The following is a 140703-nucleotide window of genomic DNA, read 5'->3' as shown; positions in this document are numbered from 1 at the left end:
TAGAGTGTATTGTCAGACATGACTATAAATTGGTTGGGTAACTTTTCTGTCAAAGAACAATATCCATCTTTATATAACATTACTAAAAACAAACATGTTACAATGTCTCATGTATCTAGCTAGTTCTGTACCCCACAATATCTCCCTTCACAGGGCTTTAGTGGAGGACAAGTTAACTAAATGGAATGAGCTAGTTGTAAAAATGACCAACAAGATTCTTTGAAATGAGCTGCTACTAAAAATGATGTATAGTCAATGTATAAACATATCAAATCAAAATTTGTTGTCTCCAAGTGAATTCCTATGGGAACTTAATACCCTTTAAGATTAAGATTTTTATCTGGTTCTTAATTAAAGATGTTAATTTAACCAAGGACAATTTAATCAAAAGACATTGGAAAGGTAATGAAAATTGATTTTTTTGTAATAACAAGGAAACTATAAAACATTTATTTTTTGATTGCCATGTCTCTAAATTTATTTGGAAAGCACTTCAAGTCACTTTTGGTTTACAACCACCAAAGGACGTAGCTAATTTATTTGGGAATTGGCCACAAACTATAGACCAAAAGTTGTGCTCCCAAATTTAGATGGGAGCACAAGTGTGATTTGTCGGTCTATTGAGTAGAAATTAAATGCTACAATGAAATTGTGTATTTATATGGTGAAATTGGCATTGAATTCTTGAAAATTGAGATATGAAACCTCCCACTCAGAATGGGTTTAGTGGCGCTCAATAATCTTTGGCTATAGTTGGCCATGCAGCTCGTGGCCCGTTGGCCTGGCCCGACAGCTACTCGAGGCACTAGGCCGTGCCTGGGCCGCCACCGTGATCCGTGGAACGGCTCAGACACGGCTCGACGGCCTGGTGCTTAATGGCCCAATAAAAAATATAGCTTTTTAATTTTAGAAAAAAAGAAAATATAAGTCTATTGGCTTATCCATCTATCTTGAGTAGTATGTTAAGAAATATAGTCTGCTAATTCTAAAAAAATATAGGCATGCTACTGGCCTGACACGACCTTGGCCCGATGGCCCGCCGTGTCTTCGGGCCGGCCCGATGGCTCACGGGCCGTGCCTTGGGCCATACCCTCGGCACGAGGCACGATGATGGCACGGCCCGACCAGCACGACAGCACGGCGCGGCCCAGGGCAAGCACGGCACGGCACGCCGGGCCCGACCGGCACGACCCCGTCTATATCTTTGGCTGTCTTATTTCTCAGAATTTGTTTTTGAACACAATGTTTCAGAATTTTGACACAGAAACATCATCGACTCATCGTATTGTAAACAGCCAGTCAGCCTCATATATAGCCTCATAGGGTGGGCGATAGTCTGGTTGCGTCGTCAGAGAAAAAGAGCACGATCGATTTTGACACGTAGCATAGAGATTGTTCTGAAGATATTTGGCAGTTGAACAGCAGTAGTACACTGCAGTGACCTTTTGCACCTTTGCGTGAACAACAGTGACACCAGAAAAGAAAAAGAGCAGACTGCATAAAGAGCGCAAAATGGAGATCGAGTAAATAAACAGAGGGGAGATCGGGACCCCGTTTTTAGTTTACGCGAAAAGATCTCTGGCATGCATCATGCTTGTCTACAGTGTTCAGACTTCACATTTCAAATCATCAGTGTTCAGACTCATCTAGACCTACTCCTTGCATCGTGCTGTATCTTTCAAGAAAGATGGTTGACAATGCCGCCATCAATTATCAAGCAAGCGCCCATCGCGACACTGCTGCCCACTGGCGCGCATTCGGCCTGAGGTGCCTGCGACCCGTGCGTGCGTGGTCCTGGGCAGGCAGCTAACGCGACGCTGATTATAGTAGACGAAAAGTCAGGCTCGAAGATGCACAGAAAGAACCAACGCCCCTCCGGGGCTTAGCGCCAACAGCAGCGAAATCGCGTCGATCCATCTCAAGCCAGCTTTGCCCCTGCCAATCTGGACTCTGGAGCACTCAACACAACACACACCTTCTCGTGATCTCGTCGGTCGTCACTCACTCATCAGTCACCAATCATCTGGTGCACTTCCATTCTTTCCAGCAGCAGCTTTCAGGCCTTCATTCATTCATTCAGCTCACCACGTGGATGGCACAACACATTTCTAGTTTTCCTTCCACAGGGGATCCGATCCGTCGTTGGCGGCACTGCACCAGTGCACCCCCATCCAATCCGTCCTGCGCCTGTACAAGTGGTGGCTTCAGCAATCAGCACTGCTTCACTGCGCGCCAGCTCTGATGAGCGGGGTAACCATCAGGGGCTAGTGCGTGCTTTTGGCAAGGCGACCAGTGTTCTTTCGGGCTTTGGCAACCGGCACGCAACTGTGAACTGTGTGCCTCGACGACCCATGATCAGTGGAAGAATTGTCCTGTTGCGACAGTTTCGATGTATACCTGCTCTGCTCTCCCTGAGGACGGCGAGACGACGAACACGGTTAAGTCCGCCGTGACCAGAACTGAAAGTTCTGATGTGACCGACAGACCTCTCCCTAGCTAGGCGATGTGCGTCTGAAACAGAAACTAGCGTAATTCAACGCATATACTTGTCGTATCCTCGCGCGATCGCCGTTGCTGAATATGAACGACAGCGCGCGGTAGCACAGTTGTGCAATCTGCAAGCATGTATATATACAGTATGTGTGTATCGAAATTGGGTAGAAAATGAAACCATCTTAGCTACTAGAGGACAGTGCGTTTGGAGCCACATGATGGCTGATACCACACTCCACTCCTGAAACTGACAATAGGCTATTTTGTAAACGAGAATCGCATTATATTGGCTATTTTGAGATGCCTCCATTGGTTATGTGTGTGCTGACTGGACTGTAGTAGTACTCCCTCCATACCAGGATTAGATGACGTTTAGGATATGATTGTGCTTACCAAGGAGTCATTAATTAGAGGCTAATCTTCCGGTTTTGCTCTTATTAAATAGAACAGAAGGTGTTCCCTAGACATGAAAGATTCTCTTCTCTACTGGTTACTGGGGCTGGTTTCAAGGCGCGCATGGGCGAGGGCAGGGGTTTGAACCCTATGGCCTGCACCTTTTTTCTCTTGGACGTCACATTTTGCATGGCGTGGAGTAGCATGCGGAGTAATTGGGGGCGGAGACCGAGACGTGGAGTAGCATGGGCGGAGACCGAGACGTCCGTTCGCGTGCGGAAGACCGAAGGGCAAGGGCAGTGCGGTCCATCGGAACTCTTCTGAAGCTACAACGTCATTCTTTGCGAAACTAGAGAGGAAGTCCAGAACGTCCTGGAGGGAGTAACCTACGCGATCGCCGCAGTCCAAGTAATAATGGATGCATGGATACTCTCCTTCCTCAGTGTCCAAAGTAAACTTAATTAGGGCAGCAGTAGTTGTTGAACTACACACCGTCCCAGATAAGCCGCCGGGATCTCTCAATCCTTTTAAAATCGACTACCGTGATAAACAACACCACGGCTGCTGCTGCCATCGCCATTCGACTGCATAAACAAAGCCGAGAGCGGTATGCTGCGGACGACTTCCAGCGACGCGTATGCGAACGCGAGGCGCGCCGTGACGTCGCGTTGCGTGCCCTAGCTAGCTCGCCGAGGTCGTCGTCGTCAAATTGTTGCTGCGACGCACACGGCAGACAGCGAAATATATAGCATCGCGTGTATGGTGTACACGCACACACACGGCGAAATTAAACCGCGGCCGGGTCATTAGTCATCAGTATAGTCGATCTTAGTACCATCATCATGTTAGCACACACCATGTGCGGTGTGTTAGGGCTTTTTTTTTAATTAACAGCGCGTGTTTGCGGCATTTTGTTTTTAATAACTCTCACGTTTACTTACTACATACAGTATTTTGGTCTACTCGGTGCCTATATACGTGTGTGGTGTGGTTGCTGAAATCTGCAGGGATTTGCTGAAATCTGCTGGAGGGCGGAGGCTGCTATGTTGTGGCTGTGGTTAGGGCTATGGAGTGGTTGTTGGCGCCATCCATGTGCGTGAAACAACGCAGTGAAGGACGCGCAAGAGAGAAGGGAAAGGGATTGATTAATGATTAAAAATGATACGATCAAGGACGACATCGCCATTCACACACGTGGTGCTTTAGGACATGTGTGAGACATGAGTAACCCATTTCCGTGCATGCTCTCCAGGATAATAGCTAGTAAAGTAGTAAAGCTGTGGTGCATTGCTGTCCTAAACTCCAGCTTTATTTCTTTTGCTAGTAGTAAAGTCACTGTTTCCCAGCAACCGTGATCGGGAGACGGATACTTTTGCCGCCTTGTTTGCTTCATTTCGTCATTCTAGCTTAGCTTGTTGGACTTAGCGCCCCATGCTGTCATGCATGCATCCTACTTAGAGTACTACTACTAGTACTCTCTTAATTATTAACATTTCTTTCGTCCCATAACGAAAAAGTTCATATACTACTACTACTACTTAATTCTGTGCTTCCTGCCGAGCAGCAAAGCTGGACAGCAGTGCATGCAGAAAAGTGGATGGACCTGAACCTGATGGCGGCTGGTGAGTGCTGAGCTGACAGTCCAACACACACACTCCAAGCAGCTGCCGATTAATTAGCAGGTCGATCTGGAACGATGCTTAATTATGCGATGCGTGCAGCGCTCTCCGATCCAAGTCTCAGCTACTACTTGAAAAAATTAAGAGAAACAGCTACTGTAGTGCACAAATGGCTGCCAATGATTAGTGGACTGGCGCTAGAGCACACTGGCCGCACGCCATAGCTTGATGTGCTGTCTCTCTGAATTATTGAGCCGCCGATGGATGGTTTTCCGTCGTTCCCTGCATCTCGATCTCGGTCAGTAATAATCATGCGCCAGCAGCACCCGCTCGTTCTTATCTTCATTCGTTTCCCAATAATTCATATCCTGCCCAAGAACAATAATCCCAACTAGACTTCGATCAGGAGCCTGCTCTGCTCTCGAAATTATATTGAATTTGCACCGGACTACGACGTGTTTTCTGCATGCTGTTTTCGTTTAACAAGTTTTCAGAACAAGAAACTCCTGCAATAATTTCTCTCTCGCCAGCATCTGGGAGCGTACGTACGCGTGCATGATGACGAGGTACTCCGGGACTCTGAATAGTACCTGCATTGTTGGTTACCCAAGGGCCAAGGCCAAGAAGGGAGACGGAAACGGGAGACGGGAGAGAAATCCAATTGGTGCAGTACACCGGTTTGGACTTTGGACCTGCATTTCCAACGTCGACCAATGCAAATGCTAGTGCAATACGGCAAAGGCTGCCTGCCTGGCAATTGTTGTTGTGCGTCGCAGCTCACTGGCAGCGCGGCAGGCAGCGGAATTATTGAGACGCCTGCCTGCCCTGCCAGTGCCCGGTGCGCTTGAATCTCACGCAGCCATGTCCGTGGTACTGGCTTCGTACTAGCGGCCAAAGATATTTGAGCTTTTGTTGCGGCCGGTTCCTCCCTCCACTCTTCGCCCTACTCATGCTGTCATGTAGCACGACATGCCGCCTAACCTTTGTTATAGAGTCCCTAAAAGTGCCTAGGTTTAGCGAGAATTAGGACGTGTGTGATGATGCCTGGTAAGACAAGCTTATGTGTAGAGCATAAAGTCCAAGCCTAATCGGCGGCTATAGATTTTTTTTTTCTATGTTTTTAATATCAAAAGTGGCCCATCAAACCTAGCTAGACTTCGTTTCCTTGTCTAAAAATATCAAACCTAGATTTGTACATACTACCTAAACCCTAAGCATGACTTGGTCTAATGGTCTACCACTCCTTCCCGTCCTAGAGAAAATTTAGCTAGGCTCCATTAAAAATGTGCGAATTTTTTGCTCTATAATCCCCGAGGAATCTTGTGTGCTTACAAACTCGTGAAAATGAAAATGACTAGTCGCATGAACGTAGCCTCTCAAAAAAAAAATTGTCACCGGCGAAGCACGGGTCCCATCTGCCAGCGGTCACCTCGCCATAACTTACATGTCGGATATCGTCTCGCCGAATCCATCGATCGATCGACCTCGCCGGATATTTCGAGAACCTCTACTGAAACCACAACCAGCCTTATAGCAGCAGTGGCAGCGGTAGTACGAGCCGCGCGCGCCATCCTCCACCCGTCGCATTCCATCGTCACGCCGGCGGCGTCGTCGGCGAGCGTGGTGGACGCGTCGAGATCAGCGAGCGCCCCGGCTCCGTCACATGCAGAGTCCAACCACGCACCGTGCGCGCGTCGGAGGTCGTACGGGCACCGAGACAGTGCGGGAGGGCACGCACCGAGCAGGCGAGAGCACCCCAAGCAAAGCAGGGGACGGGGGACCAGCGACACGGCGCAAAGCCATGGCACTGTCGACGGCACGAGCGCGAGCGAACGTGTGGCGCGGGCGCGGGCATGCCACGACGCGCGCGCCGCAGCCACCCAACGCGGGGCGCGCACACATACGCGTGCCCCCGGCCGTACCCGAGCCCTGTCGCGGCCGCTTGATGTCAACCCCCGGCAGTGGCAGCGACCAAATGACCGGAGCGAATCTGCCTCTGCGCCGTGCTCTCACCCCGTTGGCTCGGCTCGGGGGCAGTACGACTCCACTGTGACCACACGATTTTACTACGGTCTTGTTCTGAAAACCAAAAAGTTTTCAAAATTCTCCGTCACATTAAATCTTATGACACAGGCATGAAACATTAAATATAGACGAAAACAAAAACTAATTATACAGCTTAGCTGTAAATCACGAGACGAATCTTTTGATCCCAGTTAGTCTATGATTGAATAATATTTGTCACAAACAAACGAAAGTGCTACAGTACCGAAAACTTTTCAATTTTTTTTTTGAATATAAAACTTTTTAATTTTTAAAACTAAACAAGACCTACCGCGCGCCGGGAGGGAGTTGTCCGTTTTGTCTCGTCGCAAGGACCACGACGGGACACCGTTTCATTTCGACCGGGAGTTAACTTTTTTTTTTTGAAAAAAAATGATTCTGGGAGTTATTCCTTTTTTGGGATCACGATGGGCGTACGTATATTATATATTTTTATGATATGACGTGGGTATTGACGCGTCGGCCCGTGCGCCAGCCGCCAGGCAAAAATGGGAGATTTTCGGACGCCACGTGGCCCATCACGGCCATTATCAAATGATGATTTGCTCCAATTATTGGACACCCAAATGATTTGTGCCTGACAGTGCCAATAATCTGTCACCCAAGCGTCTCATTGACCTCGCGGACGATGCTGTTCCTTTGCCGAGTCCAACTCCTGGCGATCAAGAAACACGCATATGCTGCCCGCACCCGGTGAAAATTTTGGCATGGCAAAAGTTTTGACAAGTGTGATCTCCCATGCAAGAAAAAATCGACAGGTGTTGGTTCAACGAGAAGTCGTGTCAAAGAAAAGGAGGAGACCGTTCTCTTGCTAGCAGAGGGCAAGTTGAAGAGGACAAATGCCTTGTTCTTGTTCAGAGAGGGAAGCGGCTCAAGTTTGCTGCGCCTACACAACCACACGAACCGCTTTTGCCATCTGATCCAACCATTTCCAGATTTTCCATGCACCCCATTATCCTTGTGCTAGCTATCGGGATATTCCTGTCCGATTTACTGCCAGCCACAGTAAAACTGGTTCCCCGGCCGTTCCATCCTCAGAATTTTCCACGGCTTCTTTTCTCGAGATTCCTTTGGCTGCTCGCTCAATGATCGTCTATATTTAATCCGCTAACATCACATAATTGCTGCCTTGCCGTGCTGCCCATATATTTTGGAACAAGTTTGTGACCAAATAGTTTGCATCAGGACACACGTCACCGGGGTGGCAACTGGCAAGCAATGCCCGGTCAGGTCTCCTTCGTTAATTCGTCTGAACAACTTCCTCATCATCATACTTTAATGCCTCATGCATAATACGTATCCGTATTGTCATCAGCATTCGTGCAACGCGCGCTCTCTGGTCTCTTCTACATACTATAATATACATTGCTAACAAACAAGTCGGGTTCTTATAATATGTTGCATGATGTTCATGGTGGGTTAGTTATTTTTATTGCTTTTAATTGAGCTTGGTCCAACCTTAAATTAAATAAATTCCAATGCCTTCAATAAAATGTTAGTGAAATACATGATTAATCTCGTATAGGAAATTGACAGGAGCTTAGCCAATTTAAATAAAGGTCAAAGGCGAGCCACATGTCCGCATGTGTGCTGCGATATGAACGGACTTGTTCAACCATAACATGATATGAGTGGGGTGTGATACCAACAAAGGTCTTGCAGCTTCAAAACCAAGGTGAGAAGGATGAGAGTGAGAGACGTCGGACCGATGGAGGAGGGGTGAGAGAGAAGAAGATATTCGTACTTTTAGTATTAGGTGTTTGTAGAGAGAGATACACACAAGTATACGTGTGTATGTATAGATAAAGATACGGATATAAGTATGTGTATGTATAGATAAAGATATGAATATAGATATGGACTACTATATATTATTTATAGATTTCGCTCTTTATTGTTAGATATAGATTTAGACTAATATATAATAACTATAATAATTTAGAGATAGACGATGGAGGAAAAAGCAACGGAAGATAAAAAAACTATATTCTTTAATATTAGTTATAGATATAGATAATTATATAATAATTACAGTAATTTAGAAACGGATTGTGAGAGAAAGTTGGAGGCAAGACATAGTTTTTTTTAATATTAGTTATAGATATATATCTACATCTAGGTGTATAGATTCTCTAGCCAAGCGCCTTTATCTTATCTTTCCTGGACCAGTTTGCACTCTCCACACTCATTTTCCTTTGCTTCCTTTGTCTTTCTCCACCTTTCTCTCCCTCTCCTCTCAAATCCATGGCGGACAAGGATCCAAAGTCTCCTTCTGGCGATTCCAGGCCCTCCTCCTCCTCCTTCAACATGTTAAATACATCTGACGATCACAAGCCCTTCTATGATGACAAGTCGAGCGGATCGAGTAACTCCGAGCTAGGTTAGTGGTCACGCTTTTAACGTATAGGTCTGGGGGGAGGACACTGTCCTAGGGCGATGGGAGAGGCGGGTTAGGCAGTATCTGCGATGGGAGCGTTGGCTTGAGAGAAGGATGTGGATGCTATGATTAGCGACGACAATAGTTGACCATCAGAGGCAAGGGTACTTATTCTAGAATTGGAGAAGATAATTGGGATTAGAGACAACGGTGGTCTCGGGCTAAGGTGAGGCCAGCGCTGGCCAAGGCTCCAAAGGCACTCGTGGGGGAAAAATTGTAAGAGCTTGTTTGGCACAGCTCAACTTCACTAGTAAAGCTGCTTTTTTAGAAAATAGCTTTATGAGTGACTTTCTAGATGAAGCTGAGCTGTTTTGGAGAAAGTGTTTGGCAAAATAGCTTCACCAACTACTTCATGCATAGTTGAGAGAGAGAAATGAGGGAGAAGTTGCAATAAGCTACTTTTTTCTAGCTTCATCCAACTTATGTCTTTGTGAGAGGAGGAGAAAAACAGCTTCACTCATGAAGCTGTTTTGGAAATAAGTGTTTGGTAAAAAAAACAGCTCACAACAGCTCATGAAGCTGTTGTGTACCAAACAGGGCCTAAATCTGTCGTCCAGCATGCTGATAACATGACGGTGCGTGCGCCAGCCGTGTCCATAAAAAAATATAATATATACCACTATATACTCCTATAATACAAGAGATCTCATAATACAACCATTATAATTTGGTGTCTGTTCCACTATGAAAATTCCTGTTATATCCTGCCGAGGCAACACGCTCCGACCCAAAACTTTCCAGAAGGATTGAGGGGCAGTTCGGGAAGAAGGAGAGAAAAAAATCACTGCCCCATCGTTTGTTCGGGCCAATCATGGGGCGACAGCTGGGCGGCGGCACTGCTGCGGAGGCTGTTAACAACTGGGGTTAACGAGTTAACAAGGGCACGCCATTAGACTGGTCAGCTGCTAACCGCGGCTGCTATTTCCGACCGGGGGAGCCATGGCTCGGGCTATATAAACCCACCCGCCCCCGTCTCTTCTCCTCCCCCTCCGCCTCCTGCTCTCTCTCGCCTCTGGTGCGCAGAGCTCTCTTGAAGCCTCGAGACCCGTCTCGCCACTGCTGCTGTTCTCAGCTCTGCCGCTGCGCAAGCTGTTGCATTGCAGTCCGCGAGCCTTGAGCTGCAGCTGCTAGGTATGCTCGCGTTCTTGGCCGCTGCAAATGTGGGTCGGTTAGAGCTCTGATGAACTCCGCGCCCGACGATAGATGGGGAAAAGGACGGGATTGCTTGTTAGATTGGAAATGATGATTTAGTTTTTTCTTTAGGGTTCTAGAAAGAATGATAAAATTTTGAGGAGGGTGTAAATAATGACATGACTGAACTGGAATTTTGTGCTGGGAATGAATTCTTGGGAGAAGTATTCGGACTGCCTGCTAATCTCGATTCCTCCCTCCTCTGCAGCTCGCTCTTCACCACAGTCCGCAGACATGGAGTTCGAAGACCGCTGCCACAAGGTCCAGGAGCCCAAGTTCGACTGCCTCCTCTTCGGTAAGCCACTGCTACTCTGCTTCCTGCAAAAATGTCGCCGCCTGTTGCTGTATTATTTTTGTTTCGTTCTCTTGATGCCTTGTTCCTCTGCTGCCCCTTCACGGAATGCAAAGGTTTTCTGAACTGTTTGTTCTTGCCTGCAGACCTCGACGATACCCTGTACCCGCTGAGCTCCGGGATCGCAGGCCATGTCAAGAACAACATTGAAGGTGAGGTTACCCTTCTCCTGCTGTTACTGGCAGCTGCTTGTTTTTTTTTACTGTCTGAACTTTCAGTGAACTGACTGAATGCCTGCAAATTTTCGCTTTTGCCACCATTCCTTTCAGATTACATGGTTGAGAAGCTGGGTATTGATGAGAGCAAGATCGAGAACCTGGGCAATCTGCTGTACAAGAACTACGGCACCACGATGGCTGGCCTCAGGGTGAGTATATTGCAGCTTCCCTGATCCCTTGAATTGTTTGATTTTTCTATTAGTGAACTGAAAAGGTCCTATCTTTTTTCCCCATTCCTTTGGATTTCCCAGGCGATCGGCTACAGCTTCGATTACGATGAGTACCACGCCTTCGTCCATGGAAGGTTGCCGTACGACAACATCAAGCCCGACCCTGTTCTCAAGCACATTCTCAAGAACCTGCGCATCCGCAAACTCGTAAGTCTCCTCTCCTCGGATGACACAAATCTCTCTCTCCTCCTCCCGACAAGAATCGAGTTACTGAATTATATACCTGTGGTGTTTCAGATATTCACCAACGGCGACATGGTCCACGCCGTGAGAGCCCTCGAGAGGCTAGGCCTGGAGGACTGCTTCGAGGGGATCATCTGCTTCGAGACCCTGAACCCGCCGTGCCCGCCGCAGGGAGACGAGGAGCCGGAGATCTTCGACATCGCCGGCCACTTCGCCCGCTCCGGCACCGCCGACGAGCTTCCCAAGACCCCCGTCCTGTGCAAGCCCAACGTCGACGCCATGGAGGAGGCGCTCAGGATCGCCAACGTCAACCCCCACAAGGCGGTAAGTTTCCGAGCTCTGTCGCCCAACGCAATTTCCATTCCTGTTAATTCCTGACGTTGCATTCGCACCTGAAGAACCTTTTTTTATTTTATTTCTCTGTTTGATTGGCCATGTCCCTGACGAAAGCTTACCTGATTGATTTGCTGCAGATTTTCTTCGACGACAGCGTACGCAACATCCAGGCCGGGAAGCAGATCGGCCTGCACACGGTGCTGGTGGGCAAATCGCAGCGGGTGAAAGGCGCGGACCACGCGCTGGAGAGCATCCACAACATCAGGGAGGCGCTGCCGGAGCTGTGGGAGGAGGCCGAGAAGGCCAAGGAGGACGTGCTCTACGCCGAACGCGTCGCGATGGAGACCTCGGTCACCGCGTAAAACCTCCCGAATCCTCCGGAGCCGAACTTTCTCGACATCCAGAAACGCGACGATCACACATCACTGCCCGAGCCAGGGCTGGTGAGCTCACGCTGGAACTGACTGAATCCAGCAATGGCCGGGCCAAGGATTTCCGACAGCAGGAGGGGGTGCAGCATGTAAAGGGGGGAACAGCAGATGAGATCATGTTTGGGATGGTCCCAATATATAGTTATGTATCAGCCAGACCTTTGTTTGTAAATTACCAGCATTAGAAGTAATAAGGAAATGGAGTTTACTTGTACGTTTCTTGTGTTCTGTCATCTGAAGCAATAAAACTGGTTAGCAAGACCGGAAGAGCAACGCATTTGCTTCTCTGAACTGCTGCCAGATTTCTCTTCCATCTCTCCGGTTCCATGAGACGTCAACCTCTTGGCAGCTGTTGAGCACTTGAGCCGACGAAGCAGCCAAACCGCCAAAAAGCCTGGAGATCAGGGATATTCCGTGCGGATCGTGTAGCGCAACAGATGGTACCCGTCGCGAACTCAGGTAGTACCCGTCGTGAAGTCATTTCTGAAACGAGTTTCCTTTTATCCCTAATATATATAAACCTACATATTTTTTCTTGAAAAGCAACTGATAAGAAATTTATTGGTCATGCATTGGTAGAGAAGAAGTAACTTCAAAAAACACAGAATAATCAAAAAAAAATTGCAATGGAACCAACACGGGGTTGTCTCCTCAATGATGCCTTCATGAAGAAAAGAACAACATCCACAGACACCATCGACGCTAATAGAAGATCCATCACAAGGTTTTTTTAACAAACCCCCCTCCCCCTAAACCAGGGTAGGTGCCACCAATGATGGCCTTGATATGGAGCCAAGCAGAGCCTTCGCCGAAAGTCCCTCACCCCACATCCTTGCCTCATCTCGAATCGTTGTTGCCTTACCGAACTAAGTGTCGCTACGCAAGATCAACCATCAAGACAACACCACAGTGAACTGTTGAATGCTACAACACTGATAAGTATGGGCAAGCATGACCATTGCCCAGTGCCAACCCACAACAAACACAAACACCGCACTAGACATTCGCCACCATGGGACACCACAACTAGTTGCATCAGGCATGAATCACATTCAAAGCCATTACATTTGGCAAACAACGAGATTATAGTCTTAGCCCCGAACACGACCTCACGAAAAGTGTTCACAAATGGCCATCTACGACAAGTTAACACTACTACAATGAGTGTGGCCATAGACATGCTTGGTCATTTGCCATTGCCAATCTATATGAACCGTAGCCAATCCAACAGACAACCATCAAAAAAGGCATGGAAGCACCACTAGCCGTCCACACATGATGCCATTAGGATCACCTTCCACGGCACACCGTAGATGATTTTTTTGAAAGATCCGACCGAATTGGCTTATATATTAATAAGAAGGTAGCAAATTTATACGCCAGAGATGTAGCACAACTATAAAACCTTATTTGGCAAGGATTACCATATAAAGGTATAAAGCCTAAGGTATTGAAAGCATCTAGGTCCCTAGTAAGTTTTGGTGATTAATGACAATGTTGATTACTATGACTAACGTGTGTTTTGCAGCGGCAAAATCATTTGAGTTAGGTCATGGTAATGGTGATCGATGGACTAGGACGTTCATGCCTACTTAATGGTAGAAATCGTTTCAGTTTTCAAAGGAGTGTTGGACATCGTCAAGACTAGACTAGGTCTAAATGCTATTTGGAGTTGAAGGGCACTTAGAGTAGTTTAGGACTTTGTTTTTCCTTCAATCCTACTATTAAGGGAGCATTGAATGGGTAGCTTGACCTAGACAAGGCTTTAGGTTTAGGTGTGGTGCACACTTGGTAAATCTAGCACTAGGTAGCTCAGAGAAAGTCCTTAGATTGAGAGAATCAAACTTCGTTTTGGAAAGTTCGTGATTCGACGGAGTATTGGTTGAGTAGTAGCACCGGACGCTGACACTAGACGCCACAATGTGACTGTTGGCGCATCCGGTGTATGCTGGAGTTGAGCTAGCGCGCCGAGTGCCTAGGGTTAGACACCGGACGCACGCACCGGACCCTACGGGGTGCGTCCGGTCCCATACTTAGAGAGGGTTGCAAAACTAGTTTCTCACCGAACGGTTCGCGCATGAGGACACCGGACGATTGAAGAGCGTCCGGTGTGAGGAGTTTTGCAAAGTACAACTAGCCGTTAGAGTTGCACCGGACTCTCCACGGAGTGCGTCCGCTGCAACATAAAGAGCGTCCGGTGCACTTGTTTTCTGTTGAGTTCGAGTGGCCGGTCCTTAGACTTGATGGGGAGTACGTATTTATACTCCTCCACCTCGTCCAAGAGAGCTCTCTTGCCCATTTGTTCAGCGGAGAAACACCTTATGGTGCAAGAGAGAAGCAAGAGCCTAGAGAGAATTGAGAATTGAGTGATTTCTTGAGAGAATCCTTCTCTAGTGAGTTCCAAGAGTTCAAGTGTGCATCCACCACTCTCTAGTGCCTTGTTTGGGTCAAGTGAGAGTTCTTTGCTTGTTACTCTTAGTGATCGCCATCACCTAGATGGTTCGGTGGTGATTAGAGGCACGAAGATCACCCGAAGGTCTTGTGGGTGGCTTGTGTCAAGCTTGTGAGTGGTTGTGGACGATTCACCGTGACGGAGTGTCAAATAATCAGCCCGTAGAGAGCACTTGGTCCTTGCGCGGACCAAGAGGGAGCAAGGTCTTTGCGCGGGTGCTCCAACGAGGACTAGTGGAGAGTGACGATTCTTCGATACCTTAGCAAAACATCGCCGCATTCCTCTTCCTCTCATCCTTTACATTCTAGCATTTACTTTGAGTACTTTACATTCTTTAGAATTGCCATGCTAGAATAGGATTGGGACTAGGTTGCAAAACTTTTATCCGGTAGCTCTCTAGAACACACTTAGGCACAAGGGTTGAATTGAGGCTTATAGGTTGCTTAAATTTTTAGAGAAGCCCAATTCACCCCCCCCTCTTGAACATCTTGATCCTTTCAGGTATTACTCGCAACTAGAAAGACAATATGGGGAAAAAAATCTAATCTCTATTACTCTTTTTCATCTCCATCTTGAGCTCACCAAACAAAGGAGCCACCATAGGCAAAAAAAATATTTTTCTATCTCTCACGCTCTCCCATTCGTTCATCTCTTTGTCCATCATCCCTTAGACCCTCACTCTCACATTTCTTGCTTTGATCTCAGAGAGGCAAGATCTTTAGTGGCGTCACACCATTTATTTCTTTGCCTAACCACATGAGCCCATTCGTGTTGTGGCGCATGTGCAGACATGTTTGGCTCGTCTTTCATCTTTCTTAAACTCAAAATAGGTGCACAAAATAGCCACATATTTAAGCTGAGTCAATCCTAATTAAAGGTTTTAGCAAGCCTAATTAAATCCAACAAAAATGGTTAGTTCATTATCATTGACACAAGCACCAGAAATAAATTGTATATTCTGTTTCAACGCATAGGCATATTTTATTACTAATAATATTAAAGAACGAAAGGTTTCTTCGTCCTTTGTCACTCATAATTGTTCGACGGGGACAATGGACTCGATCTCTCTCATGCCTATACAAGTTAGAGTAGCGTGTCCAAGCATGATACCAAGTCTGATTCTACAATGAATTATAGTACAAAGTTTGACACTCTTTTCTTATGTATAATACAGAGTCCAATCCCAAAACGAATTAAAACACATGCTAGGATCAATGATAAATCTCTAAATCTCCGTACCCACACGAGTTGGAGCAGCACGTATCCAGGTACAATACAAAGTTTCACTTGCTAATTGCATTGAAATATGTGACGTCATCACTCCGTTTCAACACGCTGATACATTTGCTAGTCATAAAAAAAGAGAAAGAAACATAAGAGCACGATTTTCACCAATCTTTTCTGATGCAAACTATGACGAGCAAGATGCCAACCTGAACTTGTCATTAAAACGTGGGGCAAACTGCAAGACACCAACCTGAACTTGTGATTAAAATGTGTGGCCAACTAGATTAAAAAGCAAAAGGTACAACCCGACACAATAGAGAGCAAGAAAAAAGAAACACATCTCCCAAAAAATTCAAAAGAGCCATGACATTGGCCGAAGGGTAACCACGTTATGTCAAAAAAGAGTAGCCACCAAACAACATACTCGCCAGCAATGCCACTTCCATTTACACATCAACACCATTGCTAGTAAAGGTGGCCGGATTTTAACATCATTGTCCTTCTAATCACAAAAGGGGAAAAAAGTATAACACTATTTAGAAGCTAATTTATGCTAGATGGTCATTCCAGGACGATAAACACCGCCCGGCATCTATGCATCACAGCATCGCACCAGATCTTTGTTTTCCTCTGTGCCGTTGGCTTGCAGGCCTACTCAACCTGCAGCCTGAACTTTGAAAATATGACACACACTCGCTTATCTAACCTGCCGGGGAGGCAACAACACGTATAGAGACTGAAAAGAAAAGGAAACAAAGGCCCTGCGTGAAGCATGTGAAAGCATCAATGTCATCACTCTCGGACTTGAGAGGTAGAATCCAAACACTGATGTGACACCAAGAGGAAATCAGAAGGGGGTTAAAGTGCGGATTGCTCTGAAGTTACCCTTACCTGGATTTCAGCTAGTAATAAAAACGATGGTTCAAGTCAATGTCGTTTACATCTGTCTCAGCTAGTTTGCCTTGCCGTGTGTCCATACCATTCGGTCGACACAGCTTGTGAAGCAACAACAACAGCTTGACTGCTGAAATGGCTCATCCCTGGTGGTTTCAGCGTCCAAGGGGTTAATAAATTCTTTTCTAGGAGTAGGAGATAGGTTTCAACTTTCAAGGGGTTAACATACTGGAGTTTGCAGGTTTGAAAAAGCAAGAGTCAGAAAGGAATGAAATAATGTACTACTACAAGTGACGAGTTCTGGAGTGCAGGAAAAGAGCAGGCACCAAAAGGACTAAGGCATTGTTTAGTTGGCAAAATTTTGGTTTTTTGGCTACTGTACCACTTTCGTTTTTATTTGACAAACATTGTCCAATCACGGAGTAACTAGGCTCAAAAGATTCATCTCACAAATTTCAGATAAACTGTGTAATTAGTTTTAATTTTTATCTTTATTTAATGCTCCATGCATGTGACCAAAGATTCGATGTGACGGAGAATCTTGAATTTTTTTGCGAACTAAACAAGGCCTAAGTAAGATCCCACTTTCACCAGAGACAGCAATGCCTTTCATTAAAAATATACTGTACATACAATCAGACAACATATGTTCCAAGTACTTAACTGGCAAATGACACGACTGACGAGACGTCTGGCTTCTTTACTTTCTGAAGGATTAGGACTGGGAGCCCGAAAGGGGCAATATTTAGTGCGCAAGTGGAGAACCAAGACAACAAGATCGAAAAAAAAATGTCACGGACATGAAGCTCCCATTCCAGATTTCTAGTGATACATGGGCAAGCCACTGCGAGTTATTTTACAGGTTTATCGCCCACTAATCAACGGCGAACTGACAAGCGTGAAAACAACGTCTACTAGTATGTGAATGCCAGTGGCAGCCAGTGACATCAAGAGAAATGACAGGGAACCATCGGTGTTAATTGCCTCCGAACTGGTCCTGGGTGATTTTCTTAAGCATACTGATTGACTTTTATAACACCAGGACATGCATACTGATTGTCAGCGTGTACACACCGATGATGAAGGCATGAAGCTGTCAAGTCCTCGGAATTATTAATGGTTCTAGTTGTGTAGCACCTGTGCGTCATAACAGAAGCCGGAGAGGGACTAAGCGTCAGCGTGATTCACATGGAAATCCAGTTTATTGGTAGGATGCACTATATAGCTGTCGGGAGGTTTAGGACCTGTTTGGCCTAGCTCGAAACAGTTCCATCTTGTAACTACAGTGTATGGAGAAGAAAGAGCTCTACCAAACCGAGTTTTAGTTAGCTACCTCACAAACTTTGTGCCTACGACAATACTGGTACCTCACAAACTTTGTGCCTTTGTACCTACCTCACAAACTTTGTGCCTACGAGCATCTCAATAAAAAACTAAGCCATTTATATCTTAAGATTAACAAAGATATCATAGGTGGTTTGCTGTCAATGGATACATTACCTAGCTACCATTGAAAGAATAATCCAAAAAAACGAACACCCGTGTCAAGTCGAGAACTTAATTAAATCCGGACGAACAAGTTGTACCATAAGAAACAATCAGTGTTCACTCATGGCTCTATATTTTTTTCTTAAATGAAATTATTTAAAAATTTATGGAGAAATTTATTATTACTCCAAATAGATACATCTTGAAACCATAATTTATATATGGTGAATCTATTAACATTTATTTTGTATTAGTATAAATATCGATGTTCTTTTATATGAATTTAGTCAAATGCAAGATAACTTAATATAGATTAGATGGTACGAAGTTACCTGCTGTTTGGTTCATATACAGCCGCAACGCAAATGGTGGAAATCAAATTAGTTCAAATGGCCGTATACCTTACTGTAACGATCACAGCTTCAACTCTATTCCATTTGCGTTACCAATAATGATACAACCGAATTAAACAGCACCTTGGTACTTTTAGTAGCTCATTGTCATGCACTTCCCGTTCCCGTGGGCTAGCCTAGTACTATTATCAGACCAAAGAGAGGCACATAGACAAGTAGAGAACAAATAAACGACCGAAACCACACGGCGGCTGACAGCTAGAGCTAGCTGCAATGCAAGTACACACGTCTTTGAGCTGCGATCGTCCACATATACCGCACATGTCATTACCTGAAACGGGACGCAGTAAGAGGATGCCCAGAAGCGTAATGCTACACGACTGATGCGTATTAATACATTATTGTACACGTACGCGGACAACATGTAGACCAATTCGTCGTCGCATTCTATGTATAGCTTCTTCTGCCCCATGTCTAGCTGTAATACACCCGGCCGGCACCAAGCTATACTCTTCGCTTTCAAGAGAAAGATTGGTGCGCTGAAAGCCTGAAAGGCTGAAACACACACATTTGTTATGTTAGTATTTTGTTATTAGTCCACGGTCCACGGAAATGGCTAGTTTTCTCTCTTCAACCGCGAGCTTTACATAAGCCTGCATGTCATCACCCCAGGTCAAACAACAATTTTGTATCAGGCGACGACGACCCAGCAGTTTCGTCAGAAGAAAATTGGAAAAATGAGCGCTTGCTAAAATATGGAAACTTGACTTGGCGCTGCATGCCATGTCAACGTACGGACCAACGTATGCTGCTGTCTGAAATGAGCACACAAAGGCCTTGTTTAGTTCATCCAAAACCTAAAACTTTTCAAGATTCCTTGTCACATCAAATCTTGCGGCATATGCATGGAGTATTAAATATAGATGAAAATAAAAACCAATTATATAGTTTGTCTGTAAATCACGAGATGAATCTTTTAAGCCTAGTTACGTTATAATTGGGCAATGTTTGTCAAATAAAAATGAAAATGCTACAGTGTTGTTCTAAACAAGGCCAAACTCCTACAACGACGTGCGCCATGAAGATTTAAGTACTCCCAGTCCCAGTTCACACTGCTTTCTTTTTTTAGACGAGTTCACACCGCTTTTCTTGGACTATATTTTTAACGCGGACGATGGAGTTAACTGGAAATAACCACGGTTTTGGCTCACGGCACCTTGGTCCTGATATGCTGAGCAAGAGAGCCAGGCCAAAGGAGATCTGCTGCAGGCGGCTGTACATGCGCGTACGTGTACGTACGGGGACGTGTGCGCGTACGTGTTTGGTACGTGTACGTACGTAACGAGCCGGCGGGGCCGGCCGGCGTTGTCGGTGGCGAGGGAGAGGGACGGCGGAATCGGCACTGAAGGATCGGCAACTTGCACAATATATACCTCTGACCGATTCACATCGCACCAGAGCAGCACCAACGCATCTCATGCAACAACGAGCGAATGAAACAAACTGTTCTTTTAGCGTGATAGAAAGTACTTTTCATTGATTTGTTAAGAGAAAAAACACTGCTAAATGGTTGATAGATTCGGCCGATAAACTCCAGCGCGCGGCAGATACAGCTTTGCGGTGGTGGGCATTGGTGCTGTGCTGGTCAGCGTTGGGACGAAACGTCGTCTCGCTCGTCGCTTTTTTTTTTCCCGAGATGCGTCGCGCCGCGGTGGCCAAAGCCCGCCAAATAAAGCCAAAGGGCTCCTCCTCCAGGCTGCAGCGAATGAACAGGGGGCTACACGGCCGGCCTCGCGCGGACGGCCGCGGAGAGTGGCCGCCTTTCGGCCCCCGGGCGGGGGATGGATGCGCATTTCCAACGGTTGCCCCGGTGTTTTGCCTTGGATCATCGAATAAGCGATGCGGACCGACGGCCGCGTCGCTGTCGCCATCGTCGATCGCCGTCGCGTCGTCTAGCTTTGCTGCAGCGGCGGCCGGTCGTCAGTGCCGCCTCCTCTTACCTTACTTGTCCTTGCCACCATCACCACAGATGACCCTGTGCGATCGAGCTGAGTTTTGGTGCCTTGCCTTTGTGTCTCTCTGGGGCTGTCTCAGCTCGGTGGGCATAAAGCGATTTTAGTTTACGCTGATTGATTAGTTGAGTTTTACATGCCTTTCGACGGAACGTCGTCTGCCGTCCAGACGATCTCTACCGATCGCACGGCACATTTAAATGCTGCTGTCGAAGTGCTTTCCCTTCTAATTTAGGACTGCTGCACACGTAGCCTAGCTAGTGACAAGGACTGAAGCTGAAATGGGCTAGCTGCATAGCTCATACATCATGCTGCATCTTTCACTGTAAAAAAGCTCATACATCATGCTGCATCTTTCACTGTAAAATTAATACTGATGTACTACTACTTATTATTACTAGTTCTCTCTTCCCACTGAAAACAGTGACGAACTTGACCCAAAGCTCTGAATCACGACCAACATGAGTCGCTCGCTCCCTTGACATTTTTCCGCCGGCCCTGGACAGCAGGAAACTAGGTGATTTGAGAGGATGATGGCAACAGAGGAATTATACAACTAGAAGGCAGGCAGGTAGGAGACAAAAGCTCCAGTGGGCCAGGCTGGCTAGATGCCATGAACTCTCGCAAGAAAGCGTTGCTGGAGCGGATCAAAGCTAGAGGCCACCGAAGCCAGGTCCAGCTCAGCGCTTATCCCCGGGAACCGCGGTGGGGTCTGCACTAGTGGCGTGAAATTAACCCCGGGATACTTCCGACGCGGGACGAGACACGGGAGGGAGTGGTACGTGTTGGACGAGGAGGAAGCTAGCTAGGCTGCATGGTCCACAGGTCGGCTAGCGATCCCGTCCACCATGATTGGTGGCCATCAGCTAGCTGATGCTGATCAGACAGGGTGAGGTGGATTTTTTTTGCGGGTTTATTAATTTGTCACCGGCCGGCTCCATGTCCAGGCACCTTTTGTAACGTCAGTAATGAGTCATGTAATCATCCAGCTCTGGAACTTGATCCTTTGTCACCGGCTCTTCTTTCTTTTTCTAGATGGTTTTCTTTGTAAGAATTGATGGCCGTGAAATGATGAAGCTTGGAATTTGCGAGCCTACTCGACACGAATTTGCGGCTGGATCCACCGTAGAGTTGGTGGCAGGTTGCGTCAGGTTGGATTTAACGAGAAAAAGGGTCCCAAACTATCCAACCGATTTCTGAATATATGACATGAGCTGAACAACGTGCAAAGTGCAGAGGATAATTTAACCTAAGATTAGGAGGTTAGATAATATAATCTGAATACATAATGGCTATAAAATCAAGCTGTCATTGATGGAATCCACTTTAGCAGCTTCAGAATACTCACTCCTCGGAGTCTATTGGGTAACAGAAAAGTTCCATTGCCCTTTCGCAAAAAGAAAAAGAAAAGAAAAGTTCAGTTCCATTGCCATCTTGGCCGAATGCCCAACTCGACTTCCCAAAGGCCGAAGCTTTCGTTCGGGCTTCAAGAAGAAGCCCAGTGGCCGGTGCGGGCGTTCAAGAAGAAGCCCACAACCACATCGTAGTCTTGCAGTGCAGCCCACCGCAAAGTTTGTTCATCTGTAGCTGTACACTATATGCAGGGGGCCTCTGCATCGTCCTCAGCCGTCACCCATCTCGTGCCGGCAATTAATCGGCTCACACAAACGTCCAATCCTGATGCGATCGTGCTAAGCCTTTAGCTGAGCTGATCGCCATGACATGATGCCCCCTCGCTCATGCACTGTGCCTGGTCACCGGCTACACGCAGAGTGGGGGTGTAACTGTAAGGGCACTCACAATGCAAGACTCTATCACAGAGTCCAATACAATTAACTACATATTATTTATGGTATTTTGCTGATGTGACAGCATATTTATTGAAGAAAGAGGTAGAAAAAATAAGACTCCAAGTCTTATTTAGACTCTAAGTCCACATTGTTCGAGGTAATAAATAACTTTAGACTCTATGATAGAGTCTGCACTGTGAGTGCCCTAAGCCTATCAGAAACCAAAAGACAAGGGCCCTCTGAAGAAGTTAAGATTATTGCAAAGCTACTGTGGCATACAAGAATGCTTGGTGCACATCAAATGCAAAAAGAAATAAGCAACTAATTAATTAGCTGATGCATTTGCGATAATGAGAGGGGGGGAAATACGAGCCTCTCATGCCTGCCGCTTTCCCTTTACACCAGGGGAATCACGAGGTCGGGAAAACAACACCTCAAGATCATGTCCTCAGAGAGGAGAGACATCCAGCGCCATCATCGCGGCCAGCCTCTTTCAGTTCACAAGCTGAGCCACCTGTTGGTTCTATGTCCCCGTCGCCTTTATCTTCTTTTTCTCTCGGCTCACATGCACGCACGGACCATCCCGTGCCGTGCCGCCGCGAATTCATTTCGCGGCTGTGCTGTGATCACGTTCGCCCAGCCCCCCTCGTCTTCACTCCAGGAAAGGAATGACAATGCGGATGCGGTGAAGAAACGAGGGCGGGAAGGCATGGACACCGTGACCATGACGGTACAGACACAGACTGCAGCAGCCTCTTTTGAATACATCTGTGCCACACCAATTCAGGTGAAACCGTGAAGGCGCTGGTCAACTTGAAAGAAGCTTCCATAGAACACTGGACCTCCCTGCAAGTTGCAAAGAGGGGTCTGCTAGGTTTGCTTCGATTTTCACCTGAGACATGAAGCCGGCAACATATCTCAGACATGGGCAGATGGCAATCATTTTTGGTCAATCATGAGGCGACCAAGAAAGGCCTTCAAAGTTGTGCAAATCTAGTTCTTCTAGGCATTGTTGCCTGATTGGCCTTGCTTGCACTGCATTCTACTCCACCTCTACTTGTCAAAAAAAGGGTTTAGGATATTGTGGACGCAAATACAGACAATGGTTCCAACCAATTCAGTGATACAGAGAACAAAGAACCAGTAAACAACTGCACCTTCCACTCCAAACTATAAGACGTTTTGACTTTTTTCTACATAGATTTTGCTATGTATCTACACATACGTTATATCTAGATACATAACAAAATTATGTACAAAAAAGTCAAAGCGACTTATAATTTGAAATTTGGAACAGAAAGAGTATATCATATAAGTGGCTCTTAGAAGTCAACCGAAATACCCAACAATGAGTTGCGCACCAAAATCAGCCTGTGGCCAAGAAAGGATTAACTAAAACAATCCATTATCAAATGAGAAGATAGTCTGATAGTGGTCGCGGTCCAGTGATACCATGCCGCCTTGTGCCACCGTTCGCAAGTCAACTCCAAAAGCATGTACTATGTTCATATGTAGCACCACTTTCTCCTAATATTCTCGAACTAGTGCTCCACTCAAAGTTTAAGGAATCAATTTGTGACAGCACGCATCACTTGCTACAAAAGAGATGAAATAAATAAATGAAGAATGGACTGGTCATCAAAAGCAAAGCACTCCATGCGATACTACATTCCACACAAACAGCAGCGTCCATTCTCCTATAACAAATTTAGATGCTTTATGCTTGCTCGTTGGGGAACTTTTTATCTGCTGGTGCTGAAAACCAAATTCGTGTTTGACATGGATGGATACAGGTAAAAAATACTAAGTTCAAGATAGTAGGTAGTTTGGCTAGCTAATTAACTACTAGAAGCAGCGACCTGGTTTATTGCTAATAGGACGCCAGGATGGTCACAGAAGTAACAGGAAAGAAGAAAACTACGAATTAAATAAAAGGTGATGGTACCAACACCAAGGTAGAGAGGTCTACAGCTGCTCCTTTCCCAGTTTATCAGAGTACTGGCTGGACAGATGTAAATCTAGCAAAGCTCCATGTTGACCCTTCTCCATTCTTCAAGCCATTTCCTGGAGATTTAAAACATTTCAGGTCAATGTCAAAATTCTGCCTTGAGAACAGGTCTATTAGACCCACACTACTGAAATGCTATATGGTACACTACATCCTTGATTTGTTTAACATTGCACCAAACTTAACTTACTGCTTACCTTGATCAGATAGGTTCACAGGTCAAGGTCCAAACGCTATAACATAGCAGGACTGTTAATTAGCTGCCACCATCAATGGAATAGGAGACCAAGAACCTAGTTATTCTTAGGCTTCCATGTAGATATCGCATAGATTATCCTTCCTTTCCAGCCTTGCAGGAGCCATCCACTGTCTTCATCTATGACAAAGTCCTTGTGATAAATGTCTTTTACTTTGTCCTTGGCTTTCATCACAATTTCTTTGTTTAACGGAGACTGAACAAATCCAGCCCTGAGGTTCCTCACCTGCCACTGTTTGTATGTCTCGGGTCTCTCAACTCTGTCTGAGCCCTCACAAGCAATAACATTGAGTGCCTCTCGGCCAAACATTTCCCTCTCTATGAGTGCACGCTGGGGATCATCCCGTGGGACAGTTGTCTCTAGCATGTCAAACAATGCAGAGAAATGGAACAGTGCCTCACGGAAACGTGTGATGAAGAAGGGAACACTGTATGACCCATTCACAATTCCATGGATGAAAATAGCTGGGTTTACTTGCCTTATTGTGTTGAGCACTCTATTCCTAGGACTGTCTACAGCAACTGTTTCATCAATCAGGTTTCTGAATCTGTACAGGCAATTAACAATCACAACTTCGTCCTTACCAACTTTGAGATCCTCAACTCGGATGGTTTCCCACTTTGATGCTATTCCCTGATACTCAAAAGGCACCTTGAACTTCGCAGCATATTCTGCAAGCCTTTGTCCAGTCTCTTCAATTCTCTCAGAAGGGCGGAAACCTGGCTGAGGTACATCAATTCCAGTGACGCGCAGAACAGGTGGACCGCCTTCCCTCTTGGAGAGACGCCTGATTAGGCATGGCCATTGGAAGCCAAAATAAATGCCGAAGTCAATGATATGCACCTTTGATGCATTTTTAATCATACTCAAGATTGTTTGATTGGAAAGAAAATGTGAAAGCCTCTTGAATGGGCATGCTGCAAGGTAAAGGTGGTAGGCTTTAAGCATGTCTGAGGCAGTTGTACGTTTCGCTATAAGCTTCCGGTAAAGCTGACTCCCTGTGCCTGCCAAACGAGCCTCAAGACCATCTGCAAAACAATGTGCTAACCTCTGGGATCCATCGCCATTTGGCTTGGAATGGTGCCTTATTTGCTTTAACAATTCATTAGCAGTTCTGCGGTCATCTGCTGCCACAGCCTGTGCACAGTGGATGAGGATGGTCCTAAGGTCCACCACATCCTTCTTTGTTGGTTTCCTTCCCCGCGGCCGTGGCCCACTTGGTCCTTTCGTCTGAGTGACCTGAGAATTCTTGGAAGCTTCATTGCGCATAAGCTCTCGCAGATCTGTAGCCTTCTTCTCAGTTTGCCGAAGCAGATCATCAAACATCTCAATCCAATCAGGTTCATCGGAACTAAATGCGGACTGTTTAAAGTTCCGGCCTTCAATCAGGTCAAGGTCTTCACTCTGTCTGTTTTTCTTGGCCTTCAATACATCTGCCTTTTTGGCATTCAAAGAAACATCTTTCCTTGCTTCTTGAGGTCTTGTGATACCACCAGCTTCTAAATCAATCACTAGTGTATTGCTAACAGGAAGAAACTTCTGGGCTTCCTCAATACCTCTCCTGAAATCCCAAGTTGGAAGGCTCTCAAACAAATACTCAGGGATCTGGCCATTCGTGATCAAAGGGTCATCTAGCCCATCCACTGCATTGGAAGCATCACTAGATGTACCAACAAGCGGTTGAGAAGACTGACCACACAAGCCTTGATAAGCTTCCAACTGCTCACTGCGTCCAACGTCGTAGCGCCAGTTGCTATCCACTGTGCCACCAATGCTGCTGCTAGTGACACTACTTGCAATAGATTGTGTACAAATGCTACTGCTACTCTCACTGGGGCTGTCCATGGACCAAGGGATCGGCTGGTGATCAGGAGACGGTGGAAACTTGTGCCCAAGAATGTCATAGAACGGCTTTGCAGCAGCACGCAGTGCCGCTGACTCCGCCTGGTACATGCTGACTTTCTCATCTATATCCTCCTCCATGAGCATCCGGCTAATATAGTTGAGGGACTCATCTGAGATGAATTCCCAATCCTCTGGGTTGTCAGTTTCAGTGTTGGCCCTTGACACAGTGGAGGAAGGATTTGAACAAGCTTCTGCTGTCATCTGGGGCACAACCACAGGAAGTGGATCGGTGAACCTGAAATAATCACTTCCGCTGCTGTGATCTATGTAGCCATCATAAGACAGGCCTCCACAGAACATGCCAGATAGCTCCCCATAAGTATTATCCAGACCCATGGTAACCTCCTAGTAACCTTTGTCGCTGGAAGACCTGTTCCATTTCAGGTTTTGTAGTCAGTAACAAATTTGTCAACTCTAGCTAGGCAAACAAACATAGATCCACAATAATATCGCTCTTTTCTACAAATCTCAACAAATGCTACCAATCCTTAGCAACAGTGATGGATCTTAATTTATAATAAGCATACACTAATTACTTATCTCACTTCATACCAATAAAAGTAAGATAAGAACCGACGGAGTTCCTCAATGAGTAAAGAAACAATTGAAGACGAGGATCAACTAGCCTAAAATCAAGCGTGGAAGTACTATAAGATAGAGAAGGCTGATCACAAGAGAAATGGTGAGAAGCTCCCGTGACTAGCAATCTAGCATGATCCAAGCCACAGCGCATGAGTAAAACAGCAACCAAACGGCGCATGGGTAAAGCAGCAACCAAACAGCGCATGGGTAAAGAAGCAACCAAACAGCAGAACCTCCTCAGTCGTTCCCCCATCCCCTTCTACAAGGCTAAAATTCTAGCAGTCTCGCGCAAATTCGGCATGCAACCTCTCGTTCTCGTTCTCGTCCTCGTCCTCGGGCCCTAGAGATCAGGGCACCAGAATCCACCCGAGTGAACAGCTTTCCCGTTGCTTCACTTGACCGCCAGAAAGAAGGAAACGTTGCAGGCAGGAACGCGTAAACACGAGGGGGACAGGGCGAGGCTGACCTTAGCTTGACAGGAAGGGACGCCGCTGACGAAGAGCAGCAGACCAGTAACGGCGCCCAGCCGCGTCGCCGGGGCCTCCTCCGCCTGCGCTGGCGCTGGTGATGGCGCCGCCGCCGCTGCTGGTGGTGGTACTGGGTGTGGGCGATGATGATGTGATGCAGCCTGTGATGGACACGGGCATGGGGGTGGGGGTGGGGGTGGGCGGAGGGGGTGGGGGTGGAGCAAATCCGAAAAGAATAATGCGAGGATGGTGTGCGCTGCATCTGCTCCCGAGCCGGGCCCTCTCTCTCTCTCTCTCTCTCTGTGCGTGCCGGGGGGATTAGAAAACCGTGGGCGTCCGAACCTTCTCGGGGGGCCGCCGTGGCGCGATCGCCGCCGTCGGTCCAGAGGATCGGGACGCGGGGATTAAAGTAGTGGAAATCAACCGAGCGCCCCCGCGAGCGGCGCGGCGGCCCAGTCGCGGCGCGACACCTCGGCGCGTTTCCTGGCGGAGCGCGGAGGCCGCACGCGCGCGGGGCCCAGCAGGTGATTTGCGGCTGCGGGAAACTGGGGTTATCCATCGATCTCCTCCTCGTCCTCGCGCGCGAATCCATCCCCCGTTCCGTTTCGTTTCATCTGGCGCGTACGACGGCCACCGCCCACCGCCCCGCCGGCACGTCAGCGTCTTTCTGGCTAAAAAAGGACAGACCCTGTGCCAGCACACATGCTGGCACACTCCATCTATAGCAACACGGGGACCAGATATTTTTGTTTGTATATAACTACATATGTACTATTGTTGTTTATCTATTATCCTGATGAAATGAACCGGCGCCCTTCCTGGTACGAGTAGTGATCGCCACAGTGCTCGGCGCTGCAAGTTGCTTGGTACCAGTAGACGGCGACGCGAGGCAGTTTAGAGGAGGAGGGGGGCAAAAGAAGTGTGGCGCACGAGAACGGACGCCGATTGATGCAACGCAACCCGGAGTGCGCGGGGACTGGGGTGAATACTTTCTTTGGTACGGCCTGGAGGTTATATATAATCCTAGATTAGCGTGGCGTATCGCACCTTTTGCTGCCAAGCTTTGAGAGTTGAGACACTATCGGCTGGGGAGTACTACTATGTGTAGTGCCACTAGATCTCGGTGGCGGTGCAGTTTGGACGGTGGGTTTAGGCCAATCTTAGTGATGTTTCGTGGATATTAAATAACTAGATAGTGTGTCCGTGCGTTGCCACGGGATAGCTAACAATTTATACTAAAATACATAGATCGCACAATAAGATAATAATACTGTAAAATTTAAGTATCAACATTAAAATAACATTAAATGCAAACCACAAAGTTTATATAATTAACATAGTCATGAAGAGCATGACGTCGCAGGCTCACAAACTATACTTTATAGATCTTTCCGTGATACGGCTAAGATAGTGTTTAATATCGCAAGGAAGAAATCGTCATATCTATTTCTTTCGTGTGCCAATAAATCTAAAAAAATTATATTCTTTTATGGATAGAGTTAGTATAAGTATATTATATATTTTTAAATAAAATCAAAATACCAAAATATTCCCTCCATCCACGAATATTTGTTCATCTACGGTTCAAAAAATTTCCAAAAAAATAAAGAGACGCATAGCAGGCTACCACATCTGCATACCAGACCGAGCAGCTGCAGGTGAGACAAAAAAAATTAAAAAGTTCACTGTGTCAAAAAAAGAAAAAACAACCGACGTTGTCAGAGGCTATCTAGTTGTGGACTCCAGAGCCTACCAGATGCTTCACGGGAATAAGGCCTTGTTTAGTTTGCTAAAAATTTTGCAAAATTTTCCAGATTCTCCGTCACATCGAATCTTTAGACGTATGCATGAAGTATTAAATGTAGATGAAAATAAAAACTAATTGCACAGTTTGGTCGGAATTGACGAGACGAATCTTTTGAGCCTAGTTAGTCTATAATTAGACAATATTTGTCAAATACAAACGAAAGTGTTACTATTCATATTTTGCAAAAAATTTTGGAACTAAACAAGGCCTAAAAAATCCTATGATTCAGCGGTTCCGTGCGCCGCCCGCACCTGTGCTTCTCACTCTTTCCCCTTCCCTTTCCATCCCCGTGGCCTGTGGCCTTCTTCTTCCTCTGGACATGGAGATGGCATGCTGCAGTGACTTCGCGTGCATGGGGAGGGAGAGGCTTGGCCGGGCTGTCGACCGGCCGGCCTGCGCATCGCGGCTCCCACACAGTCCCCACCCCAAGTCCGTGCTCCCCATCCCCACTTTCCTCTCTCTCTGTCTCCATCTCTCCAATCTCACACACACACTCTGCTGCCGACACTCAGCCGCTGCCGCTCGAGTATGCCGCGACACCACTCCAGTCTGCCGTGGCCTCTCCCTCTCCTACGACCCAGCCATGGTCGTTCCACCGCATCTCCGACCCGGCCATGGCCCTTCCACTCATCTCTCTCCTCCGACCAGTCAGCACAGATCGAGGTCACCCCTTGCTATGTCCCCTCCGATTCTGCCGCTTGAGCTCATGACGAGGAGCACCATTTGCTTATGCAGGGGCAGATCCACTGCTGCTCCACTGTCTCCTGCTTCGCATCGTCCTCATCGTTGCTCACACTGGCATCCGCTGTTGCGTTCTACATCCCCAAGCCTGCTCCAACACTCCAGTAAGCAGCCTCCTCCCTTTTTTCATAGATCTCACCATATAAGGTCACTTATTTTGTTGTTCCTTTCACAACAAGTTCTTATTAAGCCTTCTGCTGGTTCTATGCGACAAGATCGACATCATGAAGGAGCGGCTCGCGAAGCTCTACTCGGTGCGGACATGTCCGTTAGTGGCAAGGGCATCTGCACCATGCCCCGCCATCACCAACCTCTCTAGCACACACGAACGAGGGCATCCGGGAGGAGGGGATTGATGCCATAAGCTTTGCCAGGAAGGTGAGCCATTTTTGGATTGTTTTTGTTTAGTACCGGGATGACAAGGGAAATTGCAGCTGTCATGTTTTATGTAAAGTATGCTCCAAGGGTTTGATGCTGTGAGATCTGATTTAGTAAGGGCACTGGCAAAAAGCAGAGGGTGGAGATGCACTTATCAGAATATTCAATATATACAAAATATTGGTTTTCCATTTCTAGTTAACTTTGAAGAACAAATGTGGATTTGACATGCATTGAATTTATACCCTGCTACTTGTTCCTGATTATTAGGTGCCCATTTAAGAAGTTTTTCCAGTCAATATATTTCAATTTCCCCAAATGATCGTCAGATATAAAATCCACTCCTATAGGACTATCTTGGTCACTCGTTTGCATTAGTGTTTGCTAGTAGTTTGTTAACAGTCAGGTGGTTTCTGAATTTGTATTGTACCTTCTCTCAGCAATCAACAAACCTGAAGGTGGAAGATGTGCAATTATCAATGGATGATCTTGAGATGATTCAAGTAATTGGCAAAGGAAGTGGTGGTGTTGTCCAGTTAGTCACTGATAGAATGCAGTCTATGACCTTGTGCTGATCACCTTGAAGATAGAATGCAGTCTATGACCCTTTTTTATTTCATCAGCTACTTCCTTGATAGGTTGAGTGATATGATTAGTGTGATGCAATATTTCTTGAGAGTCATATGTGCACTTGTGCTCTTGACCATAGTTTCCAATTTCTAGATGCTAGGTACTTGCTAAGATGATGATGGTGGTGTTGGCTGTAGTTACTGGTAACATCTGTGCTATGATCCATGTCTTTGAATGTGTTCCTAAATCCTGATGTAGGACCTAAAAAACTTGTGCTTTATTTCTTTCATTAGCAGTCTGTTGTATTTAGACAACATTTTAATGGCTCAGCTCTAAATCTAGGGAGGTGTGATGCTGGTTGATGTGGCACAGAAGGATGCTCGGTATTTGGGGCCTAATGTTTCTGCTACCCTTCATGAGCTGTGATGCAATTGCCAATTCACCTGACGTTGCCAAACCATGTAGTTTACTGCTTTTTCTTAATAAACTGTATTGACATATTGCTTTTGGTGGTTGTAGAGTTATGTGAAAAATGATTTTAGAACATTTAGATATCTATTTGTGTCAATGCCAAATCTTGTTTGTGTTATTAATGAAGTATTATTTTATTTTTTGAGTTTGCGGTGTGTTCTGATTATACATTTTCTATATTAACCGCAGGATTTTGCTTTAATTGTGAATTTGTGATGTATCCCTGCTCTCCTATCACTAAGTAGTAATATTATGATGTTTTGTACAGGATATTATGCCTAGTAGGGCGCCGCTAAGCATGCCAAATTAAAAGGAGGCCTGAGGTGTTGAACCTGACTGGGACCTGTGTCCATTTGTAGCAAGACATCAACTAACAGAAAACATATTGCAGCGACAAGGAGCTAGAGGACCAAGAGTAGAACCATCAAGAGGATGTTAGCCTTTATCTAAAAAAATCAAGAGGATGTTAGCAGCCAACTTTTGTGCCCTATCAGGTTAGTTGTCATAACATTTCTCTTTCTACATGCAAATAGTATGCTAATATTAAATAGGAACTGTGCACCTGCAGGCGCTAACACTAAGCCTTCGCCTGGTGCGGGTGCGGCGTCGCCGACCTCGTTGCGCTCTTCGGGCTACGAGTTCGCTGAAGATCCTCGACCTCGTGCAGACCCTCAGGCCTCAGCTACTCCACTGCCTCCTCGAGTCACGGTACCAACAACCTATGGTGGAATCGGTGTCCGCTGGCAGGGCCAGGTGAAAGCCCTAGTTTGGTTTTGGATAATTGATGAAACCCTAGTACTAACCTCTATACTAAGTGTGTGTAGACTTAATGAGGTTGGTACATGCCAAGTGATGGAGCAAGTGATGATCATGGTGATGATGGTGATGACCACAAGATGATCAAGTGCTCAACTTAAAAAAAAAGAGAAAAACAAAACCCTATGGAGATCAAGGCAAAGGTATTGCTTAGGGTTTTGGTTTTGGTGATCAAGACACCATAGAGGGTGTGATCACATTTAGGATAGATAGCCGTACTATAAAGAGGGGAATTCTTTGGCTAAACGGTTATCAAGTGCCACTAGGTGTCATTGTTCATGTGCATGCATTTAGAACCTAGTGAGCTAACTTAACTCCTTCGAAGAAAATGATTATGAAAATGCTAACACACGTGCACATGTTGGTTTACACATTGTGGTGTTGGCACACTTTGAGAAGGAGGTGGAGTTTCAAGGGTAGAGAGAGGATGGGTTCCTCTCTCCCTCCCGCCGAGCTTGCGAGACGGGATTCGGCGCTTTTCGAGAAAATGAAATGCATATTTTCTATTACGCCGGTGGGAAATTTGGAGAAGTCGCAGGAGTGTTTTTTTCGCTGAGAAAACACTCACCGGACGCTGGCTCAGAGGCACCGGACGCTGTGTCTGAGCGTCCGGTGTGCAGGCTGCCTGACTCGGTTTGGGTTAGGCACCGGACGATGAGCACCGGACGCAGCTTGGAGCGTCCGGTGGTGTGCGTCCGGTGTGAGGAGGTTTTGCAAACCTCTCTGCGCATGAGTCCGGTGAGCACCGGACGCTCAGGGTGCGTCCGGTGGCTTGCGTCCGGTGACCCTGCGAGTTTGCGGAGCTCTCTGCGCATGAGTCCGGTGCCAACCTGCTCAGCGTCCGGTGCTCTGCAGGTTACCGTTAGACTCTGACATGCAACTGACGTTGGAGCACCGGACGCTGGTGTTGAGCGTCCGGTGCCCCTTTAAGAGCGTCCGGTGACCCCGCGTTTTGCCCAGTGAAAGAGCCAACGACTCTATTTGTTTGAGGGGCTATATATATATGTGTTTGGCCGGCTTGGGGCTCATACTCTTGGCATTCTAATATACTTGACATCCTTGTGAGCCTAAGCAAACACCTCCCACTCATCTCCTTCATAGATTATACATCTTTGTGAGATTGGGAGTGATTCCAAGTGCATTTGCTTGAGTGATTGCATCTAGTGGCACTTGGGGATCGTTCTAGCTGTGGTTTTCTTGTTACTCTTGGTGGTTGCCGCCACCTAGACGGCTTGGAGCAGCGGAGGAGGATTGGCACGAGTTGGTGATTGTTCGTGGCCATCTCCCGGTGATTGTGAGGGGTCTTGTACCTTCCCCGGCGGAGAGCCGAAAGGTAACTCTAGTGGATTGCTCGTGTCATTGAGTTACCTCACTTGTGGGTAGGTTCTTGTGGTGTCCTAGTGAGGACGAGGTTCGTGCTACACCTCTTAGCCACCGAACCACCAAGTGTTGGTCGACACAACGGGGACGTAGCGTGCCGGCAAGCACGTGAACCTCGGGAGAAAAATTGTGTGTCTCCATTGTGATTGTTCATTGGATTTCTCCCGGTGATTGGACTTCATATTATTGATTGGTTCATCCCCTCTACGCGGCGGTATAAAGATCAAACTATCTCTTTTTACATTCCTGCAAACTAGAGTAGCTTACTTTCTTGTATAGAAATTTTAGATAGCTCTCTAGTATAAGTAGTGACTTAGCTCTTGCGTGCCTAGTGATCATATCAACTAGAATTGTTGGATAGGTGGCTTGCAAACACTCCCTTTAGAGCTAGAGCAAAAAGCTACGCTTTGTTATTTACTAACCACTTGCTCTAGTGAGTTTTGTAGAATTCTTAAATAGGCTATTCACCCCCCCCTCTAGCCATTTTAGGACCTTTCAACAGGGTGAGGCCCGCATTGTCAATGTCCTCACGAAGGTCGCTCAGGTATTACTTTCTCCGATCTGGGTTATCAGCTTCCATAGAGGCATGGACTATACTTGCTTTAGAAGCCACCTATAGAGCTGTACGAGCAAGATGTTATTTGAGTTCTTAGCCCTTACTGATAATAGCAAACAGGCGTAGAAAAGTAGGGCTATTCCTTGTATTTTTTCAGCTCTTTCGGCTCTATAGCAACACACACTGATGACAAACCTTTTGTTATAAGCAGCCTCAGGGTTCATGTAAATGGGGGGAGCTAGTGGCATGCTCGCATTGCATTTGTATACAACACACTGATGAAGAAGCATGAGACACGAAGTAGCCAAGTAGAACCATCAAGTGGCGCCACCATGAAGGTAAGTCAACTTCATTTGTGGAAACCTCAGTGCTCACAATCTATTTGATAAAATGTGTGTGATATGCTTGTCATTAGCTGGTACAATTAACCAAGTGCTTCTACATTCATCTGCCTTGTTCAATGAGAGACTGTACGGATTTCATACGTAAATAATTTTTGGGAAAAGTTCAGTTTATATTCATTGTGCTTCAGAAGACAGAACCTGACTCTCTCTTTTGAAAGTTTTGGGGAATGTTTAGCTCTCTCGTCCAATGTTTCTGAAATGATATGTAGTTTTGGATGTGAATTGCACATTATAAGGTCATTTTCTGCTGCAGATTGGATTGAGACGGAGAACAGAAAAGGAGGTGATATCTAACAAGGGTATTATTTAGTAATCTGTCACTTAAATTCCATAAAATGGTTTACCTGAAAACTATGGCTGAACTTGGATCGTATGAGTATTCTGTTGCTAGTAATAGACCATCAAAATGGAAATCTAGAACTTAAAAGGGTATTTAAAGGAACTGTATCAAACTATCGATGTTACCGAGCTTAAAGGGTTGCTTGGTACACTTAGCAAAGTACAAGTGGGGGTTGCTTGCATCGAACAACCTCATTCTAAATTTTTACAATTAATATTAGTTACTTTGAAACAAAATGATGTGTATAAATACACAGTTTTCAAAATACACAGTTTTGTATGTGCTTCAAGAACATGTAACTCCAATTGATATGATTTCAGTTGTGTAACTCACCTTGTTTTATGGTTGTGGACTGGCCAGGAAACACAAAGGCGAGGGCGACTCGTCAAAACACAGGATTGACGGCTTCAAGGACGGTCGTAGGACTGAGGTGGGCAACGCAGGTCGGGCGAGGGCGACCTAGCAACACAGGTCGTGCGAGGGCGTCGGGCTGCGACATCGGGGGCGAGGGCGACTCTCCAGACCAGGCAACGCGGGCGTCGGGCGTCGGAGGCGAGGGCGACGGTGTTGGGGGCGAGGGCGACTCTCTAGGACGGTCGCAGGACTGAGGTGGGCAACACAGGTCGGCCGTCGGCCGTCGGGGGCGAGGGCGAGGGTGAGGGCGACGGTGTCGGGGGCGAGGGCGACTCTCCAGACCTGGCAACGCAGGTCGGCCGTCGGGAGTCGGGGGTGAGGGCGAGGGCGGCGAGGACCCAGGACGATCGACGGAGACGGAGAGGTGCGACGTTGGGCGAGTGCGAGTGCGAGGCGTCGGGCGAGGATTGGTACCGTGCGTGATTCTTTCCTTAGCGTGCGATTGTTTCCTTTACACGATTGTGATTTTATTTCAGGAATCCTTTCTTTTTTTTATTTCATTTCGCACCCTTCCACCTCTATGTTATATATATTATTCTGTATTGTAAATTTGCATGAGGATCCACCTCCTATACTACGCACGGGTATCGCACGTCGGGTGGGGGGGAGCGACCAAAAAAAGTCGCACCATATGGTGGTTTTACTTTTGTTCTTTTTTGTTGTAGGAGATAGAGCTCTAAGTTTGTTTTTTAGTAATGACAGTGTTTTAAATTAAGTTGTGATTGAGTTAGGATCCATATCAAAGTGGTAAGCAAGTCTAGATATGGTTGAGAGGTGATCAAACTATATGGAGCAAGTTCACACTTGCAGAGGAGAAGAACCGATGAAAACAGGCCCGAAGGCAAAATGTATATGCTAGGGGGGGTTTCATTCTGTCGTCTGAGACATAATAGAGTATATTGTCAGATATAGGATAGATAGTTGTGCTATCAGGGGGAACTATAATGCAAAATGGTTATTTAAGTGACACTACATGTGAACTAACTCTGCACATACATTAGATCTAGTGGTGTGGTGAGATGCAAGTGAAAAACGTTTTTGAAAAGCTAACACAGTGCCTAAGGTGAAGATGTCCATGCATTGCATACTTGACTTAGTGGATTTGAGTTGCTTGCGAGTTTGACTCAGTGATGATTTTCTAGCACCACCAAAAATTCCGGTTCCCCTAGAGGTCATCGAAGAAAGAGGTGCAGCGTGGAGGTTTAACTATGTAGTGGGGTAATCATCGAAAATATCTAGTGGTGCCCCCATTATGTCTGTGAGATTTGAACTCCATCACCAAAGTCGGGATGGTCATAGGAGATTTCTGATGAACCCGAGAGGGTCAGGGCATCGTCAGAAAATGTCTAGTACGCCACATCGGAGAGGCACATGATAACCTATAGTAGAGTCGTTTGAATTCTAACGGCTAGTTGTCGTAGCCTGAGGCATTAGATAGGAACAACTCCGGTGCTTTGCACCAAGAGTAGCACACTAGCACCATAATACACCATGCCAATGTTTCTAAAATTAATTTCTAGTTGTTGGATGTTCGTAACCTAAGCTCCAGTGCAACTTCTTCGGTAATCAACCTTTCCAACTGTTCTATATATAGGGGGTGTGGTCGTCCCTTTAGCATCTCTTGTCCTCCTAATTGAATACACATTCCCTTGACCTCTTGAAAACACCTCTCATTCATCTTCTTACTTATTGATCGATCTAAAGTGAGATTTGGAGAGACTAGTGCATTTGCTTTGGTTGATTTGCATCTAATAGCACTAGTTTTTTCATTTAAGCTTTGGATTTTTTTGGTACTCTTGATGGTTATTGTCACCTAGATGGCTTGGTGATTGAAGGATCGTCGAGGGACTAGTCATTCATCGTTGGCTACCTTTGATCAGTGATTTGTAAGGGGCTCTTGTGCTCACCTCGTGGGAGATCATGAAGAGAACAACTCTGATGAAATGCTCGAGGCTAGTTGGAGTGCTCCTTGTTGATTGATTCTTGCGGCACTCATGTTGAGGGTCAAGCTTCATTGGGTTGTTAGTGTGTGAATCAACATATCGAGGCTCGTCTTATTAATAAAAACGTATATGTTGCCAGCAAACGATCAAACCAGGGTACGTCGAGTCAGAGCGCCCGCGTCGCCGTGTCCACCATGTCCCTTCCCCGTCTCAGCACACACGCAGGCAAGTTGGAAGTTGGGTAGGAGGGCGACCGGCGGCGGGCGGCGTTTGCCGCGCTCGAGCCAGCGCGTGGAGCAGCTGCGCTGCGCCCTGCCCCTGCGCGTGCGCCTAGCTCCCGGAGGAAGCCAAAACGTCAAGCTACACTACAGCTACAGGCCTACCGACTCACGGGTCACACGCGTGGGCACGGCTGGCGGCGAGCGTCGCGGCGCCACGCCGCTACGTCAGGTGATTGCATTCATGCAGCAGTCGGCAACCACCCATCGCAGCGTCGGTTGATGACAGACCACTACTGGACTGGCCCGTCGATCGGTCTCATGCATACTCCGATGATGAGTTGCTCAATTGCAGTAGGATCACCGCCCAAGTGCTTAAAGCCTCCTCCGCTCCGGCGACAACGATGCGTCGATCGATCACATACGGACGTACCACCTCCGGCTGCATGGTGGGTTCAGCGGCGCACCGGCGCCGGCAATGTGGCAAAGACTCCATGGGCCTAGGAAATGGACGATGCTGAAAAGAAGCTGGACTGGACAGGCGAGATCATTATCGATCTGGGCCAGAGAGAGAACTCGGTGACGTTGCAGCCAGGACCAAATTGACGAACATATCTGGCCCAGCGGGAAGGTTTGGGCCTACTGGGTTGGATAATCCACTGAACAGTCAGGTCCAACGCGGCGGCGTGTGCGTACGCTATTGGCCCACAGAAACGCTCACGGCCCCAACGTTTTTCCAGCGAAGCTTCGGCGGCATCCAGCTTTCGCATGTGCGAGACTGGGCGAGGAGGAATCGGGGAAGGGTTAGCCGTTTTGGCACTGTGCGATGCAGGCATGATAGTAGATCGTGCACCACCTCAAAAGGCCGGAAGGATCCACAGATTTTCTACACGGCCAGGTCATTAGGAATCATCACAATAACGAAACATCGCTGTCCTGTTTCAGCATTGACTTTATTCCCTTCCATCCAGCAAGGAAAGGTTATAGTAGCAGAGTTGGCTTAACATAGCAATCCAATAAAAAAAAATGTGATGTTCGAGTTAAAATCATTAGGATGATCTCCTTGGAAAATTTATACACATATAAGCGGTATTATTCGTTATATCAGTCTTCTAAAATATATATGTCCATTTTTCAAAATGGTGTAGGAAACAAATTTAGTTGAAACTTGAAAATCCATCTTTTCAGAGTTTGGAACTACATCGTGTAATAAAAAAAGTTAAAACGTCTTGGATGGATAAAGAGAGGCACAAACGATCATGGAGGAGTTGAGGAGGGCATCGTGGTCATCTCGCCACCCACGTTGCGCCGCGCTCGGCCCGGTTCGTTAATACCGCCAGTCCACCACTGCCTGTGCTGTGCCTGGCCTTTGGAGGAGTCCTGGGCGGCTTGACCTGACCAAACCCCCCGGCCCCCGCCCGCCGGCCTGCCCTTTCCCGTGCTCTAGTCCTCCCGCGACCGTTCCAAATTCCTCCTCGCGTTCGTATTCCACGCGGCGACGTCGCCATCGCGGCCGCCGCTCCCCCTTCCTTCCTTCGCCTATACGTAGGAGGTAGCCGCTGCGGCCGCCTCCCCAAACCCAAACCCTAAGCCTTTCCCTCCCACGCACGCGCGCGGCTCCCTCTCTGCTGCGCCGCGGCTCGCTTGACCTGACCCCCGCAGATCGCCGGCGATGGGATCCAAGGACCAGGGCGGAGGGGCCGCCTCCTCGGGCGGCGGCTTCTTCTCGTCGTTCGCCGCCGGCATGCGCAGCTGGGGCACCGCCGTCCACAAATCCGTCAACGGGTTAGTCCTCCGCCCACCTGCTTCCTCTCCTCCCCTCAGATCCGCATCGCTCTACCTGTTAGAGCTCTGCCTGAGCTGATCGGCGGTGATCGTGGCCTCTCCACCTTGTGATCTGATGCTCCTGCGTCGGATCCCAGCTGCTGCTGCTGATTCCACTCGGTGATCCTGGTGAACTGCGAGTCGAGTGTTTCCGCTTAACTTCCAAGCTTCGGTATTTAGTAGCGGTATAGATGTGTATGATTCGATCAGTAGCTTTCGAATTATGATACAGTGATATATGTGCTACTTATGTGATGCCATATATTCTCACTTAGAGTGATAAGTGGATGATTGGTTGAATGATAATTCCTTATATGTATCTAGCAGTATCTAACATGTGATGCTTTCAAGTGTACACGTTATGTACATGCGCAATATGAAGTTTCTATGATGTGATCTGTACTGAATTCAATGCCAAAAGTTCATCCTAGATTTTAGTTCAGCCTACTTCAATATGGTCCTCCTTTGATATGCACAACATCTGTTGCCTCTTCTCTTTTCCCTAAGTTTAGCCTTTTACTCCACTTTGTTCTTAGGCTTTGCCTTTGTAGACTTGAATTTTCACGAAATGCATGTGGTCAGTGGGCTGTCATTGGCCTTCTATGCAAAGATATTGTTCTGTAGTAAATAGGATGGCTTTCTGTTACTTGATATTTTGTAACAGCTGTTATGCAATGTCTGTAGGCTGCTTGGTTATGAAGGCCTTGAAGTTATTAACCCTGATGGAGGCACAGATGATGCTGAAGAAGAAGCTTTGAGGGGACGATGGAAGCAGGAGGTAAGGAAATGTGAATCATCATCGAATAATGTATTACTAGAAAGTCATGAGAATAAATTTTATTTGAACAATAGCTGCAAACTGGGAGGGTGTTCTGCATGGATATCCAGTCTTCATGGGAAATTGATTGGTTTTGTGTGTTCTTTTTTCAATCTGGTGGAGCAAAGTTCGATAGCATCAACAAATGTAAATTTCGTGTAAACTTTTGTGTTCAAATCAGCGTACTGAACTAAAAAGATACCTCAAAGTCAAAGCTGAAGAAAATGCACTTTTTTTTTTCTGCCAAAATAGTTCCTTATAAGTTCCACTTCCCGTTTTTTTATTTGGGCTTCAAAAAGTTTACAGCTATATTCTACTTCTACACTTTTGGATGTCACAAAGCTCTTAAATATGCCACATGGTTGGCCACAGTGTGATGTTTAAATTGGCTAAACAGCAGTTTAGACAAAAAAGTGCCCACAACCACATATTTAAAGTAGTCCTGTTACCTTTGCAGGCTTGCTCGTAGGTCATGAAGTAGAGAGTAACTTGGTTTAAATACTTTATCTTTTGATTTTGACAAATATAATTTGGCATGAACATGGATTTTGAAGGTTATACTCTAAAATGCAGTCTCACTACATTATTGACTCATGAAAAATTCTGTTTTCTTATTATATGATTATGTTTAGTAGAATCTATGATTTTACGATCATAGTAGTTATGATCCTACTATTTACGATCCTTGGAGTTCCGATCCGATTCAGCATCACGATTTTAACAAGCATGTGCGGTTAATTTGCAGGATCGTGATAGCTATTGGAAGATGATGCACAAGTACATAGGATCAGATGTTACATCACTTGTGACACTTCCAGTCATAATTTTTGAGCCAATGACAATGCTTCAGAAAATGGCCGAGGTTTGTACTATGTTCTGAATTAGACTTCTTGAGATTTACACTGCCCATCTACACATGAAGGATGTGTCTGCAATTGTTTGGTCCTTGTCGCCTTTAAAAAAAAATATTTTATGCATGAACTGTATACAGTGCTGTAGCAATTTCCCCCTTCACCAAATTACTTATGTATAAGGCCAGAAGACCTTACAAGCTACCTTATGGTTGTTTGGTAGCAGTTATTTGTATGGCAAACTCTTGATGTCGTGTTTCTGTGTTCTGCTGTAGAAATTAGGGTAACTGTAATGCCTTGAGTCCAATAATAAAAAACATGGAGCTAAATAATCTAATGCGACCCAGTTATTGGATGGCGTTAGAAGTTTTGATTTGGTCACCTGTTATGTGATACAAGTATCTTCCGATTCTTTACTGAGTCTCATACAGAAAATAACTTTTTGTCATGCTTGCTAATGTTTTTACCTGTTCCTACTGAATGCAGTTGATGGAATACTGTGAATTGTTAGACAAAGCAGATGAATGTGAGGATCCGTACATGCGTATGGTTTATGCTTGTGAGTCTTCTCCTTCCCTTACCTTGTGCACCATTCTATGCCATATCATGGTTGACTGAGTTGTTAATCAACTTATTTCAGCTACATGGGCTGTTTCGGTGTACTTTGCGTATCAGCGCACGTGGAAGCCTTTTAATCCAATCCTTGGAGAGACTTATGAGATGGTTAACCACCAGGGCATTACATTTCTTGCTGAGCAGGTCGGTGATACGAATGTCATTGCAGATATCTTGAATGGAGACAACTTTGTCAACAAGTTTTGCTAATTATTATGCATTTTTGTACCCTTCTTTTCTCAGGTAAGCCATCACCCCCCAATGGGTGTTGCTCATTGTGAGAATGAGCATTTTACTTATGATATCACGTCTAAGTTGAGGACCAAGTTCTTGGGAAATTCTGTGGAAATTTACCCAGTTGGAAGGTGAATTTTTAGAATTGTATTTTTTTTCTTGGAGATCTGTATGCATTGAAAATCTTTTGAGCTATCTAAGCTAATGGAATAAAATGCAAACCTTTTTGAAGGCTGAATTGGGACCAGTTATGTAAATCAGTAAATCTAACCCTTGTAATATAATTTCCATGTCACAGGACAAGAGTGACACTAAAAAAATCTGGTGTCGTGTTGGATTTGGTGCCGCCACTAACAAAGGTTAACAACCTGATATTTGGACGCACTTGGGTTGATACTCCTGGAGAGATGGTCATGACAAACCTGACAACTGGAGACAAAGTTGTGCTATATTTCCAGCCATGCGGCTGGTTTGGGTATGATTTTGGCCATCAATTTATTCTTGCATTGTGGTTTGTTGGCAGTTTCTGTTGCCAAATTATTCAGTTTCAGTACTAGCTTTTACGCATGTACTGTTTGCTGGAAGAGTTGTGCAGTTAATTATTCAGTTTCAGTACTAACTTGCTTTTAGGCATTTACTGTTTGCTGGAAGGGTTGTGCAGTTAATTCAATTCTTTTGTTGTTTTATTGTAGTTCTCAGTCCAGTTTGTACCCTAACATTTCAGGGCTGGCCGTTATGAGGTGGATGGGTATGTGTACAGTGCAGCGGAAGAACCCAAAATAATGATTACAGGGAAATGGAACAAATCTCTGAGTTACCAACCATGTGACCAAGAAGGCGATCCTCTTCCAGGCACGGAGCTGAAGGAGGTCATACTTTCTTTCACTTATATATCCACAAGATGCGAAGCCGGTCACAAATTTGTGGATAACTGATGTACTGAACTGGTCATACTTAACTTACTGCAGATCTGGAGAGTTGCTCCTGCCCCACAGGGCGACAAGTATCAGTACACACACTTTGCACACAAAATAAACAGCTTTGACACAGCACCTAAGAAGCTGTTGGCATCTGATTCGCGGTTGAGACCTGATAGATATGCCCTCGAGAAGGGTGACATGTCTAAGTCTGGCGCAGAGAAGAGCAGGTACTTTTCCCTTTCCTCTTCTCTGCTTTATGATTGTAATTGGAATTTCGAACGGCCCATGTGCTGCCTGCCTTCAGTTTTGACATCACCCCTGAGTTTCTCTGCAAACTTTCAGGCTTGAGGAACAACAAAGAGCTGAGAAAAGAACTCGAGATGCCAAGGGCGAGCAATTTACTCCAAGATGGTTCAACATGACAGATGTGGTTGCTCCTACACCGTGGGGTGACCTGGAAATTTATGAATACAACGGCAAATACACAGAGTACCGGGCTGCCATAGACAGCTCCAGTGTCACCGGCGAGACAGATGTGACTTCAACCGAGTTCAACCCATGGCAATATGGTAGCTCATCTTCTCAATGATTCTCCTTGGCCAGAAGCTGCCATGCCATGTCTATGCTCATTGTGTAAAATGCTTCCAGGCCTGGCCTTGCTGGTTTGTTGTGCCATCAGCGGTTTTCGTGCCCTTGTAGTATCAATGACCTTCCCCTTTCCCTTCAATGCTACAATTATCCAGGAAGTGGTGTATTTTATGTAGTCCATGTACTGTCGTAAATCTAGCAGAAATTGCAGAGTTTCCTTGAGCCGTTGGGTGGTTGTATTTATGCGTGATTACTGATGAACAGGAGCTGTGTTGTCAGTTGTGCTTGATCTGCGACTAGCCCCGCCGCGCCTGTGTATACTGCAGTGGAGTAGGGTGGTCTGCCCTCCCTGCAGCAGCAGAGATCCCAGGGTTTCCTTGTGTTGTAGGGTGGTAGTATTTACGCTTGATGAGCAAAAGTTAACGACGCTGTTACGGTTGTAGAGCGCTACGTTTGATGTGGGACTAGCCTTTTTCCTTGCTGCACTGTGGAGTCAGGTGGTCTGTCATCATCTGTGCAAAAGGTGAAACCACAGGCCCGGCGTAGCGTTTGAACTGTGTACTTGATCTGATCGGAGAGGCCGGCAAGATTGGGTGATTAGATAGTGAATGACAAGCGGTTTGTGGGTCATTGTGTTCGATGGGGGCGGCACTAATTGCACTGTTTGGTGATGAATGAGGCAGTGGACCTGTGTGCGCGCCTGCCCTTGGCGTCTTGCATAGCTGCGTCTGGTACAGGCCCCCACACTACACGGTCCAGTTTCACCAAATGCCAAGTACTCAAGCAGTGCCTTGGGCTATACTGTGCTTATGTTACTATATGCTCAACGGATCACTTGGCTGTCTTCAGAGCTGAAGAATACAGAAAAAAAAAAAACCAATGAGCTATTTATTCCTTACAGGAGCTCAGAAGTCAGAAATTCTCACGTTCCGCGACTCTGAAGAAACTTGGAAAACGTGTGAATCTTTGTAAATTTGGAAAGTAACTAGTAGACGTTCCCAGTTCACTTGGACCTTCATTCAGACCCACCTTACATACGCATCTCAGGCCAACTCCTCGGCCTAGTTGTGAATTCTCTCTGTTTTTTTAGTATAGAGATATAATGGAACTCTGAATTCTCATAGATTGGAGGTTAATAACAGCTCCTCCTTTGCCTAGCTGAAACTAGAATTCCACGAAAAAAAACGGGAAAAGGCAAATAAAACGGACGAGACGATAACGGTCACGTGCAGTGCGTCGCGAACGGCGAACAAGGAACGGATGGAACGGAAGGCTCGAGGAACGGTGTCCACTAGTCCCTCCTGAAGATGTGTCTGATGATTGGATCAAGCACGGAAGGAGGCGCGGGCTCCCTCGCTCGGTGGTCCTCCCTAGTCCCTCCACTCCAATTCAGATCACTTCTCGCGCGCCAAGCCAAACGCCAATCCCGACGCGCGCGCGGGCTCGCCACGAGACGAGACGCTGCAGCAGCTACGAGCTACCGGGGAGGAGCTCCGGACCGGCGAACGACGATGCCGCGCTCGCTTTTGCTACCAGCACACATCACACGTCGTCCGTCGTTGTCACTGACGATCGGGACTCGAGAGCCGGTTCCGAGCGCACGAAATTCGCGGCGGTTTTGCGAGCAAGGAACAACAAGCTCAGCTCGGCTTCTTGCGTGGAGTGGCCGCTGTCCACAGTCCACTTGTGCTGTGGCCTAAATTGAGGTTTTACCTGAAGAAGGCGTGGTTCTGTGGTTGGATCCAACATGCATGGAGACGGGAGGAGCTTGGCGCCTAACCTAACCCAAGTACCCATTACCCAACCCAACCCAGACCCAACGCAACGTAATCTGTCGCTCTCCCGCTCTAGCTGGACGGCCACCATCCCCATCCGTCCCCAACCCAGCCGGAACCACTTCCGTCAGGGTCGGTCAGGCCTCTCTAGCTCCAGAGAGAGAGAGAGAGAGGGACGATGGACCACTCGCCGGCCACGCACACCCTTCCCTACCTTGGACAGCATCTTTGGGCTACGTGACGCTCCACTCTTTCCCCTCGGACTGAGACGGCGCGGACGCCGCACATTTCGTTCGTTTCCTCTGTCCCGCGGTAAAACCATCGCCGTCACCTAAAGGGGAGAAACAAAAGATGACAGCCAAGTTTACACAAATTTGGCAGTTGATCGAGGTCGAGGCGGGTTGCAACACCGAAAATCAAAATTTGGTGTTCCAGTAGTCTACAACGACATCGAAGAGCAGCACCTGCAACATCGCCTGAAACAATGGAAACAGAAGGTCTGGAACAAAATTTAGCTTAATCAACAACCGTGGCCTAGCGCTAGAACATGGACCGCGTCGCGAGCACGTTGGGTACACCCTGTTCCGCTTGGCCCATGCCGGGCGGCCGGGGCTGGGGGCTGCCCCGCCACCGCGCCCTGAAGTGAACTGGAAGCGCACACGGGACAGCGCGGCGCACGAGCGGGGACGCGCGCGGCCGGCAACGACACATGAGTACATGACATGACTCCCATGACGCGCCAAGGCCGGGCACTGGCATTGCCATTGCCACTGCCACCAAACCACCACGCACCGACCCGCCGCCCGTCTCGTTGCTAACCTACCTGGGCAATGCCAGCCATCTCCGCCCGCTTTTTTTTTTTCACTGGATTGCGTTGGGTTGGCACGGCAAAGCGTCGTCCTCCCCTCCACCTCCGTCGGCACGTGTGCCGCGCTGGCCCGGCACGAGTCCACCTCGCTCTTCCCGATTGGGTTCATCGGCTTTGGTGGCTTGGCTATTTGGCGCGGAGATGCATATATCAGGGATGTAGAGAGCTATGGGAGGGGACCAGCTAGCTTCGCCGGAGCTTAGTTTGTTTGGAAGAAAAAGGGAGAGAAATGTTTTGAATGCCACATGCGTCCATGTGTACTTGGAGGCGACGAATTATTGGCTCCAACTTGGATGCATGGATGGATGGATCGACATATGGATGAGAATCGGGCGAGGCACTGTCGTCCGTATCCATCCACTCCGGAAGTGGGACGCAAAAATTCTCAAACTTTTTGGGATCAGAACTGCTGGGCCTTCAATAGATCCAGGCTCAACGCCTTATCTACTACGGAGTACTAACCAAAAACCAGTGATTCTGTTTGGAACGGCAGGAAATTTATAGGATTGCAAGTGAGCTCTTCGTCAAAAATAACCACCTCAATGATTTTGACCCAAACATGCATGGCCTGATGATCAGCATCTTGGAGATTGAGAACCTCACCATGCAGATGTCTCTCTCACCTGCCTCTCAGTGTCCACGGCTGTATAAACAGAAACAAAACACGCATCAACAAGAATTCGAAGCACAGTTGTTTCTCTGTTCCTTTATCGGATCTGTCGGCTCTCATTGTGTGCCGTTAGATGTGGGGCCTGCCTGCGGGACTGCATTGCATGATGGAATCTCTGCATGGACACATCAGCCATCAGACAGCCTTGCTACTAATCTAATCTAATCTCAAACCTTAGCAGCAGCTTAATCCAGATGCAACAGCAGCCACTTAAACTAGCATTTTTTGCAGCTGGTTCCTGGAACCACACCCCACTTGCACTCACTAAGTCGTCACAACTCACAACTGTACTCCACGCCAGGTAGTCAGTAATCACTACATGTCAATTTAGCTGTAAATTCGTCTTCATCACCCTTTTCCCCCACAAAACAGATGGGTTGGATGTGACCCAAGAAAAAGGATTAAAGGATACAACACCCTTCCTGAATCCTTCTAAGGTCCGTTTGAATGAACTAAGGAAAAGAAGGAACGCAAAGTGGAATAAGTGCCTGCGAAGTCAGCACACTAGTACTCCTCCAAATTTATGGATTTATTACCTTTTTGTTTCTTTAATTGCAATTATGTTCCTCAATTATTGCCATGCTGATTTTGTTTGTCTGCTCTTCGAGTTCAATAAGAAGAGATCTGGAGAGATAATATTAGATCTGGATCGACCGCCATTTAAAATACACATCCAATCATATTGTTTAGCAAAATATGCCTTTTCAGCCGAATACTTTAACCTTGAACTTTTTCTGAGGAAACAACGGCAACCATGAACATTAAGCGTCCAGACAATAAACGCCCAGCAGCGTCCAGAGACTACATTTTCCATCATTTCTAAAGAAGGAATAATTCCTCTTTGTTACCTTGCATGTGATCTGATTACAGCTCTTTGTCCATTAAGCGTATCGACCGGTCCATGTGATTTCCCAACCTGGCTACATTTGCTCAACAAAAAAGAGAGTAAAAAAGGCCAATGGGAGATGAAAGACCATATATCCATATTAATTAATTGTTTGATACCTTGATCTCTCATGGGCTAGCTAGCTAGCTAGGGGGGTGACTTATCATAAGCGTGACCTGTTCCTCCGGCAAGCAACAACCTGTTCTTGTAGAGTAGCATGTGACATGAGGGCTCCCTTCACATGACGGCTTACTTTCCCACTAATATATACGGAGAAAACCAGACTGTTAGTTTTGTAATCTCTTGTCTTTGCTTTAAACAACAAAAAATATTGATCTACCAAGTGGGCATTTGTTTACACATTAGTACTATCCTACTTTGAAAAGATAGCAAGGAATTTGGGAAGTATATTCATGCTAGTTGGAGGTAGGGCAGCTAGGTAGCTCTCACATTGTTAATCTCTCTGCGACAATGGCACTGGTGGGCAGTCTTAGGTAGGAGATAGCTAGGCATCACATCCAGATCAAGGTGACAGGGCACCATTACAGATAAAATAATTCTGTCCTGTGTTAATTTGCTAAAAAAAGAATCAGCCATTTTTGGAGATGTTCACTTTAAAAAAGTCAACTTATTGGTCTCCTTCCGTCGCTCTGTTAGCAAAAAGGCTAAGAGCGAGGTGATGCATGGAACGTCACTCTCAATAGTAATCCCCACAAATTCAGTGGTTCCTGATGGATGCAGAAATAACATCTTGCAGCAATTTTAGTCGGTGGTATGACATTATCTGATTTGCCATGGTTTTTTTTGTTTTCTATACACAATTAACTCTTATAGTACCATCTTGGTCTTTCATAAAAAAGATAAAACAACAGTACTGTCTGAACTCCCCCAAACCGACACTAAAACCTTAACCATTCTGAATATATTTTTGCAGATTTTTAATTGGAAAAGTAGAGGTTAGAGTAGATTTTGCACCCACAGGGACAAGATCCTCCACTCCCCCCAAGGCAGCAACCAAGAAGAAGCCCCTTTTGATAAGCATGTGATCAGCCCACTGGAGCTCACACCTGCCATGTGAGCCATCTTTACTTGTTAAACCCTCTCATGAACCCTCCTACCCCAATGATCCAATGGCTCATTTCCACAATAAACATTTATGAGAAGAAATAGACTATACTAGTACAAAAGAAAAAAAAACAAATACTGGCTAGTAGCATTAATATATATAATATAATAGTAAAATGGGAAGCATGCATCTTTCCCCCCATCTCTTGTCTTAGTCGAGAAGTTGGTGAGATCAGTGGCATCAGCTACTTCTCCACAGGATAGACAACCAATGTGATGCACGCCTCATTATTCCCTTTCTTCCTCCATGGATGGGGCCCTAATTAGAGGGGAGGAATCTCTTAATGATTGCCCAATTTGTTACTAATACTTTCTGGCAGTACCATAGGATCCGTGGTCAGTAGAGTACCGATGATGCTCTGCTAGCTCTCTGATCTCACCTCCCATAAAGCACCCATGTACTGTTCCCTGCGACCGCTAATTTTCAGTGCTCTGAATTTCTCAAGGGTGTGTTAGAATTAGAAGTTAGAACATGCTGATATGTGCTTCAAAACTTCATCATTGGAGTCTGAAGTCTGAACCATCCGGACCGGATTTGTTATAATGTCCTGTTACTAGATAGATAGAACAGATAATTTTCAATATGGTTGTTGTTGCATTATTTAGAGTGACCATAGCATCGATCTTCCTCTTTTTTATTTTGGGACGAAGATTGGCAACCACCACCAGCCGATTCTGACCATCCAACAGATGGGCCGCCCGTCAATACGAGCTCGCCCAATGCAAGAGCTGACATTATTATTATCGTTGTTGTTATTGCGCAGCACAGATCTGAGGGCGACTGTGACCTTTCCTATTTTTTGAAGCGTGCTATGATTGATTGCGGTTAGATGATGAAACATACTCGACGCGATTACGTTAAACAAAACATACTCATCACAAGGGTAGCTGCATCTGCATGTGGCCGGACTGGGGAGCTAGCGAGCGAGACCTACTTAGTTTTCCCTCCCCTAACCCTAACGCGTAACTTTTTGTTCGGCATCGACCTGGTGCTATTGCTCCTGTATTAACGTGGATGGACATGTGCTCGATCGGTTCAGATTTTTTAACACACATGGTAACATGATTAGCAAGGTCTTTTCTGTTCTTTCTCTACAACTGTCCACCGGATATGTGGTGCAGACAGAGAGAGAGAGAGAGGCTTTGCATTGGGGTGGAGTATGTTGAGAGGTCCACTTTGGGAAGGTTAACCAATCAGAGAAGCAACAAGGGGAGAGAGAGCAAGCAATGTGGTCCTAAAGCACACTTGAATACATGGTCTACACTTTCGGAACCAGCTGAGGCCCCTGCATGCAGCTGGAGAGAATTGGTATGTACTACTAGCACTACGCGTCGACAGTGATCGGGGGCATTTAGGCCCGGTGCTTTCAAGCGCTGCCGGCTCACACCCCCCTGGACGTACTGGGACTGGACTGGAATGGAATGGAATGGATTCGGCACGGCGCGGCAGTGGCAGTGGCGTCGCCGCCAACTAACCCAACTGCAGCCGCGAGGCTCCCGCTTCTGGCGCGCTTGGACGTGAGCATGCCACGGACGGAGCCTCGGCGCACTCCCGATGTGGGAGTCGCCGCCGTTTCCCGGGGGGCTCCGCGCTCCCGCGCCGCGCGCGTGGAAATTGCCCGGTTTCGCCCGCGAACGGACGCCTTTCCGGGGCGCTCTCGTTTTCTCCGTCCCTCCCCGCGGCGCCTGGCCTCGTGGAGGAAATTTTATCGTTTTCCCCCCGGTTTCTGTGGATGAGCTCAGGATGCGGTTAGGGTATACGGGTGAGAATGGGACGGTTGCAGGCAGCGGGCTGGCTCTCCCTTCCCCCTTGTGTTGTTATCGGATCGGAGGAGGAGCATCTTGTGTCAGCATGCAGTATTCATTCCCTTTCGGGGGTGGAGGGTTAGGAATGATTTGAAGGCATGGGCGTTTTCATCTCCTTCGTAGCGGGGTCGTCGTGCGTGGTCTGCACGTTGTTCAACTAACCGCGCCTTCTAGCAGCCATACATCTCAATCTACCAGTAATAATGATAGAGTAGTGCAGCTAGTAGTAGTATAAACTAAACAACAATGAGTTAATTATTATCTACGATCGACTAAGCCTATGTATACGTAGTAGTATATATATACTCAGGAGTCCATCATTACTGTCCCCATGGACCACAGGTAATTAAGCCGTAAGCGTAGTTCTCTTTTCGTTTGGCGTCTTGGGGGGAACTCAGCTCGATACAAATGACAAATCGGTGAGATTTCATTTTCACATGGCGAATTTCGTTAACAAATTTAAAATAACTGGTGAACGGCCGGACACATTAAGGCTTTAACGGAAACCGCTAGCTACGTTGGCGATGCGAAGGATGTCACGCAACAACGCAAGAGACGAACGAACTACTTATATATATATAGCACGGTAGTAATGAAGGGCACATGGCCAGCCTAAAAGGTTGCCTCCCTGTTTGGTAAGGTAAGGGCAGGGCAGGGCAGGGCAGGGCAGGGCAGGGCAGGGCAGGGGCAGGGGAGGGTCGGAGCCGAGGTGCAGCAGTGCAGCCGCAAGTTGCGCGCGGCCGGCACGCTCTCGCTCCCCGTTCGAATCGGAGCCCGCGCACGGCAGCCGCGACCGCGCGCGAGCCGCTGCTCGCTGCTACGTTGCCCGCCTTACACGTCAAGCAAACCTGCATCCCGTCCCGTGGTCGTCTCCCCCACGTTCCCTTCCTGCGGGCTACGGCCGGCCGGCCACCGCGTGCGCGTGCGGCTAGCCCGCCGACGAGTCGCTGACGGCTGGGCCAACAAAAGAGTTCCGTGACAGCAGGGTAAAGGGAAAAAGGGCGATAGATATTTGACCCCCTGTGTGAACAATGGTTTAGCAAAGAGTGTAGGTAACTTCAACTTCAAGCCGGTGCCTCCTGCTCTGAATTCATTCAAGAAGGATAATAAAAAAAAATTAAAAAAAGATGGTGCTTGTTGAATGCAGCCTGCTTGATTTAGTCCCCTTTAATTTCTTTTTGGCAAAGTTACGGGGCATCGGTTTGAACCCCACCAAGTTTAAATTTCCACGTTCTCGGTGATTTTAGCTACCACTGAAAAGTGTTTCCTCCTGGAAAAATAAAAATGTATCTAAAGGAAACTAAACCGTCTTTTGTTTGTAGTATTATCGATCCAGTTTCCGTTCAAAATATGTATACATCACAACGAGGTAAGAGGATAATAGATAAGAGTATACTACTATCATTACTAGTGTTTCTAAAGCAAGGCTAGCTGTACTTTATCTCAGGGCCGCTGGATAAGGCAGCTTTTTGGATGGTTTGGATGCATGGTCGAAACAAAAGGGAAGGTCGATCGACGACGAAACGTTGGAACAACGATAGGTATCATTGGCATGGTGATCGAAATGGTGTGTATACCATAACAGAAAAACAAAAAGCAAACGGGGCCGTCCCTTTCTAGGAACGCTTGGCATCTCCCTGATGTCCCTGCATGCGTGCCTTTTGCTCGCTTGGGCAAGATGAAATCCCTGGGGGCTGGGGCGCCTCACGGCCTCTGCGCTTTACGTGCAAGCAAGAGCGGCGCTGCAGCAAGCGCCTCCATCATTCTGTTTCCTTTTTTTTTTTCCGTTTTTGTGTTAGCATCTCCTACGGCGTGGATGAATCCCATTCGAAAGAAACACAAACAAACAAACGACATTATCAGACTGATCCAACGGCGCATTTTTCTTTGTGCCTCGAGATTAGGACCACAGAGGTGATTTCACACCAGGATCCCGTGTACTAGCATCGAATTTGGTTCAAATTTGTATACTCCGCTTGAGTTGTTTTGTACGGTACGGTACAAACGCAGTTTTGTCGGTGCACGCAGGAGTAGCAGTGCAAGCAATGCGAGAGCTGAGAGCCGGTAGTCGTGGGGGCGCGCGACCTCGCTTTCGTTGGCACGCCCACTGCGCAGCGCATCTATCTACCAGCAGGGTTGCGTGACGCACGTTGCTGATATCCATCCATCCGTCGATCTTGGCCCACCGCGACGTGTGCAGTGTGTGCAGGCAGACCTCACCGTGCGTGCGTGCATTGGACGGGACGGGAGGGTTCCGCCACCCAGGGCCGTATCTGCTTTTCCCGTCCCCATGCGTCTTATTCCTGTTACCTCGAATTTTACGTACATATATAAAATACTAAATATATATTAAAAATTAATTAACTATATAATTCTCTTATAATTTGCCTGATAAACTTTTTAAATCTATTTACTCTATTACTATATTATATTTATCAAATAAAAGTAAAAGTATTACAATATCTATTTTATAAAATTTTTACTACACAATCTCCAACGAACGAATGCATCGTGGGTCTTGTTTAGTTCATTCTGAAAACCAAAAAGTTTTCAAGATTTTCTGTTACATCGAATCTTGCGGCACATGCATGAAACATTAAATATAAACGAAAACAAAAACTAATTACACAGTTTATCTGTAAATCACGAAATAAATCTTTTAATACTAATTAGTCTATGATTGGAAAATATTGCGCTAAACAAACAAAAGTGCTACGGTAGCGAAATAAAAAAAATCGCATGCGGCGTTCATGCATCGTCTGCTGCTGCTGCTGTTGTAAGAATGGGAAAAGGCATGTCAGTGGTACATGCATGTTTTCCCATGATGCACTGGGTCCCCGTGCTCGCTGTGCGTGCGTGAATGCATGCATGCATCATGCAGTACAACCAAATTGGTAGGCTGAGTTGAGCCCTCATGATTGGCCTGGGAGACGTGCCCAGTAGCCAATAGGATGAGCGAGCGCATCCCAGGACCAAGGATGCAACCAGATGCAGACGGTCATGCCCGCCCCCACCCCGTTCGTCGTTGCCGTCCCATTTCCGAGCATATATATTAGTAGCGTAGCATGCCCGGATACATGCACGTTACCACCACGTCTACTGATTCACAGAAACGCGCACGTTTGCATGGTGACATCGATTTGATCAAGGCAGATTGCTGGCCTGGCTACGCTAGCTGTGATGGGAGAGAGACGTAGTTACTGTCATTGTATAAAAGGGATCACAGTAGATTTGCAGCAGCATCACACATATATAATCACCCCTGATCCTGTTCATGCGACCTTACTTGGCTGCGACGAACATCCAATCAGCACCGCCACCTTTTTCTATTCCTCCAGAAGATTTTCTCTCGCGATACGGTTCCACACAGCTACGGCGACGACACACGCCTCACCCTGGACCCTGGACGGCTGCACCCTGGACCCGTACATCCTACCTGACCTCCCACGTGCCGTCCGGCCCCACGTCCCAGGGAGCCAGAGGACTCTCACATCCAGGGCCCGACCCCGACGTGACACCCTCCCCTCCCCAGCACACACCCCTGTGCGCTGCGCGCCGCCCCTGCTGCCCCCGAAAACTTGCAGCGCGTACCGGCACCCGCACACGGACACGGACGCGGCCGAGGCAGTTGCCTGTTTGCCTCGCCGTCACCGTCAGTCCTCCCGCGCGGCCCCTTCGCTGCGGCTCCACGCGCCCACCGTCTCCTGACCTGCGGGGCCCTGGCGCAGCAGATTCCCTTTTCCCTCCGTCGCGGGCCCCGCGGACGGACTGCCGGGAAGCCCCCAACCCCACCACCACAAAACGCGACCCCGGGCCGGGGGAACCCCATCCTTATCTATCGGCTAGCGCGACGCCCGCGCCGCGCACCACCGCGCCGTCAGCCCGCCGTCCCGATCGTGTGGCCAGCGCGCCCGCCACGCCGCCGTCGCGGCTGACGCCGGCGATCCCCCCACCCAGCCCAGCCGTCCTTAACGTAGCGTCACGTCGGGGTATTTTTCCCATCGCACGAAAAAACGCACGTAAAAACAGGGACTGAGCCATCCTTGTCTTTCGGTTTCGTGCTCTTTTTCTCCCTTTTTTTTTGTTGGGTTTTCTGTGTGTGATGACGATACCGAGGACGGCGAGGAGGAGCGACGAAAAATTAAAAGGGCAGCAACGAAAATGCTTCTCGTTGTTATTATCTCTTCTTCTCTCCGTGGGAGATAACGAGGGCCACGAAAAATTAAAATGAATTTCCGGCCAAAAGTGACCTGGACGGGGCGAAGACGGAGCGGAGGGATAGGCGGATAAGCGTAGGGGAGAAAGGAACCAATGGCGGCGTGCTGGGCCGACACGCGTCGCCGCTTTTTTTCTGACGTGGCCCGGGGCGCCAGATGGGATTTGCAAGGGGAAAAAAAACGCTGGTCATTTCTTCTTGTGAACCGTGATACTTGCAAGAAACGAATCGAGAAAACAGAAAGATACTCATTCCTTCCGTCTAAAATAAATAAAATTTTAGAGGTGATTCCTGTTCAGAACAAATCAACTTTTAAAATGGTTAAAGTCAAACTATTTTAAATTCAACTGGATATATAAAAGAACATCAATATTTGTAACATTGAAAAATAGTATCAATGGATATCACGTAATATTCATATTCAATATCATAGACGTAGCTGCTCTTCTTTATAAATACGATCAAATTTAAAATAATTTGACTTAAACCGATTCTAAAAGTTGATTAATTTATAGTGAGGAGTTACTTACAAGAAACGGGTGGATTTGTTTTCCGCTGTTTAAAATATTCGTCTTGCTCTTCAACACTACTTCAGCGGTACTTTTTGACGAATAAATAATATTTTTTTCTCTCACAATAAATCAGCATCAACAGTAGTCAAATTTCAGCGAAACAAACAGAGTAATATCTTCTTTTTTAAAAAAACAGAGCATGTTCAGTAATTAGTCAAGACCATGGTCCAAAATGATATTATTAATATGTGAATCTTTTCTATTGAAAAAGATCAGCCTGTTTTATTTCATTCGAATAAAACTACTGTAATGATCACGTAGCCCATTTACACGATGTTTAAATGCAGTAGGGTGATTAGCCGTATTCGTTTGACCAGTTGTTTATCTTGTTTAATTGTTTTTGGTCATGTAGCCCAAATAAACATTAAACCATTGGTGTATGATAAATCACTTATAAACAACAACAACATTTGGTCATCTTCCAAAATTAGTCATATTCAATAACACAAAATGGGTCATAAATAATCTAAAACATAATTTAAACTTATATCTAAATTATTCCTACCTATCTCTGAAACAATGAAATATTTAAATCAAAATTACCAACATCTACTTTTATATATATTAATTATAATAGATGATCTAATAAACGCTTGAATTTGTATCTAGATTGCCAACCTCGACCATTAAAAAATAAAATGAAATGGCCCTTCGAATTATTTATATATTATTAATATCTTTATGAATACCTACTTCTACAACTATATATATATATATATATATAAGCTAGTTCAAATTAAATAGACATAATTTGTTCCAATAGGCCAAGTATATATGCATGGACGAGTAATACATGTATATTTCTATAGTTTAGCAATCATAAACAAATTACCTTAACGAATCATATGCTGCCGTCACTACCAGTTCATTTTGAATTATATTAATAATCCATTAAAGTAAACTATATATGTTTTTTATGTAAATTTGTATCTTCATAATTCTTAGATCACATTAAAATTAAGCATTTAATTGTAAGAACTCACTTCAAGTTGAACTCTAATACATATCTCAGAAACTAGAATCACACACCCATATCTCAGAAGCTATAATCACACACCCTTGGGCTTAGTTCCTTTAATTCATAAATAAAAAACTAATGGTCTTTTAAGCACTTGATGAGAGGAACGTGGTGGATATGGAGCTTAGTTTTGTGATTGGGATCATCGAATTCTGCTTAATCATGTGGCTAAGAGATCACACAATGGACACCAAGAAATATCTTTGTTTGATAATTTATGAGATATGATCAAATAATAACTTGTTTGACTCTAGTCACTGAACTAATAAACATTTTTATTTGATAACTGACTTGGACTAAACTTTGAGTTTGGAACCTTGGGATACTTGCAATTAATTGTATAAATTCCATGGTCAAACAAAATTTATTATGCCTATATCTCTACTAACATTCAAGAGATGTTATTTTAGTGGACATATAATATCTAGAGAAAATGACCCCACATCATTGTATTCACCTAATAATGAAACAACAAGAGTGTGGTTTAGTAAGTTGCACTAATTACTTGTGATTATTATTTTTTTGTTAATTTTCAAAATTGTACACAAGAAAAGTTAACAAAATACCACTACAAGATCTTAAATTTTGTTGGGAGTTATCCGCAAGAGACCTACTATATGATTTAAAATGTTTCCTAGTGGTGGAGGGCTTTTCAAGTATAATTCAGACATATATATAAGGTAAATGTAAATCACTGCCAAAATATTACTTATCAAAATTACCGATAGAAGGATTCTCAATATATTATTGGTGACCTAGTAGATTCTATTGTTAACAACTTAAATATGTAACTCCTAGGAAAAGTTTATTGTCTTTATAGAGTATGATGTTGTACAACTAACTTTATATATGAGTTGCTTTCATGACAAATCTATCAAAATCATTTCACGTAAATAATAATTCATGAATATTTGTAGGACAAAGTTCTAAATGGTTTTCTTGTTTTCTTTTGTTGAGTGTGACATAGATGTATGCATGCACACAACACACACTCATGTAAATAGACCTCTCTTTTAAAACTGTAAAAAGTTGAAAAGAAATATAAACCATGAAAACACAAGTTTATATGTATTTAAAATACATATGAGAACCAATCATGAGTACGCAAGGAATTTTAGAAATTAGATAAGCATAGGAAAATGATTTCTCTTTCTGATGTGCTAGAAGAAAACCCTATGCGTTGCTACGGGGTTTTCGTAGAAATAAAATTACTGGATCATTGTATGTATGAGATATAACATTGAAACTTGATAAACTAATGGAAGAATCAAATAGAATGTATGATGGCCAAAGAAATAGTATAATGTAGATGTCTTGTGTGTTGATATACTGAAAATAGTAATTGCATTTAGTGGAAGAAGATAGTGTAGCACTTATTAGGGGATGATGTGGCGCTCAGTGAGATATAGCATATAAATATCTTGCTTATAGAGATTGAAAAGCTGCTGGAGTTTATCTTTATAAGAGATATAGTTTGATATATTGAAAATAGTAATTGCATTCATTGGAAGATGGTGGACACTTATTAGGCAATGATGTGGCGCTTAGTGAGATATAATATATAGATAGCTTGCATCTAGAGAATGAAAAGTTAATGGGATTTGTCTTTATAAGAGATATAGATATAGATATAGATGTAGATGTAGATGTAGATTATACCACATGGCAAAGCAAATTGTTGGTAATAAGAGTTTACAGTTGCTTACAAATTATAAAATATCGGTGGCCTATTTATCTAAAAGGAAGAAGCATTTTAAAAGTTTAGACCTATGCCATGAGAAAGATTGTATGTTTATGTGCTCACAGAACTACAAGAAAGAAAACAAACAAGACTAGGGTCTTACAAATGGTATGCCATGCAAATTTGTTCAGTTGGTGTGCTCCATTGTCCGATGATGTTATGCTAATAGTGGAAACTAATCAGTGTAGTGGTATCCTTTTGCAAAGATAGTAGCACAAAGTTTGTAGCAGTGGTTCAATCCATTCTAATAAAGTGGAGGACCTCCATGCTTATTTCCTAACGAACTAATGGATATGGGCACCTAACAAAGATTGAACCGCAGATCTTAAAAATGACACGAGTGACCACATGTGTATCATGGTTCGTGGGCATGATGTCTACCACTGAAATATAACGTCGTTAAATTCTAAAATAAATATACAAAAGCATTAGAATTTAGACCTGAAATTGAGTAGACTCATTGCACCACATGAAGCCTAATCTTATTGTAGTTAATATGAAAAATATTCCTAAAAGAATAATTTTTTTTCAAAAAAAACTGATTTAGTTGATATTTATAATGTTGACATATTGTTAATGAACAAAATAAGAATATATCTCCTAGCAACTTTACCTATCGCATTGTCGATTCCATCAACATACAGTTTGTTTTTGTATAGCAAACCCACAATGTTTTTGTCCGTTTGAATATCCATCATATATATTTTTGGTGGTAAAGTTGTGTAGCTTTGTAAATCTGGAACCCAAAGAATGAGCTTTTCTTAAACCATCTGTCTATGCTGCATTTGTTTTTGTTTTCTCCCACACACCTTTGGTCCGAGCAGTGGCGGAGTGAAAGATGCGAGCTAAACCTACTATATATATTTCTCTATGGTGGATTTATATATTTTAGAAGCACAAAGGCCACGAATTTCTTATCTAAAATTTATCTGGTCCTGCGTTGAAGAAGCCCCGGAATCTTAGCACCTTTTTGGGCATCACCCCTGGACATTCTCGTCCACCAAAACCACACAGCCTCTCATCCCATTAGCCCGGAAACAGCAAAAACCCTCTAGGAAAGAAAAAAACTAATTAAAAAAGATAAAAAACGGAGAGCCCCGAATTAATTCCGTGAGAGAGACTGTGAAGTGGGTCCACATGCAGTTAATAATTACTAACCCCTCACGTTTCTTTCCTAAAAACGCCCCCGCTATTCTCCTCCCTAAACCCCCCACCGGTTAACAGGGATCACTCCTCGCGTTCGTGGTCACGAGGGAGTCGAGGGCCACCGTGGGATCCGACGGCGCGGCAGGCGCGTCCGCTCCCCCCACCGACGGCGCGGATCTGCGGCACGTGTCACGGGCGCGGGGGCACCTCTTCCGCTGTAATAAGCCGGGACAGGCGCCCGCTGCCGTCGGATCACGTGGCGGGGCCACGTGGACGCCGCGGGAGTGCGGAACCGGTCGTTGGGGCGGGGCCGCGTGGGGTTTAACCGGGAGCAGCCGGTGGCGCCCCTCCCCGGGATGGCGTGAGCGCAAGCGAGGCGGGGTTGGGGGGTTTAAGAAGGGGGTTGGTTTTGAGGGGTTTTGGCCAACCCACACCACCGCACCACGCACCTCCACCACCAGAAGAAAAAACCAAGGCGGAGGGCGGAGAGGAGAGCAAGGAGGGAGAAGGGGGGGAAAGGGAAATAAAAATAAAAGAGGAGAGGCGAAGCAAGGAGAGCGAGCACCCCAGACCCAGAGGCAGGGGAGGGGGGGAATAATTCCGCAGGGGTCGAGGGATCTCGGCGGGTCCGGCCGCGGAGGAGCACCGGCGAGGCGGCGATCCGAGGGCGATCGGAGGCGGGCGAGCGTCGACGCCGGCGAGGTGAGCACGGCGTGCTAATTCCGGGGAATTCTGCCGAATTATGCGGTTTTGGGGCTCGGTTTCGTGTTTTGGTGCCCCTGCTGTGTTGGGGTTTTGCCTCCGCCCTGTTTCGGCCCACTCCTGTCCGAATTCTGCTTGCTTTGGTCCGATCCGCCGCGCTGTGCTCCGACAAGGAGGTGAATTCGCGTCTCTCTGAGATTCCGGTACATTTCGGAGCCGCGGTTTGAATTCGTGGGGTTTTTTTGCTTAATTTCGCGTCGAATTGCTGCGAATCGGGTGCCGAGATCGGATCTGGCCTCGCCCGATTCACGATTTGCTGGACGTTCTTGTGCGCCTCTGAGGTTTGCGGTTCGCTCTTTCTTTTTTAATCGACGTGCCCGCTTTCCTTTTGGCAGTTGCTTAATCCTCACGGATTCCGATGCACGAGGTTTTAAAAAAGGTTCTCTCCCCCCCCCCCCTCTCTCTCTCTCTGCCTTTTGATCGCTTGCCGTACTGGTTTACCTGGCGAATTTATTTGCTTGTGCATTAAATTCAGCGGCGAAACCATTTCGTAGAAGGAAAAAACATTTCCTCTCTCTGAGGTCTTAACTCGGATCACGAGTTCAAGTATGAATTCTCTCCATTTCTTCTGCTGTTTCTGTGTTTGCCTAATTAATATGAGTTTTGATTCGCTCTTGGGGCGTAGCTTGTTGAAAATTCTTTTCATTTTGGCCGTTTCACGTCTGGATCTCTCCGCTAATCGGCTTGGGGTATTGGGATTCCAACTTTTGGTAATTAATTACTGCAAACGCAGTAGCATGATCGTTCCCTGTTTAATTAATGGAATGGAGGGTTTAAACAAGATTTATCCCAAGTTACTACGGAGATCCCGATGAATTATTTCCTTTTTTTTATGCTACCTACTAGTACCAGTTTTCCTTTGCTGATTTGCTAATGGGTTCTTGCAGATTTGTGTTGATGACAAGCCATGAACAGCGCAACCACCAGTTGTTAACTAACCCTCTTGTAAACTTCAAGCAACCGAAGCGAAGAGCAGAAATGGTGTTCCAAAAGAGGTCGTCGTCAGAGATGGAGTCGTGCGGTGGAGGCCAAGTCGCGGAGATGCCGCGCGTTCCCAAGTCTGCAAGGGTACGCGGCTTTCAGCGCATCGATTCGGCCCTCCCTTCGCTGCCCTTGGTTGGCAAGTCTGACAAGGATGGCGTTTCTTGTTCGGTAAAATGTGCAGGGCAAGAGATCGGTCAGGAAGAAGGAGGCCCAGAGCCCGGCCCAGATGTCCGCATTCGACCTTCTCGCGACGGTGGCAGGGAAGCTGCTTGATGAGGGGGTGGGCTCGCTGGGGAACATGAGCGCCGGTGCCTCTGCCTTGGCTGCGTGCGCGAAGGATGTCCGTGTGAAGCAGGAGCAGTGTGATGAGGAAATGAAGCAGTTCAAGCATGAGGTGACGGATCAGGACAGCTGCAATGAGAGTGCAATTCTCCCCCACATTGCTTTCCAGCGGGCGGTGAATAATGCTCGGACTGAGGATCCTAAGGCGAAATCTGAGGCCCAGGACAAGGAATCCTCCATGATCAGCTGTACCAAGGCTGAATTGGGTTGTAATTTTGGTGTGATCGCAGATAGGTGGTCGCCTGAATCCGTGGAATCAGGAGCCTTCACAGGAGATGCAGTGGCGAGCCTGATGCCGACGGCCCCAGCAGGATTTCATAAGAATGCACCCGAAATGTATAATTTGCTTGATTCAATGGATGTGGATGCCAAGCCTCCTCCTTTGGTCAGCTCTGACAGCACCGGAGAGATGCCATTGTATGGCGATAAAATTCACCGCTCAACCTCCTTACCAAGGGGCCCAAAGGGAGTGGGGGGTTTTGCTGTAGATAGAGATGATGACGACGATAAGTCCTCTGGGTGCACTCATCCGAGCACCACCACTAACAGGGATTTCAGGTCCAATTGTACAGCTGAGTATAGTAGGGTAAGGAAGCTGCTCACTAGTAAGTACAGGAAAGTTGCTCCAGCGAGGATTCACAAATCTGATCTTTCCTATAGTGGTAAGCACTGGAAAATCTTGGTTTTCCTTTTCTTTATATTTCAGTAACACTACATTGATAGAATTTGTATTCAAACCAGCTCCATGTAACTTGAATTCATTGATCCCATCAGATGTCGAGCGGAAGCCTTCTTTCCGGAACAAGAAAATGCATTATACACGACAGAGGACACAAAGGAGTACATTCAAGCGGAGGAAGCTCTTTGATCGCCATTCAGTTCTAGCATCTGAATTTGGTGCAGCAAATGGAAAGGGAAGCACAAAGGTTACCGGAAGAGACTCTCATGCTGAAGGTTTGTTTTACTACCACCCAGGAATTTGCTATTCATGTTATTTCCTGTTTTGTTACTTATCTGTGGGCAATGATTCTTCTGCAGCAAACAAGGGGACTAATTCAATGCCATTCCAGAAATCTTGTGTGTCAAATGATTGCCATGGTAAGATTTTGCTCCCCAGCAAGTTCATTTAACCTCCACTGTCTATATTTTGTCCTGAGATTGCCTTTATTTCTTGCAGTGAAACTTAGAATTAAGTCTTTTAAGGTGCCTGAACTTCTTGTTGAAATCCCAGAAAGTGCAACTGTTGGCTCACTAAAGGTATGTACAGGACATCAGTTTATTTTTATGTGCAAAGTGATTACATTTTTTTAGTTTTTCTGCTCAATGTGTTTTCCTGCCGTTTAATCAGTATTTCCAATGCAGAAAACTGTTCTTGAGGCGGTGACTGCGATTCTTGGAGGTGGTCTACGTGTCGGTGTTCTTCACCATGGAAAGAAAGTCAGAGATGATAGTAAAACGTTAATTCAGGCTGGGATTGGCCAGGATGATATGCTGGACAACCTAGGCTTTTCACTTGAACCCAACTGTACACAAAACCCACAAGTCCAAGTTCCTGAAGATATCAGTTTCCTTGAAACCATTGATACTACCGAACCCCTTGCAAGGTAAACCACATGCTTCATAATAATTCACTTCATGTTATAATTTGAGGTGCCTTCACCCTGACCCAGATTGGTGAACTTTGTCTGATACAGGATTGCACCTGCTGACTCATGTTCTAAGCATGGTGAAGTGGATGTATCACAGGAGCTTGCATTGACCCCATTAGCAATGAACTACCAGGGCAGTGATCATGATTCTGTGCACTCCCCTCGGGGTGTCTCATCACCCGATAAAGTGTCCACACACTCGCGAGCTTTAGTTCCAGTTCCAGCTGCAGATCCCAATGCAGGAGCTGTAGTTCCAGCGAATAAGTCTAAGAGGTCACCAGAGCAGGGGCAACGCAGAATCAGGCGCCCGTTTTCTGTTGCTGAAGTAGAAGCACTTGTGCTCGCAGTTGAAAAGCTTGGAACGGGAAGGTATAGTTTCTTATTCCCCTCATTCGACCTGACAAAGAATTTCTTGGCTTCTGTAATTCTTACTGTATAGTTATGGATATCATGTAGGTGGCGAGATGTTAAACTTCGCGCTTTTGACAATGCAAAGCACCGTACTTACGTTGATCTTAAGGTAATAACTGTCAAATGCTTGACTTTGACTTCAACTGAAGACTAAAGCAAAATATCTTTGCACCGCATATTCTCGTCAAATCTGATAATTAGTTTCCTCACTGTCCTTTCCTGATTTATTGATTGGTCCTCTTGATTTCCTTTTTTTTTTGCCGAACCTTTACATTGCTGAGAAAGGATTCTTTCACACGGGATCGTATACTTATGCTTTATGCAAAATCCCTAGTGGGGTTAGGTTACTTGGCCGATTTAACCAATAGTTTGGTGCTTATGGATTTTAGGGTCCTCAGTCCTCACCCAACAGGAGCGTGCTGTTTTGTGTTCTTTAATTTTTAGAAGGTTTCTGGTTTCCGCCAGACTTTTGTTCTTGAAGAACTTTTGTCCTTGTGATTCAGTTGGTGCTGTCCCCACGCTTCAGCTTTGTAGTTTGGCTGGGTCATGTGGGTTTTAGTACCAGAATGGTTCACCAAGAAACAAAGGAGACCCATTCTTGCACGTCAACTAACCCGATCCGGACTTTAGAAAAAAAAAGGTCCGCCTGAGGGATCAGATAGCCTTTCCTTTATTAGACTGGATGGAAGCTTCTTGGCTGCTTTGCACTACATTGCTGCACCTGTTGGAAACTGCTTGCACTCTCTGGTCAAATTTTGACGATGACTTTGATTTTGAATAGACGATGAACTAACCGTGTCCAAATTGTGGTGCGAACAGGACAAATGGAAGACGCTGGTGCACACAGCGAGCATCTCGCCACAGCAGCGGCGTGGCGAGCCGGTGCCTCAGGAGCTGCTCGACCGGGTCCTGGCGGCCCAGGCCTACTGGTCCCAGCAGCAAGCCAAGCTCCAGCCTAAGACGCCCCCGCTGGCTGAGGCTCGCTTGCTCACCTAATAATTCGATGATCCCGGCTGATGGCCTCCTCCGAGGCCATTGCAGCCTTTGTATAAAGTCAGTAAGTCAGTCAGTCCCTTCACAGGAGGTTTAAGGAAGATATATTAGAAAAAAAGAATACATATATAAGGTACAAGAAGCATTGACCGATTTGTTGTAATATCTACTCACCACCGGTTATTCTTTAAGCCAGGATTCTCTCTCCTTGTGAATTTAACCAAAGGAAAGGGTATTTCTTTGGCAAATTGTACATGTTGATGATGGAAGAAGAAGATGATCCATGAACTGAGATCTGCAGTGTCTACTACTAATGGCTCACAATTTTTGCAATTGTGATTAAGAAATTCAAGGTCCTGCTTAACCAAGCTCTCCGGCTCCAGCTCCAGCTTTTGGATTCTCTTGTGAAGTTGTTGCCTCCTTACAGAAGCTGGTGTATTCGGCTTGAATTGCAGCCTATATAGTCTGACCCACTCATACAGACGGCCACAGAAGCCGTAAAAGGAGGGTAGCTTCTTTTGTTGAGTTTAGGCTTTTGGAGCAAAGCTCCAGCATCGAAGTCTAGGCTGAGACGGAGCGAGGCCAAAGCGGCACCGAAAGGGAGCTTCAGATTCTTTTGTTCAATTGAATTCATTCTTTTGTTAGTGGAGAGTGACGGAAGGATAGGAGATTAGGAGGGATGGATCTTTGGTTCACTTTTCCTTTTTTTTTTCTTCTTCTATTACATTAACTGTATGTTATTTCACCAATCATGTAGTTACCCTCAAATTTGTAATTGATGAATTAACAAAATGGAAGGAAATACTTTTATACCACTTCGCTAACCTTTTTATTTTGAACTATATATATGGCTCTCATCTAGCATATGATGGGCGTTCCTGTGATTAGTTCCGTGTCGAGACTCAACAGGTGATCCTGCCTTTGATCGGGCCTCGATTAGATGTTTATTAATTTCTTGTCCTGTGTCAGAGTACTGCCGCTGGAGTTTAATTATTGGAGATTCTTATCCATTAGCCCCAATCATAACCCCATGTGCTAAAAGTTACTGACGCCACACCATCGAATAAGTTTGTAACTGCTGCGTTTAACTATTAGTAGTACTCCTCTCTCCAACTAGCTGTCTCGGAGTGTATTATAATATCAAATTATCAATGTGATTATGTGAATTAGCAAAACCAGGAAGTTGACCTGGAGTCATGCATGTTCATACTACAAGCTGTGTTAAATGCCTTGCGATTGACATGTTGGATGTGTTGAAAAAAAATAGGCATGTATAATATTATATTCTGAATATAAATCATGACAGAGATATCTCTCTATACATGATTTCAATACTGAATAGAGCATGCTACTTTCATAATTTAGCATAAAAGCAAACATGTAGTATTGAAAGCAATAGAATAAATCATAACTTAATGGTTTGAAAATTATACCATTGAGGGGGACCGGTGCCGGGCACCAACGGCGCTATTACTCGAGTCTAACCGAGGCTCCTTGATGTAGTCAAATTCAGCTAATGTGGAGGAATTTGATGCAGTGCAGCAACTTAATGGAAGAGCAATGTTCTCGATGATATTGTTGATGATGTTAACAAGGACTGGTCGGAGCAGTAACACAACCTTGTTGTCAGACCCCTTATGAAGAACACAGGCAGTCGTGTTTAAAGATTGTGAGGCGGGCGAAGCGCTTTGCAAAAAACCTTATTTTGTCATCTCCTAGAGAGAAGGTTGTCTATCTCAAGAGGAGTTGTTTCATACACATATATAGGTAATAGAACATGTATACCTCATATAAATTAACAATATGGTATTAATTGATAAAACCTATTAGGAAATATATGGAATGAGCCTTTGAGATTTATTAGATTTTTTACGTATATGTGCGTCCGGACAATATATAAAATAAACCCTAATAGCAGTACAAGGATATATATAATATACATTTAATTTGTGGTTACTTGCAAAGATTTCAAAGGTTGAAACCATTGACCTCTGACCCTAAAGGGGAATGGGCAAAAACATATATATCTACCGCCAGCAATCCAGGCCGGTGGTGGTAGTGGTAGTACGTAGTAGATCCCTTGAAGCACGCACGACCCATGCATCTGCCGTAGCTCGCTGTTCCGTATACCGAAAGAATACCGCGTGCTGGATTGGCGTGTGATGATTGGCATTTGGAGGAGCGAAAGCCAGAATATTCCCCATGTGTGCAAACGGTGGCGTATAAACCAGGATTAGAAAAGGTACAAGCAAGCAAAGGCACGGGAGAGACGCAACGCAAGGTCGACGAGCGACGAACCGGCAACTAATGCAACCAGGCTGGATGCGACTGCTAGCTGTTGTTGCTTGGAAGCGAGAGATCAGAGAGGTCAGGACGGGAACGAACACCGACACCATGTCTTCTTGCTTTGCCCCTGTGGCCTGTGCCCCTTGGCCACAAAAAGCCCACAACAAAGGCTTTTGTGCTAAAACAATGTCGCTAGCTTATTAGGTCGACGATGCAAACCTTTTTCTGGTCAGATGGATGGAGCATTAGCTGGGATCAGATCTGATCACGCCGGACCATGGCGAGTGCTGGGTGCTCGTGCACAACCAGCTGCTGGCCCCCCAGAAGCTCCGGCCTCCGTTGTGTACTACGAGTAGGCAGGACGTGTGGGCGAGACGGCTACATGTATCGGCCTCACTCATTCATTGCGTTGCATTGGTCATCCATCGGCGCGCGCCCATATATACCAACGTGCATCTGTCGCACGCACCTCTCTCGTCTCTACCTCTGCGTGCATGTCCGTGTCCGTGTATGATGTATCTCTATCGTCCCCCGCATTATCCTGAGAAGATGTGAGTTAAGTATGTTGATTGATTGATTGATTATAAGCACGGAACATGCGAGTGTTTTGAGGCTGATCCGATGGGCAGGGCAGCCGCCCGGCCGGCACCGCACGCCATGTTCGCCTCCATGTGGTCATGTGGATGGGATCGAGAGAGGCTCTTCGTCCCCCCCACGCATCTGACCGCGATTTGGTCGCCCGGAACTTGGCTCGTTTCGCGGACGCGAACGCACGCAGACGCAGGTCGGCGGCCGAACCGGAGGGCGGGGTCGTTCGTTGCGCGGCAGCGTACGGCAGCCCGCACCCCCGCCATGTGAGCAGGGCGGCGTGCGGTTTGCCGGTGCGGGCAGACGGTTAGTGTTAGGCCGGCCGGTCTGGTACGGTGTCCGTCTGCGTGTTTGGGGGATCGCCACCTCGGGAGAACGTCACTGCAACGCAGCTGGAATTGGGCGTTCAACAAGGTCGTTGACGGTGCAGGCTCCTTAGATTTGACGGGAACACTCAGATAGTTACGATCCAATTCTACTATTGAGATGCCCTTTGGATCGGACATGCGTTTTTTTTTTAATTAACATACAATACAAATCAAATAAAGTAGTATACTACAGGCCTAGCACGTATGTTGCTAGTTGCTATAGGTCAATTGAGCGTAGTAGTTGGTGGCGGTGGTGGGTGACGACGGCTACAGTGGCGTCGTATGCTTACCACATTACCAACTGGTCCGCGGTGGCGCTTCATTGCTTTGCTTTGCTTTCTTTCTTTCTTTAATTATTATCATCATCGCCCACCAGCCGCGTTGGTGCGGATTGACATTTGAATCTGTCTCGACGCCAGCCAACAAACCCTTGTAGTAGTAGTAGTAGTAGTATATAATTAGCCGCCGATCTGAGAATTTATATTCTACTGTACATACAAAAAAAATCGCACCTCTAGTACGTACTACTGCTACTTTAATTTCTCCTGACATGCATGACGGGACCTTGATATATATTTCTCATCTAGCTATAGGAAGCCGCCATGTGCTTCTTCGGCGTTATTCCAGACAAATTCGTAACATGATTAAAGCTTTTCAGAAGCGGCTAAAAATGAGATCTTTTTTTTTGTTATTAAAAATGAGATCTCAAGCCATCAATCAAGGTGAGAAGCTGAGAATAGCCTGCCGCGAGACTGCCGTCCAGCTCGTTGCCTTGCCCTGCCTGCGGGTTACTGTTTCGTGCACACCACCTGGTCCTGCTCCTGCATGCCGAGAAACAGCGGCAGAGATCAAGTCAACAGCAGCAGCAGCATATTCCATTCGTTCCGTTCCGTTCCGGGGGCTGCCAAATTGAGATTTCCTGTCATCGTTTCTGAAACTCTGCCATCAGAAAGAAAGTACAGGTACAGTACATTTGGAACCCGCTTCCAGAGCTGAGGAAGCACACGTAAACTGACGACACGCACGCAATGCCGCCGAGCCGGCCGGCACGCCTCCATGCGTGCCGCCGTGAGCCAGTGCCGCATGGGTTTTGCCGGCTCGATCTCTCAACAAGTAATACGCTTTTTTTTTTCTAATCGAATCTTCCAAGTTTGAGTCCGAGTTGGGCAGGTAAAGAGAGAGGATCGGAGAGGGACACGTGAAGAAGACGAACCCCGTGGTCTTTAACAGACGGCTGCTAGTGGTTGCTCGCAACTCCCAACCAACGACGAACACGCACAAGCTAGGTTTACCTGCTCTCCCGGTAACCTATATAGCTTGACGCGCTTAAAGATAACGACGAAGTAATGCTAGCACTATAGTTAAAAGTAAAACCAGGGTATAGCGATAGGCTTGAACAGATGACTTTTTGGCTCCAGCTGGTTAACCATCCATCCATCCATGGGGGATGGTCGCTGTCAGTGGTGGCCTCTGGATAGATTAGGCTTAGCTTATATATCTATATCTAAATGACTGTATGCATGCACGAGAAGAGCATGGCGTTTGGTGGAAGCTTCTCACGCGTGCGGCACGCGGCCGGCGGTGATGCGAGCGGAACGTACGCATGCAGTTCTTTGACCCGCACCGCACCGCGCCCCGCCCCCGCGTGATGGTGGCGGACCGGCCGGACAGACGGACCGACGGAGCATGACGATTTGGACTCGCCCATCGCGTTCGCAGTTCGCACGCGCTAGGTGCCTGGCGAGCCGGGTGTTGGGGTACGACGTGTGGCGGGGCGCTGGAATGCTGGATGTTTCGTGCTGCGTGCTGGCTTCTGTGGGGTGGCACGAGTCATGACGCCTGTGTTTCCTTTCCAGACCCAAAAGCGCGCACACCTCTGTATGATGGCTTCTGGAATTCGTTCTAATAATCATCTACTCTGTTCGATGCGTATTACATAACGAATTGGTACGGTAACATAACATAATTAAGAGCAACAAGAACTCCAAATTCTTATCGATATTTTTGCTTATCAGGCAAATCAGCCAAATATTCAGTGACAGCAAATCAGCAAACAGTACTTTCATTCGTAACTTTTGTCGATTTATAAATATAATGAAATACCGATGTATCTGTACTACACAAAAGAGTCTTCGTTTTGTCGGGTTTTTTTTTATCTGAAGCACGATGCAAAACCTTGACCTGAACTCCGACTTTCTTATAACTATACCAAAAATAGAGACGGTCGTACTTGCATCGAATCGTATTTTTATACGAAACAAATGTACCAGTCTCCGTGGAAGATGTATTTTGTTTGCCAAACTGAATCCTTTCCGCAAATGAATTACTCCCTCCCGTTATCCTCAACAAGGAAAAGAGCCCAACAGTGGTGAAATTCGGCCCAGAATAAGGTGCCGCCCTCAAATCCTCGCAGACCCAGGCCTGCTTTGCAATGGGCCTATACACCGACTAGACGACTATTTCTTCCACAGAAAAAAGTGTTTTTCCCGTGAACTATTAAGGCGTTGTTTACTTCCACCCAAAAATTCAAAATTTTTCAAAATTTCTCGTCACATCGAATCTTTAAACGCATGCATAAAGTATTAAATATAGATGAAAATAAAAACTAATTATACAATTTGATCGAAATGTACGAGACGAATCTTTTGAGCCTAGTTAGTCCATGGTTGCACAATAATTACCATAAACAAACGAAAAAGCTATAGTGTCGCGAAATATTTTTCCTCACCAACTAAACACGGCCTAAATGCCTGCTTCAGGAACAGGATTTTTTCCCCAAGCTTCCAAACAGACTCCAAGTTTTTTTTTTCTCAAACTTTAAAACCAAACCAACTGCTCTCTCAACTTTCTAACTGTTAATTTTTTCGACAATTTAAGTTTCACTTGAAAATGATTAATGTGTTGAACAAACTCTGCTAGTTCACGGGAATTGTTGTTCTGTTCTATGTTTCTTAGGACAAAACAATGTTCGCTTGAAAATGGTACGTGTTGAAGAGAAAATTATTTCTAGTTTATGAAAAAGTTGTAATATCTTTATGCGAGAAGAATGTTCCAGGTTAATGGAATTGTTCTTGTTCCATGTAAAAGGATTTCAATTTCAAAGGAAAGAAGATAATATTCATCCTTAGTAAAATATTTTTTACTTTCAGTGCTACAATAAATATGATCACTGCTACTTAGGAGTATTTGAAACCAATATTTCACTGACCATTGCCAGTGTCTCATATAGAAAGAATAAATATATGAAACCAAAAGGAACAAAAAACGAAAGAGAGAAAAATAATTAAATTTGGAAAAGAAATGCGTAAAAGGTAATGGCCCAGGAGAAGTCTCGTACGGGTCCGCTCCGCCTGGGCCGAACAAACCCACACCCTGCTTCCGACATCCGTTCACCCTTCATCAGCCCGCGTGCGCTCTCGTCTCTCTCCCGGTCTCCTCCTCTCCTTCGACGACAAGGCGGGCTACCGCCGCCGCCGCCCTACGCAGGTGCCGAGGCCTTCACCGGTCTCTTCGCCGTCGACGAGCACTCACTAGGTATTCCCACCCTTTCTATTCCTTGCCTGTTGTGCGAAACCGAGCTCCCAAACTCTTAACCTAGAGCTATTTGGCTATTTGATGCCTTTAAATTATTATTGGGTCCGCCCGTGGGTGCTGATCTGACAATACTGTTTATCTGACTGTTCTGGTACCTTGCATTGGTGTTGAATCGTGCGATTTAGAAGATATAGTGCCGTTAGATGTTCGGCCGATTACAGTTACAATAGCCTAAGCTGGTATTAGTTTTGTTTGGGGGGTCCTAGAACATTGAGCTGTTGGTGTGTGATGCGTTTGTTTGATCCAGATTTACCAATTGATTATTCCATGAGTCATGATCTGTTTTATCGAGAGAGAAAATTTGAATGATATGTTGTTGATCTTGTCATTTTTGTGCTTCAGAGATGCAGGATAGAATGAGACGGCAGGGGCAATACGGTGAAGCAGATATCAACTCCATGGTTGCTGCCCAGTTGCATCATTACCAGGCACAGCAAAGGGTACAGCAACACCCTGAGAATAGCTACAGTGGAAGAGACCCTGCGCAAGCTTCTGGGGAGCATCAGTACACTCCCCCGAAGGTGAGACAGAGTCAATGGGATCAAGGTGGACCAAACGTCCCAAGCCAGGTTCCATCGTATGCATATAACAAAGGCATGTACTGCTGCTTTTTCGTTTGATATTTTTACATCTTTTCTTTTTCTTTTTCAAATAGCCCCTTCTTCATCTCTTGTGAAATACAACACTAGTTGCAATTGGACATCCTATATCTTTGATTGGACGGATAAAAAACTATTTTGATTGGAGGGATAGAAAACTATTGCATACTACTTACAGTTCTGTAATATCATGCTGACTGTTAGTGATACAGCCCAAGGTGCTGGAGGTGCGCAATCCTTTTACGATGGCAAGAGATCTGATTCAAAGGTTGGTCTAGAGAAGCAGCCCAGCAAGGAATCTAGGGACCAACCTCATATTGATCGGACTGAAACAAGATACGAGAATTATAATCTTCCTCGGACTTTTGAAGGTCTTGAACAAAGTTTTCACGAAGACATTATTTTGCTATCCAAGGAACTACAGGATGCAGAGGATGCTGAAAATTCTAGACACATGGAGGTATGTCAAATGCATAGTATTTTTTTCTTTGGTATATGAATACTGAAGTTATGCATGATTCCACCATATGCTGATCTAGCAAGAATACCATAGCAGTATAAAGTATTACTCCATCCGTTCCAAATTATAAGTCGCTTTGACTTTTTTGGTTTATCCATTTTGCTATGTATCTAGACATATTATTATATCTAGATGCATAGTGAAATGGATGTACCAAAAAAGTCAAAGCGACTTATAATTTGGAACGGAGGGAGTAGCAGTTTGTCATTTGTCAAGAGGTTTTCGTATCATTGTCTATTTCAATTTTGGTAGGGCTGGCCATGCGCAAGCTGGTAAACTGCTAATTGTATGCTGCTGGGTTTCTTTTTGTGTGTAGGTTGGGTCTATTCTATGCACATTCTTAATCATTCTAACATATCATCTTAGATCCACCATTATTTGTATTAAGTATGCCTAAGCAGATTTAACATTCAGTTATCACCTATACGATGTATATAGAATATCTTGTTCAGAGAAGTACGATAATATATCTTAAACTAGAAAGTTAGCATGGCTCACATATACTAAATTCAAATGGCTGTCTCCCCCCTCAGCTTGTTTGGATACATCCTTTCTCTCCCAGTTCATGTGAATTGGAGTAGAAAATGAACTAATTTCCACTTAAATCCTGCCCAATACGGCAATACGTATGGATGGGAGGAGATTGTCATGTTCCCAAATGAGGCCTTTATATGGTTGTCCATATATTCATTGGCTTACACTATTGTTGTGACTTAAGGGGTCTTCATGGTTGGATTTATTTCTATTGTAGCGAACGAATCAACTATTTGAAGGTGTTGATGCATGAACTCAAATTCCGTACTTCTCTTAGAAACATTGTTGTATGCTGGATAATAAAGGTTTGAATTTATAATATTCAACTTGTTAATTGTGTAAATGGAAGTCACCACAAGGATATAGTAAAAATGTTACCCTCACAGGACTCTGGAGTCTGGAGTTATATATGGTTGAGCAACATCTTTGTGTAGTTGTGATCTATTTTTCAGTAGTTTTACACATTTATTGAAACTATGACAACCATCATTCCATGTTTCTTATGTCTGTCTACAGAGATTGAAGGAGATAAATACACAGTACCAGGAGAAACTATTAGCACTTCGAGCTCGGCAAGCAAACTATAGAGATGAGTTTCTGCGTAAGGAATCTCTAGCACGCCAGCAGCAATACCAGCATGCCAGCATGAGCCATTATGCCAATAATTCGGCAGCTGGGGAACAGCATGGTTATCACCCAACAGCCTTGCCTGGGGAGCAGCATGGTTATAATCCAACACCTCCTGCTGCTGCTGGAGGTGCTTACGGAGAGGCTCATCGAGGTTATGCTTCTGGCCAGTATGAATCCTTCAGCGACCGTCCAGATTACCCAGAGTTCCATGGTGGGGGCAGAGGTCGTGGTCGTGGTTCTGAGCACCGTGGTCAATACCCTGGTGGTCGTGCTTATAACTCTGGTGGCCGGCGGTTCTAGGTATGCCTTGAAGAACGATCTGTCACTCTGTCAGGCGGGCTCAGATCACCTGATGGCAGTGTGCCGTGCCTTGCTGTACTCGATGCAGAATGCTTTAGAAGCTTGGTGTTGCAACCTCCTGGAAACCTAAGGGTTCATAAAACTTGTTCTACAGTTCGAGGTTACTGGTATGAGAGCATTGAACTACTTTTATGGTTATGCCAGAGTTCATTCTGGTTGTAGTTTGTAGACGAACGAGAGAATATTGACTTTGCTGTTTCTCTGCTATTCATGTTATATCGTCTCGGAAGCAATAAAATTTCATCCTCTTTACTGGTATCAGAGTGATGCTCGATTTGCACTAGTGATTGTCTGCTTTTGAAAAAGGCTAGTCAAAACAGATTCCGCTTATTCTGGCGCTTGGCACAACAGTAACCTGTAAAACATGATATGCAAACAGCGCCAGATATAAACATCAGCTCTGCATGTGCTGATAAATTTTTCAGCGTAGTATGTGTCGGTATGCATCATTTAATGGCAAGCAATTTGCAGAGGCAGTCCTTCAAAAGGCATTTTAAGAGCATCTTTAAGAGTCTTTGCAAATCTCACTCTCTAAATCATGATTTAGAGCCATTTCTGTAAAAACCACTTTTATATTTCTTCGCTCTCCAACAGCTTTTCTATCTCTTGGTGCACTCTAAAGAGCTATTATACTCTTCTATTTTGGCTAGTGAAAAATCCGAAATAGAAAATAGCTATATTTACATAACCATTTAAACAAGTTGTTGGGAGATAACTTTTCACAAAAATATCTATTCTTAGGATTTAGGAAAGATTTAGATAGTCTCTTGGAGTTGCTCTTAACAGTCTCAATTCAACTGGGATTTCGCGGTGATTCGGTGAAGTGGGACAAAATAAACTACCTTTTGCATCTCTGGTACAACGAAGACTACCAAAATATATAAGTACTAGAGACCCAACTTACAACGACGAAGCAACTAGCTGTACACAAAGCAAGGCAATATTATATTCTCTTCACAAGCTACTTAGCCCTTCAAATCCTCATCCATTCTCTGTTTTTACTCCCCTAATAAAATATTACAGGAGGATGCTCCAGACTCCAGAGAGGTAATGGACATCTGTAGCCAGCAATCCTCCCTACTTACTTGCCAGCTTTTTCACTGAGCCCTTGGCTTCTTGAAGATCTTCTAATACAGTCACAACCTGATCCATGCCAGGCCTGCCTCGTGCGTCCATCGACAAGCATTGCAGTGCGAGGGTTGCCATCTTCTGAGCCGCAGGAAGGGAACACTGGGAACCCAGCCGTGAGTCCAGGACATGTATGACCCTCCTCTTGTTGGTGATGTAAGGTCTAGCCCACTCCACCAGATTGTGCTGACCAGGCGGACGGTTCTTGTCCAGAGCACGCTGCCCAGACAGCAACTCCAAAAGAACAACACCATAGCTGTACACATCGCTCTTTGCGGTCAAATGGCCTGTGTACCAAGAGGGTAATCAATATAAGTTGCCGTAAATTATACATATGCATATCATTTGATTTGACTTCTACCATTAGAGCATGTGCGAAAATTTGTAGGTTAAAGAACAAGTTGCAAGCCATTTGACTTGAGTACCACAATTCCTGATTTCATGGTAGTTCGTACATGAAACCAGATGGAGAATTTAGTATATTTTTATGGACTAAACAAAGGTATGGCAACCATAAAGTACCATTCAAGTAGCATAATGTGACCCTTCAATTTTTCTCCTTTACAGGATGGCATACATCATTCACTTAATTCTTTAGTTTTTATATCATAAGGCGCACATGAACGAGATAAGAAATACTAATCTATAAGGATAGTACAGCGACATACTGTGCTTCTTTGGCCCCCACCCCCACCTCATTATATGATATATGAGGTTCTTTAAACAAATGGCCCATCAAAGCACAGTGCAAAACCATGAAATATAAAAAATAAGTAATGAATCTAACTAAATGGCATGGATACAATCAGTATCCTTGTCTTGCAAAATATATGTTTCTCAGCTACAGAGATATGATGGAAGAATAAAAAAGAAAAAATAGAAATAGATACAATGAAATAAATAGATCAATAAAAAAGAAAGAGTTATGATGAAAGAACAAAGTTTCATCTACCCACTTTCTCAGTATAGCCATTATAATGCATCAAAATAACAGTGAAACAGTATGCTATATTATCGGCTGCCAAATCATTTTACAAAGATTACCTGTCGCAAGATATTCAGGGGCAGCATATCCTTGTGTCCCCATGACCCTAGTAGAAACATGACTTTTATCACCAGTTGGACCGTCTTTTGCCAAACCGAAATCAGCCAATTTTGCATTGTATTCCTATAAAAGGTTAAATAAAGAATTTCGAATCTTCAGATAAAAGTTCATTTGAATTATACATAGTGACAGAATGGTTTGCAAGCAGACCGAGTCGAGAAGAATATTGGAGGTCTTGAAATCACGGTAAATGACTTTAGCCTGGTCGCCATGCAGGAAAGCAAGACCTCTGGCAGCTTCAAGCGCAACCTTGATGCGTAAGTTCCATGGGAGCGGTTGGAAGTTCGAGCTCCCTGTAATATCATGGCATTCAGTCCTTTTCATAAAGCAAGAAACCAAGAATGAAGGGATATCACAAAAGAACACTTGAGTTGAGAGCCTACTCCTGAAAAGATGATGCTCCAAGCTCCCTCTTGGCATGTACTCATACACAAGAAGCCGTTGTTCGTCCTCCAAGCAGTAGCCGATAAGTTTCACAAGATTAGGGTGGGATAACTGCCCTAGGTAATTGACCTCAGCCTGCAAAATTATCGCAGATACAAATTAATCAAAGCCACCTAATGACTGAGTCAAACAAACACAACAGGAGTGGAAGGACACCAACCAGCCATTCTCTGTGCCCCTGGAAGCTGTCGAGCTTGAGCTTCTTCACGGCGACAATCATCCCAGTGCCCGGTTTCACAGGCGCAAGCGTGCGCTCATCCATCCATCCCTTGAACACAGAGCCAAAGCCTCCCTCCCCAAGCAGGCTGTCCGGCCTGAAGTTCCTTGTGGAGCCTTTCAGCTCACTGAAGGTGAACTTGCGAACATTCGACGACTCCAGGATCTCTGTCTCCGTACGGGGAGTTGGTGGCACCGACGACGACGAGCCGGACGTCTTGGTACCAAAGGTGCTGGTGTCGGTTGCATTCTTGCTGCTGTTTTTAGAACCGGTCCCTGGATTGCAAGCATCTCTACTAATTTAGCAAGGAAGAAAAAAAGATTGTTCCTCGTGATGCTATACTTCCAGTTCCAGAATCGAAGTGCTAGTTCTACCTCGCAGTGTTACCAACCTGGAGGCGCCCTACTCTCTCCACCTAAAATTGGACAATTCCGCTCACCACCTCTGACTCAATCATCCCGAACTGGACTATTGAATTGTTCTATATTCTACTCTTGGAGGCGCAGAAAACATTGAGTTTTTTTTTTTTTTCAAATCCAGGTCGGCTATTATTTGGTTTTTGAGGCCCCAAGTGCAACAAAACGAATCAGTAAACGCTCCTACTCCTACTCAGTTGAAGGAACAGAAGGTCGTTGCAAGAATCAGAGTTAACAGTTAAGAAGGCGGGCTTAAACATGCTGGCTCTCAGTAACGAGGAAAATGAGATTCTACTCGTACCTGACGAATTGGGGGCACTGAAGGAAGGGTTGATCTCAGCGTTCCCCTCCACGCCGGCGCAGTTCCCCATCAGGAACAAATTGAGATGCCCAAACACGAACGAGGCGGCAGCGCGCGTTCGGTGCTCCCCGCTGGATTCCACCGAGCTCAGCTCTCGCGGCAGCCAGCGCGCGGGGAAGGAGCTAGAGGCAGCTGAACGCCTGGGTTTGTTTGCCTCGTGGTGTCACCTTTGGCTGCTCTGCTGGGTCGGAAGGAGATGTAGAATCATGGCGGCTGCTGCTGCTGTGCTGGCCCGGCTGGCTCTGCCTGCCTGCGGGCGAGGGTGGTGGAGCCGTGGAGGGAGGTGGTGGTGGGAGCCGTGGGGTCCGTTAGCTCATTAATGGACGGCGACGGCCAAGGCCGCCTTTCCGTCTCGTCTCCCACTTCTCTTTTCTACCCCTGTACAATTTTTTTCTTCCATGCGCTTCACGCCTTCGCCTCCTCAAGTCTTCAGGTTTAGGAATTAGGAGTACCAAAAATTTGATTTGTTCCATCCGAAATTGTATGATGCCACCGATTCAACGTTCATTCAGTTTTTGGGTTACGACTGTGTCAGAGAATGTTCTGCTGATCTTGGGCCTTGTTTACTTCCAAAACTTTTTGCAAAATATGAATAGTAACACTTTCGTTTGTATTTGACAAATATTGTCCAATTACAGACTAACTAGGCTCAAAAGATTCGTCTCGTCAATTCCGACCAAACTGTGCAATTAATTTTTATTTTCATCTATATTTAATACTCCATGCATACGTCTAAAGATTCGATGTGACGGTGAATCTAAAAATTTTGCACTAAACAAGGCCTTTTAAAAACTCACACGCGGTCTTGTATGTGGGCCAATGTGTTCATTTCAAGCCAAGACTCTAGACTAACGGTATTTGCTAGCGTGTGCAACCTTGAGGTAAAATGCCTAAAGTTCAGATCGTGGTGAAATGCTTAAAGTCCATATGAGTGTATGGATATATAAACGTCTACTATACGTGTCTTGAAGGAAAAGAGCTTCGAAGAGACTTTCACTTTTAGTATATGGTTATCAATAGTTAGACCGCATAAATGGTTTCGCTTTTCCTTTTTGAAAAACAGGCACACCGCTCTTAGCGAAACATTGTACCTAGAAGCCCCATTTAGAATATATATATTTATACTAAAATTGACCCCTTTTCCTTGGTTATTTCACCCTATCCAAACAACATATTATTTAGGGTGAAACATTAGAAAGTTCAAGACATGAGGAAGTACATTGTCACACATTTGGTCTATAATTGGTCTTATTATGCAAAGTTTTGTAGGGCTTTTGTAAAGCATTTGTCTTCGTAAGCTAAAATTTAGGACTATGAAATGAAAACGGTACAGATGTTTTCCGACCATATTCAAGACCGAATTTATTTAGAGAGGTTCAGATCTGTCCGTATCCGAGTCTGAATATTCAACATTCGATACTTTATCCGTATTTAAATACTTAAATTGTATATTTATGATGTTGACATCCAATCGTATCTTATCCGACATGATTGACATTATCCGTATTCGAATCCTAATCTGACCAGAAATATGAAAAAAAAAATATAATATCAGTGATATCCGTCCATATTTGATTCGTTTTCATCCCTTATGCCCCTATATGAGTTTGTGATTGTGATTATCATACTACTTTTGGTCTATGCACAAGTTAATAATTGTGAGTCATTATAAAAGTATAAGGCCGTGTTTAGATCCAAAAACTTTTTGGATTTTGACACTGTAGCACTTTCGTTTTTATTTGACAAACATTATCCAATCATGGAGTAAATAGACTTAAAAGATTCGTCTCGTGATTTACAGATAAACTGTGCAATTAGTTATCTTTTTTATCTATATTTAATGTTCCATGCATGTGCCGTAAGATTCAATGTGATGGAAAATCTTGTAAAGTTTTGGGTTTTTGGGTGCATCTAAACAAAGCCTAACTAATTGTACAAGTTGTTCATTAAACTGATTGTATTCCACAACAACACCTCTAATAAAAACATAAATCACCCGATCTCATTGGTTTTATGTGGTCTTTAGCTTAAGTAACTTGAAACAAAAATTCTTCCTAAAAAACTTGAAACGAATATATATATGAACGTTTTATTCCAAGCTGGACAGCTACAGCTGCGCTCTTTTGGCTTTAATGATGTACATCCATACACATGTATGTTTCCATAATACAACATCCAACAACACACATATCAGAAAAAGAAGACGACGCAACGCAATCACAGATCCAGCGAATAAACAGTAGTACGGCTATTATAGTGCCCCCCGCGCCACAAATTCGTGCAAAACAGCGCGCGATAGGGATGTGTCGTAGTCGTAGGCCCCGGCCGGTGCTGCACCTGTTTGACTAGAGAGGCTCAGCTAGGTTGGAAGTGGCGGTGGTTGGGGATTGCTTTGCTTGCTTGCTTGGAATTTAGCTCGTGCCGATGCCGTGCCTTGCCACACCCCCAACTCCCCAAGTCCAGCCAGCGAATCACATCGGAAACCTCCTTGCCGTGCCGATCGGCGATCACCAATTCGGCCACCCCACGACTCGGCCTCACCCTCACCCGCGCCCGCGCTGTTTGTTTGTTCGTTTGTTCGCTGCTCGCCACCTACGCGCGACTCACTCGAGCGCCCGCACCGGTATGCCCCGACGAGTCTTCGCGGTCGCGCCCGCGCCGAACCGGGGAGCGCGCGCGGAAGTCGCCGCAGAAACGTCACGCGCCGCGCCATCGCGGGCAAGTGGTGATGCGGTGTAGTGGCCGAGGGAAGCGATCTCCAATCTCCTCCCTAGCTCACTAGTCACTAGCTGTGACGAATTCGGGGCGTCCCTTTCGATGGAGCTGGAGCCTGGAGGCCGGAGGCCGGAGCCGGAGGGGAGTCGTCCACTGAAGTGCAGGATTTGTTGATGTCTGAATTTTGCCGATTATTTGTATGGGGGAAAATCGGAAACGTGTTGGTATACGCGAGCGTACGGTGTCCTGTACCCAGCCATGGCAGGTGCTCCTAAGCTTCGAAGAGTAGCAATATATCCTATTTCCGTTCCACGCTGACGACAGAAAAAAAAAATACCCGTTATGTGAGTCTTGCTTCCACAGCTACCACATGCACGTAGTTGGCGACAGGTACGGTCTCTCGTACCAGTCCATTTCCTGGCTTATATCTATCTCATCCGAGAGGACTGATTTGCCACCGTGCGGCCGGATTTTGTGGGAAACCGATCCGTCGTCATGGATAATCGGAGGGAAACAACGGCCTCTGAACGACTCAACAACACAGTGCGAGATTAGACGGCGAACAGCTCCGATACAACTTGCATTGCCATCCCTCGCCAGAAAAGAAAAGGCCATGGCGCACATGAAGCGTAGCATCGATATCCAGACAACGAGACTAGAAAACGAGAGCAGTTAATTCGGGGTGCCCCACCCCGACGACCCCATCGTCCGGAGTCGGGGCGCACCGCGCACGGGCTAGTAACGACCACCGGCGGGAAGGCAGCGGCAGACAGGCAAGTAGCCAACACTGCTCTGCCCGACTGCCTCTCGGGCGAGGATACCGGCCGGGTCAAGACGGGGGCGCCTCGCGTCCGCCGGCCGGGTCAGGACGCGCTAGCTGCCACATCGGAGTTGCTTTCGGGCAGGAAAGGGACGGATGAGCTGAGCCCCAGCTCGCCACAAGCGAACAATGCTACAAGCCGTGTCGAAAATTCTGCTGCTGATATACGTCGATTGGCAGAGATCACCGGACTGACGCATTCCATTTGCGCGTCATGTATCTCTCGAGCGGGTCAGCCACGTACGTGCTCGTGTAGAGGAACAGGTTGATGCATAACGTCGACAGAATCCCACATATTCCTGACACTCGTCGCTGTAGCTTACGATAACAACGATCATCCAAAGGCCATTTAGCTTGGTTGGCGATGGTGTGGCTGTGAGAGTGAGTCTGGCCGCGCACCACAAAAAAGCGTGACAACCGGGCAGTTTTAATTTGACTCCGGGGAAAACCGCTCTTCGAGAGACACAGCGCCGACGGCAGCGACGGCCGACGGCGACAGGTGACGCCGACGCTCTCCTTACCAGAAAGGGCACTAGCGGGCACCGTTGACTCGTGCACTGCTCCCGCACGGCATGCGTATTCCTGGACAACGCAAAGGTAGAGACTTGAAAATTGGGAAGGCCTGTCGGAAGCATTGGCCCAGAAATAACAAAATACTGGGGCTTCAAAGTTCGCTTTCGGCTTTGGGCTAACTTCCAGCGGGAAAGACGCACGGGCCGATTGCCAAAAGAGGCCGCCGTGCTGGCGAAGTCTGCGATTGTTTTATTCTTTTCTATTTTTACTATTTCTTTTTTTGGCGGAAAATAATTGTCCCAACAAAAAGGACTGTATATTTTTCTAAAAAACAAAAAAGGACTGTATGTTTAGATTTCCGTTGCCAGTTTCTGTTTGGCAGGACTCCTTAGAGCATTCTCTATGATAATCACTCCTCTACATCAAAACAACAAAACTTTACATGGATTCGTTTTGTTTTCAATAATCATGCTAGAATGAATTCTCGCATGCTCCCCATCCTGCTCTCCATCAGAATCAGTTATCTATGAATCAAGGTAGCTAGAACTAAAAAATCAGGGAGTGGCCAAATAGGCATATGGCGATATCAACATACTACCACCGATAGAATTTCCCGTACCACCCACCTACTTGAATGGCAGAGTTTCTTTGTTCTAGACAATATGACTAAAAATTGTCTCATATGAATTTGGATGAAAATAAAACTTATATAAAATTTATAGAACCTGAAAACTTCTACAATTTTTCTATGTGAAACCATATTGGTGCCAAAATAAATCAATCTAAGATATGAATCATGTATTGAATATCTCAACACCAATATGGTCTCAAACAAAATTGTTGTGAACTATGAAGTTATATATCGTGTTGAGAGCTATAACATTGATATAAATTTTACTTTTAGCATAACTAGAAGCATACCCCGCACGCGTTACTGCAAAAACTAGGGATGATTTAGAATGTTATAAATTAATGTTAGTGGATTGTTGGCATGACAACGTGGATTGCAAAATACTTGTGTGTTTTGCTGACGTGAGCATCACAATTGCATATGCTAGTGAGTTCTAATTGCATATATTGCATCTGAAGCGGACTACTTGCTTTGAGACATATCGCTAGTGGGGTTTAGAATTATAGAATATAGAGATAGAGATAGACATTAATGTTAGTGAATTGTGTGGCATGTTGACGTGGATAACAAAATGCTTTTGTGTATTGATGACATAGACATCGCAATGAGTTTTAATTGCATATGGTAGTGCATCGATGAGGTGGACAATTTGCATGTTGAGACATATCGCTAGTGGGATTTAGAAATATTAGATATATATAAAGAATTAAAGATAGAGATAGAAATAGAGGGATAGATAATGTATGAAACTAATATGTAGAGATAAAGATGGAGATAGAGATAGAGACAAATTTATAATTTATAATTTTAAAATTATTTTTTATATGACCTCATACGAAGATAAAATTTATATGAAAACAGCAACTCTTGACGAGATAGAGTTTTTTCATTTGAAGTCATATTAATGCCGAAATCATCGATACGAGCATAGAATGCCCGAAAAAAGGAATGTTAATGGGCCCTATACTCACTATTTAGAATTCAGATCCTCATTATGAGAATGAGATAGTATGGAAATGTTTTGTTGGGATAGTTAATTTAAAAACGAATTCTAAATAAAATAAAAAAAACTATAAATTATAAATCTGCCTCACCACCAGGGTAAAGCCGTCCTCGGCCCATGCATCCTCGCTGTGACGGAGGCCGATAAAAAAAACGGAACCATGTGTGGCGGCACGGCACCGCCGCACGGCGCGGCAGGCGCGGGCGGGTTGCGTGCGCAGACCTCGGACGGAGGCGTCACGCGGAGTCGTCACTAGGGGCGCAGCCGCACAGGCCCCATGGGCGGGCGGCCGCCGCTGGCCCGCCTTGCGTGCGCGCGGCTCGATGGGCGCAGACCCGCAGTCACTCAAGCGGGACTGCGCGGGAGACCCCGACGCTGTGGCCGGTGCCCGATGGCAGTTTGCCAGTTTCGTTGGCATTGGCACGTCACCTCTGGGCCTAGTTTAGTTCCCTAAAATTTTATAAAATTTTTTCTAATTTTCCATCATATTAAATCTTACGGCACATGTATGAAGTATTTAATATAGATAAAATAATAATTAATTATACAGTTTGTCTTTAATTTGCGAGACGAATCTTTTAAGCCAAGTTAATCCATAATTCGATAAAATTTGTCAAATACAAACGAAAATACTACAGTATCTATTTAAAAAAAATGGAACTAAGGCTGCGCGGCGGGCCTAGCCGCCTACACCTAGGCCTAGTTCACCCCAAAAACCAAAAACTTTTCAAGATTCCTCGTCACATCGAATCTTGCGGCACATGCATGAAGCACTAAATATAAACAAAAACAAAAATTAATTGTACAGTTTACCTGTAAATCGCGAGATGAATCTTTTAAATCTAATTAATCCATGATTAGACAATATTTGTCAAATAAAAGCAAAAGTGCTACAGTACCGAAAACTTTTTAGTTTTCGTAACTAAACAAGGCCCTACGTATAAGTGTGTCACTCGTCATCATATCCCCAAGGTATGCTTCAATCTCGTGTCATAATAAATATAATATATATGTTCTTTGGATACGACTATACTAATAGTGTGAATTATATGTTATTTACATGTATTAACAAAATGAGAATCTATATAACAGTCAAAATCATGAAAGTTCGAAACCAGGTTCAAGTAGGTAAGATAATACTAACAAGAACAAAAAAACCAATATTTTCCACCAAGTATGAGCCCAACAAGAATTGCTTAGACTGAAGCCAGTTCTAGTTTTGGGTTGTTGGCGGGGTTTAGAAATAAACATTCAAACTGAATGATAGCAATTCTTGATGCTTAAGACCTAAATAATAAACCTAAATGCTATTACTTCACGCCATGGCTACATGCATAGAGAGTTTAGGTAATAGTCACACAAATGTAACTCCCTCATGGTAGCAATAGCTATATTAGTGGTAACCTTTAATTATAGAAAATATGTTACTTGATGTTATTAGAGTGCAAAACCCTTGCTCTCATAATTTGCATGTAGGTTGGCCAGATGGCATATCTCCTACCGATTGAACATATGGTTTATCGTCCTAAGTGCCAAACTTTGGCGTGTACTAAGTTCCTAAGAGTTGAATCGTTGTGCTGCACCTAGATATAAGTGTGTCATCGTCATCATATCGCAAGATATGATTCAATCTTGTGTCATAATAAATTTAACATATCTATTCTTTGGAAACGACTAAACTAATAGTATGAATTATACGTTACTCACATGTATTAATAAATTCAACATATCTGTTCTTTGGATACGACTACACTAATAGTGTGAATTGTACGTTATTCACATATACTAATAAATTCAACATATCTATTCTTTGGATACGACTATACTAATATCATGAATTCTATGTTATTCACATGTATTAATACATTTAACATATTTGTTCTTTGGATACGCCCACACTAATAGTGTGAATTATACGTTATTCACATGTATTAACAAAATGGAAATCTATAGCAATGAAAATCATGAAAGTTCAAATCCGGATTCAAGTAGGTAAGATAACACTAACAAGAACAGATGTTTCCACTAAGTATGAGTCCAACAGGAATTGCTTAGATTGAAGCCAACTCTAGTTTTGGGTTGTTATTGGTGTTTAGAAATAAAGATTAAAATCGAATGATAGCAATTCTAGATGCTTGAGGCCTAAATATAAACCTAAATGCTAGTACTTCAAGCTATGGCTACATGCATAGAAAGTTTAGGTAAGAGTCACACAAATGTAACCCCCTCATCTTAACGATAGAAAACCTGTTATTTGATGTTATTAGAGTGTAAAACCCTTGCTCTCACCAATTACTAATTTTTTAAACAAAAGTAATAATGCCTTGACATAAAAATGTGTGTTAGCTGTTAGTATTAGTGCGCAAGATGGCACCTCATTTGCTAAGACAAAAAGGGATACTCCACATACCAAGCATGATCTTGTATTAGGGATGCGTTGTACACAACTTTACTAACATTGGCTCAACTAACTATTCGACATAGGTCGATACATTGCTCGTTGTAAATTCTATGCAATGTATGTAACATAAAAAGCTATACTATACTATAATATGCATATATCACATTAATCATCCATGAGAATGCGCACCGCTTAACTGGTAACCTATTTATCATCCCCCCGTTGTCGTGTATTATAAGTTCCTAAAAGTGAAACCGGCATGTCTGCAGTCGGCGCCTACACTAGACATGCGTGCACCGATCAACATCATATCTTCAAGATATGGAATAATTAATTTTCTCAATGAATACAACCGCAAAGATTTATTGAGTGTGCTCATGGCTTTGCCGCTCTTCATCCCTCGGCTCAGGCCTATATAAGCGAGAACCGAAGCCTGTTTGATTCATCCCAGAGCCTTCAGTGCCTTAGAAATCCCATCCACAAGAATTGGATAGTGTTGTGGGAACTGAAGCCTCAATGCGTTCAATTGGATAGTGTTGTGGGAACTGAAGCCTCAATGCGTTCGGTAGCCTATGAACCCTTCCATGAGAATTAGATAGTGTTGTCGGAACTGAAGTCTCATCACCTTTCATGAGCTTACATGCCCTTCCATGAGAACCGAGAAGAGCACGTAGAGAAACCACGGTGTTTTAGCTTTGGGTACACCAAGCAAGAGCGTCACCATTCAGTCGAAGGTGGGCCAACCCCTCATCGCATCGCATCTCTCGACACCAACTATAGTCAACTCCAATAAACAAACCATTTTCTCCCATACACTACCTCTTTCCTAGGTAAACTCATCCATCCTCTTCACTCCACCGATTCCAAAAATCCAAAGCCCAAGAAAACAAAATGGGCAATGGCATCACCAAGAACCCATGCTTCTCCAGTGACCCGTATGCCGCCGCCGTTGCATCGGACCCGCTCCCAGATGACAGCCATGGTCACTCCTTCGCCTACGTGCCATCGAGCGCCGCCTTCGACCAGACCGTGATGGCTACTGCGACGTCATCGGAGTCATCGTTCTTCTCTTTGTCCGGCGCTGCCATCAGCGCCAATCCAACGACGTTGGCGTCGATGCCTTCATTTCGACTCTACAATGAGATGACGTGGCCACCATCAACCGCGTGCACGTTCGAGAGCTCACGGTCCTTCACTGTCTTTCCACTCCAGGCGGCGCTACATCAGCTCTCCATGTCAGGGCCGGTCCCATTCACATCCGGCCGGTCATCAGATACATCAGGCTCAATGTCGACCACCCCAAACTCACCATTCATGTCAGGTCCACTTGACCGTTTCTCGGCCACCTCCTCGTCCATGGCCGTGGGGGTCCAGCCGAGCGTTTCTCGGCTCATCGCTGATCGCCGCACCACGCGCTCCCATCTCCATGATGAGCGATCCCTGCTACGGTTCTTCGTGAGAACCGCCTCCAAACTCCAACTCGGGTCACCACGCGATGGCTACCGGCCACAAGAACAACCCGCTCAGCCAAAAAAGGTCTCCTTTAGCGATAGCGACTACCGCTCGCCGTCGAACAACAATGTGGAGTGGGCTCAGGGCATAGCCGGCGAGGACCGCTTCCACATCGCGGTGTCCGAGGAGCACGACTGGGTGTTCGTCGGAATCTATGATGGTTTCAACGGCCCCGATGCGACCGATTACCTCTTCGCTAACCTCTATGTCGCGGTACATAGCGAGCTCAAGGGCGTGCTCTGGGATGACATCCAAGTTGGTGACGGTGCCAGGTGCAGTCAACAAGAAGTGACCACAGGCAATGCTGAATGCCTCTCTTTTGCTGAGGCTGACGGCGACAGCTCGGAGGCTAAGCGCAAACAGACTGAAGTGCCCATGTTAGGCAACAAAGCCACGCCGGTGCACCGCGATGTCATGAGGGCGTTGGCGCGGGCACTGAAGAAGACGGAGGATGCGTTCTTTGCGGCGGCAGAGGAACATGCGGCCGAGAGCCCAGAGCTAGGGTTGATGGGCTCTTGCGTTCTGGTCATGGTGATGAAGGGCACAGACATTTACGTGATGAACGTCGGGGACAGCCGTGCCGTGCTGGCACGGAGGCCGGAGCCTGACCTAAAGAACGTCCTCGGCAAGGCGTCGCAGGACCTGCAGCAGTTCAAGTCCGAGATCATGCGTGAGCTGGAGGCGCATGACATGGACGGCCTGCAAGCCGTGCAGCTCACCACAGAGCATAGCACCGCGGTCCAAGAGGTACGCCATCTTCCCCTCCTTTGCTCATCTCCTCTCCTATTCAGAACTTCAATTATGACTAATTACGCTCGTCGGAATTTTGGGATGGTGCAGGAGGTGTTAAGGATCAAAGGCCAACATCTGAATGACCGGAACGCCATAGTCAATGGCAGGGTCAAGGGGAAGATCAACGTTACCAGAGCGTTTGGGGTCGCCTACCTGAAGCAGGTAACTTCGGTTCTACTAGTATTTCTTTTTCAGTGCACATATACTCAAGTACATTTATGTTGTCGGTTAGGCTTCTGCGTTTAAAGATATGCATTTCTTCTGAACATGTTCTGTGCATTGTGTTGTTATAGTCACAGTCTAGGACTAGAACAAAAGATTCTGTCGATGTTCGTTAATTTTTTTTATCTGGTACTGGCAGCCCAAGTGGAACAGCAGGCTTCTTGAAGCCTTCAAGATCAACTATATCGGCACAGAGCCATACGTGACCTGCACGCCATCGTTGTGCCACCACCGCATCGTCAGCTCGCGGGACAAGTTCCTGGTGCTATCCTCCGACGGGCTGTACGAGTTCTTCACCAACAAGGAGGTGGTGGACCAGGTGGAGGCGTTCACTGCCGCAGAGCCCGACGGCGACCCCGCGCATCACCTCGTCGGGGAGCTCGTGCACCGCGCCGCCAGGAAGGCCGGTGAGTAACCCACCCTCCCTCCCCTCTAATCTCTACGTACAGGGCAGGCTGGGCAGCACGATCAGAACTGTTTCTCGTTCTCATTTTTGTTGCGTTGCAGGCATGGATACGCGCCGGCTGCTGGCCATCCGGCGCGGCGACAGGAGGCACTACCATGACGACGTCTCCATCATCGTCATCTCGTTCCATGGACGGATCTGGAGGTCGTCTGTCTAGGCGTGTCTGAGTGTGACGACGAGGTTTCAGAGGTCCAAGGCGTCCTCGTAGTTCAGATGCGAAGATATGGATGAGGCGAGGGTCGATAGGCTCAAGGGCGAGGGCACGCAGCGCTGCCATGAGCTGCCTTCAGTGTCCAGCTATTGTTTTTTTTACCTTATATACTAGTACTAGTAGAAACCATGTTCGTTCTTGCCAAAACTGTTGTACACAGTTCCGCAATACGAACTCTATAGCTAATTAGCTAGGCTTATAGTAATCCCCAAAGAAAAGAAGAAGAGTATGCAATTAGGGGAAGGGGGTAATAGTATATTTAATAGTAAGTAGTAACTGCTGTGTCGGTGTGTATCGCTCTCAGTCTCAGCCTAGCAACAGTAGAAACATGGAATCGACCAGGTGAGTATATTGAAATATATCATTAGGTAAATATACAATGACTGCTGCCGTAATAATAATATTAGTATAAGTACAGACAACATCATAGAATATATTTACCTTTACTTGTATCTCTGGTTATCGCATCGTTTCTTGGTTTTTGAGTCCAGTGGAAGAATTCTCCATGGTTATTTGCTTATATTTCCTTGGTCAGAAGAAAAGGAGAGGGAATGTGATCCTGTAGGAGTATATTGGTTTGAGAAGGTAATTAAGAATGCAATGAAATAATATATGTAGTTTGCACAGAAATTAAAATTAAAATATAATTATATAAATTATGAGTTTGGCAGGATAAGGATATACCTCTACAAGAACTGAACTTGAGAGCAAGGTAGAGGAAGAGTTAACGTAAGGGCTGCACTATACATGAATAATCATACATGAATCTAAGATCATAATTGATTGAAAAAGTAAATAGTCATGGTAATCTAAAATCTTCAGGGACTCTACTATAGCAAGATAAGCAGTGACTTAAACACTAATATTGAGTGCAAGAATTGAACCACGAATATAAAATTGCCTTTAACATATTACATATGTATAATCATGCTCCAGATATTATATACAAAAGAATGACAGATTATATACATTGGCATAAGAAATAATTTATGCAATGAGAATGAAAAAAAAAATGTTTGTGCGATTCTATATTGTCACGGTGGGGGAACAGTGATATATCATAATACACAAATGGGCATATGGCCATGGATTAGATATCGGGAAAAGCTTCATAGCCTATGGGCAGTACAAATTGCTGACCTAGATACAATTCTATGCATCAAGGTTGGATTTGATATGATTGCTTTACCAAATGTGCAGCACTGAATTTATGCACCGTAGAAAACATTAGGAACTTACTTTAACCACAGAATGGCTAAATATTACCTCTTTAGTATTCAGATCACATTTAATTTGACACTGTAAACTTATAGAGCATATATATTATAGCAAATAGAGTTGGCATGGATTTCTAGCTCAACAATCTGCAATCTCTATAATATGAATTAAAAAACGTGCCTGAGTAGGATTGGGTACTGCTCTTCCTGCATCTCTTCACATCTCATCATCGTTGCAATAATGGCCAAGTGAGATGCGATGGTGTGGGGAGATGGAGATTGCGCCCTCCGCTCCGTTCCTCGCCTTGGGGATAAGAGGGAGAAAGGGATTCCGAAGCCTGCGCATCGCGCCGGCAGCGACGGCGGCCCCGCCCGGCTTCGCGCCCTATCCGCCGCAGCCTCCAGACGCCCAGAGGCGGTGCGCCTCCGAGCCGCATCATCTCCGTCCTCCTCATCCAGCCCCGCCGCCCCGCTCCTCACGGCCTCACGCGAACGAGGTTGTGGGGCAGGAAGTCGTGGACCCCAGGGCCCAGGCAAGAGCGCCACCGTTCCACTCGAAGGTGGGCCTGCCCCTAGTCGCATCGCATCACTCGACTCCAACTATAGTCAACTCCCATAAACAAATCATCTTCTCCCCTACCTTCCCTTTCCCAAAAGGTCAACTCATCCATCCCCTCCACTCCGCCGATCCCCAAAATCCAAAGCCCAAGAAAACAAAATGGGCAATGGCATCACCAAGAACCCATGCTTCTCCGGCGACCCGTACGCCGCCGCCGTCGCGTCGGACCCGCTCCCGGACGACAGCCAGGGTCACTCCTTCACCTACGTGCCATCGGGCGCTGCCTTCGAACAGCCCCCGACGGCTGCCGCGACGTCGTCGGCGGAGTCGTCGTTCTTCTCTCTATCCGGCGCCGCCATCAGCGCCAACCCGGCGACGTCGGCATCGATGCCGTCGTTCCAGGTGTTGAACGAGATGACGTGGCCGCAGTCGACCGCGTGCACGTTCGAGAGCTCGCGGTCCTTCGCCGCCGTTCCTCTCCAGGCGGCGCCGCCTAGGCTCTCCATGTCCGGGCCGGTCCAGTCCACGTCCGGCCGGTTCTCCGAGACATCCGGCTCCGCGTCCACCATCTCCGGCCCGCCCTCCGACTCACCGTTCATGTCGGGTCCACTTGACCTGGCCGTGGGGCTCCAACCGAGCGTTTCTCAGCTCATCGCTGAGCGCCGCGCCGCGCGCTCCCGCCTCCGTGACGAGCGATCTCTGCTACGGTTCTTCGTCGGGACCGCCTCCAAACTCCGGCTCGGGTCGCGGCGCTATCGCCGCCGGCCACAGGAACCTGCTGAGCCGATAAAGGTCTCCTTCAGCGATGGGGACTACCGCTCGCCGCCGAACGGCAATGTGGAGTGGGCTCAGGGCATGGCCGGCGAGGACCGGTTCCACGTCGCGGTGTCCGAGGAGCACGGCTGGGTGTTCGTCGGAATCTACGACGGCTTCAACGGCCCTGACGCGACCGATTACCTCTTCGCCAACCTCTACGGCGTCGTGCACAACGAGCTCAAAGGCGTGCTCTGGGACGACATCCAAGCCGGCGACGACGCCAGGTGCGGTCAGCAAGAAGCGGCCGCAGGCAATGCCGAACGCCTCTGTCTTGCTGAGGCCGACGGCGACAGCTCGGAGGCTAAGCGCAGACGGACGGAAGTTCCCGTGCCAGGCAACAACGCCACGCCGGTGCACCGTGACGTCCTGAGGGCGCTGGCGCGGGCACTGAAGAAGACGGAGGATGCGTTCTTCGCGGCGGCGGAGGAACGTGCGGCCGAGAGCCCGGAGCTGGGGCTGGTGGGCTCCTGTGTGCTGGTCATGGTGATGAAGGGAACCGACGTTTACGTGATGAACGTCGGAGACAGCCGCGCCGTGCTGGCGCGGAGGCCGGAGCCCGACCTGAAGAACGTCCTCGGCAAGGCGTCGCAGGACCTGCAGCAGTTCAAGGCCGAGATCATGCGCGAGCTGGAGGCGCACGACATGGACGGCCTGCAGGCCGTGCAGCTCACCGCAGAGCACAGCACCGCGGTCCACGAGGTACGCCGTCGTTCCCTCCTCTGCTCCTCTCCTCTCCAGTTCAGAACTTCAAATTATGACCGGAATTTGGGTTTTGTGTTCACCGAGTCGTCCTTGTCGGGATTTGGAATGATGCAGGAGGTGATGAGGATCAAGGGCCAGCATCTGAATGATCGGAACGCCATTGTCAATGGCCGGGTCAAGGGGAAGATCAACGTGACCAGAGCGTTTGGGGTCGCCTACCTGAAGCAGGTAACTTCGGTTCTAGTGTTCCGTTTTCGGTGATTTCTGTTGTCGGTCAGGCTTATGCAGTTTGTTCTGCATAAGTACTGCAGCGTTTAAGATGTGCTTTCTTCTGAACATGCTCTGTGCATTATGTTGTCACAGTGTTACGGACTAGAACTGCGACTGCGAGTAACCAATCATGTAGTTGTAGGCCCTACCCTCCAAATCATAATGGCTGATTAGTGGCCATCCATGATCCAACAGTGGCTTGGTGGAGTTGGACTATAGGAGTGGCTTCTACTAATTCCGTTGATTCGACCACCCTGTACTGTGTGTCTCGTGGTCCCAAAGCGTCAAAATTCGCTCAAATGTCAACCTGCAAACCTGACGATTCTGTGGATGTTCGTTAATTTTCGCACCTCTCTCTCTCTGGCAGCCCAAGTGGAACAGCAGGCTTCTGGAAGCCTTCAGGATCAACTACGTCGGCACGGACCCGTACGTGACCTGCGCGCCGTCGCTGTGCCACCACCGCATCGTCAGCTCGCAGGACAAGTTCCTGGTGCTGTCCTCCGACGGGCTCTACCAGTACTTCACCAACAAGGAGGTGGTGGACCAAGTGGAGGCGTTCACCGCCGCGGAGCCCGACGGCGACCCCGCGCAGCACCTCGTCGGGGAGCTCGTGCACCGCGCCGCCAGGAAAGCCGGTGAGTAACCCAACCATCCATGACCATGCATGGAACCCCACGACCAGACGACGGGTCTCTTGACGAATTCGTTCTCTTTGGGTTGTGTTGCAGGCATGGAGACGCGCCAGCTGCTGGAGATCCCGCGCGGCGCGAGGAGGCACTACCACGACGACGTGTCCATCATCGTCATCTCGTTCGAGGGACATATCTGGAGATCGTCTGTCTAGGCGTGTCTGAGTCTGAGGACGAGGGTTCAAGCTGTCCTCGTAATTGAGATGAGGGCATGAGTTAGTTGATGGTCGACAGTGTCAAGGGCGAGGGCACAGCGCTGCCATGAGCTGCCTTCAGTGTTCGGCTATCGGGGTTTTTTTTTTTTTTTTTTTTTTTTTGGGGCCTTATGCTAGAACCATGTCCGTTCTTGCTGAAACTGTTGTACATAGTTCCGCAAGACGAACTCTAGAGTTAGGCTTATATGTAGTAATCCCCAAAGAAAAGAAGAAAAAGAAAAAGGAAATGTAGTAGTATGTAATTAGGGCTTTCGCATGATTGCGATCAAAAGAAAGAAGGGTTAATAGTATATTTAATTAATCATTATTTCTATGTCTATCGTTGAGACATGATAGTTTTGAAAATGACGCCATGAAACTATTCACTAACACTGATCTCACGTCTCATACTAGCACCAATAGAAACATGGAATCAAAATGTTCTAGCGCATCTGGGGATCTGCAACATTCATATTGTCAGTATCAATCATTTGAACGGTGCATCCTGGTTTGGCTAGTCGTTTCGTGTCTTCTGAATGAAGGGGTAAAAATGTGACCAAACATCGTTGTCTGATGCATCCTACGACGTCACACAGGCTAGCAGAGCCGTCACTGGTTTCTTCAGTGCATAAGACAGATTTGTTCGTGGCTTTCACAAGAAGATGTATTAAATTATCCCCCAATGATTCATTAACGATTCAACGTTCAATTCGACTGTGTCAAATACTATCTGTCCCAATCATACTGTTCGGAGGTGAAATTACAAGGAACCACTGGAGAAATCAGGCGAGCATGTTGCTAGCCTGAGAAATCATACAAAGCAAATTAAATTCTTTAACTAGTGCTAGTACCTTTCTTCACTTCTTTTTAAAAGAAAACTACAGCGGGCAAGAGCTAGCCTGAACCATGTATTAACACGCGAGGTTTTGCGTACAAGTTTTGCAGAATTCACGGTGGTATAAAAAAAAAGACGCAAACCCCATCTATGTTGCATGGAAATTCGAGAGACAAGGAGCTCCATTATTCTAGGGCCTCGTCTGCTGGGTTCTTTTTTCAGCGCGTTGAAGAGCAAGGCTTGCCGAGATGACATGTTGCACCTGGGCAAGGGGGTTGCTCCATCTGTCCAAGACTCGCATTACGATCCTTTCCATTTCTTATAGCCTAATATTTTTTGAACTTTGTTTTAGAAAATTAATATAGTTGGACACATTATTGTAAATATTTTTCTGTGATCGTGATTATTGTAAATATTTTCTAGATGTAAATATATAGGTTACATTATGTTATTTTCTATAGTGACATGCAAGAGTGCTTTTTTTTAAGGAAAATTAAAACAGAATAGATCCAATGACTACTTTTATTAATGGTGCTTAAAGTCTACTATAAATTATTAAAGGCCATAGTTAGTTTCAGAAGCCACGTCTAATCCCCTTGGATCACTTTGGATTATTATACTCTAGATTGTGAATTGTGATTATAATAACTAGAAGCATACCATTGTATGTATGAGTTAAACCTACATATTCTTGCATCAATTCTTAGCAAAATTGGCCATGACAATAAAAGAATTCAATAAAAAACTTAGAGAATTACTTTAAATTGTAAGGTGATGGAATGACAAAAACAAATAACAGTATACGCATGCCCTATATATATTTCTAATATATCAAATATAGTTTTTGCATTTAAGGGAGATAATGCGGATGACTTGTATTAATAGGTTGAAAGTTAGTTGTTGACATGGCACTAGTCGAACATGATATGGATAATTAGTGAGAAATGATGTGGGTGGCTTGCATGTTGAGATATAACTTGTAGTGGAGTTTGAAAATATAAGAGATATAGATATAGATATAGATATAGATATAGATATAGATATAGATATAGATATAGATATAGATATAGATATAGATATAGATATAGATATAGATATTATAATAATATGATTTGTTTGAACCTTGGATTTGAATGTGGTAGATTATTGTTGGTTGAATGAATTATAAAATTATTATAATACAATATATTTCATAATTTAGGGTGTTTGATCACAAGATATTGTTTTTACTGTATTATTGGAACAAAAATGATCAAACAGGACCTAAGTTGATTATCATGCTTATAGGGCATTTATACATTACTCCATCCGTTCTAAATCATAAGTCGATTTGACTTTTTTGTTACATCGATTTTATATTTAGATATATAGCAAATGGATGTACTAAAAAAGTTAAAGTGACTTATAATTTGAAATGAAGGAAATAACTACAAACATCAAATATTATCACAAGTACCAAGGTGAAGAGCAGATTATTTTTTTTCTCTCGGTCGGGTCTAAGCCTATTTTTGCAGACATGGAGTTTTTAAAATCGAGTAATCGACACATTCCCAACTACATGCCTGGAAAACAGACAATAATTCAATAAAGGAGTTAATTATATATACTCCATAAGGCAGAGATATGAAAAGAATCTGTGTTGGTTTATCCGGTTTGAATTCGTTGGTCCAAGTTGAGAGCTCGATGCCTTCGCAAACCTTCCGGAAGGGCCTAGCTAGTTTATTGGCTCGTTTGGTAGGTCAACTCTTGCACAATGCACGCACGCCTAGTTGAAAGCCTATAACGTAATCGCCCACCTCATTTTGCGCAAGTGGGGATAAAAGTACTTGGGTTTAGTGATCTGCCCTTAGCGCTGCATCGAGACGTGAGACGTGACCCATGTCTATGTGTGTTGTACTAACGGTATCATTGGCCTTGCAGCAATAGCTTCCATATTTTCTTTTGTAGTCAACGTCATTCACTATATAAGTACGCCGTACACATCTTCACATGAAGACGAGCAATTTTTCTTTGCGAATCCTTTTCTCCCAAGGAAACTTCGGTTTTATAAAGGGCACAGTGGCCTACAGATTGTGCTTGGGGCATAAGAATTGTGATTGAGGCCGTTTTGCCGTGGTTTGTATGTGCTCGTGAGGGACTTGTTAAAGACGGCAACAACAGCGTAACGTGGTCTAAGAGCATCTCCAAGATGAACAATATTTCTCTTAGAGTTAAATTTTAGATTTTTTCTAAGGAAATAGAATTTCAACGGTTTTTGTACCTAATAATCTAAAATAACAAACGCATCTATCTCGTGCTTCTCGTTAGCCATAGGTGGCATACCACAACTGCTCGCTATCTCCTCCCCTACACAAATTTTGCTAGGTGTGCTCCCCTTCGTGTGTCTGCCTTGGACGGCCCTTACCTAGCTCGAGTGCCTCTAGATGATTCTTTCCCGTCGGTGAGGCCTCTAACAACCCTCTCTCTGTATACGCCGACACTACAGTCAAGTATCACATCATCATCCTTGTGCTCGTCGGAGTACCTATCTAATCTTGGACGCCCATCCATAGCCGGTACATGTGAGAGCCAACCACCCCTTTTCCCTTCCTTGCCTAGCTTAATCTCCATGTGATCCTAGTAATGTCATAGCTAGCCAACGCTACTATCTTTAGTGACTGCGTGGCCAGGCAGTCGCCCAAGAGGCGAGTGGTGCAACCACACACACTACTTCCCTAGTAGGTGCAGTCGCACGTGCTGGACAATTTGTGTGCGTAGATCCTGGAAGCCCTACTCGACTATGCGTCGAAGGCTACAAGCAGAGAAGAAAGGTCGTGATCACATCTTCAACAATAAATCAGATGATGTGTCATTTTTAAATATAGATAAATGAGAAATATATAAAAGGTTGTGTCGTGGAACTCTACTTTTTTGGTGGGTTTTATATTTTACACAATAGCTAAATCCTGTAATTTGTAATTTAATTTTACCTAGTCTTTTGGAGATGCTTTAACAAGGCTCTTGATGGAGTTTTGCTAGAATGCTAGTGTATATTATCAAAGATAGAGATGCAAATAGTTTGACATGTAAGCGCGTAAATCAGTCAATTTTAAGACCTACTATCTATGTAGTCTTTTAGAGATAGTTATAGGGGTAAAACCATAAAATGTATATATTTATATGTTTATAGAGGTGAGTAAACATATTTAAGTGGCTAGTTGGCTACAATCTATTACGTGATTTGCATAAAAAATATACCTTTCTAAACTGTTTTCACAAGAATCCACTTAAAATAACATATTTGTGGGTTCTCATTAAGTGTATCCATGTGATTATAGAGAACACATAAAACATCATTAGAGGAAAGCGCAGAGAAGCACGCATCATCCTTATTAGATTTCTTGAGCATAGAACGTAGACCCGTCACTAGCTAGTTCCAACCATCATTGTCATAAGTCGTAGTTGGTTCTCTTCTTCAAGCCAAGTTATTATTTCAATATGTTTTGTGTTGGCCAACATCCACCCTATATGATTATTTCAATAGCTATTGGACTAGCTAATCCTTAACAAGCGTACATAAAGTATCACGACAATCACCTTGTCCTCCTTCCACACATTTCATCCACCTAAGACCCTCACGGACACACACCTTCCCTTCCACAAAACCTCACCACCACACTCACCAGTCCACAGTCCAGCGCATTCATCTTAGGGAAAGATAGACTTACAACTCTTAATAGTCGGAGAGAAACCAAAACACAAGAATGTTCATAACCCGATACATGGCTATATGTATATATATATATACTATGTTGAATGTAGTCTAAGCCAACATCAGATAGATAAATAGTTGGTGTGATACCAATCCTGCCCTCAACCCAAAATCACAAGTCCACCAGCATATTGAAGTAGTAAAATATAACCTCGGCTCGCAAGGGAGCGCTACGAGTCTCTAGAAGCGCCAAAGCTCCACTCTATTGAGAGGCTGCCATCTACCGTTGAAAAATAGCACTGTTAAATTATAGAATAAATTTAGAAAAATATATATTAGCACCCACATCTAGTTAGAACTTAAATTAGGATAGATAGATTTCACTACAAAGAACTTTAAATCTGTGGAGCTACATTTGACTACCATGTGATTTTATTTTTTGAATCAACTCACATGTGATTTTTCATAGGCGTTAGTTTTTGTGTTCCGTTTGCGTTTTCCGTCGAAAAAGAAAACCAGACGTGAAGGTGAGCTCTTACACCTCATGATTAGCCCATCCGAGTAGAAAACTTGGGCCCTGATCGCACAGCCCATAATAGAGATGCACCTCGACGACGACCGCTGGTCCACGGTCCGTAAAGCCTACTACACTAGGGTCTTGTTTACGGTAACTTCAACAGTTTTGTATTTTTTTTTAGCAAAATATAGAGTTTGCCAACTCACAAATAAATATGACAAAGCGAAAAAGAGTTCATCTCCAACCGTTTCTCATAATTCTTTTTCAAAAAATATAATTATAGACCCATTTGTTGCCCGTGTATTTTTCCTCGCACGACGGCGCCAGTTCGCGCGGTTTTTCTTTTCCTTGATCGTCACATCACAGCTATTCTCCGTCACCGCCATCCGCGCGATATTGGTGGTTACCAAGACGTCAACGAAGAGCCCCTGGTCGCCGGCGATCGCATCCAGCCGGCCACTGGATGGTGGGTGATGGCGACACCACGGAGCAATCGCGCGGGAGAAGGATACGCGCGCAAAAACACCAATGCCATGTCTCGCAGACTTTTGCATATATACACAGTTTGACCCTCCATTTGCCAAGTTGCAAAATATACCAAAGCTAATTGCCAAACCGTTGCAGAGTAATTTTTGGACCTTTTTTTCCAAAAAAACAAGAATGTCTAACTAAATTGCAAAACTGTTGGAGTTGCTCTTCCAATTTTTTTTACAAAATAAATATTGTAGCACTTTCGTTTATATTTGACAAATATTATCCAATCATGGACTAACTAGACTCAAAAGATTGGTCTCGCAAATTACAAGTGAACTGTATAAAATTTTGCATAACTTTTTGGAAAGGCCTTGTTTACTTTTAATTTTTTTTGGAAAATCAGCACTGTAGTATTTTCGTTTGTAATTGACAAATATTGTCCAATTATAAACTAATTATGCTCAAAAAATCCATCTCATAAATTACAATCAAATTGTATAATTAGTTATTTTTTATCTATATTTAGGGTTTAGGTCTCGCAAATTATAAGCAACATTTTTGCAGTGATCTTATGCTGAACTACAGGTGCTTCAATGTGCGGCAGGATAAAATGACTATCACAGAATTTATCCTGCCACTTGGTTCCAGGCACTGCTGCACCTGCACATCCATGATGTTCTTTTTTCTAATTAGCAAAAACTGGTGACATGAATCTGTGTTGTATTTTCTATAAGAAACAAAGCTCTAGGATGACATATGTAACGTCCAAAACTTGGATGGTTCTATTTTAGAGTGCGCAAACAATTGGCTTGAGTTGATAATGGGTGTAAAGTATACAGAGCTACCTCTATACTAGCAAACATCTTTAGGTATTAAGTTTTGTCCTAAACAGAAATATTATATATAAGCAAGTTTTTGCATGTTTAATCTCTTTAAACTATACTGTTGTATATATTTTTTAAAACACTATACTATTGTATCTTGTTTAAACCTATCTCTTTAAGGAGCTAAACTTGTGACAACTGAAAGAATTATTGCTACACAGTTTATTTTGTTGTACCAAGTCTTGTCATTGTCTATTTAATGAGAAGATCATATTATTTGATAGATCTTGAATTTAATGATGAGCTCAATAACTTGATTACCTAAACGGTTATTTTTGTCACAAGGAGCATTTTTTACTGCAATTTTTTTAATAATAATTAATTACAAAAGTATCTTTTCTTGGTAGAGATAAAGAGATGGATGGTTCACGTTTGTTGTTTTAAGTATATCCCTTAAATAAAACCGTAGCAACGCACGGGCACTATACTAGTTTTACAAAATAGATGAGGAAGTAAACACGGTCTAAACAAGGCCCAAAAGGCCAATTTTCCGCGATGGTGATGCTACGGATACCGGAGCCCACCAAGAGCAGAACTTTGCCCCTGCTCGTCTGTTCCTTGTACCATAGGCTGACCCTGCCATAGCCCATACGAGCATAGGACTACAGGAGCACACTTGCGAGTTGCCTGCAGTGCTTGGAGTACAAACGACGCCGCAGTGCGGTGACTCTGGTCCCATCATCTCGAACGTCGCACGTCTGTTCAGGTATCCGCAGTGCGGTGGTACCCCGTACACGCCCAGTCGCCCCTGGCTGCCGTGTCTCCTGGATGCTCTCCCCCATTTGTAACTCACGTGACATGCCAAATTTTTTTTTTAGAGTTCGAGGGCCATAAAAGACCATAGATCATTCGGTTACAGTATAGAGTTTAGAGGCTCTCACCCCCAGCCCCTGCCAGAGCTGAGGAAAAGTTTACAGAGAACGTGACATGCCAATCTATCCATCTGCTCCTCAATTTTTGATGTAAACTCTGCTCCTCAATTAGCTTCGCTTTTCGCCACGGCTAATCCTTTACAAAATATTCAACGCTTCAGTACAATTTATAAAAACTTTATTAAAACTAAAATTAGAATTTTCAAACAATGATGATAATGTACATCTACAAATGTAATGTGTATAGTTTTTTTTTAAAAAAGAACTCCTTAGCGTGATTTTGCAAAGGGTTTTAGAATTGCATCGAAAATATGATTTGTACTAAATATCTGTTGCACGGGCATGGCCACGACAGGGATAACAGCTGCGAATATTGTGATGGTTGGTCTCATCACTTGTACCACTATCAGGGAAGAAAGAGCATGGATAATCTTTCTGAGGATTTTTAGCTTATCCTTTGGCTCCCTTTTTTAAGTGCCATGCTGACAGGATGAAAACTGGTGACATAAGGCCAGTCTCAATATAAGGTTTCATCTCACAGTTTCCAAAACATGAAACAAAACATGAAACATGTATTCTTTTCCAGTGCATAGTTTCAGGGCACAGTTTCATAGATTATTTTATTGGATTTGTGGATCCCATGTCGATGTCTCCCCTCTCTCTATTCCCCACCGGAGCATGTCATCGACAAAAGACTGCAGAACAAAATAGAGGCTCACGCTGGAGCTCGCGTTGTGGCAGCACAGACCCTCGCGACCGCGGCTGGACGAGCTCGCGGCGGAGGAGCCCACGACCACGCGCCGCCGTCTCTCCCTTGACGAAGCTCGCGGCATGGCGCGGTGAGCCCTCGCACCCACGTCTGGACAGCTCGCGGCGCAGGAGCCCGCGACCGCGCACGGCCGTCTCTCCCTCGGCGTAGCTCACGGCGTGGCGCGGCGGATCCCTCGCGCCCAAGGCTGAACGAGCTCGCGGGCTCGCGGCGGAGGAGACCGCGACCGCGCGTGGTCGTATCTTCCTCGGCAGAGCTCGCGGCGGAGCCCTCGCGCCATGGCTGGACGGCCTCTTGGTCTCGTGGCGACATAGCCCTACGCGAACGGCCTTGCGGCGGTAGCCGGACGGAGTAGCGATAGTCGCGAACGGCCTCATGGCACCGGAGCGCGCGGCGGACGGGCACAGCAGAACTTGCGACCGTGGTGGGCAGAGTAGCGATGAAACGTTCGGAAGCGCCTCGGTGCAGGTTTCACGGCGTTTCCGAAGTTTTGGAAACAGTGCGGATACGTTTCGTGGCCATGAAACGAATCCCTTCTCTCTTTCTAGTTTCATGCAAAATGCTGATGTAGCACCATATTAAATGTGCATGAAATCCTCCGTAAAACTCCACTAGCCTAATGGTACAGTAGTTTGGTGCATAGTGCAGCAGTGGCTCCTGTGCATGTCGTTTGTCCGTTGCATATCATGGTGTCGACCGCGAGACGCATTACTCGCTTATCCGGTTCGTCCGTTCATGCCTGCCTACTGTCTACTACGGAGTACATCTCCTTTGCTGCCTGCCTGCCTGCTCATCTAAGATGATGACAGTAACATCAGGTATCTGTTGCCAATTACTGTCAACGGCCATCAGACGGGAAAACCCTATCGTTTCTTTCGATGCGTCGTTCGTTTGCTCTGCTCCGGTCTCCCCATAGTACATCGGTGATTGGCAATTACAGAGAACATGCGCCAGCTGATGCATGTGCTTTTGCCACTCCATCTCGCAACACCTTCCGAGCAGTACGTACGTCGGTCCAAACTGTGGATGCGTCTTGGTGTATCTATCTGCTTTCCGGTGACAGTAGCAGAGTACTAGCTACTCGTACCGTAGGCTAGCGGCAGTGCCACTGCCGCGCACACTTGCACGCCATACGGACTCGCAGCTTGTTGTCCGACTCCTTGCGCCATTCCTCAATCCTTTGCCCAGGGCCTCGTTTAGTTCTCAAAAGTGAAAAGTTTAGATCAAAAGATTCGTCTTGTGATTTACAGCTAAACTGTGTAATTAGTTTTTTTTGTCTATATTTAATATTTTATGCATGTGCCACAAGATTCGATGTGACGGTGAATCTTAAAAACTTTTTGGTTTTCAGGGTGAGGCTTTGTTTAGTTCACCCTGAAAATCAAAAAGTTGCTAAGATTCTCCGTCACATCGAATCTTATGACACATGCATGAAACATTAAATATAGACGAAAATAAAAACTAATTACACAGTTTAGCTGTAAATCAAGAGACGAATCTTTTGATCCTAGTTAGATAATATTTGTCACAAACAAACGAAAGTGCTACAGTAATAAAAACTTTTCACTTTTCACAACTAAACAAGGCCCTGGATTTGGATGCGTCGGTTCGGTTTGGTCATGGCTCGCGTTCAGATTCAGGCCTTGTTCAGGCCTTGTTTAGTTCCAAAAAATTTTGCAAAATCGACACTGTAGCACTTTCGTTTGTATTTGACAAAAATTATCCAATTATGGACTAAATAGACTCAAAAGATTCGTCTCGTCAATTTCGACCAAACTGTGCAATTAGTTTTTATTTTCATCTATATTTAATACTCTATGCATGCGTCTAAAGATTCGATGTGACGGGAAATCTGAAAAATTTTGCAAAAATTTTTTAAGAAGTAAACAAGGCCTCAGTTCCTAAAAAATTTTGCAGAATTTTTTAGATTCTCCATCACATCAAATCTTTACGCATGTATGAAGTATTAAATATAGATGAAAATAAAAACTAATTACACAGTTTGGTCGGAATTGACGAGACGAATCTTTTAAGTCTAGTTAGTACATGATTTGGAGAGTGATATTATTCTTAACATCCTCGCGAAAGGAGGAGAGAAGCTGGCATCTGTGTGCACGGTCAGCCCTTTCTTTCCTTTCTACGGACACCGGCTGCTGACATCGTCACATTTCCGGCGATAGCATTCATGTCAGGTGATGTCACGTCGGCTCTCCTCGTTTTCTGGGAAAGGTCGTCTCGTTCCCTGTCAGCGGATGCTCTTCTGTACAGGTTTGCACAGGTTCATGCTCACAGACCAGAGTCCCAGGTGCTGGAAAATGCCCAGCGAGCTGTCTGCAATGTCAATGCCCCCAATCTGTCGATCGTACTGGTGGCTTGAGTTTACTGCAGAACTGTTTTCTCTCACAACAAATCAGTAAACAGAACTTATTCGCTAAGAGAATAGGTAAAAAAACTAACCTAATTTTTTTGCCCTAATTTTTTGCAGGCTGCTGATCCTAGGACCTTGTAATGGCACCTCAAAGAACTAACCTAGCAAACAAGCTTTATATTAGGCCTTGTTTAGTTCAAAAAATTTTTCGGATTTCGCTACTGTAGCACTTTCGTTTTTATTTGATAAATATTATCCAATCATAAACTAACTAGAATCAAAAGATTCGTCTCGCGATTTACAGACAAACTGTATAATTAGTTTTTGTTTTCGTCTATATTTAATGCTTCATGCATGTGCCGCAAGATTTGATGTGATGGGGAATCTTGAAAACTTTTTGGATTTCGGAGTGAACTAAACAAGGCCTTATTTGAGGCCTTGTTCTGTTGAATTTTTTTTAGAATTTTGGGCACTGTAGCACTTTCGTTTGTATTTGATAAATATTATCTAATTATAGATTAATTAGATTTAAAAGATTCGCCTTACAAATTACAGGTAAATTAGTTTTGTTTTCGTCTATATTTAATACTCTATACATATTCCACACGATTTGATGTGATGTTAAATCTAATTTTTTTGACAATTTTTTTAAACTAAACCAGGCCTAAAAATTACTACTGTAGTATATAAGACGAGCTCTCCAACTTTCAACGTCTTACCGTGAGTCCTACATTTTTTTTATCTCAATTCTCAACCACATTTCATCGTGGGCCCCAAGTAATACAGTTGGTCCAACAAGTCAACAGACGGTCAGCAGCCAGTAGTGCTAATAATTGTGCATTAAACACCTGCTGACTGGGGACGGACAAGCCATGACGTCAATGAGTTGCAGTTAGGAAACCATAGAATAATTTCCTGGCTAGAATGATTTAATAAGGGTTTTGAGGCAGGACTCCTCACAAGGAGCTTTGATTTTTGTAAAAAAGTATTTGGTAGAGCTAGAGCCAGGTCTCAAAGTATTTGGTAGAGCTAGAGCCAGGTCTCATAGCCAGAGAGGGAGCTGAAGAGGAGTCAAACCCAACAAACCGTAATTTGTATTCATCTTGAGGAGCTGGAATCGTTACCGGTAGTATATTGCAAGAAAACCGAACGGATCAGCAGCAGTTGGGTCCAATCTCTCCTTTCCCTGATAAAAATTGTAATAATAAAAGAACGAGGTGGAGAACTTGAGACGATTGGATCCAAGAGGGAACTTGGGACGATCGCTGTCCCCAGTTCTCACCATCGTTCAGGGAATCCAAAGCACAATGGGCAATGGCTACCACACCAGAATTCAGACATCTTGACGATATTGAGACAAATTCTGAGGGCAGCAACTGGCCGAACCCTGAGCGGCGCAGCCCCCATTGGGGCAATCATATCTGAATCGGTCACATGGATTTGTACCGGCTTCTCATCTCATTACCAGACCAGGCCAGATCTCTGCGAATCAGACATGTACAACAGCCTTTCAAGAACTCCATCCACGGGGACGGGGGGGCATGGCCGCATGGGGGCTGCCAGGCAAGGACGAGCTGCTTTCGGATCATCGCTGATCGGATCTACTCATCCTAGCTACAGCACGTCAGCACAGGACAGTCTCTCTCTTGAATGAATCTACACAGGTGAATAAACTCACTTGCCAAAAAATAATCTACAAAAACAGCATTCCTTGAGCGGCGGCGGCGAAGGATGATCATATGCACCGATTTCATGTGGATTATGAATGTATGGATGGCAAAAAGGAAACAATGATCTTGCTACGGCTTGACGTCGACCTGCTCGCTGCTATCTGTTCGCCGGCGGCCCATCTTGCCGATGGAGGAGGCGATGCTGCCCATGAGTGTGCTGGTGCTGCCCGCGTCGCCGCTGAGGTTCATGGACCGGCGGGACCGCCGGTGCCTGGGCGACTCCAGCCTGCCCCGCTCCTCGTCGTCTTCGTCGTCGCCGGCCCTCGTCCGCGTCGCCACCACCAGCCGCGCGATGCCGCCGCGGCAGAACGGGCAGGTCGGCTGCGGCTGGGACTGCGTCGCCGGGTTGGGCTTGGCGTGGCAGCACAGCGCCAGCGTGCACGCCGAGCACATCTGGTGCCCGCACTCCCGGACCTCGATGCTGCACGCCTGCTCGAAGCAGATGCTGCACACCTCCGCGTCGCTAGCCTGCACGTACGGGCACGCCAGTCAATCAGCTCCGAACAAGATCCGCGTCATGGGGAAACCGAGATCATGCATGTGTAATCGTACATTGATTTCGATAGAGGTGTGTTTGAATAATGCGGAGCTCATATGGATTGGCGCGGTTGCTCAGACGTGCAATGGGGCCAATCGAGCTAGCAAGTGGATGCGCACATTGCTATGCTGCTCGCCGTTTGGCAAACATGTGCTAGACCTAGGCTTGGCATTACCGATAACCACAGTGTTAAAATACTAGTGCCAATGCAGTAGCCATCACGCTGACAACTGCTGGTTAAGCTACCTTAATTTACACATCTTTAATCCTTTTCAAGGTGTCTTTTGTCTCTCTCGGATCAACAAGGATGCTTAGTTACGTGTTGGAGACAGTGACTCTGTGTTGTAACTCTAAATCGTGCAGTGGAGTGCACTGCAGGTGACACTTGGGATTTGACTAAGTTCATTCAGTAATCTGCTGGTGATCATATCGATCGGCAAAGCAAAAGGAATTTACCTCCCTGAATGGCTGAATCATACCAAGACAAGACGCCATGATGGATAGCAACAAAAGAGATGTTTGTAGTATGCAGCTTGCAACGGAAGAAGACTCGGAATTTACCTCGGCTATGGCCGTGTCATGAGCGCCGTCATCGGGGTGCGATGGCGACGGCAGTGCATTCTTAGTCCCTTTGAGGATCCTCCTCTCCCTCTCTCTATTGGCCTCCATCAGCGCTGCTTCGAGCAGGGACTTGGCGTTGGGTTCCAGCTCGCTGATGAACTTGAGAGCGGACGGCCAGACCAGGGGCTCCGCCGATGACGGGTTCAGCAGCGCCGCGCACGCGACGTGGCCTCGCTTCACTGCGACCTCATACGGAATTCTCCTGCAGAAAATCAACCCGCCGGCCGCCGCATCAGTAGTCAAGCATTTGCCCCCGCATTCCAGACGGCCGGCGTCATGCCATTGGCGACTCTGGTGTAGTGGTGTTGCAAAAGGAAGAAGAAAAAAAGGGAGATGCTGGCTCACCCGACGGAGTCTCGCTGGAGGCGGTCGGCGCCCCAGGAGAGGAGTTGCCGGACGCAGTCCAGGTTGCCGCCGCGCGCGGCCAAATGCAGCGGCGTGCTCCCGGGGAATCTGCAGGAGCGCGCGCTCGGCTCGAGTCAAATGTATGACACAAAACTTTCCTCAAAAGGAGCGATTTTTTCCACATAAAAATACGTTGTTTGACATGATATGACTTATGAGAGGGGGGATCCTCACCCGAAGGCGCCACTTGAGGCGGACACGATGGCGCCGTTCTCGAGCAGGACGTGGACACAGCGCCGCCAGCCCTGCCTCGCCGCAAGGTGCAGCGGCGTCGCCCCGGTGTCGTCCCGCACGTTCACGAAGCGCGCGAACCCCCTGCACCTCCACCACAGCTGAGAACACATTAGCAAGGGGCCCAAATAAAGAGCAGCGGCGAGAAGGTGGTGTCTCCGGGGCGACGAAGGCCAACCAGGATTCCGAGACCGGCGCGGACTTGGCCGCCGAGAGGATGGTCCGGAGGCAGTCCGCGTGCCCGTAGTACGCCGCGTAGTGCAGGCACGTCCGCCCGTGCGAGGAATCGAACATCACGATCTGCATACCCAAATCGGAAACACCATTTTAGAAGCCCAACTCCATGAACTGATTTAATAGCCTGAGACACAGATACGGTGTCCGAGAGGCTCACATTGGCGCCGGCGTCGAGCAGCCGCCGGACGCAGTCGGTCTTCCCGTGCATCGCCGCGAGCATCAACGCCGTCTGCGGCAAATTGGAGGCCGGAGGTGTCAAGCGGGAGCAACAGAGAGAGAAGAGGTGAAGGACATGCGAAGCAGCGGCGGCGGCAGACGGCAGTGAGCAAACCTGCTTGTGGCGGTTAACGACGTCGGGGTGCACGCAAAGATCCAATGCCAGAGAGACCACCTGTAAACAAAAACAGAGAGAGAAGGTTAAGCAATCGCACGCCGAAGTCGTCAGCCGTCCATGCCGGCAAGAAACAGGGAGAGGGGTGGGCGGTTGGTGGCGTGACTGGGAGAGATCGAGAGCTAAGCGAGGTGGCGCTGGCGTTTCGGAGTTCGTCGTACCTGGAGGTGGCCGTGCGCGGCGGCGATGTGGAGCGCGGAGAGGCGGTCGAAGAGCGTGGTGCGGGTGAGCAAGGTGGGGCGGGAGCGAAGCGCGGCGGCGAGGCGGGCCGTGTCCCCGGCCTGCGCCGCGCCGAAGAAGTCTACCTCGTCGCTTGGGCGGCCGCAGCTAGCGCCGTGCCCCATCGCCGCCGGGCCGCGGCCTCCGGCGAGCGGGAGGGGGGAAAGGGCCGGGGAACTGGCTGGCTGCTGACGGGACTGTCCTGTCCTGGGTGAGAGCAGACGGGGCGTGGAGTGGAGAGCTGCTTAAAATATACTGCGTGCACTTTCCTGTAAGTAGTTTTAAAGGCTTTTGCCCAAATTTCTTCTTGCGCAACCCATGCGAAAAAATAAAATAAAAATCCTCTCTCAGATAGATTTATTCTATTTTCTCATCCAAAAAAGGGTATATTTTTCGGATAAGTTTACGAGAGCCTCTGTCACTTTCATGTATACGAAAATATCGTCTCCGTTTCATCTATGACAGGAATATAAACAACTGTATACGCAGTACTACGCTCTTACCTGTCCGGTGACAAATTGCACAAGTTGGCGTTGTTGCGTTCGGGTACGAAATTGATCGTTCGCCGCCGTATCGTACTCTCGCTTCGACGTCGACGAGTAAGGATAGCGCTGGATATGTATTTATACTTGGGATCGGGATACGCCCATAGTAATATTTTCGCGTTCCGTAGAATCATGACGGTAGTCCGTTCTTGTTCCGAAATCCATGGTACAGATATGCCTGTCGTTTTTACTGATCCGATACGTAGATGGATCGAGCCGCGAGTCCGCGTGTGCGCCTTCCAAATCCCAGTTGCTCGCATCACTTCCCCTGGCTGATCATCAACTCCGCGTGCACTTTCCTGGGATTTCCTCGATTCGAGCCGGAGCCCGGACGGAGCCGGCGAGCCCTCATGGCCTCATCATCTCTGCCGCGTCATCATCATTAAAAAAAAAAAACTGGGAAGCACGAGTGCGCGCGCGTTTTCCTGACACACATGCACAGTCACGGCTACACAGCACAGACAGCTGGTCCACCCAGCACGAGAGTTGCTCGCTCGCGTTCCCTACGCCTGCTGTCGCGGTGACCCGTCGACGACGCGGACACGGACACGGTCACGGAGGAGGAGGGTAGGGTAGATGCAGCGTTGCCGCCGCAGCGAGCGCGCAGTCGCGTCCCGTGACTGGCATTGCCGAACCGCGCGCGCGGATCTCCGGCGCGCCGCTACCGCTAGCTGCGCGGGCGCTTTCAATCAGATGATGATGAAATGAGATGAATCGTGGCGTCGCACATATGCAATGCAACGTTTCACCCCGCGGGACAGCGATCCTTCACCCGCACCTCACCACGTTTTTCCCCTTTTTGCCGTCTCGGCACGCCAATGTCCGTTCGGCGACCGAGCTTTTGGATCGACCGACGGCCGTCGGCGTCGGCGGGCGGTGCGTCTCGTTCTCGTCCTGCCTTTCTTGTGGAGTGGCACCGAATGATGAGGGCTGGACGCAGGGTCCGGCGGTCCGGCTCGATTCGGTGGTGGTGAGTGAGTTGCTCCGTCCGTGCGGCGCAGTACCGGCACGGCGCTGGTAGTGGAAGGGGGTTTTGTTGGGTTGGCTACTTGGCTTTGATGGAACGCGAAAGGCCTTTTTTTCTTCCTCCTGTTTGAACCTTCATTCACGTACCAACGGAGTACGTGAGGTGGTCCTCTCGCCGGGAGCTGTGTGTTGTGCTATTCGTGCGTGCTGGGGCAGGCATCGTTCCTCCTGTCGTCGTCGTCTGGGCCCGGCGCACGGTGCCGGTACTGTACCGATCAAGATGATGGATGAATTTTCCGTTCGAGAGGCTCGCTTGGTTCTGATGAATCGTGATGGGGCTTGTACTGCCACTGCCGGTTGTGGCCCAACAGGTGGGCGTGCGTTTGTGGGATGATTTGGAAGCTGTTGCCAAGTAGAGCAGCTTGTTGTTGTGGCCGACGTGGCGTGTGGCGACATGTTCATCATTACTACACAAATAAGCAGCTGGTCAGTGTAACAGTTTCGGAACTGCTGCTATTATAATTCCAACCATAAATACTGGATTTGTTCAAGAAAACAGTTTACCCCTATGCACTTGTGCTGTCTTCATGTTGCCCGGAGTCGCTGCGACATGCACAGCCCAGCAGGGCAGAGTAATTCCCGTTTCCCATGCTAGATCTCCTCAGGCTGTTCGATTGCCGACACGTCCAGTTTCAGAACGGTTCTGACCCCGAAAGATCTCGTGGATTTTGAAACCCTAACCACCGGGCTGCCGTTTTCGTACCTTTACTGCACGTCTGCACCTCACCGAACACATAAACCGGCCGGAGACAAAAGCTGTGTCGGTGGGCGAGTCGACTGTCGACCTGCCCCGAATATTTGGTGCTCTCGCTCTTGAGCTCTCGGCCTCTCGGGGGGCATCGCCACCACAACCCGCAAACCAATAACGAGTGCCATGGCCGGGGCGAGCACTCGGTTCGGTCGGATCGGGAGCACTCGGGGTTCGGTCGGGTCGGGGCGGGCACGGCGCCATTGCGTTCAGGGCACTCACAATGCATACTTTACCATAAAGTCTAAAGTTATTTATTATCTCGAATAATGTGGATTTAGAGTCTAAATAAGACTTAGAGTCTTGTTTTTTCTACCTCTTTTTTCAATAAATATGCTGCCACATCAGCAAAATACCATAAATAATATATAATTAATTATCTTGAAGTCTGTGATAGAGTCTTGCATTACGAGTGGCCTCAGGCACGCCCGCGCGTAGGCGCAGCCCGCGTCGTGCCGACCGCCGAGCGGCGACCTCGCGATCGCATGTCCCTATCGGCCGCGGCAAGCCGGCAACAACACCCGCGCAAGACCGCGAGCGCATACGTGTCTCTCGCTTGCTGGCGGCAGCAACAGCAGCGGCGGCGCCTGTAGCTCGGCTGCATGGGACCGAGAGACTCCAGAGAAAGAAAGAAAGAAAATTTTAAAAAATTGATATGGTAGCAATTTCGTTTTTATTTGATAAATATTATCTAATTATAAACTAATTAGACTTAAAAGATTTGTCTAGTCAATTCTGACCAAACTGTGAAATTAGTTTTTATTTTCGTTTATATTTAATACTCAATGCATGTATCTAAAAATTCGATGTGATGAAAAATCTAAAAAATTTTGCAAAATTTTTTTTGAACTAAACAAGGCCAAAGAAAGAAAGAAGTGAAGGAATTGATCTTCATTCGAGAAATTGAGATAAGATTTCGAGGATTCAGAAAAAAACTTAGAAAGAAAAAAAAACGAAAAGGATCGTTTGCAGGCGTCTTTTTGCTTTTCAATTCCCTTTATACAAGAATATAAGGAAGGAGAGTCTATTTTCCCATTTAGTTCGTAAAGCCTCGCACAATATTCTCTCCGTTTTATAAAGGGTATATATTGGGGTATATTCTTACTTCTTCGTAAGTCAGATTTTTTAATCTGTGATCAAATATACATAAAAATATTAATATTCACAACTTATAGTAATATCATATAGATAAATTGCTAATTATATTTTTATAACAATTTAGAGTTATATATATTATATATATTTTATAAATCTAGTTAAATACGGAGTAGTTTTTTTACAGAGGAATAACCACCTTTCAGCAGCTACTACTTTTCCTGTTCTGCACTCATGCACGTGCAGGTGCAGCAGCTTCAGCCAGCCGGGCAGGCAGGCGCATCTTGCAACATGCACGCCATTCCGATCCGCCACAAATAACAGAAATTAAAATCTACATTTAAAATAAATTACCGCGTTCAAACTAAATTTATTTTCCCCTAAAGCAGCAGCAGCAGCTTGCGAGTTGCGTCGACGACCATTCCGCTTCTACTGCTAGTCTGTTACCGCACTTCCGCGCACTGCACGCGTTCGACGAAATGCCGGCGCGAGCGCTCTTCCCCGTCAACTGAGATTCGCCTCGCATCTTCGCCGATTCCTTCCCATACTTCCGTCCCTATCAGCGGGCCCAGCCGAGATCGACGAGTCTCGCCGGCGGATCGCGCCCCCGCCGGGATCTCCTGGTTCGGGCCGCCTTGATGGTCCCTGGGGTCGGCCGGGGGAGGAGTTGGAGGCGATGAGCAGGCTTGCGTCGGGGCTCCAGCGCCTGCGGAGGTCGTCGTCGCCGTGGGAGGTGCTGTGGTCCGCGCTGGCGTCATGCGGCCTAGTGCTTTTCTCGCAGCTCGCCGTGGCGATGGTTCCCCGTCTCTTCCCTTCCCTCTCCCTCCTCGCCATGCTCCCCATCGCGGGTCGGTGCTCTCTGGTTGCTCGCTTCCTTTTTGGTTTCCTGCCTCCGGCAGCGGGGGTCTCTACTTCTTTGGTAAGCGCCAGAGCAATTCTGATCTTACTTTGATTGCGCGTTGCATAGGGTTGGTGTTCCTCGCGGCTATCGTGGTCGGCCGCCTGTGGAGGAGGTTCATCGGGGTGGCGGCGTCGGCGCCGCTCTTCGTGCTCTTCAACATCCTCCTATTGTGGGGCGTTTACCTCTTCGTGATCCGGAGAGGTGAGCTTTTGGAGCAATGCGTGCAGTGTATTGGTAGGATGCACATTGTGATTTTGGACGCTATCGATTGCTGTGGTCTGTGGATATTTGCTATTTTTGTCACGCCGCATTGACTTGAGTAAAGCTGACGAAGTTTCATGGTTTAGGTGAGTTGTTGGGCTTGCTTTGTTCTCATGGGTCCCGTATAACTGAGTCTTTTAGGTCATACAAAGCAAAGAGAATTAAGATGCTGGTGCTCGATTTTTACATTATGAATGTACGGGATACCTGTAAAAAATAGTAAAATTAGGTGGAAGCTTATAGCTCTATGTCTTAGTTTAGCATTAAGTCGTACCTGTTTCCCAGATTTAGAATCCGACCTTGACTGAAATAGCTGAATGAAAGGATTAAGTTTGTCGGTTGCTTCTTCTGGTTAGGTACTATAAATTGGGTTCAGTCATTAAAAGATGATTATATGCTCCATCCCACGAGAGTTGCAGAGACTTCAAAAGTTCAAAGCATATACCAAGGGTAGATTTCAACTACGAATCCCTGTAGTACTTCAATATTAAGTGATGAAGTCACACCTTGTGACCAAATTTGTGCTCAACTACACAACCCTGTAATGATATTGAGCTGGCTCTGGTTAAGGGACCAAGCGTGGATCAGCATGCTCTAGTCAATTTTTGTGCTCACTTTTAGAGTCCTAATTCTTGGTGAATCAAGATATCAAGCATCGTGAATCACAGTGCTATTAGCCAGACACATGTTACTGTTGAATGATATGTTAGTCTACCTCTAGTCAGATTTATGTGGTTTTTAGCGAGTACACTTAGAAAAAAGTAATACTAAATTGCTAGTGCTCATATACGCCCTTTTAGTGATGAATCGATTGATTTTATTCTGATGTGCCATCTTACTACTTTTATTCAGGTTTATTATTGTCACTTCATGTATTTTTAGGACGCCATCCTTTTTGGACCTGATGTAGCATATCATTGCCTATTGAGGATGAGGCACTGAAAATTGATCTAGCAGGACATTTGATTTATTTTTCTCAAACTCTCAGGAATTTTTAAAGAATGTGCATACAGTAGATTTTGTGTTAGTAACCCTTCAAGTGTTCCTTAATTTGTTGTGTTTTATGCCACCGTTTGGGAGCAGTGTATATATGTCTACTTCTGTTGTCGTGGATCTGTAATCAGTCAAATATTTTGCAGAAACTTCTTCTCTGCTGGACATGCTAATAAATGCAGAATGTGCACTGCTTTTGTGGGGACTCTACAGGTTACTTCTTCAGGAATAGTTCTTTTTCAATGAAGTTTGCAAATCTAAGCTATAGGCTTAGTGAATTTAAAACTGGGCAATGTGATTCTAAGATTGACAATTGGTGGCCTTTGATACCACCACCTTTAGGATGCAGGGCTTATTCTCTACCTTCTTTATTGCAGGATTTTATCTGGTGATCCAGGTATTGTTGCTTGTGATTCTTCATATTTGGAAGAAGCTGGCTGCAAGGATTTTGTGGAAGCTATATGCTCGAGTGAGGTGTTGCGAAAGTCTAGTTTTAAATGAAGCTGTTATAAGTTACTAACTTGATGTAAATAGTTTTTAACGCCATTTTTTACTTTTGATATAGAAACTCCCAATGCTCTCAAGGGTTAGGCAGTGTACCTGGTGCAAAGCAAACATTAGGGGCTATGACCATCATTGCCCTGCATTTGGTACTTGCATAGGTATTATTATGTTCCATTTTTTCAAGTGATAGTGTTTTGCCCTATTGTGGCATGACAGTTGTAGGTATGCATTCTAATCTCCTGTGCATATTTTGCAGGACAGAAAAATCATCGGCTATTTATGGCCCTTTTGACAGGATTTGTTGTTGCTGAATCAACTTATACAATGTGCTCAACAAAATGTATGCTATGTCTTCTTGCTCTATGAAATGAGTGTTGGGTTTTATCCTAATAGCAGATGTGGCTGTTTCTTATCTCTCTAACTAAAGTACCCAGCAACTTTTTTTTTTCAAGTTTTACTGTGTTAGGTAACCAAATAACTTCACCTACATTTCCATGTTATGCAGATATTACCAGATGCATCAGTTCAGGAACTATAAGACCTGAGGTATCTATGCCCATATCTTATTCTTTGTGCTTGAACTGTAAAGGCAATTTTGTTTGGAAAATTTAGGTATGTGCCATTGGCTCAGCTATTATTTCGATTCTTGCCAATCGAATAATTACAAAAATTGTGGCAAGAGTGGAAACAGTAATTAACCTGATGGCACACACACACCTACCTTTTCCATTTTGTTTTCAAGAATTTCCTGCACTTTAATGGTTTTGAAGGTGCTTAGCTTCCCCCACCCCCATATTTCTCTAACATGCATGAGATGCTGACCTTAGGCCTTAGCAAATAAGCTACTTGTTAAGTAAACGTGTTCGACCAAGCACATTATTTTCTCTCTTCTAGAACTATTTACTTGGATGAGATAATTGCTATTATGGGACTCCAAAGAAGTGGCTTCGCTAAAATGGGAATTCTAACATTGGTTTCTCTAAAATAGGACTCCAAACATTTGTTTTTTATTTTCCATGACATTTTATTTCTTTTTAACATTGTTTATGTCCACAAATACATGTATTTTTCTTCAGTGACAAGATTGCCCTTCTGTCTAATCTATCGTCATTCATCGACGTTTCTTCTCCCGTACCCGACGTTCCTTCTTCCCGACGCAACGCAGCTGCCGTAAACCCTAAACTCCGCCGCCTGCTCGCCACCCGCCGGCCGCCGCCCCTACTCCTCCCTTCTCAACGCCACTTTCTCCTCTCCATGGATGGAGCCTCCTCCCGGTGCCCTAGACGAGCCTCTGCCATGTGTCTTGTCTGCGGCTACGCACAGTGCCGCCATTGCTCTAGACGCAGACGCACGGTGCCCTGGTCGTGGCTGCGCCTGGTGCCTTGGCCACAGCAGCCCCTGGTGCCCTAGGCATGGCTGCTGTTCGCCACCCCGCTGCGCATGGAGGGCTGGCCGCGGCTCCACCTGCTGGCCATCCCGTGGCGCCTGAAAACCAGGCCGGATCAGCTGATGGAGGTGTGGGCGTGTGGCCATGGCCGCTGGTGGCCTTCCTGACGTGCATGGAGGTGTGGCCACGGCCCACGGCTGTTGGTGGCCTGGCCGCGGCTCCTGTGGCCACGGCCTGCCAGCCATGCCAGCTGCGCCAGCCAGCCACGGCCAGGAAAAGGCAACGTATAAGCCAGACAAGGCAAGGACGGTGAACAGCCAGCAAGAAGAGAGGGTAAGATGGTCACAAGAGTGATAAAAGAGATTAAAAGAAATAAAATGTCATGTATAACAAGAAGCAAATGTTTGAAGTCCTATTTTAGAGAAGTCAATGTTAGGATTCCTATTTTAGCGAAGCCACTTCTTTGGAGTCCTATAATAGCAATTTTCTCTGCTTGGATAATATAGCATAGTAGCTATTCATTTCCTTTTCTCCAACACAGCAATTTTTTACTGCATATGCACAGTGAGTGCATTTGTATGTTTTTATTAGTACTTTCAATGATAATATATTGAAATCAGGTTGACCACGGAATAATTGAAAGCAAATATACTAAGCTATGTTCTGGGCCTTCTGAGTTGATCTTCCATGTTTCTGAGAAACCATACAGCCTTTCCTTTTGTTTTATTTGTCCATCAAACTGAACCTTGATTCCTGATATCTATGAGAATGACCGCAAGATGCTTACTGAGTGTACTCATTTACTTTGCAGAATCCTGTATCTCTAAACATGGTAATCAGTACAATGCTCTTCTCTATCCTCCAGGTCCTCTGGCAGGTTTGCTCCTAACCGTTGTGATGTTATGACAGCTCTTTCTCCTGTGCTTTTATCTGTGCTTCCATGATTTTTTTTTCTTTATGGATTATCTGCTTTTGAGGTAGATTGTCAGGGTTGGTACTTCATCTCTTGGAGAGCTTCAGAAAATCGATGTATTTCGAGTTTTGACTTACTTATTACAGTATTAAAGAAAAATAGTAAATACCACTCAAATTATGCAGCATGGGGATATTTACTGGTGTTTTTTATGGTTTTCCATGCGTAAACTGATAAGTTTTCAGGCCACTGTGATAAAATATTACAACTTGCCAGTCTGTGGTTGGCATCAATTCACAACATGTTCAAATCTAAATAAGATTTTCCTTATTCATGTGAATACATACTCAGGCTGTGAACTGAAACCATCAGTAAAAAGAGGAAAGTGTGTTCTGCCCCGAATTTGAAAGCACGCCACAACAAATACAGTTTCAGTCCACTTAATCATTGTTATATTTGGTAGTAATGGCCAGACATATTGAAATTTTCAGCTGCCATATGTGCTGCATTGCATGTGTCACTACTTGAAATGTCTGTCCATCAATTCTTTTAGCATTTGGAGACAAGACAGCACTCCTACGCTCACTGTTCGCCTAAACGGCCGTTTAGACCGTTTAAACGCCGTGTAAACGCTACACAATGATACACCGTTTCCGTTTAATCATCTGTTTAGTCCGTTTAATTGACCGTTTAGCCCGTTTAATGGACTGTTTAGCCCGAATAATGGCTAAACGGTAGGTGACCGACTGTTTACCGTTTAGCGTTTAGGAAAACATTGCCTACGCTAATTAAAACTGAAGTCTTTATGGTGTACTTGCTCTGACCCCAAATCAATCTGATCTCTCCCAAATGCACCAAACATGATTCCATAACTCCATCGCACCTTTTTGCTTCGTTCTTCCTTGTCTATCCCTACTTGAATGCGATTAGTCACTGCAATTCACTTACCACCCATCCTCTAGCAATGATTGATGGGTAATAGTCATTGGATCCAAATGGACAATTTGGGATTGGAGGGAGTATTACTTAACCTGGTGATGCCTTGTTTATTTCTAATACATCCTCTGCCCTGTTGCCAGATTGCATTCTTGATGTGGCACATATATTGCATCTGCTTCAACATCAAGACAGATGAGTGGGTAATTTCAAATTTCCCATGCTTTGGAGTCTTTCTTCATCAATTGCAGGTCGTCTTCTCGTTAGCTGTTTCTTGTAGCTAAAAGGTGAGATTTTCCAGATTAACTGGAAGAAATATCCTGAATTCCAGATGAAGGAACAGCCTCGATCAGGTGCTTTACGTGCACTACTCTTTATTGTTTTTTATCATCGCAGTTACCCTAGTGGTTTATAGCATGGCACGTGTAAATCCATTCCCTCCCGCAAATGCAGATTCTGAAGTCAAATTTGTGAACCCATATGACAAAGGCATGCTGTGTAACATAAGAGAATTTCTGAAGCCGGAATGATAGATAGCCAATTTTGAGTACGAAGACCTGACATCTGATGGAACTAGAAACATGGGAAATCTGTAGTGCGTCATAACTGGAGACATGGAAGCTTGTTTCCCTTGTTGCTGCTGTAGCATTTATTGAGACTCATTGTGAGGATCATTGGACTCCGCTGTCTAGTTTAATGTGCAAGTAGCATTCTTTTATATGGTTACTTTCACTTGACCGGGAATTGTAGGCCCTTATAGCTGTAGAGAACTTTTCTGCATAGGGAGTTCACATCGTGCTCCTGCATTTTTCCCCGTTTGGTCTTGCGTTCTGTGTGGGAAAAGTATAACCCTTGTAGGGATTTGAATTAATTTTGAAGGGAATTGCCGTGGGAGGTCTTGTTTTATGACCATGCCCTTGATAGTATGGCCTCAATAATGTGTTCCAAATGTTGCCTCACGGAAGTTCGGGCCCATGCTTTTTATCGCCGTTGCTTACGTAAATGTATGATGCATGAGTTAGTATTTCTAGTTGTACAATGTACGAGTTAGTATTTCTAGTTTATTACGTCTTTTGTCTATGATCACTTAGAGCAACTTTAGCAGGGCCCTATTTGAACCCCAATAGCTAATTGGGTGCTTAGATAAAAAATCTAACTCCAGCAGGGCCCTTACTACGGCCTCGAAATTTGTTGGGCTAACAAAATTCTACCACCAGCCAATTCCGGTTGGCTTTGGTGTCGGCCCCCAAAACACTGTTGCGGGTTGTTTCTCTCACTGCTCGCATGCGCAACTCGTGGCGCATGGCAATCTCCAACTTGACAGCCCCTCCCTCCATCGCGGCGGTGCTCGGTCCCTTCTCCTATGCAGCGTGCCCCTCCCTTCGTCGCGTCAGTGCTTGGCTCTTTCTCTGACGTGTCGCACTGCTCTCCCCGCGGGTGCGGCCCCTCTCTTCGTCACGCCGGTGCTCGGTTCGTTCTCTAGGGCGACGTGCTGCTCTACCGCGGGTGCAGCCATCCATCCCCGCTCACCTTCTCGCCTCCATTGGGACGAAGTAGAGAGGGGCAGCGGTGCAGGCCATCCATCCGGTAGGGCAGCGAGAAAAACATGGCGGTGAGGCCCGGCGAGGAGAACGCGGCGACACAGGCCATCGGCTCCTTCCCCTCCCTCGACCTATCCTACCGGTGTCTCCTCTCTCCTCCCTCCTAGACCCAGCCCACCATTGGCTCGTTTCTCCTCTATGTGTTGCGATAGCTCAGATGTTGAGAGATTGAATATGACAGGTGGGTCCTATTGGTCAGTGTCTATTAAGAGAATTTTGGGGGCTTTGGTTTAGGGGCTTCTGCTAGAGCAAATAAAAAAAGAGGGCCAAAAAATGAGGGGAAGCACCCAAATAGAAAATGGGAACTTTAATTTGGGTGCTTCTGTCGGAGTTGCTCTTATAAAGCCAAAACCGTTCTTCTTTTTTTTTTTTTCCTTCAACCCTAGTTATCCATACCATGTCATGTGTGATGTGTCAACCTTACATCCACGGTTCGCCCAACTATATAGTATTGTGGATACGCCATGCGAATACATTTGTACCTACAATGTCATCAACAAGTTGTTTTGCAAGCTCGCCGTGGCCACTCATGCTCTTACTTCGACAACGGGCATGGAGTACCCGTTGGAGATGCACGGGTCCGGTGTGCCCGATATACTTGGTAATCTAGATTGAGGACCTGTTTAATTCAAGGTCTCACTACTTAGTTGTTGACACTTAAATTGGACTACCAATTTTAAGAGGTCCATGATTTGCTTTTGCCCAATCTAAGAAAAAATCTATAAAGTGACATGATAATAGTACCATATTGATTTTTCAATGGGATCAGATCACCTCTACTCCCTTTAAAATAAGGGGTACATGGCCGATTAAGGTATCCAACAATTTAATTGTATGTTTATTTACATCTATAATACAACTCTTTTATATCCTCTTCCATCCCTATGTTATTTTTCATCATTTGATCCGACGACCAAGGATGATGTCCTAGGCTTATCGACCAATCTAGGACAACCTGGAGACGTCTTTGTTCCATAGGGTCCCTCCCACGCAAGAGCTTCAATAGTTCCTTGGAACTAGCTGTTTTGGTTACCTTTTGCTAGTTTGCATAGAAACTAGTTGTTCCTCACCATGTAAGCGTGATACTTATCCTTTGGTGGTTTGCTCGTAAACCTCTCTGTTCTTCACCACGTAAGTGTGATGTTCGCTGCATTCTTCGGTCCATGGTGATCTTAGCCTAAGTGTGTGATTAATCTTTACATCAACATTTTGGGTATAAATTAAAAGAACTTGAATCATCTTTCCTTGTGTTTATGTTGTGTAAATTGAGTGTGTCGCATGGCGTCTTATTCCTAAAAATAGTGAGGTGTACACAGTAATCTCAAAGACTACCGGAATTACTTTAATGAAGCCAAGCTGATTGAAAGATCAATAGCTTAGTTTACACTAACTACTCCCTCTATTCCGAATTATAATACCTTTTGGTCTTTCTAGATGCATTGATTTTATTAGACATAAGTGTACATATAGATGCACAGAAAAAATTACATATTTAGAAATCTTATAATTTGTAATGAAGGAAGTAATTTAGATAAAGAATGTACTTGTACTCTCTTGTCTCTTGTACTCTCTGTTACTCTTGGGCCCTCTTCTTTTGGTTCTTTTAATAAATTTCAGTAGGGGCGTAATCCCTTCCTAAAGACACCGACTCAACAAACCATTGCCTCTGAAATATGCAACTCATGAGGCTTGGCCTTAGGGGCGTTTGGGTTGGGGTTTTAAAGTTTAACATGTACTATAGTATTTTCGTCTTATTTGGTAATTTCGTCTCGTAAATTACTCTTTAGCTGCGTTTTTAGTTTCATAAATAATCTATATTTAGTATTTCGTGCATGTGTTTAAACATTCGATGTAACGGGAGTTAAACTTTAACTCAGCCAACAGTACCCTCACACTTTCTCTGCAGTTCTTGCTGTTGTCAGGCCATGCTATGCTAGGCCACCAGTCACTCGAAATCGAGAGCCTAAATTACTGCTTGGCCAGGCCAAAGTTGGCTGCGCAACAAATCAGACAAATCCTTAATAAACAGACTGCCTCACTGTTGTCAGGCCATTCGGTTGCGTCCATGCAGGGTTCGTCTTCAGAATTCAGAGCATGCTATGCTAGGGCTTTCAAGAATAAATGCTGAAAAGCCCTAGTTCTTGCTGTGATAACTGATATTCCTCGCCATACGGCGCACGGACCACCATCAATTCGCATAGGCATAGTGCCTTGGGCCCTTGACGAGTTGTAGATACTGTATCATCCAAGCCCGAGTCGACGGCGACGTGCTTGTTATCCTGCCGGGGGTCGCCGTCTGGCGGCGAGGGTGCCGTGGCCGGAAAGCGCGCACTCTGCAACGCCCCCCAATCAGCCGAAACTCGTCTCAATTTTTTAGTGCTGCCCGCTACGTGATGAATCATTTCCAGGTTCCTTTTACCTGTTTATTTATGGCACCCCAAAGTTGTCCAGGTCAAGCTAGCACTACCGCTGCCTGGCTGCCTCCCTAATAATGGATCAGATCAAGAGTCAGCGACGGACCACAAATTAGGTCACTGTGATTTATTCAATGATGAATGTTTTAGCCTGCGGAAGTCGTCCACAAGCACTACCAAAGCTAGCGAAGAAATGAACTAATAACTGTAGACCATTTTAATTTTCACCGTGGCTGGAAAGAATTGGGTGGAAGCAGGGGTGACAGAAATTCCCGTACCATACATTATGATAGAGTTTCCGAGCTTAGCAAAACATAAAAAGTCGTTTTCAACCAATTTCAAAACCTTTTCGACAGTTTTCTTCCTTCTTCATTTCTAAAATGTACTCTTCAAGAATTAACTATCGCCATTGTAGTCCAAGAGGTCCACACACCAGACTTCATGGCTTCAAAGAGCAGCATGATAAAAAGTAGGGCCTCTCAAGTCTATTTCGGAAAAGAGTTGGTCACAACTCACAACAAAAATAGTTATAACTTGGTTACCACCAAACATGACACCCTTAATACCAACAACCAGCAAGCTTTTCCAACAAACATGGCAATCTAGATCTGAGACGCAGATCATTTCTCCTAACAGCAGGAAGATATAGATGCAACACGCAGTACCACTGTGTCAGGAACTACATGCAAATAATGCAACAACATCGCTGTGACAGTCACCCCAACAACGCACTGCAACATCAAGTTAAGAAAAGTGATAACATGCAGAAGACTAGCCAAAAAAACAGTATAAAGATCAATTGAGATTATGTAATCAACTATAGCCACCCTCGGATGCTGCATTTGGTTCCAAACAAATAAAATTACATTACATATATCAGACCAAAAGGTTTGATCCAGAGACAGGGGAACAACAGCTGATGCTGGACACAACCCCAGGGCTGGGAGTAAGATCACAACACAGAACAAAAATTCACAGCAACTGTAAGGATGAACAAAGAATAGGCTTCCTCAGTAAGTAGGGTAGTAATACCCAGTGTTCCCTGTGTAAGCCATTGGCATGGGGTTCGTGTTGTATGCTGTGGGCATCCCATAAGGCATGGCCGGGTTGGGGGCAAAACCATTGTTGTAAGCCCGGTCGAGCTTGTTAAGGCTCGATTGCCCTTGCATGCCGTCCCTCTGGTACTGCTGCCACATAACTTGTTCCTGCGTCAAGAGTTGTTGCTTCTTCTCCAAATCTGCCATCTGCACATAGGACGGTGGTGGGACAGCAAGGGACGCGGCAAAGGGGTCACCACCAACAGCCTGCATTGAACCATCCGGTGCAGGCAGAGCAAGCATCTGAGTCTTCTGTCCAGGAGCAGGTAGGGCGACGCTGCTGGCACTCCCGGTGGTCACCTGTGCACTGACATGCTGGCGCACAACACCCTGGTCATACATACCATTCAGCAGCAGCGGGTCCATACCACCTGACATTGCTGGCTTTTGCTTGGACAAATTGCTTGCTGTCTCTACAAGGGCAAGCTCCCAATCAGCCTTCCCAGGTTCAGCTGCAGGATTCTGCCATGCCGAAGTCACCTCGTTGCCACCATTTGAAGGGAAAGCCTCCCATGAACCATTGCCTCCACCAGCAGCAGGTGGCCCCTGAAAGAGAGCTAGAGCAAGCCTATTACCTTGCTCATCGGCGGTAACAGTATCTTCTCTGAGATCCACCAGGTCACCCTGTGGCTGCGGGGGTGGCTCTGGCTTCACCTCTTCCTCCACCTTCTCAGGTTCCGGCTCCTTATAATCTTCTGGTGCTGGAAGCGCCTTGATGCTGTTCATATCCGGCTCAGGTTCTTCCTTGACAGGCTCAGGTTCAGGCTCCCGTGGTGGGCTCTTTGGCCTCTTTGCCCGGTCCCTCATAAATTCTTCCAGCGTCTCCAGCAACTTATCAGTGACACGCTGCACCTCTGGGTACTCAGATGACCTTGCAACTCCGGTATCTTTACACCATGAATAGAATGCACAGAGCTCATCAATCTGCTTTGCAGCACTAGCATATGCCTCAAAAGCCTTCACGCACTCGGCATACTCCATGTCAAAGAACCTGTCCAGCAGCACCGCCAGCACCTCGCAGATATCGGCGTAGAGCTGGAAGCTCTCTCTCACAATCTGATACAGCGCAACCAGCACCATTCTGCTGTGCTTTGCTCCACCAGTGGGGCGGCAAGCAAGGAACCTGTCAAGCAGCTGCTGCAGGTGGTGCATACGAGCAAGGACCCTCTCTGGCTTCATATCCCTCACTGGGGTTGGCGGCCTCTTGTCATCATTGTTCCCACCATTCCTCTCGCGGTAATCATCATATCCTCCATATCCAGGGGGCGACGAGTAGGAGGGAGAGCGGCGGCCATAGGGATCAGGCGAACCCCAACGGTCACGGTCCCGTGGTGAAGGACCATTATGGCTGCTGCTGCTGCCATTATTTGACCCCTGCTTGCGCTCATGGAGGAAGAACTCGAGGCGCTGATCAAGGTAGAGCGCATAGGTGCGGACAAAGGCAGAGTGATCCCAGGATCCAGAGTGCGCCTCGTCCCGAAAATCAGAGAGGTTGAGCAGGCGGGTGCCCCGCCGCGTGGCGTGGAGGAGCTCGCGGTGGAAGGACGGGTCGCCATCCACCAGGAGGCGGTGCACGAGCATGAGCGACTTGAGCGCGACCACATAGTCGCGAGTGCGGGAGAGCCTCCGGGAGCACCCTGCCACTGCAGCAGCAACGTGGGCGCGGGATCCGGACGTAAGGTGGAGGATCTCGCGGATGTGGCGCTCCTCGGCCGGCTCGTCGTCGTGGCTGGTGGCCTTGACGATGAGCACGTCCAGCTCGGGCGCGATGTTGCTGGTGACCTTGGCGAGGCCGATGCTGGTCTGGTCCTTCACCGCGCCCAGCGCCTTCCGGATCGTGCTCGACGACATCCTCACAGCCCACCTCCCCTGCCGCTGACGCCGCCGCCCTCTAGGTACCGACCAACCACCACCAACCGGAGCTCAAGCTTCGATTTAGATCTGAGCCACAAAAATGAACCATATGATGAGTTTTATAGAAATTAGAAAAAAATTCCGGCGATGTTCGCTTTCGGTAATACTCCGTATCTAGTCAGTTAGGCGCTTTGGCACGCGCAGATCCCTGCAATTTCGCAGGGTTCTATGGAAAGGAATCAAGGAATCAACGGAGTTCGAGAGATCCGCGGAGCCGGGAGGCCGGATTTCACTCCATTTGCCGAATCTACCAAATATAGGGTGCCTAGTAGATATACTAGCCGATGCTTATCGGCTACTAGAGCAGGCAGGTCTAGCCGCGAAGCTAGTCTCGCAACGGAACTACCCTCTGCTCGCGGAAGCATACCGGATCTACCGGGTACGGTTCAAGCAATCGACGATTTACCTCAGGAGCAGCTGCAGATCTGCGCGGGGCGACAAGACCTGGGTGTCGGGTGTTGGTGGGCGGTGACGGGCGCGCGGAGAGCGAAGCTCGGCTCAGATCCGGGACCCTCCCGTCCCTTCACCGCTCCCGCCCTCGCTCTCTCTCTCTCTCTCTCTCTCTCTCTCTCTGCGCCGGAGGACGAGTTGACCTCGCTCGGGTGCTGTGGAAGCGGAGGAGTGGAGGTGGAGGAAGCGGTCCACGGCGACGACGGGAGGAGGAGGCGGGCCGGGGCAGGCAGGGAGGCTAGCAACTCGGGCAAGAGGGGGGGAGGAGCCGAGGAGGGATAGAATATAGAGGAAAGGAAATGGTGCGCGGTGGTGGGGTGTGTTTGGTGCTTTGCTGTTTTCAAGATTTTTATTACGTTTGTGCCGGCCGGCGCGCGGGCGGCTGAGGCGGGCAGAGCACGCGATGCTTCCCTTCGACCGCGCACCGACGGCACGGTCCGGCGCGAACCACGCGACGCGCGCCTACCCACGCTAGGAACCACGGCGCGCCGGGTTTTCCCCGCGCCGACGACGCGATCAACGAAACAGTGGGTCGGGGGCGGAGTGGTAGTTGACCGGTTCGGCGATGGGATCGGCGCTGCGGTTCCCACTTCCCAGCAAGGCGCCGCCGTGCGCTTGCGCGTACGTGTAGTGTAGTACGCGCATGCTACGCCCGCCGATGCGTACCAACGACCATGTCCATGGCGCAGGGGCAACGGCGGGAGGAGAATTATGGCGCCGCCCTGGACAGCGGGACACCGTGACGCCGGAGGGTCGCCGGGACGTTGACTTCGGCCTCGGCTGTGTGGTTGGGTTTGCAGCTCCAGCTCCTCTGTCGCGCCAAAGATCCGTGCTGCATTTACTGCCACGCTTGATTAGTCCGCTAAGCTCGCTTTCGTTGCGTAAGAGCAAGTATTATACAGTAATACAATGCAGCATGTATATGATGGTCTGTTGGCTAAATGCTGAGGTGAAGAGAGAATGAAAGAGAGAAGAGTGGAAGAGAGAATGAAAGAGAGAAGAGAAGCAGGCTGTAAACTTACAGCCAGCTTAGACACAGGAACCAAAAAACTTTGTATGAGAGATAAGTGTGTCATATATTAATAATGAATAGCTAACTATTGTATGGGTGGGTGGGCTGGGAGAAGGCTGCAAATAATTATACAGTCAGCAAGTGGGCTGCATTATTAAACTTGCTGTAAGGCTACGCCGGCCTAGGGCTTAATATGATTAATAGGAGACTCATATCAACAAGTTGCAACTTCTTTTCTGGGAGCCCAAATCTAAAGTTAAGTGTGCTTGGCCTAGAGAAATTTAAGTGTGCTTGGCCTAGAGAAATTTAGGGATGAGTGACCGACCGAAAAGTATTTCTCAAGTGCACATGAGTGAGCATAAAGTGTGCAGAAAAGACTCGTGTTGGTCTGTAAGAGCTGACTATATCCTAGAAAAGCTGCCAGATGTAAGCGGACCTGGCCTCGTAGAGGCAGGACGTTACATGGGAGATCAGTGGTGATTGAAAAATAACCCTGTTTAGATTTGTTCCCTTTCGAAGAACGGGCCTTAAAGAGATGTGTTTGAGTAAAAGTTTGTTGTGCTCATGTGTTCACCATGCTTAGTACTCTGACAGCTTGGCTAGGTTTATAGATTTGCCATAGTTTCATCCTATCAAAATCCACTGAAATTGGTTATACTGTTATTGATTTTGTGCCTCCAACGATTATGCAATAGCCAATTGAATGTGATCCACCAAATTTTACTACTCCTTCCCTTTTATATGATGTATCTAGACATACATTATGCATATCAGTATATAGCAAAATATATATATCTAGATGACTAGATATTAAAATAACATAGTATCCGTTATGTGAGAGATGTGGCACTGTTAACGGTGTTTAGCATGATCGATAACTAAGTACCCCAAAAAGATGACATAAATGGGAATGCCACGTTGCAATTGACCATATATGCTCACTGCATTATTTCAAAAACTTGCGATGTCTTAATTTAATGTAGAGGTTGTTACTATCTCATAAGTAGCAAAATAGATACAAATTGCATAGTCAACTAAACCAAACACTGGCTAAAAAGTGGCATCTATTTAGGTCAGTGGACAACTATAGACATATTGAATGAAAGAAAGCATTGGTTTTAATCATAAATTGTTAATCATAATCTATTTAACCACACATTCCGCTAAGATTACCAAGATATCATTTGTCAAACATGAATGGATAATAACCTCTCAGACCATGGAGCTCAACATCACAACCTTGTCTTTCTCCTAGTCTCAACATCATTTCTTCTCCCCTATTTCCACATATCCTCATTTCCACCAATTTCAACAAGCTCTGGTGAGTTCCCGAATCGGAAGTTTGTTGAACCATTCGTGCCAAAGGTTTTCCAAATTATTTCTCTCTATAATAGGAGAATATGATGAGTGCACGGCCCATGAGTACTGTTGACACTAGCTAACGCCACTTAGATACTAGGTTGTCATCCCCAGCATGGTGCCAAAGTGTACAAAGGTATTTATAAATATAAAGGCTCTCTAGAAAATAATCTATTCTATCCGCAAGCGCACAGATAAAACATCTCATTGTAGCATTTCACCAGGATAAGTATTCCAGGTATCGTTATTTATAATTTTGCTTAAGAGAACAAAAGGGATGAAATTAAAAATAAGGACAAAATCTATCAAGGCATAGACTAGAGATAAACTTGCAAGAACATGATTACTAATGAGAAACTCGTCACACAGTCACTTACTTTGACGGGGGTAAACCATAAAGATAATGATAATGAATTATAAGTTCAAGGGTAAATAACACAGCGATTAGAAAATAGACTACTCCTCATATATGTAGGTGACGTCGGATTAGCTAGAGAATGGATTCTAAGTTATCAACTATCTACTAAGTCATAATCTACTCTAGTTATCTACAAGATCATATATAGCATAAAAGACTCTTCATTCATGTATAAGGAACATTGCTAAAGTAAATCAGAACATCGCAAGACTTACTCCGCAATACAAGTTCTGCCTGTCCTATCAACGGAGGGTGGACTATATAAGAATCAACGAAGCTGTCACTATCGCGAACTACCACACGACCCGGCCAATAGGATACATTTGCAGGTAAATAACATCTAAGCACCACGCCAACATGTGATCTACCACTTAACTCCCTCGCGTCAAGAGTTAAGCGCTTTGCAAACTTATACATAAACTCATTATCAATCATAACTATATCAAATATAGAACTAGAGCAAACTAAAAACATAATAAATAAAGACATAATGCAATTAGAACAAAGTATTAGAGAAAGATATGAATAATACCAATCTTTATTACCGAAGATCCGAATCCAGAGCGTAGTGCTCTACTTCTCTAATTGCTATCTAATCAAACCTCTAAACTTGAAGGATTAGGGAGTAGCTAATTCTAATTCTCTGTGGGAGAGAAGCTCTAAACCCTAACTTTGATGGCTACCTCTGATAATGATTTCTCCTCTTCTCCTCTCTCTTCCAGGGGTGGAGAGGCCTTGGTTATATAGTCGTTTCAAGTGAATTTGGGTCGTTGGATCAAACAGACATTGATTGCATGGTTTAGATTGATCCTTTAGGTCGGTGGAGCTTAGTCCCGAAAGAGAGTCCTCATCCAACTCTAACAGGGGGCGAGCGCCCAGGTCAACTGGGCGGGTGCCCAGTGCCTGGCCCCGTTCGGCCTCCGCTTCCTTCCCGTGGCTTCTGGAGTCTTCTAGATTGAGGAAAATTGCGCGACACGTAATTATCTTGTTGTAAACATGACATGTGGGCCTTCTCTCCATATTTTCTGATAACCTCCTGCAGAAATAGATAAACACCAAAGCTCGTGGAATTCTGTCAGATAAAACCCTAATTCTAGATGTTTGGTCCATATTGATCCTTTTCCATGTTTATTTGATTGTTAATTTTAGTACTTAAGGACCGTCAACAAGTACCATTACGGAAGACAAAAATCGACCACCTAGACGCTGGTGGGCCAACCTAACTAATCGGAGGTGATATCTACCTAGGGTTCTTCGTTCGCTTGATACACAAGGCATAGATCGATATACATGTCATCGATTAGTTAGATCTTGTTGTGACCAATAGGAAACATACCTTCTATAAAACCGATTAGGATATGATCTCTTCATAGACTTGCCCCCAAACTATATAAAGAGGGGTGGTAGAGAATCCCTAATCGACATATCCTGGAACATTTTTTAGACTATCTAGCAACCCTAACTCTTATCAGCATATGATGCGCAAGTAATACAAGAATCATCATAGATGGGATATAGAACACTCTTTGCCTGAGCTAGTATAAAAATGTGTCGTATGCTATCCTCTAAATATGATATGCATAACACGTCTCATAATCACATCTTGTTGTAGATCATTACACCTACTAAACAAAAACTAGATCAGGGGTAACAAGGGAGAATCCATACCAAATCATCCATAGTCAAAACCATAAATGTTTATTGAATTCTACCAAAATCTAGAAATTTGAAAACCTAGCTTCTCAAGAGAACCAGAGTCAACTTCATTTAGAAGTGATCTCAATATTAAGGCCTAGAGTTTTCATCACCTTCAAGGAGCTATACAAGGATGGTTAATGTGAGGCAGAGGGCCAACACTCAATAGTGAGCAAGGACAATGGTAGGGAACTCCGTAATGGAACTTCAAAGACAAGTCAATGCATCCTTGTTTGCACTTCCAAAGCAACTTCCAGGCTAAATTAAGTGGGAGCCTTGTAAAATATTTTCTTAACCAAAACTGCTAGATTTTGTAATTCACTTCCCCTATAGAATCACTTTCATGAACATAATTTATTTCGCATAATCACTTACGATGAATAATCACTTCTCTCGAAGAATCAGAAGTGAAAAAAAATCTATCGCACAAGTCAATGGAAAGTTCGCTAACATAGAGTTGATATAATTAGCATGCGAAAAAATAGAAGGAAGAAGAAATACGTGAGCTAATCCCAGTGCAATGACTAAAAGAGAAGTAATCATACAAGGGAGAAGAAATATGTGTCTAAACAATTTCAAGGCATGTATTTCTTTTTTCTTTTAGGTTTATGAAGCCCAAAAGGAGAAAAAAGAGGTGTATGAAGCCCTTTCTTTTTTTAGGTTTTTATAATATATTTCAGATCTAATTTTAAAGGTCCCCTAAATAAAATAATAAATATTTCAATAGATAGAGTGCAACGTGGCTCAATCATTGTGCTCAGTGCTCACCTCACCTCTACCACTCTACGGAACATACCACATTGGATCTGCTTGTGTAACAATGTTGGCATGTAGCAATCCTCTTGGTTGCTTTTTACCACGTGACAATGACGTTTTATTGTCGCTTACGAGTGGGACGGAGTGGTCATTTTACGTGATTTTGTTCAAAAGCAGACGCATGGTGTCTCAAACGGTTGGTCGATTCTCTCTCTTTACCAAGCGTCGATTCAGTAGCGTTTTTTTTTCCCACCAAACATCTCCATTCCAAACATCTAGCCTGTTCATCTAAACTTATATGTTAAATTTATCAGTTATTCAGTAATATTTTTTTCCTCACAACAAATCAACAAATATTACTTTTCATACATTTTCACCGTTTCTGATGTGATGTTCAAATGACATTTTAATAAAACCGGTCTCACAAAATTCACTCTCGTCTTCATGCTTACCATAAGGTAGCGGGTCAAGCGCGTCACGAAGTCCCAACTTGCAAAGTTGCAACCAGGACGCCCGGGCGCCAGGGCCAGCTGCGCACCGCGATGTCCTTGCTGTACCTAGCCTGCAAAGGCGGACTCTCACACGGCAATACTACCGTACGTACGTGCATATCTGGCGTCTGAAGCGCCGCAGCCAACCGAGGCTGCATTGAACGCCGCCTCACGTGGGCCGTCCTGTTTGCTTAACTGATAAAATATTGTTTGCTAATTTATTATGAGAAAAAACACTAATGACTCGCATATTCGACGTCATATAAGCTCAAGTCTTTCCCGATATGCTATCACAAGATCCTCGTGCTCCCGTAGTGCATGCACATCATGAGCTGTTCATTCTCATCGTCGCCGACGCAGCTCGGACGGACCGTTTCCTTCTACTAGTATACTACTAGCTTGTTTCGTTCGTTCCTCCACAAAGAGACGGTGTCAATAATGCCAGACTTCTCCCGATTGTTCCTAACAGCTTTCTGAGCTCCATCACTCCATTCCGTTCTCCTATAAAAAGGGCTGCACCTTTGCGTATGGACGGAAAAAAGACGCCTGGAGAAAAGGCGAGGAGAGGCATCGTGTTCTTCTTGATAGGCGGCCATTGAGGCTATTGCGTGGCCAGGGGCCAAATGGAGTGGAGTGGAGGGGTCCCTGGTTCTGAATCATGCATGGAATGGCATCTCTTAGCCAGCAAGCAAAATGTCCATGTTGGTGAACTCAAAGTTGTTTTGTTATTAGGCGAGAAAGACATCGCAGGTGGCTTCGCAAAGTAGTCAGCTATATATATTCTTAAATAGAAGCTTTCTTTCTCTTTTCTGTACAAGTGCGAATTGATTGTTCCCCCATTGGCCATCATGAATGCTGCAAATTCTTCTCGCACTAGAGTACAAAGCTCATTTCATGGTACTTAAAAGTCTACGGAAATCTTGTAAGAGTTGATATTTCGCGCATTTGACATGTTTGGTACCCTCCGTCCAAAAAACTTAAATACTAGAGATTTTGATTATAAACCCCCAACCCCATTATAAATTATAGTCGTTTTGATCTTTTTGACTCATAGATTTTGCTATGTATCTAGACAACGTATGTCTAAATACATAACAAAATATATGTCTAGATGCGTAACCAAATATAATTACCAAATCTAAAACCTGACCTAACTTGAAAAAATATAGTAAAACCCGAAGCACCATGGGGAAAAAACCTAATGTATGTATGAGTGTGTGTAAGAAAAGAAAACTAGGTTCATATTAGATCCAGGTTAAGTTTGGAAACATATTTAAGGTATCTATGAGTCAGATCTATTGCCACCTTTGAACTGAGATCGCATCATATGAGCGAAACTTGAAGCCGTCACCTTAATCTTCTCGAGGCGCATGCGGGGAAGGCATGGGCACTTACATAGGAAGAGACCACACATGGCGCACGCGGGAATCAATGGGGGCGGTCGAACAACGCATAGGAAGAGTGAGGCACGTGCTGAATTGGCAGGGGCAAGATAGATGGTGAGAGTGTCCGCTCGCTTAACCTACAACCGTTTTCCATAACCACCGGCGCTAGAGGCTACTAGAAATAAATCTTTGCACTGAGAACTGCCTGTGGAAATCTATTTTTACGGACGGTTTGCTAAGACAACCACTAGTAAAAAATAGATTTTCACAAACGGTTCTCTTAGCCAACCGCTAGTCTTCTAGAAGATATGAAATCAGCTTTTAAAAAAAAAGGAAAAAAGATTTTAATCCCAAAAAAGGGGCAGGCTAATTACCCACCCGAGCCGCAAGTCGCGTATCTTTTCGTGTAAAATCGCGCGCTACGCGGCCGATGAGATTCGAACCCAAAACCTCGTCCTTGCGTGTAGCCTCTTCTTAGTCCTTTACCACTCCACCCATCACTCAGTTGTGTTTATATTAGAGTTTACTTCCCCACATATTATCCTATATGGAGCATACATTGATTGTTTGAGGCCATAAACGGATTCAAAAAGAAACATTGTCAACTACAAAGTTTCATAACTTTTCAAGATTTACAACTTTTATATTGGTAGTTTCTCCATCCGACCGAGGTCATTTACAAAATTTGAATTTCAAATTTAAGAAATTCAAACATAGTTTTCGATGACAAGATGATTTCAAATGAAAAAAATTATCAACTACAAAGTTTCATAACTTTCAATATCTATAATTTTCATTTTGGCATTTTTTCAAATGAGGTCATTTATAAAGCTCAAAAAAATTCAATTTCAAATTATTTCTACAGACGATTTTCTTAATAAACCGCATGTAGAAATATGATTTTTAATGGCGGTTCCGTAGGAAAACCGTCTGTAGAAATACATGATTTTTACAGACGGTTTTGTTAAGAAAACCGCCCATGAAAATCAATTTTCACTGACGATTCTCTTAAGAAACCGCTAGTGGAAATGCATCATTTCTACTGGCGCAGTGGAAATGCATCATTTTCTTAGGAAAACCGCCAGTAAAAATTAATTTTTACAGACGGTTTTTGAGTCGCGCAAGTCGATTTCTTTTCACAGATATTGTTTAATTAAAACCGCTTGTAAAAATGATGCTCCATTGCGAGCGTAGAGTTTCTTTGTACGAGTGGACTGAGGACAATGAAATACATGACTCGGGACATAGCTGTTGAAACGTAATTTTTTTCTTCCAAAAGAATATAAATCAGGCACTATGCGAGACATAGCGACTCTCTTGAAGTTTCCCAAATTGGTGTATTGGCTTATTGTAAATCTTTAATGGAGAATTCTAGTCAGAAATTATCCATAACATTATCCTTGGCTGTGATTGAGACCAGAGATATAGAGAGCAACATCTCTCCTTTGATGACTTATCAGAGCATGGCCCTCACCCAAAAAAGCAGCATTATCTAAGTTCAGAGATTAATAACAGAAGCATATGTATGCAAGCTCCATGCGACACACATACAAAACACAGGAAGAATGGCGAGATATGACCGAAGTACTTATACGATCTGAACCGTGACACATCAATTATTTAGTCTCGATGTATAGTTTCATGGCACAGTTACTAAAATTATAAACTAGCTAACCGAGTCAGATGAGTTTCATGGGGATGAAACTCCTCTCTCATCTGACGAAACTCCTTCATTTAATGACCCTGCTAAGCTAGCAATTTTGCTTATGTGACACTCTAGTTAATGTGCATTACACTCTCATAAAACATACATTGAGACTGATTTCATAAAGAAAATCATTAATAACCTTAGTGGAGCGGACTATGACGCCATTTGTTCCACGACAATTATCACAAACGCTTACACTAGTACTACTAGTAGTAAAAAAGTGGCGGAACTTGTTCGCGAGTCAATTGGTCTTCCGGCTTCCCTCTAAGGTCCGACTCACCTCGAGTTAAAAAAATTGTCACGTACTTTCCACCATCGAGAGTGGGAAATGCTTTATACGCCATAAAGAAAGCGATCCTCAATTATAGAGTATAGACTAGACAATAGTTGCCGCATGGCCTAACCGTCGTCTGCATTGTCCAAATCTGTTCCAAGAAAGCTTTTGCATTGCTTACCCACATTGCTTGGCTGTATATATACAGACAGTGGTATTAGCTTAATGAAAGTTGCACGTAGCTGACGTATGCATGCGCCTTCGCATTTCAGCATAGAAAAACAGTCTGCCACGAACAGCCTGTTGTGGGCTAGCTGTGTGGCTGCCATCATTTTTAAGGCCGTGATAAAGAAGTGGAGGGGAAGAGAAGGCCGGGCGTGGTGGTTGGCTGGATCCAACTAGTATTACACGGATCAATGGATAGACGACGCGTAGATGGAGACGATGACAGTGACAACGCGGAGGCAAACTAACAGACCAATGGTGAGCTGTGCTACTGCTGGCGCTGCACTGGTTAATTAAGCCCATCATCAGCTGAATATACTACAGAAAATGTTCAGTGATTAACAGTATTAATTACATGCATCCACGTCGTCCGACGGCGGCAACCTGCAACCAGGTGTGCCATGTGAGTCGCATACGTCGGCTAACCACTTTCTTGTCAGGTAAGTTGGCTTCCATAATCAGCCAGCCACAGCGCACTGTGGAACTTTAACCCCTTTTTTTATCAGGTCAGTCTCAATGCTTGTTTTATGAGAGTATCATGCACATTAAATAGAGTAGCACATAAGCAAAAATACTGACTTAGCAGAGTCATTAAATGAAGGAGTTTCATCAGATGAGAGAGGAGTTTCATCCCCATGAAACTCATGTGGCTCGGTTAACTAGTTTATAGTATTGGTAACTGTGTCATGAAACTATGTATTGAGACTGGTCTAATAGAAAGATGATGGTAGAGACGTCGGTGGTACAGTACGGATGATGAGGTTCCTAGGTGAAAAGAGGAACGAAGTCCGTGGTGCTGGTGTATGATCTGATTCTGATAGAGTAATTTTATCTTTAGAGACCCTTTGCTTTGGGTCCACCAATTTAAATACAACTCTCAAGTACAACCATTTATTTTAACCATTCGATCGATTCCCACCCAACTAATTTTGCAATCAGATTCTTACTTTCTTAGTTGTGCTCAAAACTATTGCACGGGCGGTGTTCTTCGATTTTATAGGTAGAAAAATGGATTATACAGTACCATGAACCTAGAACTGATTTATCGTATACGTTCAGCTCTGCATGAGTAGCGGGCCGAGCCGATGTGATAGTATTGGGCTCGGGACTTCCTGGTCCACGGGTAAACCAGCAAACCACACAGATTGGCCCAGGATGGAAAAGCCCCAGGGATTGCTCAAACACTAGAGAACCAAGCACAAATGCATAGTACTTATTTTTAGAAAAAACGAAATATTTAGGCCTTGTTTAGTTCGCAAAAATTTTCAAGATTCTCCGTCACATCGAATCTTTAGGCGCATGCATGGAGCATTAAATAAAGACAAAATAAAAACTAATTACATAGTTTATCTGAAATTTGTGAGATGAATCTTTTGAGTCTAGTTACTCCGTGATTGGATAATGTTTGCCAAATAAAAACGAAAGTGCTACAGTAGCAAAAAAAACAAAATTTTGCAAACTAAACAAGGCCTTATTCGTAAGAGTTTTGCACTGGACCAGCAATCCATTATTGTAGTTCAACATTGTACTAGATTTCAAGAGCTCACAGAAAACAAAAGGAAAAAAAAACTCTATTATGCAATTTCATAATTGAATTCAGAATACAAATCACGTGCTTCTCCTGTTCTATCTGTCTGTGCACGCAAACCTTCGTGGTGGTACAGCAGTGAAAAGAGGAAAAACAACGAGAAATGTTAATGATCAACCGGTTGATTTGCCGGTTGTCATCAACTGACTTTTGGGCCATGCGATGTGGAATCGATGGACACGCACAGTTGCCGGCGGCACACGTGGGCAATTTTCCTTCCTGGCAATGGCAAAGCAGCAAGGCCACCTCTCGCTGGTGAAGTAACCAGGGCACGCGATAGCTTGAACGTCCCTTGGCTCCGGCTTCTGCAGGCCTTGTAAGGCTAGCTCTCTTGTGTGTATTTTGTTTTTTTATTTTCTAAAGAATTTATGAATAATTTGACATATTTCTCTGTTGTCTAAAATTTATAGAAATAATTTGTATTCTTTTGAAAAATTTAGCATATATTTGTGTTAATCTTAATTATATCACTCTCTCCAATAAATTACACTCAAAAAATCATTGTAAATATAGTAGTAAGGTAGTATAAAAATAGTTACGAGACAATAATATAAGTGTATGGAAAAAAAAATGATTGATGGGAGGAGCTAAAACAACCAATTGTTGGCTAGACATCTCCACAAACAAACAAGCAAATAAGTGTGTTCCTGTTTACTGTATTATTTCCATAGGAAATCTTACACAGATTAGCAAACGCAGGACTAACACCAAAACTGCATTGAACTTGCATATAGGAGCTTAATTAAAAACGAAATCAAGTTGTACTGTTGCAATCCAAGAGAGAATGACCACTTACGCAGGCCGCAGCCCAGTGCTCGGCTCACGCCTCCCGGACCGCCTCCAGCCACCAGCCTTCCAAAAAATGGGCTTATCGAGGCGCTCCATCAATGCCTGGGCCCCTAGGCCACAGCCCGGGCTCCGGTGCTCGGATGTGATGACCCATGACTTGGTGAGTGAAAGCCGTCGCCTGAAACCGGCTGCGTGCGGCGACACACAAAACGCCAAGGTGAACAGTGGTAGCTACGTAAACATAAGAGCAGGCCCAACAGCTGCTCGGACAGTGCCGACCAGAAGGAGGATTTCTTATTATTACTATAATATAAAAACATTTGACAAATTCGGATGATAAGTTTAAACAAATAAAACGAAGTTGCAGCACAGCACAGCACAGCACAGCACAGCACAGCGGCACAGCGAAGTCATACAGGTACAGGCATAGAGCGGCCGTCGACAGCAACAGCGGCAGCTGCTGCCGAGGGCCGAGGCCGCAGCGAAATTGCCGCTCCTTCAGAATCTTGCTTGTCACGGGCATTGGTCTTTTTCATTGGACCAGCCGCGCACAAGTCCGGAACAAAAGCCCGCGTCAGTTCACCACTTGGCGGCGGGCGGCGGCTGGCCCGCGCCCCGCGCACGGTGGCCACAGGAAACAGGACGGTGGACACGGCTGACGACGGCCCGGCGCACAGCGCAGCACAGCCACGACCCACCACACTCTCGTCTGATTTGTTGATTCTTTCCGAGCCTGGGGGCTCTACTACGACGCGAGTCCGTCCGCGCCGATGACTCGCGCTTTCTGCGGTCTCCGCCCCGCGGTCACATGCGCCCGCTCCGGCGTGGGGTCCGCTCCCTGCGCTGCCGCCAGCCGCTGCCGGCTCCCGGCTGCCGCCCGCAATCGCCTCGCCCTGGACTGGTCCCGACGGCGCGGCGCGGGCGGTCCAGGAGCGCGAGCGCACAGTGCACAGGCGTCGCGCGCCCAGAAGCTTCCCCAACGCCGTTTCCTAGGCCGCGCCGCGCGGCCGATCCTCTCGACGGGGTGGTGCCCTGCTTTTCCTCCACCCCGTGGGATCTGGACTGGACGGGCGGGATCGCGCGGACGAGGCTCCGCGGTGGTGGTGGTGGTTGGCAGGTGGGCCCCAGGATCCCTCGGGAAACACGTCAGTCCATGTGCGCGCTGGGGACCCACGGCCCGCGGCTGGGAGCGCCGAGGCACGCAGACGCAGCGCAGCAAGTGGGCAGCCGAGCCGAGCGCCCGAGCCGTGGCGGCCAGCCCAGTCGGTGATATGTGATGCTGTTCCCTTGCAGCCGAGCCGGCTACAGCTCGAAACAGGCAATTCCTGGGACTCAGGGAGGCAAACCACGCACACGGCAAAAGGTTTGCCGTTTGCATGATTGCCGCTTGCGACAAAATAAAATGATTACCTATTTTTGACGAATCTTAGGTGCGCCGGCAAGATATGAAACAGGCAAAATGCATCTGTACCTCCGCTTGAGAAAGTGTACTACCTTAGGCCTTGATTGCTTTCCAAAAAATTATAAAAATTTTCAAGATTTTCCATTAAATCAGATCTTACGGCACATAAATGAAGCATTAAATATAAATAAAAAATAATTAAATGTATAATTTTTCTGTAATTAGCAAGATGAATCTTTTGAGCCTAGTTAGTCTATGATTGCATAATATTTATAAAATACAAATAAAAATGCTACCATGTGCATTTTGCAGAAAAATAATTGCAACTAATCTAGAGGGATAAATCATAAAACATTGGTAAAGACTAATCTTATACATAGTACAGTTGTGAAATATCTAGAATAGATGCCTTATTTGATCTAACTATTCATTTTTTGTTATGCATATGATGCCCTACCCACACTGCTAAAAAGAAAACAAACTTATGCATGTGTTTTTCGCTAGTAACTAGGAGTAGGCTATCCATTTGGTGAAGGACCTAGAGGCTTGTTTATTTTGTGAAAAATTTTAAGTTTAGGTACTATAGCACTTTTGTTTGTATTGACAACTATTGTTTAATTATAAACTAATTAGGTTAAAAATATTCGTCTCGTAAATTATAATATAATTAGTTATTTTTTATCTATATTTAATATTTCATGCATGCGTCTAAATATTTGATGTGACAGAAAATTTTTTAAAAAATTGGAAACTAAATAGGGCCTAGCTCTTGTTTTCTTATCCCTGCTTTTAGTTCTGCTTTCCCTTATATTTTTTTTCGACACATTGCCTCGTAGTTGCTCTTAGGCTTTGATCAGTTTCTAAAATTTTAGGTTTTTGAACACCGTAACATTTTCGTTTTTATTTGACAAATATTATCAAATCATAGACTAACTAAGTTCAAAAAATTCATCTCGCGATTTACAGGCAAAAATGTGTAATTACTTTTTGTTTTTATTTATATTTAATGCTCCATGCATGTGTCGTAAGATTCGATGTGCTGGGGAATCTTGAAATTTTTTGGAAACTAAACAAGGCCTCACCTGCTAACTTCGGCGACTAAGGCCTTATTTAGTTCTATTTTTTTGCAAAATGGACACCGTAGCATTTTCGTTTGTATTTGACAAATATTTTCTAATCATTGACTAACTAGGCTTAAAAGATTCGTCTCGCAAATTACAAGTAAATTGTATAATTTGTTATTTTTTATCTATATTTAATGCTTCATGCATGTGCCGCAAGATTCGATGTGACTGGAAATCTGAAAAATTTTGCAAATTTTTTTGAGAACTAAACAAGACCTAAGGTGCCTTTCCGTGTTCTTGTATGTGCAATGTCACATGTACTAGGTCCTTTTCTCAATTTGAAAGTTGAAATGTTATGGAACTGTTCTAAATCAAGAACAAATTAAACATTATTACCATTCATTTATGTTCTCTAATGGTTTCTTGATTAAAATTGATACAATATTCATTTTGGTCATTCAACTATCAGACAAGGCTCAGTTCTGTCTTCAAACTTTTAAAATGGCCATTTTAGTCCTCAGAATTTTCTTCTGGACTCATTTTCATTCCCAAACTATCAAAGTCGCAAATTTAATACTTAAACTTTATATTCTACATATAATTTTATCCACGGATTATCAAGCCTAAAAGTTGAGATCATAAGCATTGAAGATTAGATACTTCAGGCCTATTTATTCAAGATGATCCGTGTGACACCATAAATTTCTATAGGTATCAAAGCAAAGAACCTCTTCTCTACACATTGCCGAATAGAATAGACTTGTACCATTTGCCCACAAATTTTTACATAAAAAACAATGATAAGAAACTATGTTTTTTCTCGAACACACAAGAGAGCTGTAGACCATTCCATTAAAGATAGATACAAAAGCAATCCGATTACATGCCGAATTGCCATAGTTTGGTTAGATAAATTTCAGAACTATTGAAAGGGATTACAGCCCTAGGATCCAACCTATTGTTTGCTGCTACTAGGTGCTACCCATCGCCGGAGCTGCTGTCATGATCCAAAGTCAGCCTTGGTCACCCACCTCTTAGAGCAGCGAACAGGTTAAAGGGTTGGTGCCATCAAAGAGGCATCGGTTCCGGTGTTTCCAAATGGACCTAGCCACCAGGATCACTAGGAAGTTGAAGCTTTCCCTTGTTTGTCTTTGAGCTGTTTGACGAGAAGCTATATGCCACCAAGTCTTGAAAGACTCCTCATCCTAGGATGGCTACAATATTTGTAGACTACACCTATGTAGGACGACATACCAAATTTATCAGAAGAAGATGTAATTCACCGGAATGTGATCAATCATCTCATCTTCTGCTTATAATACTTACGAATTCGACCTTGAGGGTTTGGGGCAATGCATAAATTCTAACCTCGATGACCATAATCTATCACTATTCATCATCCGAAAAAACAATTATCTCTTGTGTGTGTTTAAAATGAGACAATATCTTACTAACGTCACCAAATCCCCCACGAAAAGCCATGCTTAAAGTTCTCGCTGATGTAATTGTTGGCTTGTTGCACTCGCTTGCTTGTCGGTTGCACATAAGGGCACTCACAATGCAGACTCTATCATGGAGTCGAAAGTTATTTATTACCTCGAATAATGTAGACTTGATGTTTAAATAAGACTTGGAGTCTTATTTTTTCTATCTCTTTCTTCAATAAATATAATGCTACATCAGCAAAATATCATAAATAATATGTAATTAATTGTCTTGAACTCTGTGATAGAGTCTTGCATTGGAAGTGCCCTAACCTATCCCTTAACCTGTGGTGTGGCTAAAATGCGGCGATCATACACAGCACCCAAATTGCCGGGCCCACCTTTGAGCCGCTCGTGATTAGAAAGTGTT

At 45.4% G+C, this 140703-nt stretch overlaps 12 protein-coding genes across 18 annotated transcripts; 7 read left to right on the top strand and 5 right to left on the bottom strand.

Annotated features, from left to right (window-relative positions):
* LOC8081509 lies at positions 9974-12165 on the top strand. Its single transcript, XM_002468061.2, has 7 exons — positions 9974-10137; positions 10406-10492; positions 10636-10701; positions 10819-10916; positions 11019-11144; positions 11235-11504; positions 11654-12165. The coding sequence occupies exons 2-7, from the start codon at positions 10432-10434 to the stop codon at positions 11876-11878; spliced, it is 846 nt and encodes a 281-aa protein (XP_002468106.1). The 5' UTR covers positions 9974-10137; positions 10406-10431; the 3' UTR covers positions 11879-12165.
* LOC110429790 (scarecrow-like protein 9) lies at positions 23221-27589 on the bottom strand. 3 transcript variants are annotated; one of them, XM_021446391.1, is made up of 4 exons: positions 27382-27589; positions 24369-26703; positions 24113-24227; positions 23221-23758 (listed from the first exon to the last, which is right to left on the bottom strand). In XM_021446391.1, the coding sequence occupies exon 2, from the start codon at positions 26667-26669 to the stop codon at positions 24465-24467; it is 2205 nt and encodes a 734-aa protein (XP_021302066.1). In that variant the 5' UTR covers positions 26670-26703; positions 27382-27589; the 3' UTR covers positions 23221-23758; positions 24113-24227; positions 24369-24464. The 3 variants fall into 3 exon arrangements, with proteins under 3 accessions (XP_021302066.1, XP_021302069.1, XP_021302063.1); XM_021446394.1 differs by having other exon boundaries at positions 23221-23754; XM_021446388.1 differs by having other exon boundaries at positions 23308-24227.
* On the top strand, positions 38784-43547 carry LOC8081508 (oxysterol-binding protein-related protein 3A). The gene is made up of 10 exons (XM_002468060.2): positions 38784-39205; positions 39929-40022; positions 40807-40923; positions 41399-41471; positions 41553-41671; positions 41771-41892; positions 42060-42236; positions 42486-42630; positions 42730-42908; positions 43024-43547. Exons 1-10 carry the CDS (start codon positions 39093-39095, stop codon positions 43268-43270), a joined length of 1386 nt encoding a protein of 461 aa, XP_002468105.1. The 5' UTR covers positions 38784-39092; the 3' UTR covers positions 43271-43547.
* On the top strand, positions 59514-65048 carry LOC8081507 (telomere repeat-binding protein 5). 2 transcript variants are annotated; one of them, XM_021465984.1, is made up of 10 exons: positions 59514-59794; positions 60742-60922; positions 61020-61842; positions 61955-62134; positions 62219-62278; positions 62358-62437; positions 62543-62784; positions 62875-63198; positions 63286-63349; positions 64060-65048. In XM_021465984.1, the coding sequence occupies exons 2-10, from the start codon at positions 60752-60754 to the stop codon at positions 64234-64236; spliced, it is 2121 nt and encodes a 706-aa protein (XP_021321659.1). In that variant the 5' UTR covers positions 59514-59794; positions 60742-60751; the 3' UTR covers positions 64237-65048. The 2 variants fall into 2 exon arrangements, with proteins under 2 accessions (XP_021321659.1, XP_021321664.1); XM_021465989.1 differs by lacking the exon at positions 59514-59794 and adding an exon at positions 60430-60564.
* On the top strand, positions 70843-73973 carry LOC8084938. The gene is made up of 4 exons (XM_002468058.2): positions 70843-71009; positions 71412-71663; positions 71881-72128; positions 73239-73973. The coding sequence occupies exons 2-4, from the start codon at positions 71414-71416 to the stop codon at positions 73650-73652; spliced, it is 912 nt and encodes a 303-aa protein (XP_002468103.1). The 5' UTR covers positions 70843-71009; positions 71412-71413; the 3' UTR covers positions 73653-73973.
* Positions 74492-77690, bottom strand: LOC8081506 (probable serine/threonine-protein kinase PBL10). 2 transcript variants are annotated; one of them, XM_002465439.2, is made up of 6 exons: positions 77324-77687; positions 76550-76881; positions 76329-76464; positions 76096-76238; positions 75885-76008; positions 74492-75127 (listed from the first exon to the last, which is right to left on the bottom strand). In XM_002465439.2, exons 1-6 carry the CDS (start codon positions 77391-77393, stop codon positions 74790-74792), a joined length of 1143 nt encoding a protein of 380 aa, XP_002465484.1. In that variant the 5' UTR covers positions 77394-77687; the 3' UTR covers positions 74492-74789. The 2 variants fall into 2 exon arrangements, with proteins under 2 accessions (XP_002465484.1, XP_021321917.1); XM_021466242.1 differs by having other exon boundaries at positions 76096-76464; positions 77324-77690.
* On the top strand, positions 86195-88957 carry LOC8081505 (probable protein phosphatase 2C 31). The gene is made up of 4 exons (XM_002468057.2): positions 86195-87725; positions 87819-87932; positions 88132-88399; positions 88500-88957. Exons 1-4 carry the CDS (start codon positions 86358-86360, stop codon positions 88613-88615), a joined length of 1866 nt encoding a protein of 621 aa, XP_002468102.1. The 5' UTR covers positions 86195-86357; the 3' UTR covers positions 88616-88957.
* LOC110435454 lies at positions 88991-90468 on the bottom strand. The gene is made up of 3 exons (XM_021461002.1): positions 90068-90468; positions 89354-89405; positions 88991-89228 (listed from the first exon to the last, which is right to left on the bottom strand). Exons 1-3 carry the CDS (start codon positions 90466-90468, stop codon positions 89187-89189), a joined length of 495 nt encoding a protein of 164 aa, XP_021316677.1. The 3' UTR covers positions 88991-89186.
* On the top strand, positions 90499-93430 carry LOC8084937 (probable protein phosphatase 2C 31). 2 transcript variants are annotated; one of them, XM_002468056.2, is made up of 4 exons: positions 90499-91960; positions 92078-92191; positions 92601-92868; positions 92962-93430. In XM_002468056.2, exons 1-4 carry the CDS (start codon positions 90605-90607, stop codon positions 93075-93077), a joined length of 1854 nt encoding a protein of 617 aa, XP_002468101.1. In that variant the 5' UTR covers positions 90499-90604; the 3' UTR covers positions 93078-93430. The 2 variants fall into 2 exon arrangements, with proteins under 2 accessions (XP_002468101.1, XP_021316674.1); XM_021460999.1 differs by lacking the exons at positions 92601-92868; positions 92962-93430 and adding an exon at positions 92327-92580.
* Positions 104947-108121, bottom strand: LOC8084936 (E3 ubiquitin-protein ligase XB3). Its single transcript, XM_002465438.2, has 8 exons — positions 107841-108121; positions 107620-107679; positions 107446-107517; positions 107230-107351; positions 106995-107135; positions 106761-106868; positions 106356-106617; positions 104947-105724 (listed from the first exon to the last, which is right to left on the bottom strand). Exons 1-8 carry the CDS (start codon positions 108021-108023, stop codon positions 105326-105328), a joined length of 1347 nt encoding a protein of 448 aa, XP_002465483.1. The 5' UTR covers positions 108024-108121; the 3' UTR covers positions 104947-105325.
* LOC110431635 (palmitoyltransferase ZDHHC17-like) lies at positions 111666-118133 on the top strand. Of its 2 annotated transcripts, XM_021450827.1 has the most exons (11): positions 111674-112160; positions 112280-112414; positions 113614-113680; positions 113845-113941; positions 114033-114129; positions 114228-114311; positions 114477-114517; positions 116170-116235; positions 117351-117410; positions 117509-117560; positions 117661-118133. In XM_021450827.1, the coding sequence occupies exons 1-11, from the start codon at positions 111989-111991 to the stop codon at positions 117735-117737; spliced, it is 948 nt and encodes a 315-aa protein (XP_021306502.1). In that variant the 5' UTR covers positions 111674-111988; the 3' UTR covers positions 117738-118133. The 2 variants fall into 2 exon arrangements, with proteins under 2 accessions (XP_021306503.1, XP_021306502.1); XM_021450828.1 differs by lacking the exon at positions 117509-117560 and having other exon boundaries at positions 111666-112160; positions 117351-117494; positions 117604-118133.
* Positions 121995-125014, bottom strand: LOC8081504 (putative clathrin assembly protein At2g25430). Its single transcript, XM_002465437.2, has 2 exons — positions 124640-125014; positions 121995-124260 (listed from the first exon to the last, which is right to left on the bottom strand). Exon 2 carries the CDS (start codon positions 124168-124170, stop codon positions 122233-122235), a length of 1938 nt encoding a protein of 645 aa, XP_002465482.1. The 5' UTR covers positions 124171-124260; positions 124640-125014; the 3' UTR covers positions 121995-122232.

Source organism: Sorghum bicolor, chromosome 1 (genome assembly GCF_000003195.3).
Source record: "Sorghum bicolor cultivar BTx623 chromosome 1, Sorghum_bicolor_NCBIv3, whole genome shotgun sequence".
NCBI classification, from domain to species: Eukaryota; Viridiplantae; Streptophyta; class Magnoliopsida; order Poales; family Poaceae; genus Sorghum; species Sorghum bicolor.
Note: the sequence above shows the minus strand (reverse complement) of the source record. Positions and strands in the feature narration are given on the sequence as shown.

Bases quoted from the DNA above. Each gene is read 5' to 3' on its own strand.
- LOC8081509 (XM_002468061.2), top strand. From the start codon at position 10,432: ATGGAGTTCGAAGACCGCTGCCACAAGGTCCAGGAGCCCAAGTTCGAC. The intron at 10,493-10,635 runs GTAAGCCACTGC...TCTTGCCTGCAG, and splicing joins GTTCGACTGCCTCCTCTTCG to ACCTCGACGATACCCTGTAC. The intron at 11,145-11,234 runs GTAAGTCTCCTC...GTGGTGTTTCAG, and splicing joins ACCTGCGCATCCGCAAACTC to ATATTCACCAACGGCGACAT.
- LOC110429790 (XM_021446391.1), bottom strand. From the start codon at position 26,669: ATGGGTCTGGATAATACTTATGGGGAGCTATCTGGCATGTTCTGTGGA.
- LOC8081508 (XM_002468060.2), top strand. From the start codon at position 39,093: ATGGGATCCAAGGACCAGGGCGGAGGGGCCGCCTCCTCGGGCGGCGGC. The intron at 41,672-41,770 runs GTCGGTGATACG...TTCTTTTCTCAG, and splicing joins TTACATTTCTTGCTGAGCAG to GTAAGCCATCACCCCCCAAT. The intron at 41,893-42,059 runs GTGAATTTTTAG...TCCATGTCACAG, and splicing joins GAAATTTACCCAGTTGGAAG to GACAAGAGTGACACTAAAAA.
- LOC8081507 (XM_021465984.1), top strand. From the start codon at position 60,752: ATGACAAGCCATGAACAGCGCAACCACCAGTTGTTAACTAACCCTCTT. The intron at 62,438-62,542 runs GTATGTACAGGA...TTTCCAATGCAG, and splicing joins CAACTGTTGGCTCACTAAAG to AAAACTGTTCTTGAGGCGGT. The intron at 63,350-64,059 runs GTAATAACTGTC...TGGTGCGAACAG, and splicing joins GTACTTACGTTGATCTTAAG to GACAAATGGAAGACGCTGGT.
- LOC8084938 (XM_002468058.2), top strand. From the start codon at position 71,414: ATGCAGGATAGAATGAGACGGCAGGGGCAATACGGTGAAGCAGATATC. The intron at 71,664-71,880 runs GCATGTACTGCT...TTAGTGATACAG, and splicing joins ATCGTATGCATATAACAAAG to CCCAAGGTGCTGGAGGTGCG. The intron at 72,129-73,238 runs GTATGTCAAATG...GTCTGTCTACAG, and splicing joins AAAATTCTAGACACATGGAG to AGATTGAAGGAGATAAATAC.
- LOC8081506 (XM_021466242.1), bottom strand. From the start codon at position 77,393: ATGGGGAACTGCGCCGGCGTGGAGGGGAACGCTGAGATCAACCCTTCC. The intron at 76,465-76,549 runs GTTGGTGTCCTT...ATAATTTTGCAG, and splicing joins AGGGGCACAGAGAATGGCTG to GCTGAGGTCAATTACCTAGG. The intron at 75,128-75,884 runs GTAATCTTTGTA...CTTGGTACACAG, and splicing joins CCCTGAATATCTTGCGACAG to GCCATTTGACCGCAAAGAGC.
- LOC8081505 (XM_002468057.2), top strand. From the start codon at position 86,358: ATGGGCAATGGCATCACCAAGAACCCATGCTTCTCCAGTGACCCGTAT. The intron at 87,726-87,818 runs GTACGCCATCTT...GGGATGGTGCAG, and splicing joins ATAGCACCGCGGTCCAAGAG to GAGGTGTTAAGGATCAAAGG. The intron at 88,400-88,499 runs GTGAGTAACCCA...GTTGCGTTGCAG, and splicing joins CCGCGCCGCCAGGAAGGCCG to GCATGGATACGCGCCGGCTG.
- LOC110435454 (XM_021461002.1), bottom strand. From the start codon at position 90,468: ATGCGACTAGGGGCAGGCCCACCTTCGAGTGGAACGGTGGCGCTCTTG. The intron at 89,406-90,067 runs GCACGTTTTTTA...TGTATAGTGCAG, and splicing joins CAGTACCCAATCCTACTCAG to CCCTTACGTTAACTCTTCCT. The intron at 89,229-89,353 runs GTATATCCTTAT...ATACTCCTACAG, and splicing joins CAAGTTCAGTTCTTGTAGAG to GATCACATTCCCTCTCCTTT.
- LOC8084937 (XM_002468056.2), top strand. From the start codon at position 90,605: ATGGGCAATGGCATCACCAAGAACCCATGCTTCTCCGGCGACCCGTAC. The intron at 92,192-92,600 runs GTAACTTCGGTT...TCTCTCTGGCAG, and splicing joins GGGTCGCCTACCTGAAGCAG to CCCAAGTGGAACAGCAGGCT. The intron at 92,869-92,961 runs GTGAGTAACCCA...GTTGTGTTGCAG, and splicing joins CCGCGCCGCCAGGAAAGCCG to GCATGGAGACGCGCCAGCTG.
- LOC8084936 (XM_002465438.2), bottom strand. From the start codon at position 108,023: ATGGGGCACGGCGCTAGCTGCGGCCGCCCAAGCGACGAGGTAGACTTC. The intron at 107,518-107,619 runs GTTTGCTCACTG...AATTTGCCGCAG, and splicing joins TCGTTAACCGCCACAAGCAG to ACGGCGTTGATGCTCGCGGC. The intron at 106,869-106,994 runs GTGAGGATCCCC...GCGCTCCTGCAG, and splicing joins GCCTCAAGTGGCGCCTTCGG to ATTCCCCGGGAGCACGCCGC.
- LOC110431635 (XM_021450827.1), top strand. From the start codon at position 111,989: ATGAGCAGGCTTGCGTCGGGGCTCCAGCGCCTGCGGAGGTCGTCGTCG. The intron at 113,942-114,032 runs GTGTTGCGAAAG...CTTTTGATATAG, and splicing joins AAGCTATATGCTCGAGTGAG to AAACTCCCAATGCTCTCAAG. The intron at 117,411-117,508 runs GTAATTTCAAAT...GAGATTTTCCAG, and splicing joins ACATCAAGACAGATGAGTGG to ATTAACTGGAAGAAATATCC.
- LOC8081504 (XM_002465437.2), bottom strand. From the start codon at position 124,170: ATGTCGTCGAGCACGATCCGGAAGGCGCTGGGCGCGGTGAAGGACCAG.